This window comes from Macaca nemestrina, chromosome 1 (genome assembly GCF_043159975.1).
Source record: "Macaca nemestrina isolate mMacNem1 chromosome 1, mMacNem.hap1, whole genome shotgun sequence".
Taxonomy (NCBI): Eukaryota; Metazoa; Chordata; class Mammalia; order Primates; family Cercopithecidae; genus Macaca; species Macaca nemestrina.
This window is the reverse complement of record NC_092125.1, coordinates 123,265,667-123,397,308: the sequence shown is the minus strand read 5'-3', so window position 1 is coordinate 123,397,308 and position 131,642 is coordinate 123,265,667. Positions and strand designations below refer to the sequence as shown.

At 47.5% G+C, this 131,642-nt stretch overlaps 5 protein-coding genes and 1 pseudogene across 19 annotated transcripts; 4 read left to right on the top strand and 2 right to left on the bottom strand.

Moving 5' to 3' along the window:
• Nucleotides 1-12,209: 12,209 nt before the first annotated feature.
• On the top strand, nt 12,210-13,000 carry LOC105479269 (large ribosomal subunit protein uL30 pseudogene; annotated as a pseudogene).
• Nucleotides 13,001-17,340: 4,340 nt separating this feature from the next.
• Nucleotides 17,341-27,714, top strand: LOC105479266 (glutathione S-transferase mu 4). Of its 6 annotated transcripts, none has more exons than XM_071098607.1 (9): nt 17,341-17,691; nt 18,002-18,077; nt 18,510-18,574; nt 18,891-18,972; nt 19,071-19,171; nt 20,121-20,216; nt 20,307-20,417; nt 23,357-23,423; nt 25,960-27,714. In XM_071098607.1, exons 1-9 carry the CDS (start codon nt 17,656-17,658, stop codon nt 26,034-26,036), a joined length of 711 nt encoding a protein of 236 aa, XP_070954708.1. In that variant the 5' UTR covers nt 17,341-17,655; the 3' UTR covers nt 26,037-27,714. The 6 variants fall into 6 exon arrangements, with proteins under 6 accessions (XP_070954708.1, XP_011735501.2, XP_011735499.2 ...); XM_011737199.3 differs by lacking the exons at nt 23,357-23,423; nt 25,960-27,714 and adding exons at nt 21,179-21,272; nt 22,475-23,024; XM_011737197.3 differs by lacking the exons at nt 23,357-23,423; nt 25,960-27,714 and adding exons at nt 21,107-21,272; nt 22,475-23,024.
• Nucleotides 27,715-28,082: 368 nt separating this feature from the next.
• On the top strand, nt 28,083-35,520 carry LOC105479268 (glutathione S-transferase mu 2). 3 transcript variants are annotated; one of them, XM_011737202.3, is made up of 8 exons: nt 28,083-29,375; nt 29,607-29,742; nt 30,169-30,233; nt 30,544-30,625; nt 30,726-30,826; nt 31,822-31,917; nt 32,008-32,118; nt 34,369-34,972. In XM_011737202.3, exons 1-8 carry the CDS (start codon nt 29,340-29,342, stop codon nt 34,399-34,401), a joined length of 660 nt encoding a protein of 219 aa, XP_011735504.1. In that variant the 5' UTR covers nt 28,083-29,339; the 3' UTR covers nt 34,402-34,972. The 3 variants fall into 3 exon arrangements, with proteins under 3 accessions (XP_011735504.1, XP_011735503.1, XP_011735505.1); XM_011737201.3 differs by lacking the exon at nt 34,369-34,972 and adding an exon at nt 34,979-35,520 and having other exon boundaries at nt 28,088-29,375; XM_011737203.2 differs by lacking the exon at nt 34,369-34,972 and adding an exon at nt 34,979-35,520 and having other exon boundaries at nt 29,225-29,375; nt 29,667-29,742.
• Nucleotides 35,521-46,076: 10,556 nt separating this feature from the next.
• Nucleotides 46,077-52,155, top strand: GSTM5 (glutathione S-transferase mu 5). Its single transcript, XM_011737195.2, has 8 exons — nt 46,077-46,224; nt 46,512-46,587; nt 47,019-47,083; nt 47,392-47,473; nt 47,572-47,672; nt 48,849-48,944; nt 49,032-49,142; nt 51,232-52,155. The coding sequence occupies exons 1-8, from the start codon at nt 46,189-46,191 to the stop codon at nt 51,319-51,321; spliced, it is 657 nt and encodes a 218-aa protein (XP_011735497.2). The 5' UTR covers nt 46,077-46,188; the 3' UTR covers nt 51,322-52,155.
• A 37,168-nt stretch (nt 52,156-89,323) lies between these two features.
• Nucleotides 89,324-92,848, bottom strand: LOC105479264 (glutathione S-transferase mu 3). Its single transcript, XM_024792070.2, has 8 exons — nt 92,578-92,848; nt 92,170-92,245; nt 91,766-91,830; nt 90,632-90,713; nt 90,438-90,538; nt 90,004-90,099; nt 89,806-89,916; nt 89,324-89,519 (listed from the first exon to the last, which is right to left on the bottom strand). Exons 1-8 carry the CDS (start codon nt 92,623-92,625, stop codon nt 89,421-89,423), a joined length of 678 nt encoding a protein of 225 aa, XP_024647838.1. The 5' UTR covers nt 92,626-92,848; the 3' UTR covers nt 89,324-89,420.
• Nucleotides 92,849-95,941: 3,093 nt separating this feature from the next.
• On the bottom strand, nt 95,942-109,941 carry LOC105479262 (EPS8 signaling adaptor L3). 8 transcript variants are annotated; one of them, XM_011737186.3, is made up of 19 exons: nt 109,828-109,940; nt 107,790-107,844; nt 107,566-107,630; nt 105,786-105,944; nt 105,358-105,507; nt 105,172-105,227; nt 104,634-104,776; nt 104,426-104,541; nt 104,053-104,170; nt 103,912-103,973; nt 103,591-103,665; nt 103,126-103,274; nt 99,237-99,318; nt 98,806-98,840; nt 98,103-98,301; nt 97,762-97,890; nt 97,384-97,457; nt 96,714-96,898; nt 95,942-96,508 (listed from the first exon to the last, which is right to left on the bottom strand). In XM_011737186.3, the coding sequence occupies exons 2-19, from the start codon at nt 107,818-107,820 to the stop codon at nt 96,429-96,431; spliced, it is 1,908 nt and encodes a 635-aa protein (XP_011735488.2). In that variant the 5' UTR covers nt 107,821-107,844; nt 109,828-109,940; the 3' UTR covers nt 95,942-96,428. The 8 variants fall into 8 exon arrangements, with proteins under 8 accessions (XP_011735488.2, XP_011735489.2, XP_011735493.2 ...); XM_011737187.3 differs by having other exon boundaries at nt 104,634-104,773; XM_011737191.3 differs by having other exon boundaries at nt 96,766-96,898; nt 109,828-109,938.
• Nucleotides 109,942-131,642: the final 21,701 nt, after the last annotated feature.

Here is a 131,642-nt window from a genome sequence, read left to right as displayed (position 1 = left end):
CCCATAGAAACAAATTCCTCTAACCCAGCACACAGGAGCTGATAAGCTCCTTATCAGCTTACGATAAAGACTCAAACAACAAGCACAGGGTTTTTATAAAAAGTCAACCAGAAGTGGCTTGATGAGCAGTATGTTGGAAACGGGGTTTTGAAGAGTCTTGGTCAGCCCTGGGCCTCCTTCTCCTCTGCACCCATGTGCACTTGAGCAGAGCCCTGCTGGCCCAGAAAGTGCCTTTATTGGTTTAGAAGAAGATGTCCCTTCATTGGGTAGACACAGCCTCCTGTTGGGGAGCACAGCTTGGCCAGCAGAGCACAGGCTGGTTTGCAGTCCATGATTCCCCTCCGCCCCCAGAGGCTCTTGCGCAGCATGTAACCCATCTGTTATCTGTGTCAGCCTGGCTGGGGGTCCCCGGAGCGCCCACAGCCTGAGGGTGCACATGTAGCTGCATTCTCACTGATGCCACTAGTTCTTGTGCCTACTCTTGGAGGATGTCACCTAGCCAGGTCTCAACGTTCCAGGCAGCATCCTACATGAGTTTGTAAATCAACTGGAGTTCCAGCAGCCCCAGCTCCACCCCAATTGTGTCCTGCAGCTGAATACGGCTCAGTGCCCACAGAGCTGCCTAGGCACCTCGGGTTGCCATGGGAGTGTGCATATTCATGCGTCAGTGTTCCCAGAGTGGTCAGCCATGGGGGCCACAGCCCCCACCCTGAAGAACCCCAGTGTATGGCTCTATCCTTTCCCTCTGTCACATCCTCTCCCTGTGCACCAGATACCTTGCTGGGCCGCTTGAGCCCTGGGGTCATGCACAAACCCAGAGCTGAAACACCCTCCTGCCACCTTTGTGTGAGTTAGGAAAAGGTGAGCCTTCTGGGCAGATATTACCCCTGAAAGCTCAAAGAATGAAGGGCATCTTTTGGTATACAAGAGTGTCTCTCTCTCCAGGTGACTGCAGCTGTGCAGTGTGAGTTCTTGGGTTAGCAGAGTGTAGGCTGGGTTTCAGCTCCTGCTTGCCCCTTGGCTGGTAGTCCTTGTGCAGTACCCAACTTGTCCACAGGGTGGCGGTACCTCCTGAGAACAGCTTCTCCTGCCTGAGGTTGGGTTCTGGGAATGGATGGGCTGCAGCACCCTCTCTAGGCACCCATGCCCACTAACTTGGCAGCGGGCACACTTGGGACCCCACCTACCAGCGTGGTGGGCAGGCTGGTTCATGACCCCTCCAGTGAAAGCTACGGCTTAGGTTCACGCCAGGATCCCCACTAGGAGAGCTGCACTGCCACTAGCCGAGGCGGACCCCCTTTCTGCAGGGCAAGGCTGGAGCCACATGCACACACTGGCTTTTTGGCTGTCCTGTCCTAAGCCCCCACACCATCTGCATTATCTCGTGACCACGTTTTTTCCTCCAGATATGTGGGCCACATGTGGTTAGGCCATATCTTCTTCACATCGGCAAAACCTAATGGGATTTCCAGACTCTTCCTGCTCTTCAAGTGGAATGCCTCTGAATTTCTAGATGATATCTGCAGGTGTGTTTTGTTTTTGTTTTTCGAGACTGGGTCTTGCTCTCTAGCCCAGGCTGGCATGATTTTGGCTCACTGGAACCTCCATCTTCGGTCTTAAGCAATCCTCCCACCTCATCCTCCCAGGTAGCTGGGACTATAGGCACACACCACCACACCCAGCTAATTTTTGTACTTTTTATAGAGATGAGGTCTCACTATGTTGCCCAGGCTGGTCTTGAACTCCTGGCCTCAAGCAATCCACACACCTTGGTCTCCCAAAGTGCTGGGATTACAGGCATGAGCCACCGTGCCTGGCCTTTCTGGGGGTGTTTATTTCATCTCTGAGTGGATTTTCTGGTAACCTTCAGAGCTTTGAGGAAGGCCTAATTGTCACCCTCATAGCCTGGTCACACCCCAGGAGATAAAGCTCCCAAAGGAGATAAAGCTCCTTGCTAAGAGCCCTGGCGGAGGCTTACATGGGCTGTGGGTAGTCAGGGCAGCGAGGAAGCTCTAGGGTCTGGGGCACTTGGGTAAGTCTCCAAGGAGGAGATGGGCTTTGACCAGACAGTAAGGATGGGGAAAGCCTGCATGGAGGAGGAGGAGGGAGGAAGGCATTTGGGGACTGTGTTGGGGGCATCTTCCCATCCTGCTCTGGTGTGGGGTCAGTGCTCCAAAGGCCCACGGTAGAAGAGGATGGCACTGCCCTTCACCCTCAGACTAGTGTCTCCCTGAAATCGAAACCAGATGATCTCCTTGCCTTCTTCAGAGAGAGAGAGAGAGAGAGAGAGAGAGACGCTCTGCTGGCACGGGAAGCTTGTCCCATGACACTTAGTCCAATAATTGTTCCCAGTGTGTGCTTAGCCCTGGGAACCCTGCTGATCTTGGATAAGGACACAGGGCCATAGCAGAGCCCAGGAAGGACACTTGGGGCTCCAAGGTTAGGTTCTTGGTATTAAGGTGAGAGACAAAAAGATGGTCCTCTGACTGAGGAGATTTGCCCTAAAGAGGATGACCAGGAGCTCACTGTGTGGCAGGGGATAGAAAAGAAGATTTGCTGGCCTCTTATGGAGTTAAGGTTGGGGTTGGCATGGGCCAATAGAGAGGGACAGGCCTGCAGAAAGCGCTTTTCTATCCAAGCTATAGGACTTGGGTTTCTCAGTCTCACCCACCCTATCCACATAAGCCTCAGCACAACTTTACACCCACTAGGATGACTACAATAGACAAGAATGGAAAATCAATGTTGCAAGGATGTGGGGAAATTGGAACCCTCATAACTGCTCGTGGAAATGTACAGTGGTGCAGCCACTATGAAAAACAATTTGATGGCTCTTCAAAATGTTAGACATATAATTGCCACATGACCCAGCAATTCCCCTCCCAGGTATATTCCCCAAAGAAGTGAAAACTGGTACTTCAAAAATATATGTACACTCTCTGGGCATGGTGGCTCACGCCTGTAATCCCAGCACTTTGGGAAGCCGAGGCAGGTGGATCACCTGAGGTCAGGAGTTCGAGACCAGCCTGACCAACATGGTGAAACCCCGTCTCTACTAAAACAATACAAAATTAGCCTGATTACATGCCTGTAATTCCAGCTACTCAGGAGGCTGAGACAGGAGAATCTCTTGAACCCCTGAGGCGGAGGTTGCAGTGAGCCGAGAATGTGCCACTGCACTTCAGCCTGGGTGACAGAGTGAGACTCTGTCTCAATAAACAAACAAACAAACAAATAAATAAATAAATGTTTTACACACACACATACACTCTCATGTGCACAGCAGTAATATTCACAATACCCAAAAGGTGAAAATAGTCCAAATGTACATCAACAAATTAATGGATAAACAACATGTGTTATATCCATATAATGAATGTCATTCAGCCATAAAAGGGATAAAGTACTGATGCTTCCATTCAGTGGGTGAACCTGGAAACATGCTGAGCAATAGTAGCCAGACAAGACACAAAGATCACGTGTTGTATGACTGTTTTTATATGGAATAGCCAGAATAAGTATATCTGTAGAGACATCTACAGATTGGTTGTTTCCAGAGCCTGGGGAAGTGGGATGATGGGGAGCAAATGCTTAATGGGTATGGGGTGTCTTTTGGGGGTGATAAAAATGTTTGGAAACTAGACAGAGGTGGTGGTTGCCCAACATTGTGAATGTACTAATTGCCACGGAATTGTTCACTCTAAAATTGTTCATTTTAAATTATGTGAATTTCACTTCGATGTAAAAAAAAGAGAGAGAGAAAAACCAGCCTCAGTGTTCTTACTAGTAAAAAGAGGCTAATAACACTACTTATTTCATGGAGAGGTAGTAAGGAATAAAATAATAGGCGCAAAGTGGCCAGCATTCAGCTATTGAATAAAGGGTAGCCAGTGTTCTCTTTTTTAGTATATGTGCTGCCGAAGCGAGCACAGCCAGTGTTCTCTGAATGCTACTCTCTGGGGTTGCAACAAGGGGTGCTCCAAATCTCTTTCTTGGCCCCTGGGGAACGTGGCTTAAGTTCCTGCGCAAAGAACCGAAAAGCCCAAAGAGCTGTAGCTGCGAGGTAGAGGGCTGTGCCTCTACTGTGGTCAGAGCCGTGCCCCTTACAGCTGGGTAGCGCTGAGAGCAGAGCAGCGCCCGCCCGCGGGACTGGCCTGGGGATCCCGCAGGCGGGAGGGCCTTTCCCTACCTGGGAGGTGCACGGTTGGCCACCAGGGCGCGCTGCTGGAATCTCCCTTCCCGGAAATCGGACGGAGGTTTAGGCCTCAGAGTCACTTAAACTTGTAACCCTACCAGTAGCTGTGGAGTCTAGTAAATGTGGGGTCTGCCAGTCATCCCATGCTGCTGAGGGGCAGACATGGGGCCCATTGGCCACAGGAGACCTACAGGCTTCTCTCCCACTCTTCTCCTGCCTGCACCCCGTCTCAGGGAGAGGCTGCACCTCCTGCTTGGGATCAGCCACCCCCAAATACTGCATCAATGGCCCATGCCTCTGCCTGCGGGGCTGGGCCAGCGCGGGAGAGGCGGGCAGAGGAGCTGGGGATCTGTGGTATGTCCTGACCCCACACACTTTGTGTGTGCCATAAAGCCACAGCCTTTCCTTCCCACCCAGCCCGTCTGCATGAGAAAGCATCACCTCTGCTTTCTGTTTGATCCGGCAGTTCTCAGCCAGGCTGGAGGCGACCTGGAATCCCAGATCGTCTACCGACACCCCTAGTTTCCCTCGCCGCTCCTCTGGAGGAGGTCCCTAACCCCTGATGCTGCACCACAGACAAAACTGATAGAATCCCACCACCACCAAGATTGCTACCTGGTTGTCCCCAACCCCAGGTCAGACCCCTGCATGCATCTATGGCCCAGCTCCCGTTTTCTGGGGCTGTCTTTAAAACCTACTTTGCATTCCTGCCAGATCCAACTCATCGCCTCCCGCCTCTTGACCTCGTTCTCTCTGTGCACTTTCTTGTATTTAGGGAAACAGCAACAGTAAACCCCAAAGACTCATTACAGGGAGCTTTTTTTTTTTTTTTTTTTTTTTTTTTTTTTTTTTTTTTTTTGCAGCCAATGATGTTTGTGTTCCCCGGTGCACTGCTCTGCAGCTTTCCCACGCAGTCGGCTCAGGTCTCTCCCCCGCATGTCTGCTGCCTTGTTTACTCCCCGCTTAGCGTGTGTTTATAGGATCTACATTACACTGCAATATTCCAGCCTTGTGAACTAGCATTTCTTGCTGATAATGAAAACAAAAGACACAAAGAATTCTAAGAAATGCCTACTGCGCTTGGCACGTGAGGGCCTCTCGACTTAGTGCAAGTTTGTCTACTATCAGCCCCCACGGTGTCTGGAGAGTCTTGGATTGTTGTTGGCTCTTTGGGTCCTGTGGTTTCACCCTGCAGCCTTTTGTAGGCAGTCTGGTGTCCTGGGTAGACCCAGGCCTTGTGGTTGACTGGACTAGTTAGATACAACTTGGTGACTTGCTAGCTGTGTGTCGTTGGGCAAGTTAGTTAATTTTCCTGAGACTCAGCTTTCTCATCCATAAAATGAGGGAAGAAAGAAATAATTCAAAGAGATGTTTTGAGAATTTGGTGAAGAGGTATATATAGTAGACATGTCATAGACACTCAATAAGTATTGGCTGGGGTTATTAGCAAAAGCGAATAAGCCCCTTCTTTAAAGGGAACATAGCTTTTTTCTAAACATCTCTGTCATACTTAAATTGGTGATCAAGAAGTTATGTTCCTGAAGACACCCAGGAGCAGAGGCCGGGGAGAAGGATGTTCCAGGGTGCAGGGGAGACCTGGACTGCCACTTGCATTTAGGGATGACCTGCACCTTCAGACGAACAGCAGGAAAAAAGACTCTTTTCCATCTCTGCTGGTTTGAGGTGGAGTTGGGCCCCCTGTCTGAGTAGGGTGAGGTGGCTGGCAGAGAGCCGGATGCCCCTTCCAATGGCTGGCCAAAGGTAGCAGAGGTAGGATTGTTCTCCAAGGAATTAGGTGTAAAAGGCCCGCAGCCAAGTGTGAGATCAAATCTCAGAAAATGTCAGTACTGGGTTGGGCATGGTGGGACCGTGCCCAGTCTTAGCTGGACAGTTTTTAAACTTTCTATTCTCTGGGGTTTTTTTTTTTTTTTGAGAAAACAAGAAAAGATTGGTTACTCTAATTAAATATAATAATGAGAATAGATGGCTAATTGTACTGGATACACTAATGCAGAGAGATACAGGTATGTGTACAGAATAAGGTATGATTTTCTGTTTATTTAGAAAAGTTACTACAGTTTAGTCAAAAGATACATTTAATATACACATATTTTATTCAATTATATTGTAAACCTATAGTTAAAAGCTTTAAAATAACTTTTGCTATTGAGTTGTGGGAGTTCTATATGTATTTTGGATGTTAGTTAACCTCTTCTCAGATATGTGGTTTGCAAATATTTTCTCTGATTCCATAGACTGCCTTTTCAATGTTGTTTCTTTTGCTGTGCAGGTTTTTAGTTTGATGTGATTCCATTTGTCTATTTTTGCTTTTGTTGGCTGTGCTTTTGGTATCATATACAAGAAATCATCGTCTAGGCCCATGTCATGAAGACCTTCTCCTACGTTTTCTTCTAGGAGTCTTATAGGTTTAGGTGTTATATTTAAATCTTTAATCCATTGTGAGCCCATTTTTGAGTATGGTGTAAGACAGGGGTCCAATTTTATTCTTTTGTATGTGGATATTCAGTTTTCCCAAAACCATTTGTTAAAGAGGCCATCGTTTTCCCATTGTGTATTCTTGGCACCCTGTTGAAGATCAGTTGATTATATGCACATAGGTTGTTTCTGGGCTCTCTGTTTTGTTCCATTGGTCTTTGTGTCTGTTTACATGACAGTACTATACTGTTTTAATTACTATAGCTTTGTAATATATTTTGAAATCAGGAAGTTGATGCCTCCAGCTTTGTTCTTCTTTCTCAAGATTGTGTTGGTTATTTGGGATCTTTTGTGGTTCCATATGAATTTTAGGATTTTTTTTCCTATTTCTGTAAAAAAATGCCATTAGAGGCTCGGTGAGGTGGCTCATGCCTATAATCCCAGCACTTTGGGAGGCCAAGATGGGCAGATCACCTGAGGTCAGGAGTTTGAGACCAACCTGGCTAACAAGGTGAAACCCGTCTCTACTAAAAATACAAAAATTAGCCAGGCATGGTGGCGGGTGCCTGTAATTCCAGCTTCTCCGGAGGCTGAGGCAGGAGAATTGCTTGAACCCAGGAGGCAGAGGTTGCAGTGAGCCAAGATCGCGCCGCTGCACTCCAGCCTGGGCAACAGAGCAAGACTCTCTCTCTCAAAAAAAAAAAAAAGCCATTAGATTTTGATAGGGATCACATTGAATCTGTAGATCATTTAAAGTAGCATGAACATGAACATTTAAACAACATTGTTAATCTTTCAATCTATAAACATGGGATGTCTTTCCATCTACTTGTGTCCTCTTTGATTTCCTTCATCAATATTATGTAGTTTTCTTTGATTTCTTTCATCAGTGTTATGTACAAGTCTTTCATCTCCTTGGTTGAGTTTATTCCTAACTATTTTATCCTTCTTGGTGCTACTGCAAATGGGATTGTTTTTTGTAATTTTCTTTTGGATACTTTGTTGTTAGTGTACCAAAACATAACTAACTTTTGTATGTTGATCTTGTATCCTACAACTTTATGGAATTTGTGTATTCATTGTAATAGTTTTTTTGTGTGGAGTCTTTGGGTTTTCTACATATAAGATTATGTCATCTGCAAACAGAGAAAGTGTTACTTAATCGTTTCCAATTTGTATGACTTTTAAATTTCTTTTCCTTGCCTAATTGCTCTGTTAGGACTTCGAGTACTATGTTGACTAGAAGTGGCAAGAGCAGGTATCCTTTACCTTGTTCCTGATCTTACAGACAAAGCTTTCAGTTTTTCATTGTTGAGTATAATGTTAGCTATGAGCTTGTCATATATGGTCTTTATTTTGTCCTTTTATACCTAGTTTGTTGAGAGTTTTTACTAAGAAAAGATGTTGAATTTTGTCAAATGCTTTTTCTGCATCTATTGAGATGATCATTTGATGTTTATCCTTCATTTTGTTAACGTGGTGTGTTACATTGATTGTTTTACATATGATGAGCCATCCTTGCAAAGGATTTGAATAGACATTTCTCGAAAGAAAGCATACAAATGGCCAACAGGTACATGAAAAGATGCTCAACATCACTAATCATGAGGGAAATGCAAATCAAAACCACAATGAAATATCACTTCACACCTGTTAGAGTGGCTATTGTCCAAAAAAAAAGGTAAACAAAGTGAGACAAACTCCAAACCAGTAACAAGTGCTGTTGAGGAGACACTGGAACTCTTGTACACTGTTGGTGGGAATGTAAAATCATGCAGCCACTATAGAAAACAGTATAGAGGTTCATAAAATAATTAAAAACAGAACTACTAAATGATCTAGCAATCCCACTTCTGGGTATACATCCAAAAGAATTGAAGGATCCCAAAGAGATATTAGCAGTCCTTTGTTCATTGTAGCACCATTCACAATATCCAAGACATGAAAACGACCTCAATATTCATCAACAGATGAATGAATAAAGAAAATTTGGTATGTACATTCAGTGAAATATTAATCAGTCTTAAAAAGAAGGAAATTCTGCAATATATAACACTATGGATGAACCTGGATGACATTATGCTAAGAGAAATTAGCTTATCACAGAAGAACAAATACTACATGATTCCACTGATGTGGGGTATCCAAAATAGGCCAACTCATAGAAACAAAGTAGAATGACTGTTTTCAGGGGATTGGGAGAGGAGGAAATTAAAACCAATCCAACTGTCCATAGACAGTTTTTTTTTAAATTTTTTTTTTTTGAGACAGAGTCTCGCTCTGTTGCCCAGGCTGGAGTGCAGTGGCACGATTTTGGCTCACTGCAAGCTCTGCCTCCCGGGTTCATGCTATTCTCCTGCCCCAGCCTCCCTAGCAGCTGGGACTACAGGCGCCCGCCACCACGCCCGGCTAATTTTTCATGTTTTTAGTAGAGACGGGGTTTCACTGTGTTAGCCAGGATCGTCTCAATCTCCTGACCTCATGATCAGCTTGCCTCGGCTTCCCAAAGTGCTGGGATTACAGGCGTACAGGGATACGCCTGTACAGGGATTACAGGGATACACTGCGCCCGGCCATAGACAGTTTTTGTTTTTTAAAACAAACTTAAAGCTTGAATCTCACCAGATCCAGATAACGAAATACCAAGCCTCTCAAAAGGTATCAAAGAACGGAAACTCAACAGATCATCACATCCAGACAATGAGATGCCAGGCCCCTCATTTGTCGTGATTGCTTCCTTAGCCCTCCAGAACTCCTGTTTTCCCATACATAGTTACACTTTTTCTCTGCTATATAAACCCCTAATTTTAGCCAGTCAGGGACATGGATTTGAGACTGATCTCTCATCTCCTCTACTGCAGCAATTAAAGCCTTCTTACTTGGCAGTAATCATCTCAGTTGTTGGCTATCTTTGCAGCAAACAGCAGGACTCAGACTGAATCCCTGGTGTTTCGGTAACGAAATGAAGAGTTGCTATTCAAGAGGTATAAAGTTTCAGTTATACAACATATTCTAGAGATCTGCTGTACAACACTGTGCTTACAGTTAACAATACTGTGTACCTGTGTACTTAAAAATTTACTAAGAGAGTATGAGGCAGGAGAATAGGGTCTGGAGGCAGGGAACCTAAGGCTGATTCACACTGACTTTCTAGAACTAAATCGAAAAGAAAATCCCAACTTTCCATGCCGAAGTAACAAAAGGACGAGAAGCTACTCCCTTTGCAAACCCCCTGCTATTGGGCTCTGCAGGTGGAAAATGGACAGTTCCTCTGATTGGTTGCAGAAAGCAACCAATCAGATATTTGCATAGCAGTGTAACTTTGTAACTTCACTTCAGCCTCTGATTGTGGACCACTATTCATTTGCATGGGGTGAACACCAAGTGGCCAATGGGAAACTTCTAGAAGGTATTTGGACCCCAGAAGATTCTGAATGCAAGCTCTTGAGACCCTATGCTTGGCCTGCTCCCACCCTGTGGAGTATACTTTCATTTTCAATAAATCTCTGCTTTTGTTGCTTCATTCTCTCCTTGCTTTATTCAAAATGCCAAGAACCCACTATTCACAATAGCAAAGACTTGGAACCATCTCAAATGTCCATCAACGATAGACTGGATCAAGACAATGTGGCACATATATACCATGGAATACTATGCAGCCATAAAAAAGGATGAGTTCATGTCCTTTGCAGGGACATGGATGAAGCTGGAAGCCATCATTCTGAGCAAACTATCGCAAGGACAGAAAACCAAACACCACATGTTCTCACTCATAGGTGGGAATTGAACAGTGAGAACACTTGGTCACAAGGTGGGGAACATCATACACCAGGGCCTGTCGTGGAGTAGGGGGTGGGGGGAGGGATAGCATTAGGAGATATACCTAATGTAAATGACGAGTTAATGGGCGCAGCATACCAACATGTCACATGTATACATATGTAACAAACCTGCATGTTGTACACATGTACCCTAGAACTTAAAGTATAACAACAACAACAAAAAAACAAAATGCCAAGAACCTGAACGCCCTCCACCACTAACAAGCAGATCTCATTTTAAGTGTTTTTATTACAACTTAAAAAAGTTTTAATTTGTTACCTATTTGTATATTTATATATCTGTGTATGCCTAAATGCATACAAATAAAGGAATATTAATAGAGCCTTTATTATAATCTATTAGAAAATTATGTACTAAAGCAGTAAAATTAGGATTTGGCTCTGTCATGTGAAATGACTCAGTTGTTTTACACCCAGATTACTAGAAGTTCTTTTTTTCACCAAATTATTCTGTTAACTCTCAGTGTTTTTCACATGCTCTTAAAATATCTTGTTGGAAATTCCCTTGGATAGCCCTGATCTGATTTCATTTGTTCGTATTTTAAAATGCTATCACAGACCTAAATTCACCCTTAAAGTAGAGACCACTCCAGAAAGTAAATCAGCTGCAATGACTGAAATAATTGCCCTCATCTGGGTCTGCTGGCTGGTAAAGTGTAAAAGAGTAAGCATATACACTAATGGCAGATGCACTTTTGGGGAGTCTGTGAATTGGGAATGCTTTGGAAATGAAGAGTTTTCTAACCTCCACAAAAACCTGCAAAAATTGGATGATGGATGAAAAATAAAACTTTCAGCTGCTTTGCTGTTACCTGAGGAAATAGCTGTAATAAAAGTAGACCACCATTCAATGCACAAAGACCCAGAATTTCCAGTAATACTTTAGCGGACCACCATGCTAACCCAAGGAGCATCACCGAGATCAATGCTCCTGAAAATCACACAGAAAAGAGGGCTCTTACAGGATTCAAAGAGGCCATTTTTAACTGTCAGAGACAAACCTCTGATTCCAAAAAGTAGAAAAGTGAACAAATCTGGAAGTGGGAAAATTTTGGGTGTTCATGGCAAAAGAGACTATTTAATGCTCTCAGGATAGCTGACACATAATGCCAAATGATTTAAAGTGGAATTTCAGAAAAATGCTTTGTGACATTACTCATAATAGCAGGGATAAACTGGCAACAATACTAAACCAACATTGGTAGGGGTAATTTTAGAGGTATTCCTAAGGATATTTAAAAAACTTGTCCTACTGCCAGCAATGTGATCCTAGTAAATGCAAAGGTGGGATATGAATAAGAACTAAGATCTCGAGGGCCCTTCAGACCTCCAATCACTTTATATGAATGCCTCCTGCAATGCACTATAAATATGTTCTGATTATTATTATTATTATTATTATTAGTATTATTATTTTCTCTTTCAAGATGGATGATTAAAGCTTTTCCTTGCCAGAGAGTTATGGCTGTTTTAACTGTGGCAAAAATTTCTGCTTGATTTAGTTTTCCAACCTGGAAATTTCCACTTATTTCTCTAATAATGACAACGACACTCATTTTACTGGTATTGTTATTAAGGAACTCTGTAAAGTTTGCCTTTTACCCCAAAATTTTACTGTCCTTATCATCCATGGTCCTCAGGAAAAACAGAGGGAACTAATGAAATTTGGCAGCTAAGATGAACAAACCTCCCTTAAACTCCAGTGGTCTAAAATCTTCTCTTTTCTGGCTGGAACCATGGAGGGTGTCAAAGAGAAGAAGAAGAAGGTTTCTGCTGTGCCAGAAAACCTTCAGAAAAAGAAAAGGAATTTCACAGAACTGAAGATCAAGCGCCTGAGAAATAAGTTTGCCCAAAAGATGCTTCAAAAGACAAGGCGGAAGCGTATCTGTGAAAAAGCAAATAGGCAGATGTATAGAACTGAAATTCAACTAGCAAGGGGGGTAAGAAAAGCTGGCAACTTCTATGTGCCTGCAGAACCCACATTGGTGTTTGTCATCAGGATCAGATGTATCAATGGTGTGAGCCCAAAGGTCCGAAAGGTGTTGCAGCTTCTTCGCTTTCGTCAAATCTTCAATGGAACCTTTGTGAAGCTCAACAAGGCTTCAGTTAACATGCTGAGGATTGTAGAGCCACACATTGCATGGGGGTACCCAAATCTGAAGTCAGTAAATGAACTAATCTACAAGCGTGGTTATGGCAAAATCAAAAAGAAGTGAATTGCTTTGACAGACAATGCTTTGATTGCTCGATCTCTTGGTAAATATGGCATCATCTGCATGAAGGATCTGATTCATGGGATCTATACTGTTGGAAAACTCTGCAAAGAAACAAATAACTTCCTGTGGCCCTTCAAATTATCTTCTCCACAAGGTGGAATGAAGAAAAAGACCACCCATTTTGTAGAAGGTGGAGATGCTGGCAACAGGGAGGACCAGATCAACAGGCTTATTAGAAGAATGAACTAAGGTGTCTTCCATGATTATTTTTCTAAGCTGGTCAGTTAATAAACAGTACCTGCTCTCAAATTGAAAAATAAAAATAAAATAAAATCTTACTTCTAGCTTCAGTGTGTATAAGATCAACCCCTTCTGGGACCAACAGGTTACCTCCTTATTTACCTCTGATATACCTCTGATATTTATTATTTATTAAATATACCTCCGATATTTACCAAGAGATCGAGCAATCAAAGCATTGTCTGTCAAAGCAATTCACTTCTTATTGATTTTGCCATAACCACGCTTGTAGATTAGTTCATTTACTGACTTCAGATTTTGGGTACCCCCATGCAATGTGTGGCTCTACAATCCTCAGCATGTTAACTGAAGCCTTGTTGAGCTTCACAAAGGTTCCATTGAAGATTTGATGAAGGCGAAGAAGCTGCAACACCTTTTGGACCTTTGGGCTCACACCATTGATACCTCTGAATTAATACAAGGCCAAGCTGGGTGTGGTGGTTCGTGTCTGTAGTCTTAGCTGCTCAGGAGGCTGAGGTGGGAGACTGCTTGATGCCAAGAGTTTGAGGCTGTACTGCACTATGATTCCACCTGTGAATAGCTATTGCACTCCGGCCTGGGCAATATAGCAACACCCTGTCTCTAAAAAAAAAGAAAAAGAAAAATGGCCCGTCCATGTATTTGAAAATTTCACTACCAATCTTTGATTTGGTCCTATTACAATGATGATGAAATATGATTAAGAATTGCAAGGGCGTCATAGAGTACCTTCCACTTTATCATCAACAGATATGATCTGCATTTCCAAACCACTCACCTATGATCCACAACAAGAGATTTAGTGTTCTGGGGAAGACCTGAGATAAACTACGTTTGATCCTCGAGGAAATGGACCTTATCAGATACTGTTAACAACTGACGCAGCAGTAATACTCCAAAGTATGGATCCTTAGGTTAACTATTTCCTAGCTCAAAAGACATAAATTTCCTCCGGACTCTGGGACACCCATTCCACTGGAAATCTTTGTTTTTTGTTTTTTTTTTTGAGGTGGAGTCTCGCTCTGTTGCCCAGGCTGGAGTGCAGTGGCTCGATCTCGGCTCACTGCAAGCTCCGCCTCCCGGGTTCACGCCATTCTCCTGCCTCAGCCTCCTGAGTAGCTGGGACTACAGGCACCTGCCACCACGCCTGGCTAATTTTTTGTATTTTTTTAGTAGAGACGGGGTTTCACCATGTTAGCCAGGATGGTCTTGATCTCCTGACCTTGTGATCCGCCCGTCTCGGCCTCCCAAAGTGCTGGGATTACAGGCGTGAGCCACCGCGCCCGGCTCCACTGGAAATCTTCAGCTGAGATTCTTAGGTGTGCTGCAGAAGATGCTGGCTTCCGAAGTGGATAGCTTCTGCCCTGCACTCTGGATAAGGATTAACATTCTGACCCAACACCCTTTCCTGGCTATTATTCTACTTTGAAGCCACCTAAATATTAATGTTAGCTTCCTTATTTTTATCCTATTACTTCTTTTCTTTTTCTTTTTTTTTTTAGAGCCAGGGTCTCACTCTGTTGCTCAGGCTGGAGTGCAGTGGAACAATCATAGCTCACTGCAACCTCAGACTCCTGGGCTCTAGTGATCCTCCCACCTCAGTTTCCCAAGTACCTGGTATGATGGGCACAAGCCACTGTACCTGGCCCTCATCCTATTACTTCTGACCTCTTATGTTCTCAATCTACCACTTAATAGAAAACAAAATTTTCTTATACTTTTTTTTTTTTCCAGACCATTGCTGCCACTCTGAATCTAACAACCCTGCTGACAAAAATTTCATAGCTGTCCTTTTAAAAACTTCACAAGGCAACCTCCCTTTAACTGGCTCCTTATGGTAATTATGTTTCACTCACATCATTAATCCCAATCTTCAGTCTTGCAACAATTGCGCTTAGACTTCATGCCAACAAATTGCTTCTGCTGAGGCCGTTACAAGGCCAATCAATCAGGACTAATATTGGGTTTATTCTGGCTACCATGGTTGTTTGCTTTCTTCAGAGACATCTCAGCATGCTTTGCAGAAACTATTTAATTCTACTCAAGGAATCTGTTCATCTTGAGGAACACAAAACTGACTCATTCCTATTGTAATAAATGATACTTAATACCAGTGTAATCAGTGCTCCACTAAAATCCTATTTCTTACATGACATCAGGCTCATTCTGTCCACTGCCCAGTAACTTACCCTGTGATTCCAATGAATTGTTACAGATTGCAAGATATTTAAAACTACCATCCCACCAGGAAATCATGTTTTCTTAAAAAAGATATCCAGAAGTGCCCAGGCGCGGTGGCTCACACCTGTAATCCCAGCACTTTGGGAGGCTGAGGGGGGCAGATCACCTGAGGTGGGAGTTCGAGACCAGCCTGACCAACATGGAGAAACCTTGTCTCTACTAAAAATACAAACTTAGCTGGGCGTGGTGGCGCATGCCTGTAATCTCAGCTACTCGGGAGGCTGAGGCAGGAGAACGGCTTGAACCTGGGAGGTGGAGGTTGTGGTGAGCTGAGATCACGCCATTGCACTCCAGCCTGGGCAACAAGGGCGAAACTCTCATCTCAAAAAAAAAAAAAAAAAAAAAAAAAAAAACCATACCAAGAGCTTCTAAAATGAGGAAAGCACAGGTCATCTGGTAGACCATCCAGGAAGGATAACTGATTTCTCTCATACAGGATGCAATTCCCATAGTAGGAATAAACCAAGATATATGCAGCAAAATTTGACAGAACTGAAGGGAGAAATAGACAGTTCTACATTAACAATGGGAGGCTTTAAAACCCCTCTTTCAATTTTGGAAAGGCTGAGACAGAACGTCAGTAAGGAAATGCAGAATGTGAACACACAGTGAACCAGTTAGATCTCACAGACATGCAGAAAATGAACTGACAACAGCGTGCACATTCTTCCCCAGGGCACTACTTCTGCCTCCTCCATCCCCACTGCTCCTGATCCCTGTCCACAGACCCACTTCCCGCGCTGGTGTGATCCTCGTGGCCACTGTGGCCCTTACTTTGGAGATCCTGCTGTTCCAGTCCTTCCCGCCTTCCGCAGAGCTGTACTCCTCCTTCTGAAGAAGCCACCTGGGGCCCATCTTCCTGGCTCCTCAGAGTCCTTGCAACAGCGGGCACTACTTCTCAACCCCTCTCCCACTCCACTGCCTCTCAGTGTGCAAAAACACTAAGAAGTGTCCCGTATTTTCAAAATATCTCCCCTGTAGTTCCCACCTGACTTCTAGTCGTAGGTGGCCAAAGTACAATGTCTTTGAAGGATTGTTTTCCAGTGCCTGGAATATGGTAGGATCTCAACAACTGTTGTTTCAATAAAGGAATTACCAAATGGGTGAATACTAATGTAACAATATCAGTTCTGGTTTCTTTCATAATTATTATTCTAATGAGTGTTAGCTTTCTTAAAAAATCATTTTCACAATTGGACCTAGACATTTTATCTTTCCCAGCTCAAGACGGATAAACGCAGAATGACAGGCCAGGCACCGTGGCTCATGCCTGTAATCCCAGCACTTCGGGAGGCGGAGGCCGGTGGATCACTTGAGACCAGGAGTTCAAGACCTGTCTGGTCAACAGGGTGAAACCCCATCTCTACAGAAAATACAAAGAAGTTAGCAGGGCGTAGTGGCGCTCACCTGTAATCCCGGCTGCTCGGGAGGCTGACGCAGGAGAATCACTTGAGCCCGGGAGGCGGAGGTTGCAATGAGCCGAGATCGCACTACTGCACTCCAGACTGGGCAACAGGGTGAGTCTCCGTTTCAAAAAAAATAGACGCAGAATGATAAATTCTTAATATCTTAATGTATAATGAGAAGTATAACTATTCAGAAGTCCAAGCACTTGTGTGTGCATGGTGCTAACGCCTTGCTGTAGGCAAACCTACATGGGAATCCACCTTGACACACAGGCCACTTCCTGAGCCTGGACCGTCTCAGAGCTGGGGAACTGGCCCAGCGCAAAAGGGTCGGGAGCATCTGGGACAGAGACTGCGCTCTACCAGCTTCAGTGACATGGCCTCCATCCACGCTCCCCAACTCAGCAGAGAGAGCACACCATCAGACTTCTAAGACTTAGTTGCCAAGAAGTGTTGAATTAAACTCTCTGAGACCTCTCTTTGGTCTGACTCTGGCAGCCTCAGTTTCCCAGAGCCTGTGGAAACTCGGCAGCCGAGAGGCGGAAGGCTGGGCCACGTCCGGAGAAGAAGGAACCTGGGAAATAACTTTTCTCTTAGGATCTGGCTTGACTCTCACGGGCACAGCCAAATCCCTGGGGACCCAGCAGAGTTCTGAAGCGGGTCGGGGCGCGGTGGGGTGGGGCGGGGCGCGGCAGGGTGGAACGCCCCAGGGCGGGGCTACGGAAGCTGGCGAGGTCCAGCCCCGCCTGGGGCCTCCGGACGTTGCTCCCTGAACCCTCGGAGGTGGCGGTGGATCTTACTCCTTCCAGCCAGTGAGGATCCAGCAATCTTCTCCGTGCCTCCCCCCGCGCCTGTTGGTTGGAAGTGACAACCTTGAAGATCGGCCAGTTGGAAGTGAAGACCTTGAAGATCGGCGGGCGCAGCGGGGCCGAGGGGGCGGGTCTGGCACTAGGTCCCGCCCCTGCACGCCAGGAACCCCAGAGGAAGTCGCAGTTCAGCCCAGCTGAGTCCTGTCTGCAGAATCCACACTAACCAGCATCATGTCCATGACACTGGGGTACTGGGACATCCGCGGGGTTAGTGAGGGTCCGCTGCACGGTGGGACCGGGCGCGTGGGCGGGAAGTGCCGAGCGGCTGGGGACCGGCTCTAGGGACGGTTCCTCTTTAGGGCTATCTCTCACAGGAGGGCCTGTGCATGCCTCTGTGTGTGTGTGTGTGTGTGTGCCGGGGAGGCGGAGAGGGGTGCAGTGCAGTGTAGACTGGGGGAAGAAGAAGGGCAGGTGTGTAGGTGCGTGCAGTGTAGACTGGGGGCTCGCCTGGTGCAGAGAAATTCACCAAGTCAGGGACCTGCCATCTCTGACCCGAGCTGCGGGCCATCTCTCCCAGCTGGCCCACGCCATCCGCCTGCTCCTGGAATACACAGACTCAAGCTATGAGGAAAAGAAGTACACAATGGGGGACGGTAATGGGCACCCTCGTGTCCGGGCCCTGCCCACTCCCGCTGAGTTGGCACCAAGCAACCCATGGTGGCCACCTGTGGCTGACTCTGCAGGCCTCCCCTGCTGGAGCTGCAGGCTGTCCCTTCCCTGAGCCCTGGTGAGGGAGCCTTCTGGCCTTGCAAGGCAGAATGCTGGGGCGGGATGCTGGGCCCCTTGTCTGGGTAACTGGGATGGGTGTTCCTCAGAGCTTGCTTAAACCCTGGAAGCCTTAGTCGCGTGGGGTCCACAGCCCTCACCGGGATTCTTTCTCTCTGAACCCTGGGATGCAGGGCTGAGTGGTCAGATTCTAGATCCACCTGTCTCAGGGGTCTTGCCACTGGCTCCTTGGGAGGGTCCCGGGGAAGGAGGGCTGGGCTCTGGGGAGGTTTGTTTTCACTTCATCTTCCCCACCACAGCTCCTGACTATGACAGAAGCCAGTGGCTGAATGAAAAATTCAAGCTGGGCCTGGACTTTCCCAATGTAGGTGCAGGGGAAGGGGCGGTTTTGGGGGCAAGTGCAATGTGTCTCTGACCGCATCTCCTCTCCCAGCTTAGAGGGGTTAGGATCCGGAGTCTTCTGCCCAATTCCCTCACTCCTGGCTGTCTACACAGCCCTTCCATGATGTTCTGTGTCCAAGCTCATTCGTTCATATGACAGTATTCTTATTTCAGGCCTGCCATGAGCAGGCACAGTGAGTGCCCGGTCTCCTCTCTTCTCATAAGTCCTTGCTTATGAGAAGGGGATGCTGGGGAACCTGGTGGCCCAACTGCACTTCCCCGGTTTCCCATTCATCCAGCTGCCCTACTTGATTGATGGGACTCACAAGATCACCCAGAGCAACGCCATCCTGCGCTACATTGCCCGCAAACACAACCTGTGTGAGTGTGGTTTGCTGCAGTGTGTGGGGGGAAGGTGGCCTCCTCCTTGGCTGGATTGGGGTGCGATGCTCAGAGTGAGTGTGTTTTGTGGGTGGCAGGTGGGGAGACAGAAGAGGAGAAGATTCGTGTGGACATTTTGGAGAACCAGGCTATGGACGTCTCCAATCAGCTGGCCAGAGTCTGCTACAGCCCTGATTTTGTGAGTCCCTCCCTGGTCTGGGCCAGAAGCCAGACTTCTTGTATTCCCATCTACTCTGGTCCTATTCACAATTTGAACTCCTCACTGCTCTTGGTTCTCTCAGGGTTCCCTGTACTGTAGCAGAGTGACTGACATATCATTAAACTCTATAAAATAAAAACTTGAAATCAGTCCCCACCAATCATAGGAAGTCCGTACATCCCAAGCTAGAAATTCAGTTCCTAGACAATAAAGTCATGCATTCAGAATTCCCTTCACCTCTGACCCCTGACCTTTGCCACGGGTCATCTAACCCAGCTGGTTCACTCCATCTACCTGTTTGGGGAATACGCAGACTCACACTATGGGGTAAAGAAGTACGTAGTGGAGAAGTAATAGCACCCTCCTCTGTGGAATTCCATGCTATTCTTTTCCTAGTGCTTCTCCTTGACACGCACAGGGATGAATGCATTTTCCTAACAGGCAGCTCAGTGGTGGCCAGAGGGCCTTTGTTCCTCTGTCTCCTTCCACTCAGCCTCTCAAAATCTCATCTCTCCAGAAACTACTCAATGTCCATTTAATTATTCTGCCACTCCACTAGGAGGAACTTTCAACTTCTTTCTCTGAGCTCCTTTAGTTCTTTGTATCCTTGATTCTGCTCGTGTCTGGGTCCAGAGCCTGCCAGGTGCTCAGGTGCTCCTGGGCTGACCCAGAGGAGTGTGGTTGGGAGGTCAGTGGGGTCAGATTCAGGTATAGTGTTGTGTTCCTCTCTGCCATCCCATTGCCACAAAAGCCTCCAGCTACCCATTTGGAGCCTAATAAATGCTGGTATGTCCAACTAAGCCAGTTCCAGCTGTGGGGAAGATGGCTGCTTGCTCGTGGTCAGCTGGGGCCATACGCAGAACTGGGGAGGCCGCATCTGTGCAGGGATCTTGTGTCTGACGGTGGTGACAGCTGTTTTCTGCCTCAGGAGAAACTGAAGCCAGAATACTTGGAGGGACTTCCTACAATGATGCAGCACTTCTCACAGTTCCTGGGGAAGAGGCCATGGTTTGTTGGAGACAAGGTAATGGGGTCATGTGATGGGGACACTAGAGATTTGTCATACATCCTATGTTACGGAGGTTCCAGCCCACACATTCTTGGCCTTCTGCAGATCACCTTTGTAGATTTCCTCGCCTATGATGTCCTTGATCTCCACCGTATATTTGAGCCAAAGTGCTTGGACGCCTTCCCAAATCTGAAGGACTTCATCTCCCACTTTGAGGTGATGCCCCCATCCTCCTTTCTCTTTGATGCCCCTTGTTCCATTACCTCCTTTGAGATGCTTTCCCAGTCCTGGAGCTACACAAAGCATAACTTGCATTTATTGAGTGCTGGCTTTATGCCAGGAACCGTGCCCAGCACTTAATACCTATTGTGTGGAATTTGAACTTTACAACATTCCTACAGGGTGACAGAATTATCTTGCCCATTTTAGAGATAAGGAAACTGAGAATGAGAGGGTCAGGCCTTTGCTCAGGGTCCCAGAGCCAGTGGAGGCTGTGCTGGGCTCCCTGTGAGCCTCTGGATCTATGGGCAGCAGTCAGGGCTCTCCCTTTTGTGACAAAAGAAAAAAGCCTCAGGCCTCATCCAGCCTGGGTTTCACAACCCAGGACACTTTGGAAGAGGCAGAGAACTTTAGGAGTGCGGATGCAGCTGGCAATAGTAGGACTGACACACCGTGGCATTGATGTCGAGTATGAAACCCACAGGCAGTATTCATAGCTACCCCCAGAAGCTTTGCATGGTTGGACCCCCATGTGGAAAATCCTGAGATATGGAGCTGAGGCTGGAGCTGGATTAGGGGACATATGTGGGTGCCCCTGTTGAAGGAGTGTGTGTTGAGGTACTCTGTGCTGGGGCAGTGTCCTTCTTTATCTTTCTTCCTCTCTTTTTTCCCTCCAATGTTCCAAGTGTTCCCCCTGTGAGATGAGTAGCACACTGATTTTACTCCTATTCACCGACCTTCTCCTCTGCATGAGGCAGGGTGTGAGGCACAGTGGGAGATGCATAGATGACCGCCCCATCCTGGAAAAGAGTGCAGTGAGAGGCCTGCAGTGCAGGCAGAGCAGCCTGTGAGGTGTGTGTGGTACCACCTGGGTACCGGGCCCAGGGCCTGCCCCCACTCACGGGGAACCATCTCACCCGTGCTGAAGTTGTTTGAGAGCAGCAAATCCTACTTTAGTACAGATTTGGGAATTTGAGGCATTAGTCCAACAAGTTTTTCAGCCTGGAATTTGTTTTCCTTTCCCACTCCCCATCAAGAGATCTGGTTACTCAGCTAGTTCCCATCAGCTCTGGCTCTGGTCCCGGCTGAGTGGCCTTGGGGTTATGTAAGAGGTGGTGGGAGGGGAGGAGAGCTGAGGGCTGCAGCACACGGTCCATCTGGGCGTGGCCCTTTGGGAATAGGCAGCCCTGGCTCTGACTGAATCCTTAGAAATTACATGGCCATTTGATCCTGGGAAGATCGTGCAGAGCACACCTGAGTGTCATACAGCCTGGTCTGTGGTAGTGGGGTTGGAGATGAGGTGGGTTAGGGCACAGTGGTATTTAGCTCAGGTACCAGGTGGGGAGGTTTAGACTTTCTGCTTTACAAGGAATAATTAGAGCCTGGTCTGACCTTTCTTTTGCTGGCGCAACACACCTTGTCCACTTTCATCAGGTTTTGCCTGGTCCTTGGGTGAGATCTGGGCTCTCTTCCAGGCTGCACGGACATTTTCAGATGTCCCCTCTGTGTGTGCAAACCTAGGCAAGCCAGGAGCCTCCCCGTGAAACAGAAGAATGTTGTGCAGTCAGACAGCAAGAGGACCTCCTGAGGGATTTGGGGGAGGATGGGAATTTGGCAGAAAGAGGCCAGAACTGGAGAGAGACAGAACCAGGCTACACTGCAGCTCTGTCCCCCTTACTAGCTATTTGAGTGTGAGGTAGTTGCTGGACTTCTGTTTCCCACATGAGAAATGGTGATAATAGATTCAGCCTTGCAGAAGAGTCAAGTGGATTTTCTAAGCTTATGTTGTAATTTCTCTTGGATATAGTCCACCCAGCACAGTGTAGAATCTTCATAAGTGGTAGCTGTTATTATGGTATGACACTATTTTAAGGAAATTGGAAGAGTTAACTCTGCAGATCTGGGGACCCTAAGAGGCTGTGTGATGCCACAGCACTGGAGCCCATGTGGAAAGGCTGTGGCCAGGGCCCTGACCTGCTGTGTCTGCAGTGGGGTTACCCCAGCCCTCATGGGCAGCTGACCTTGAGCTCTGGCCTTATTTTCCCCCATCTCAGGGCTTGGAGAAGATCTCTGCCTACATGAAGTCCAGCCGCTTCCTCCCAAAACCTCTGTACACAAGGGTGGCTGTCTGGGGCAACAAGTAATGCCTTGAAGGCCAGGAGGTGGGAGTGAGGAGCCCATACTCAGCCCTCTGCCCAGGCTGTGGAGTGAAGCTGGACTGTGCATCCCAGCACCTGGCTCCTTGTCCTTTTCTCCTGTTTATTCCCATCTTTACCCCCGAGACTTTATTGGACTTCCTCACTTCCCCTAAACCCCTGTCCCATGCAGGCCCTTTAAAGCCTCAGTTACCCACTTTCCTTCGTGAAGATCACCCTCCCAACATTACCCTTCCCTGCACTAAAGCCAGCCTGACCTTCCTTCCTGTTAGTGGTTGTGTCTGCTTTGAGGGGCCTACCTAGCCCCTCGCCTGTGGAGCTCAGCCCCGAGCTGTCCCCGTGCTGCATGAAAGAGCAGCATTGATTGGTTTACAGGCCCTGCTCCTGCAGCATGGCCCCTGCCTTAGGCCTACCTGATCAAAATAAAGCCTCAACCACACTTGCTATATATAGTCTTGTCTTATTTGCTCCTGGCTGCCCAGACCGTGTCTGTCACCGCTCCTTCTGAGGGACTGGCTGGTGACCCTGGCGGTAGCTGGGTTCATAGAGATTATGATGGGCTTAGTAAGGTGTTTCCAACTTTTTTTTTTTTTGAAACAAAGTCTCCTGCTTTCCAAGGTGAAGGGCACTGGTGGGATCATAGCTTACTGTAGCATCCAGTCCTGGGCTCAAGCAGTCCTTCCACTTCAGCCTCCCAAATGGCTGAGACTATAGGTGTGCCACCACACCTGGCCGTATTTAAAAAATTTTTGTGAGATGGTGTCTCTTTATGTTTCCCAGGTTGGTCAGGAACTCCTGAGCTCAAGCAATCCTCTTACCTTGGCATCCCAAAATGCTGGGATTGCAGGTATGAGCCACCACGCCTGGCCCTGTTTCCAACTTCTTGATCCCTTTTCTGATCGCCTTAGAGCAGGAAGCCACATAAAGTGCTCTATAGAAAGGATGCCTCTTTCTGGGCCTAGATCTTCATTTATTTATATTCAGTATTATTCAGTGCTTTCCATGGTTAGGCAGAGCTAGTCTCAGAGAATAAGTCTTAGATGCCTAGAGGTGGTGGAATTCCCGTCACAGAGAACAAGGATCCTTCTGTCTTCCACACTGTCTGACTCCCATCACAGCTCTTAGATCTCTAGGACCCAAGCTCTACTGTGAGCTGCTCCACCGGAAGGTTCTCCCAGCTCAGCAGTTCCCAAGCTGTGTTACCACGAATAGTTGTTGATTTTTTGGGTCAGGAATTCAGGTAATGCTCAGCAGGGAGAACTTACTACAAATCAACAAAGATCTCTTCTCCAAAAACTGTGTATCCAAAAATACAACCCATTAAAAGATGACTGAAAACTTGAACAGGCATTTCTGAAAAATGAATATCCAAATGGCCAATAAGCTCATGTGAAGATGCTCAACATCATTAGACAGCAGAAAGTTAAAAACCCGTAGATCCTACTGTATCCCCACTAGAATGGCTGACATTGAAAGGACTGACAATTGTTGGTGATTTATGGAGTAACTGGAACTGTCATGCCTTGCTGGTGGGAGAGCCACTTTGGAATACTGGCAGCGTCAACTAGAGCTAAATATGCATCTACCCAGGACCCAGAAGTCCCACCCTACAGGAATGAGTCCTAATGGATTCCAAGAGCTGGGTATAATGATGCCAAAAGCAACTTTATTTTAAATAGCCAATAACTGAAAACAATCCAAATTCCCTGAATAGAAGAATGAGCAAATGAACTGTGGTTTATGAACATAATTCCATCATTTGTATAATGGAATACTTACTCCGCTATAATAAAAATAAACGTGCTAATGCTATGTGCAAAAACATGGATGGGTCTCACAGACGTGTTCAGTGAAAGGATCCAGACAGGAGAAAGGACACACGATCTCATTCCACTTACACGAAAATCAGGAGAGGGAAATGAGTCCATGGTATCACAGGTCAGGTGATTGGTGACCCTGGTGAGAACTGGAAGGTTGCCTATTGAAGGCGCCTGGTGGAGTGCTGTAAGTTTTCTCTCTTTATCTGGGAGGTGATTCCAGAAGCGTATAGAAGTGGAAAAGCCCACAGGGTAGCACACTTAAGGCCTGTGCACTGTATGTACATTACACTTCAATGAAAACCATGCACAGAAGTCTTATACCATTTGTGTGCTTGTGTGTGTTTGCTTTTCCTCATAAGATATCAACGTCATGAGGGGATGTGTTTTTGTCTCTTCTTGTTCACTGATGTTACAGGTGTTTGCATATCACTTAGGACAGTCCCTGAGCATAGTAGGTTCTCACTGAATAGTTATTAAGCAAATTATACGCTTATCGTAGTGTGTCACTTCAAATTCTCTTAGGTTTGTATTCATGCCTACTTCTTTGGATAGGTGAGATTGATGTGCATACACACTCTTAGGTTCTACAGTTTTTTTCTCTTTAACATTTTACTTAAGAATCTGTACATGTTGGCAGTCTATATGCATGCCTATTTCTAACATTTAATGACTATCATTACTTCCTGTGGATAAATTATAGTTTGCCTAGTCATTCTTACCCTATTGGGCATGTGGATTTTTCTAATTTATTTCTTTTTATAACAGGGTGATCATGTTTAAACTAATTCCTTCTCTGGTTTTTGGTTACTTTATTTGAGTTGGTCCCCAAAGGCAATTACTACAAGGTAAAAGGTGAGGATGATGTTATGGTATTATCGTAGATAAATTGATTGCTCTCCAGAGAGAATAGCTTTTTTTTTTTTTTTTTTGATATGGAGTCTCGCTTTGTCACCCAGGCTGGAGTGCAGTGGCGTGATCTCAGCTCACTGCAAGCTCCACCTCCTGGGTTACAGCAATTCTTCTGCCTCTGCCTCCTGAGTAGCTGAGATTACAGGTGCGCACCACCACGCCCAGCTAATTTTTGTATTTTTAGTAGAAATGGGGTTTCACCATATTGGCCAGGCTGGTCTCAGACTCCTGACCTCAGGTGATCTGCCTGCCTCAGCCATCCAAAGTGTTAGGATTACAAGCGTGAGCCACCATGCCCGGCCCAGAGAGAATAACTTAATTTATGGTGCCATCTGCAAGGCACATGGATCTTTCTGCACTACCTTAGGTACTTGAGGGATCACAGTTTCATCTTATGATATTTTTAAAGATTTATAAGAATACCTTCAAGTTTTCTACCTTCACCTTTTTTGTTTATTGTGTGTGCATGTTTCTGCCAATGAATCACAGTCTATGAATCTACCTGTCCTTGAATCTCCTGTATAAAACTCTCTGTTTACCCATTCTCTGCCTGTGGCTTAGTCAATTCCTGGAGAAAGGTTAAAGAATGATCTTGTGGCAGTCAAAGCTTTTTCTCCGATAGGCACAATGTAATTAATTGTGATTCTGTTCTAGGTTTCCTGTGGCATAATGTGATGGTTAATTTTCTGCATCAACTTGACTGGGCTAAGGGATGCTCACATGGCTGGTAAAATTATTGTGTTTGTGAGGGTATTTCCAGAAGAGATTCACCTTTGAATCAGAAGACTGAGCAAAGATTTCCTTCAGCAATGAAGGGGGGCATCCACTAAACTGTCAGGGCCCAGAGAGAAGAAAAAGACAGAGGAAGGGTGAATTTGATCTTTCTGACTGGGACATCCATCTCCGCCTATCCCGGGACATCCACACTCCTGGTTCTCTGGCCTTCAGACTTGATCAGGGACTAACAGCATCGCCTCCCACCCTTACCTTTGTTCTGAGGCCTTTAGACTCTGAATGATAGCACTGGCTTTCCCCCTTCTCTATCCTGCAGTCGGCAGATCGTGGGACTTCATTCCAAAACTGTGTGAGCCAATTCCCATAACAGATAGATACATTTATAAATAAATGCACACATTTCCTACAGGCTTATCTTAGTGGCGTCACTTCAAATTTTGAAGAACCCTTTCTAGTACAGATAGCAAACAACAACAACAAACAAACAAAAAAACTACAAGTGGGTCACCATCATCAATGAGTAAGTTTTAAAAAATCAAACACAAGATAAAACGCTACAGCATATCTATTACCTGTGGGCTTTTTCTATATGTAAAGAACTGTCTGAGATGCCTTGCAGTAAACTCCAAGGAGATTTTGAGGGAAGGTATCCTCTTTTCTCCTGGTAAATCTCCCCATTGACCATTATTTTAAAGGCTCCAAAGATCAAAACACCTGCTTGCACAATTTGCCGATTCATTTCGGGTGAGGGTCTCTGGCAGGCTTGGAAGGGTGGGTGAACAGTGGGAAGGGGGCTGCCTCTGTGGTTACTAGCATCACTCATGTCTACGTCTGTGGCAGTCATCAGGTGCTTATTATATATTCAACTTTTGGCCACCCCTATGGGGGTGTTAAATGTAGCGAGAGTCCAGTCAGGTCATTGCAAATTGGCAGTGACTTTTGAGACCTTTCTACGCACGATAGTCAGGTAGATACCTTCTTTTTAAATTTGACTTTTTTTTACTTTTTTTTTTTTTTGAGACAGGGTCTCACTCTGTCACCCAGGCTGGAGTGCAGTGGTGTGATCACGGCTCACTGCAGCCTCAACTTCTCAGGCTCCAGTGATCCTCCCACCTCAGCTTCTCAAGTAGCTGGGACCACAGGCAAGGGCCACCATGGCCAGCTAGTTTTCGTGTATTTGGTAGACAGTGTTTCAGCATGCTTCCCAGGCTGGGTGGATACCTTCCAAAAATAAGTTCAGTTCATCCTGCCTAGCCTTACCCCAGCAGCTTAAAGGAATTACCCACTCTGGTGCTGGGCTCAGGCTGCCTGGCTCTGGAACAATGTGCTCAGAGCTGCAGAGGGAGGCCTGCAGGCTGACTGGCAGAAAGAGTCCCACACTCCCTACCGTGTATCCTGGAAGACCAGGCTGCCCAGCCTGTCCACCTGGTAGACCGTTTCCCTGCCCAGTTCTCCTTCTCTCATTCCTGATGTGCAGCTTGATTCCTGCAGGGACTGCACCGGCTGAGATTATCTCAAGGTCCTCCCTTCTGCCAGCTAGTGTTCAGGGAAGTGGGTCCTCTGGTCTCCTTCCTGCCACCAGAATTTTGAGGGCCTTTTTTCTCCCACTGCAACTTTTGACCCATTCCTGGGTTCCTTCCTTCCCTTTCTCCCTCCCTCCCTCCCTCCTTCCTTCTTTCCTTCTTTCCTTCCTTCCTTCCTTCCTTCCTTCCTTCCTTCCTTCCTTCCTTCCTTCCTTCCTTCCTTTCTTCCTTCCTTCCTTCCTCTCTCTCTTTCTCTCTTTCTCTCTTTCTCTCTTTCTCTCTCTCTCTTTCTTTCTTTCTTTCTTTCTTTCTTTCTTTCTTTCTTTCTTTCTTTCTTTCTTTCTCTCTCTCTCTCTCTCTCTCTCTCTCTCTCTCTCTCTCTCTCTCTCTCTCTTTCTTTCTTTCTTGACAGAGTCTCACTTTGTCACCTAGGCTGGAGTGCAGTGGTGCAACCCCAGCTCACTGCAACCTCTGCCTCCCTGGTTCGAGCGATTCTCCTGCCTCAGCCTCCTGAGTAGCTGGGATTACAGGCACCTGCCACGAGGTCTGGCTAATTTTTTGTATTTTTAGTAGAGTCGGGGTTTCACCACGTTGGCCGGATTTTAGATGAGAGTTTCTTCACCTCAGCAGTACTGTCATTTTGGAGGGCAGAATTCTTTGTTGTGGTGCACTGTCCTGTCGCAGGGTGTTCAGCGTCCTAACCAAACTACCCACTAGATGCCATGGGCGCTTCCCAGTGGTGACAATTAACAAAGTCTCCAGACAGACCTACGTGTCCCCTGAGGGGCAAAGTTACCTCCACTTGAAGACCAGTGATGTGCTGGATGGAGACTAGTATTAAAATAATAATAGAAATCATAATGTTACTCATGTACTTAAGGTAAGTCGTTTTTGATGGAACATTTATTTCAGTTAATAATATTTGTATATGTCTGTCCTGGTAGTTTGTTTTTTTAAGCTTTTTATTTTGATTTAATATCAGAGTTTGAAAAATTTGCAAAAGGAATTAATACAAAGACCTCTGATTACCCCAGATTCTAACGTTTCCACATGGGCTTTCTCCTCCCTCCTCCTGAGTCCCCCAGCCCCTGCTCCCCGCCTTTCTCTCTCCCCGCCCAGCAAGCTCCCTAGGAGCACAGCACCACTTATGACAAAAACATCATTTTCTTTTCTCTGAGGCGGCATTCCTGACGTTTGGATTTAGGCTGATAAGTGACAGTTACAATCATCCTTGCCTGTGTTGTCCTTCCCATGTTAGGTCTGTCATGCCATGTGTGTCTGCAGTTTATAACAATCTATATCATACATGCCTTTTGAAAAGTTTTGAAAACTTATCCAGTGAATCCCTGAGCACCAAATGTTCTTTTGTGTTATTTTTCTTTATTAGGCTATTACTACTTTATTCAGAATCTCTCTCTCTTTTTTAGAGAGAGCCTTTCTTTCTTGCCTAACCTAGAGTGCAGCGGCGCAATCATAGCTCAGTTCAGCCTCGAACCCCTGGGCTCAAACAGTTCTCCCCCTACCACCGCCCCCGCCGGGCTTCTGGGCATGGTTAACTCTCTCCTGGAACCCTTGGGGCTGGGAGGTGGGAGGGGATCTTATTCCTTCCAGCCCCGGGAGCGCGCTTCGGGCCTCCAGATTGGCGCATTTCGGGGGCAGAGCGGGCCGAGGGGCGGGGTCTCAGCAAGGCTCCCTCTCTACCCTCTCTGGGCCTCTCACAAAGTCTGAGCCCCGCCCCGCCGAAGCCTGTCTGCAGAATCCGCAGCAACCAGCACCATGCCCATGACACTGGGGTACTGGAACATCCGCGGGGTGAGCGAGGGTCCGCTGGGCGGTGGGACGGGGGGCGCGGGGGTGGGGAAGTGTGGAGCAGCTGCGGGACGGGCTCTAGGGAAGGTTCCTCTTCAGCGCTGCCCCTCACAGGAGGGCCTGTGCTTGCCGCTGTGTGTGCGTGTGGCGGGGCGGGGTGGGGGGAGGTGTGAGGCCGGAAGGAGAGGAGGCGATGGGTATGTGCAGTGTAAACTGGGGGCTCCCCTTGTGCAGAGAAGTCCCCAAGTCAGGGACCCTCCATCTCTGACCCGAGCTGCGGGCCATCTCTCCCAGCTGGCCCACTCCATCCGCCTGCTCCTGGAATACACAGGCTCAAGTTACGAGGAAAAGAAGTACACAATGGGGGATGGTAATGGCACCCTCGTGTCTGGGCCCTGCCCACTCACACTAGGCTGGCACCAAGCAACCCATGGTGGCCACCTGTGGCTGCTTCTGCAGGCCTCTCCTGCTGGAGCTGCAGGCTGTCCCTTCCCTGAGCCCTGGTGAGGGAGCCCTCTGGCCTTGCAAGGCAGAATGCTGGGGTGGGATGCTGAGCCCCCTGTCTGATTGGGTTGGGTGTCCCTTAGGGGTTGCCTAAACCCTGGAAGCCTTAGCCTTGTGGGGTCCAGAGCCCTCAACGAGATTCTTTCTCTCTGAACCCTGGGATGCGGGGCTGAGTGGTCAGATTCTAGATCCCCCTGTCTCAGGGTCTTGCCACTGGCTCCTTGGGAGGGTCCCGGGGAAGGAGGGCTGGGCTCTGGGGAGGTTTGTTTTCACTTCATCTTCCCCACCACAGCTCCTGACTATGACAGAAGCCAGTGGCTGAATGAAAAATTCAAGCTGGGCCTGGACTTTCCCAATGTAGGTGCAGGGGAAGGGGCAGTTTTGGGGGCAAGTGCAACGTGTCTCTGACCGCATCTCCTCTCCCCAGCTTAGAGGGGTTAGGATCCGGAGTCTTCTGCCCAATTCCTGTCACACCTGGCTGTCTACACAGCCCTTCCATGATGATCTGTGTCAAAGCTCATTCGTCCATATGACAGTATTCTTATTTCAGGCCTGCCATGAGCAGGCACAGTGAGTGCTGAGTCTCCTCTTTGCCCTTGCTTATGGGAAGGGGATGCTGGGGAACCTGGTGGCCCAACTGAGCTTCCCCGGTTTCCCATTCATCCAGCTGCCCTACTTGATTGATGGGACTCACAAGATCACCCAGAGCAACGCCATCCTGCGCTACATTGCCCGCAAACACAACCTGTGTGAGTGTGGTTTGCTGCAGTGTGTGGGGGGAAGGTGGCCTCCTCCTTGGCTGGATTGGGGTGCGATGCTGAGAGTGAGTCTATGTTTTGTGGGTGGTAGGTGGGGAGACCGAAAAGGAGAAGATTCGGGAAGATATTTTGGAGAACCAGCTTATGGACAACCGCATGCAGCTGGCCAGACTCTGCTATGACCCAGATTTTGTGAGTCTCCCACCCCACTCCCAGTCTCCCCTTTCCCTGCAGAGTTTTGATCGGGAGCCAAGACTCTGGTCCTGCCATCTACATGGGTCCTGTTTTCCATTTGAACTCTGTAGTGCTACTCATCCTTCAAGCTATTTCCTATACTGCCACCAGAATGACCCTCAAACCCCAAAGTCATGTCAAATAAAACCTCTAAATCAATTCCCCACCAATCTACTTACAGAATCCTGACTCTCCAGGTATGAATTCACTCTCTAGACAGTAATGGTTACTTCCAGAGTCCCCTCCATCTCTGACCCATGACCTCTTTCCAGATTCTGTCTCCCAGTGGTTTGGACTCTCTCTCCCAGTGGTTTATATCATCTGCCTGCTTTGGAATACACAAACTATGAGGAAAACAAGTGCAAAACAAAGGAATCTAATGGCACCTGCAATTTTGGTGTCTTCTGAGTGCTCTCTTGACATACACTGAGATCAGCGAATTTTCCTAACAGGCAGCTTAGGGGCAGCCAGAGGCTTCTTTTTCCCCTCCTTTCTTCTACTCATCCTCTGAATATCTCCTTATCTTTCCAGAAACCACTCAATGGCAATTGTATTCTTCTGCTGCCCCACTAGGAGGAACTTTCTACTTCTTTCTCTGAGCTCCTTTAGTTCTTTGCATCCTTGATTCTGCTCATATCTGGGTCCAGAGCCTGCCAGGTGCTCAGGTGCTCCTGGGGCTGACCCAGAGGTTGTTGGGAGGTCAATGGGGACAGATTTAGGGACAGTGTCACATTCCGCTCTGCCATCCCATCACCTCAGGAAGACTCCAGCTACCCAGTCAGAGTCTAATAAATGCTGATATATCCAATCGAAGCCTGGGCACTGCCCCAGTTCCAGCTGTGGGGAAGATGGCTGCTTACCCATGGCCAGCTGGGGCCATGCACAAATCTGGGAGGCCACATCTGTGCAGGGAGCTTTTGTCTGAGGGTGGTGACAGCTGTTTTCTGCCTCAGGAGAAACTGAAGCCAGAATACCTGGAGGGACTTCCTGAAATGCTGAAGCTCTACTCACAGTTTCTGGGGAAGCAGCCATGGTTTCTTGGGGACAAGGTAATGGGGGCATGTGATGGGGACAGTACAGATTTGTCATACTTCCTATATTATGGAGGTTTCAGCCCACATATCCTTGGCCTTATTCAGATCACCTTTGTGGATTTCATCGCTTATGATGTCCTTGAGAGAAACCAAGTATTTGAGCCCAGCTGCCTGGATGCCTTCCCAAACCTGAAGGACTTCATCTCCCGATTTGAGGTGATGCCCCCGTCCTCCTTTCTCTTTATGTCCCTTATTCCTTTCCCTCCTTTGTGATGCTTTCCCAGTCCTGAAGCTACACAAAGAATAACTCGCATTTATGGCCATGCGCGGTAGCTCACGCCTGTAATCTCAGCACTTTGGAGGCTGATGCAGGCAGATCACCTGTGGTCAGTAGTTTGAGACTGGCCTGCCCAAATGGTGAAACCCCATCTTTACTAAAAAAACAAAAAAAACAAAAATTAGCTGGGCGTGGTGGTGAGTGCCTGTAATCCCAGTTACTCAGGAGGCTGAGGCAGGAGAATCACTTAAACCCGGGTGGTGGAAGGTGCGGTGAGCCAAGATTGCGCCACTGCACTTCAGACTGGATGACAGAATGAGACTCCATTTCAAGTGGAAAAAAAAAAAAAGAATAACTTGCATTTATTGAGTGCTGGCTTCATGCCACGAACTGTGCCCAGAACATTATACCTATTGCGTGGAATTTGAAATTTATAACACTCCTACAGGGTGGTAGAATCGTCTCCCCCATTTTAGAGATAAGGAAACTGAGAATGAGAGAATCAGTCCTTCTTCAGGGTCTCAGAGCCAGTGGAGGCTGTGCTGGGCTCCCTGTGAGCCTCTGGATCTATGGGCAGCAGTCGGAGCTCTCCCTTTTGTGACAAAAGAAAAAGCCTCAGGCCTTGTCCAGCCTGGGTTTCACAGCCCAGGACATTTTGGAAGAGGCAGAGCACTTCAGGACCACGGATGCAGCTGGCAATAGTAGGACTGACACATAGTAGCATTGATGTTGAATAACTAAACCCACAGGCAGTATTTGTAGCTACCTCCAGAAGCTTTGTACAATCAAACCCCCATGTGGGGAATCCTGAGAGCCAGAACTGTGGCTGGAGCTGGATTAGGGTACATATGTGGGTGTCCCTGTTGAGGAGCTTATGCTGAAATGCCCTGTGCTGGGGCACTTTCCTTCTTTACCTCTCTTCCTCTTTTTTTTTTTTGGAGACGGAATCTTGCTCTGTCGCCCAGGCTGGAGTGCAGTGGAGTGATCTCGGCTCACTGCAACCTCCATCTCCTGGGTTCAAGTGATTCTCCTGCCTCAGCCTCTTGAGTAGCTGGGATTACAGGTGTGTGCCACCACGTCCAGCTAATTTTTGTATTTTTAGTAGTGATGGGGTTTCGCCATGTTGGCCAGGCTCATCTCGATCTCCTGACCTCAGGTGATCCACCTGCCTCAGCCTCCGTAAGTGCTGGGATTACAGGCATGAACCACCATGCCTGGCCTCTTCCTCTCTTTTCTCCCTCCAGTGTTCCACGTGTTCCCCCTGTGAGATGAATGGCACGCTGATTTTACTCCTATTCACTGACCTTCTCTGCATGAGGCAGGGTGTGAGGCACAGTGGGAGATGCATAGATGACTGACCCATCCTGAAAATGAGTACAATGAGAGGCCTGCAGGCAAAGCAGCCTGTGAGGCGTGTGCTGAACTTGTTTGAGAGCAGCAAATCCTACATTACTACAGATTTGGGAATTTGAGGCATTAGTCCATCAGGCTTCTGAGCCTTGAATCTGTTTCCCTTTTCCACTCCCCATCAAGAGATCTGCTTGCTCAGCTAGTTCCCATCAGCTCTGGTTCTGTGGTTCTGGTCCAGGCTGAGTGGCCTTGGAGTTATATAAGAGGTGGTGGGAAGGGAGGGGTGGAGGAGAGTGGAGGGCTATGGGCTGTGATGTGCCAGGGTCAAGCCTGTTGCCCAGGCTGGAGTGCAGTGGCATGATCTCGGCTCACTGCAACCACCGCTTCCTGGGTTCAAGCATTTCTCTGCCTCAGCCTCCTGAGTAGCTGGGATTACAGTTGCCTGCCACCATGCCCGGCTAATTTTTGTATTTTTAGTAGGGATGGGGTTTCACCATGTTGACCATGCTGGTCTCGAACTCCTGACCTCAGGTGATCCACCCACCTCGGCTTCCCAATGTGCTGGGATTACAGGTGTGAGCCACCATGCCTGGCTGGATCTTTCTGAATACCTTATCTGGGCATTCAATCCTGGTAAGATTGTGCACAGCACATCTGAGTGTCTTGTAGCCTGATCTGCAGCAGCAGGGCTGGAGATGCCATGGGTTAGGGCATAGTGAGATTTTACTCAGGTACTAGATAGAGAACTTTGGACTTTCTGCTTTAAGGGGAATAATTAGAGCCTAGTCTCGCCTTTCATTTTCTTATGCGCTGCCACCCCCCATTCCACTTTCATCCAGGTTTTACTGAGACATTGGGTGAGTGTGTTGTGAGCCCGTTTGTTCTGCTGGAGGTCCCTTCTGTGTGTCTACACCCAGACAAGCCAAGAGCCTCCCTGTGGAAAAGGAGACGGTTTGTGCAGTCAAGGATGACAGGGCCCGGTGTGAGGGGTGGTGGGGCAGAAGAAGAGATTTTGGCAGAAAGAGGCCAGAACCAGAGAGAGACAGAACCAGGCTACACTGTAGCCCTGTTCCCCTTACTAGGTATTTAAATGTGAGGTAGTTGCTGAACTTCTGTTTCCCACATGAGAAACGATGATAATAGATTCAGCCTTGCAGAGCAGTCAAGTGGATTTTCTAAGCTTGTATTATAATTTCTCTTGGGTACAGAGCAGCCAGCACAGTGTAGAATCTCCATAAGTGTTAGCTGTTACTGTGGTACAGCATTACTTAAAGGAAGCTGGAAGAGTTAACTCTGCAGATCTGGGGACCCTAAGAGGCTGTGTGATGTCCCAGCACTTGAGCCCACGTGGAAAGGCTGTGGCCAAGGCCCTGACCTGCTGTGTCTGCAGTGGGGCTGTCCTCATAGGCAGCTGACCTTGAGCTCTGGCCTTATTTTCCCCCGTCTCAGGGCTTGGAGAAGATCTCTGCCTACATGAAGTCCAGCCGCTTCCTCCCAAGACCTGTGTTCACAAAGATGGCTGTCTGGGGCAACAAGTAATGCCTGGAAGGCCAGGAGGTGGGAGTGAGGTGCCCATACTCAGCCCTCTGCCCAGGCTGTGGAGCGCAGCTGGACTCTGCATCCCAGCACCTGCCTCCCCATTGCTTTCTCCTGTTTATTCCCATCTTTACCCCCAAGACTTTATTATCCCCACTTCACTTCCCCTAAACCCCTGTCCCATGCAGGCCCTTTAAAGCCTCAGCTACCCACTTTTCTTCATGAACATCTCCCTCCCAACATTACCCTTCGCGGCACTAAAGCCAGCCTGACCTTCCTTCCTGTTAGTGGTTGTGTCTGCTTTGAGGGGCCTGCCTAGCCCCTCGCCTGTGGAGCTCAGCCGGGAGCTGTCCCTGTGCTACATGATAGAGCAGCATTGACTGGTTTACAGGCCCTGCTCCTGTAACATGACCCCTGCCTTAGGCCTTCCTGATCGAAGTAAAGCCTCAATCACATTTGCTGTGTCTTGTCTTATTTGCTCCTGGCCATCTACCCAGACTGTCTGTCTGTCACTGCCTCTTCCAAGGGACTGGCTGGTGATCCTGGTAGTGGCCGGGTTCTAACGGAGTCTGCTGGGCATAGTAAGGCATTTGACAATTCTTGCTCCCATTTCTGACAGACTCAGAGCAGGAAGCTCCCTGAGGCTCTGTGGAAAGGATGTCTCTTTCTGGGCCTGGGTCTCCCATTCATTCATCCAGCCTTACTGAGTGCTTTCCATAATTACCCAGAGCTTGTGTCTCATTGAATAGGACCCCAAGGGGGTGGAATCTCCATCAGAGAGAACCAGGGTCCCTTTTACCTTCCCCACTATATGACTGCATCACTTCTGTTAGGTCTCCAGGACCCAATCTCTATTGATTTTCTCAGATGGCTTCCAGGTACCCTCTCCAGGCTTGCTGCACAGCTGTCATCAGGACGTTCTCTCTGGGTTTACTTCCTCTGTTTCCTGGGTACCTGTGAGAGAAATGTCTTTAGTCCTTGCACAACTGAAAGTGTCTTTACATGCTTACTGAATACTCTGGCTGATGTTTTAGTCTGTTCTCACGCTGCTAATAAAGACATACCTGAGACTGGGTAATTGATAAAGGAAAGAGGTTTAAAGGACTCACAGTTCCACAGGGCCTAGGAGGCCTCATAACCATGGCAGAAGGCAAATGAGGAACAAAGTCACATCTTCCATGGCAGCAGGCAAGAGGGCCTGTGCAGGGGAACTCCCACTTATAAAACCATCAGATCTCGTGAGATTATTCACTACCACGAGAACAGTATGGGGAAAACTGCCCCCATGATTCAGTTATCTCCACCTGGCCTCCACTCTTGACACCTGGGGATTATTACAATTCAAGGTAAGATGTGGGTGGGGACACAGCCAAACCATATCAGCTGGGGATAGAATTCTATGATGAAAACCTTCAGACCTCTAACAGACTTACCCACTCTTTTCTGAAATTGAGCATTTCTGGTGAGTAGGTGGATGCGTCTGACTGCATCCTTTGATTTTTTAAAGTTATTATTATTGTTATTATTTTGAGAGGGAATCTTACTCTGTTGCCCAGGCTGGAGTGCAGTGGTGTGATCTTGGCTCACTGCAACGTCCCCTTCCCGGGTTCAAAGGATTCTCCTGCCTCAGCCTCCCGAGTAGCTGGAACTACAGGCACGCACCACTGTGCCCAGATAATTTTTGTATTTTTGGTTTAGAGACGGGTTTTCACCATGTTGGCCAGGCTGGTCTCGAACTCCTGACCTCGTGATCCACCCACCTCAGCCTCCCAAAGTGCTGGAATTACATGCATGAGCCACTGCGCCTGGCCATATCTTTTGCTTTTTTACTTAAGCTTCTACTGTTTGTCATTCTGAGGTCTATAATTCCAAAGACTACGTGGGGATCTACAGGTTGATGTCTTCCTGACTCACATCCTTGCCGAAACATTCTAAGCATAGGCTTCCTCCACCCTGACAGCAATCCCATAGCTTTATCTGCATTGCATCTTCTTGAAGTAATTTAAAATCTCACTGGAGAGTGAGCTGCTTCAGAGGAAGAATCTCATAGCTTAGCAGTTCCTAAGCTGCGATGCCAGAAATAGTTGTTGAGTCTGTAGGTCAGGTATTCATGCAAGGCTCAGCAGGGAGAACTTGCTACAAATCAACAATGGTCTCTTCTCCAAAAACTATATATCCAAAAATACAACTAATTAAAAAATGAGTCAGAATTTCAACAAGCATTTCCCAAAAGTGAATATCCAAATGGCCAATAAGCTCATGAGAAGGTGTTCAACATCATTAGACAGCAGAAAGTTAAAAACCCGTAGATCCTACTGTATCCCCACTAGAATGGCTGACATTGAAAGGACTGACAATTGTTGGTGATTTATGGAGTAACTGGAACTGTCATGCCTTGCTGGTGGGAGAGCCACTTTGGAATACTGGCAGTGTCAGCTGTGGCTAAACATACATCTGCCCAGGACCCAGAAGTCCTGCCCTACAGGAATGAGTCCTAATGGATTCTCAGAACCAGGTATAATGATGTCAAAAGCAGCTTTATTTTAAATAGCCAATAACTGAAAACAATCAAAATTCCACGAGTAGAAGAACGAACAAATGAACTGTGGTTTATGAACATAATTCCATCATTCGTATAATGGAATACTTACTCCGCTATAATAAAAATAAACGTGCTAACACTATGTGCAAAAACATGGATGGGTCTCACAGATGTGTTCAGTAAAGGATCCAGACAGGAGAAAGGACACACGATCTCATTCCACTTACACAAAAATCAGGAGAGGGAAATGAGTCCATGGTATCACAGGTCAGGTGATTGGTGACCCTGGTGAGAACTGGAAGGTTGCCTATCGAAGGCGCCTGGTGGAGTGCTGTAAGTTTTCTCTCTTTATCTGGGAGGTGATTCCAGAAGAGTATACAAGTGAGAAATTCCACAGGGTAGCACACTTAAGGCCTGTGCACTGTATGTATATGACACTTCAGTGAAAAGCATGCATGTATGTCTTACATTATTTGTGTGCTTGTGTGTGTTTGCTTTCCCTCATAAGATGTCAACGTCGTGAGGGCATGTGTTTTTGTCTCTTCTTGTTCACTGATGTTACAGGTGTTTGCACATCATCTAGGACAGTCCCTGAGCATAGTAGGTGCTCACTGAATAGTTAATAAGCAAATTATAGGTTCTTCTGAATGGTGTCATTTCAAATTCTCTTTAGTTTTTTTTCATGCCTACTTCTTCAGATGAGATTGGTGTGCATGTATAGTGTTAGAATCTACAGTTTTTTCTCTTTAACATTTTACTTTTTTTTTTTTTTTTTTTTTTTGAGACAGATTCTCACTCCTTTGCCCAGGCTGGAGCGCAGTGGTGCAGTCTCAGCTCACTTCAACCTCCGCTTCATGGGTTGAAGCAATTCTTGTGGCCCAGCCTACTGAGTAGCTGGGACTACAGGCATACACCACCACACCTGGCTAATTTTTGTATTTTTAGTAGAGATGAGGTTTTGCCACAATGGCCAGGCTGGTCTCGAACTCCAGGCCTCAAATTATCTACCTGTCTCCTCCTCTCGAAGTGCTGAGATTACAGGTGTGAGCCACCGCGCCTGGTCTAACATTTTACTTAAAAATCTGTATATGGGCCAGATGTGGTGGCTCATACCTGTAATCCCAGAACTGAACTTTGGGAGGCAGGCAGATCATGAGGTTAGGAAATGGAGACCATCCTGGCTAACATGGTGAAACCCCGTCTCTACAAAAAAATACAAAAATTTGCTGGGCGTGGTGGTGCTTGCCTGTAGTCCCAGCTACTCAGGAGGCTGAGGCAGAAGAATTGCTTGAACCCGGGAGGTGGAGGCTGCAGTGAGCCAAGATCGTGCCACTGCACTCCAGCCTGGGCAACAGAGCGAGACTCTGTCTCAAAAAAAAAAAAAAAAAAAAAAAATCTGTATATGTTGGCAGTCTGTATGCATGCCTACTTCTGATACTAAATGGCTGCCTAACATTAGTTCCTGTGGATAGTTTGCCTAATTATTCTTATGCTATGGGGTATGTGGATTTTTCTAACTTATTTATTTGTTTTTAGAGCAGGTAATCATGTTTCAACAATTCCTTCCTGTTTTTGGTTATTTTGAGTAGATCCCCAGAGGCGATTACTACAGGGTAAAGAGTGAGAATGGTTTAATGGTATTATAACAGATAATTTGATTGCTCTCCAGAGAGAGTGACTTAATTTATGGTGCCACCAGCAAGGTATACGGAACTTTCTGCACTACTTTAGACACTTAGGGGATTGCAATTTCATCTTTTTTTTTTTTTTTTTTTTTTTTTTTTTTTTTTTAAATAAGAACACCTTCAAATTTTCTGGCTGGGTGTGGTGGCTCATGCCTGTAATCCCAGCTCTTTGGGAGGCCAAGGCAGGCAGATCACTTGAGGTCAGAAGTTTGAGACCAGCCTAGCCAATATGGTGAAATCCTGTCTCTACTAAAAAATACAAAAGTTAGCCAGGCCTGGTGGTGGGCACCTGTAGTCCCAGCTATTCAGGAGTCTGAGGCACAAGAATCGCTTGAACCTGGGAGGCAGAGGTTGAACTGAGCCAAGATCGTGCCATTGCACACTGCACTCCAGCTTGGGTGACAGAGTGAGATTCCATCTCAAAAAAAAAAAAAAAAAAAAAAGAATACCTTCAAGTTTTCTTCCTTCACCTTTTTTGTTTATTGGTTGTGCATGTTTCTGCCAATGAATCACACTCTATGAATCTACCTGTCATGAATCTCCTGCAGAAAACTCTCTGTTTACCCATTCTCTGCCTGTGGCTTAGTCAACTCCTGGAGAAAGGGTAAGAATGATCTCGTGGCAGTCAAGGCTTTTTCTCCCACAGGCTCAATGTAATTAATTGTGATTTTGTTCTTGGTTTTCTGTGGCATAATATGATGGTTAATTTTCTGCATTAACTTGACCAAGCTAAGGGATACTCACATGGTAAAATTATTGTATTTGTGAGGGAGTTTCCAGAAGAGATTGGCCTTTGAATCAGAAGACTGAGCCAAGATTTCTCTCAGCAATGGAGGGGGCTTCCAACAAACTGTCAAGGTCCAGAGAGAAGAAAAAGACAGAGGAAGGGTGCATTTGATCTCTCTGACTGGGACTTCCATCTCCACCTATCCTGGGACATCCACACTCCTTGTTCTCTGGCCTTCAGACTTGATCAGGGTCTAACACCGTCGCCTCACACCCCACCCTTGTTCTGAGGCCTTTAGACTCACACTGAACGATATAACTGGCTTTCCTGCTTCTCTATCCTGCAGCAGATGATCATGGGACTTCATTGCAAAATTGTGTGAGCCAATTCCCATAAGAGATACCTAGATTTATAAATAAACACATAAATTTCCTACAGGCTTATCTTAGTGGTGACACTTCACATTTTGAAGAACCTTGACTATTACACATAGCAAAAAACAAACAAACAAACAAACAAAAAACCAAACACAAGTGGGTCACCGTCATCAATAAGTAAGTTTTAAAACATCGAACACAGGACAAAACGCTACAACATATCTATTAGCTGGGTGTAGGGACCAGCCCCACAGGGTCAGTGGGTTTTTCTCCCCGTGTGCGGAGACGAGAGATCGTAGAAATAAAGACACAAGACAAAGGGATAAATGAAAAGACAACTGGGCCTGCGGGACCACTGCCACCAAGACGCGGAGACCAGTAGTGGCCCCGAATGCCAGGCTGCGCTGATATTTATTGGATACAAGACAAAGGGGCAGGGTAAGGAGTGTGAGCCATCTCCGATGATAGGTAAGGTCACGTGGGTCACATGTCCACTGGACAGAGGGCCCTTCCCTGTTTAGCAGCCAAGGTGGAGAGAGGGAGAGAGAAGACAGCTTACACCATTATTTCTGCATATCAGAGACTTTTAGTACTTTCACTAATTTTGCTACTGCTATCTATAAGGCAGAGCCAGGTGTACAGGATGGAACATGAAAGTGGACTAGGAGTGTGACCACTGAAGCACAGCATCACAGGGAGACGGTTAGGCCTCCGGATAACTGGGGGCAGGCCTAACTGATGTCAGGTCCTCCACAAGAGGTGGAGGAGGGGAGTCTTCTCTAAACTCCCCCCCGGGGAAATGGAGACTCCCTTTCCCCGTCTGCTAAGTAACGGGTGTTTTTCCTTGGCACTGACGCTACCGCTAGAACAGGGTCTGCTTGGTAAGGGGCGTCATCCCAGACACTCGCGTTACCGCTAGACCAAGGAGCCCTCTGGTGGCTCCGTATAGGCGTGACAGAGGGCTCACACTCTTTTTTTTTTTGAGACGGAGTCTCGCTCTGTCACCCAGCCTGGAGTGCACTGGCGCCTCCCGGGTTTACGCCATTCTCCTGCCTCAGCCTCCCCAGTAGCTGGGACTACAGGCACCCGCCACCTCGCCCGGCTAGTTTTTCATATTTTTTAGTAGAGACGGGGTTTCACCGTGTTAGCCAGGATGATTTCGATCTCCTGACCTCGTGATCCGCCCATGTCGGCCTCCCAAAGGGCTGGGATTACAGGCGTGAGCCAACGCGCCCGCCCGGGCTCACATGCTTATCTTCTGGTCACTGCTCACTATGTCCCTTCAGCTCCTATCTCTGTATGGCCTGGTTTTTCCTAGGTTATGATTGTAGAGCAAGGATTATTATAATAGTGGAATAAAGAGCAGTTGCTACAAACTAGTGATTAATGATATTCATATATAATCATGTCTATGATCTAGATCTAGTATAACTCTTCTTGTTTTATATATTTTATTACACTGGAACAGCTCCTGCCCTCGGTCACTTGCCTCGGCACCTGGGTGGCTTCTGCCCACACCTGGGTTTTTTTTTCTATACGGAAAGAACTGTCTGAGATGCCTTGCGGTAAACGCCAAGGAGATTTTGAGGGAAGATATCCTCTTTTCTCCTGGTAAATCTGTCTGTTGATGATCATTATTTTAAAGGCTCCAAAGATCAAAACATCTGCTTGCACATTTTGACGATTCGTTTTGGGTGAGGGTCTCTGGCAGGCTTGGAAGGGTGGGTGAACAGTGGGAAGGGGGCTGCCTCTGTGGTGACTGGCATCACTCATATCCATATCTGTGGCAGTCATCAGGTGCTTATTGTATATTTGACTTTTGGCCACCCCTATGGGGGTGTTAAATGCAGGGAGGGTCTAGTCAAGCCATTACAGTTTGGCAGTGACTTGTAGCAACTTTCTGCACACCTTTCTCAATCAGGGTGGATACCTTTTGAAAATAAGTTCATTTCATCCTGCCTAGCTTTGCCCCAGTAGCTCTAGAAGAATTACCCCATGGTGCTGAGCTCGGGCTGCCTGGCTCTGGAACAATGTGCTCAGAGCTGCAGGGGAGGCCTGCTGTCTGGCTGCCAGAGAGAGTCCCACCACTCCCTACCCTGTATCCTGGAAGACCAGACTGCCCAGCCTGTCCACCTAGTAGACCGTTTCCCTGCCCAATTCTCCTTCTCTCATTGCTGATGAGCAGCTTGATGCCCGCAGGGACTGCGCCAGCTGAGATTGTCTCTAGGTCCTCCCTTCTGCCAGCTGGTGTCCAGGGAAGTGGGTCCTTTGGCCTCCTTCCTGCCACCAGAATTTCGAGGACCTTGTTTCTCCCACTGCAGCTTTTGACCCAGTCCTGGGTCATAGACTAGGGTTTCTTAACCTCAGCTGCACAGAGATTTGCAGGGCAGAGTTCTTTGTTGTGAGGCGCTGTCCTGAGCATCGCAGGGCGCTCAGCATCCTACCCATCCTCTCCCCACTAATAGCATGGGCGCTTCCTGCTGTTTACAATGAACAAAGTCTCCAGGCAGACGTACATGTCCCCTGAGGGGTAAAATCACCTTCACTTGAATCACATCCAGTGGTGGCCTGGATGGATACTGGCATTCAAAAATAATAATAATTTTAAAAAGATCATAATGTAACTCATGTACTTAAGTCCTTATTGATGTAACATTTAAGTTAATAATATAAGTATTATTAATAATAACATGAGTATATGTATATGTAATTTTTTTACCTTTTATTTTGATCTAGTGTCAGAGTTTGAGAAATTTGTAGAAAGATTATAAATGACTCTGATTACCCTAGATACTAATGCTTCCATTCTAGCGCTTTATGCCCTCCCAGAGTACCCTCTGCCCCTCCGTCTCCTGCCCCCGCCTTTCTGTCTTTCTCTCCCCCAGCAAGCTCCCTATGAGCACAACTCCAATTATAAGAAAAACACCATATTCTTTTCTCTGAGGCGGCATTCTTGACATTTGGATTCAGGCTGAGAAGTGACAGTGATTTATAATCATGCTTGCCTGTGTAGTCCTTCCCATGTTAGGTCATGTCTGTCGTTTATGTTGATGACAATCTGTGTCATCCACGCCATTTTCAAAATTTTTGAAAACATATCCAGCCTAATGCTGAGGGTAAAGTGCCCTTTTGTGTTGTTATTTTTCTTTATTACGCTTTCATTACTTCATTCAGAATCTTTATCTCTTAACATGTTTTGACCTGTTTGTGTTTCTTCCGCTTGGTGGTAACATCAGTTAACATAGAGTTTAGAAAAAATGTTTCCCCAATTTAAAAAAAATCACTTGTACTGCATCTTCTTTATTAGTTCTGATTTGCATTAACTTGTAATTTTATTTTTTGTTTTTGTTGTACTAATGCTCTGTTAATTAGCTAGCTTTTAAGAGAATCAAATATTATACATAACAAGCAAATCAGTTAAAGTTTCAATATTTTTTAAGGTAACTTCTTGCTTCCCCTTCTTTTTTCATCTCTAACTTTGTTCCTGTTCTACTTTCTTGAAATTCTAGTTTGTTTGCCTTATTTTTGGTATAACAGGCGTGTTGGAAAAATGTTTTCTCAATTCAACTTTGGTAGCATCTTCAAATGGTGATTTTTATTTTCTTTTCAGATTGAAGAAAAGATTCTTTAATTTTGGATTTCCTACATTTACCCAAACAATATTTAAGAGACTTTTAATAAATTTCCATGAAGTATGATACATTTTATTTTGTCTGTCAGTATTTGTTTCTAATAGATTGGTTTTTACAATTCTGACAACATTTTATGTAGATTTTCTGTTAATTTGTCTTGAGAATGTAAGAATGTTGACAGAAGAGACAGAAGGATTTATCAAATCCAGTCCAGAGGTCCCATTACAGGCCCTTGGTAAAATGGGACCCGGTCCATTTTGACTGTCTGTGCCAGCGCTGTTTTAAAAATTAGAACTTGTCCACAGTTTGCAATTCGGACAGCACATCAAATCTAGAAGACCTGGCCCTGTCGGGACTGAGTTTCTGTGTGGTGACAACTGGCTACAACCCCTTCCTTCAGAACACTTGCAGCTTCCTTCATCCCCGCTGCTCCGGATCCCCTTCTGCAGACCCACTGTCCCATACTGAAGAACACACATGGGTCAGGAGCCGGAGCCAGGTCCAGAACGGTGGATCTGGAGAGGTGAGGGTCCCAGCCTGTGGCCCTGTGGGGAGCCCTCAGTCTCCTCTATGGCCACCATCCTCTGACCTCCCTCTTCAGCAGGACAGGGTTCTGGCTTCTCTGAGGGAGAGGTTCTGTGGCAAGCCAGGTCTCACTAACACAGGCCTCCATAACAACTGGCTCAGTACTGACTGAGTGGTTAAGTTAAATATTCAAAGCTAAAAAAACCCAGTACCTTTATACAAAGGCTGGAATGTAATAAAAGCCCACCAAGAGTTTTGCTTAGGCCTTTCCTGGACCTTAAAGCATGACAAAATAACGAAGGAATTCTTAACAGGACCCATTTAGGATTAAACAAGTTTTATTGGGGGTCTGAAGGAACTCCCCACACCTCCGTGAGGTAGCAGGGGACAAGGTAAGGGTAATCACCTCCGGCACCTGGACCTATTTAGATAAAGTAAATAGACTGAGGCTCCAGAGTAAGGTCTCAGGACCCAGAACTTAGTTATAGATTAAAGAAGTCAATCACTTATGTCTTTAGATGATGCACACTTACTTGTAGGCATATAGCTTAGAAGGTATATATGCTCTGGAAAACTTTGTAATTTTGAGTTGGTCTGGTGGTAATTTCCAGATCTTCTCCCTGTAACCAGTTGCAGAAATAAAACCTCTCTTCCTCTCCAGGTGATCTGCATCTGGTTATTGGGCCTAGAGAAATAGCAGCCTGACCCTCAGTTTGGTCCCGGAAGTTCTTCCACCCTCCCTCGCCTGCCCTCTATGGCCACTGTACTCACTGCTGCTGTTGCTGTTTTGGTCTATGTGAGGTTCACCTAGTGGACTGGCTGGACATTTCCAGGGGGCACCTCAGATATCTCACCAACTTGCTGGGTCTGATCCTTTAATTTAGATTCATAAATTGTGCCAAAATACGAAGTGGCTACTTTACATAGTACGTAGTCAGATGACCAAAGGACTCAGTACCCGAGGGCCCCTAACAGAAAACACAGACCACATTTCCTTTACTCTGACCCATTTCTTGGGGGTCCTTCCCATACCACTGACACCGTTCCTGTGTAGGCGGGGCTAGAGGGGAGACAAAGCCCTCGGAGTAGCTTTCGAATCAGAGGAAGTCCTGCTCTTACAGTGACGGGCAGAATTAAATTCCCAGGTTGGGGCCACCAACTTTTAGTCTGATCCCTGCAGCCCGAGTCTCCCAGAGCCCGCGGGAACTGGGCAGCGGAGAGAAGGCTGAGGGACTCCGCGGGCAGGGAGGAGAAGGGAGAAGAGCTTTTTGCTTCTTTAGGATCTGGCTGGTGTTTCAAGCGCACGGCCAAGTCGCTGTGGACTTAGCAAGTGCTGGATGGACTCGTAGAGCCTCAGGGCGGGTTGGGGAAGCTGGCGAGGGTGATCCCGGCCTTCGGCTTCTGGGCGCCCTGACCTCGCTCCGGGAACCCTCGGGGCTGGGAGGCGGGCGTGGGTGTTACTGATTCCAGCCCCAGGCGCCCTCTCCGGGGCCTCAGAATGGCGCGTTTCAGGGGCGTGGCGGGCCGAGGGGCGGGATCGCAGCAAGGCCCCTCCTCTCCCCTCCCTGGGTCTCTCATAAAGTCTGAGCCCCGCTCGGCTGAGGCCTGTCTGCAGAATCCGCACCAACAGGCACCATGCCCATGATCCTGGGGTACTGGGACATCCGCGGGGTGAGCGTGGGTCCGCTGGACGGTGGGACGAGGGCTGTGGAGAAGGGAAGTGGAGGAGGGAAGTGTGGAGCAGCTGAGGGAAGGGCTCTAGAGACCGTTCCTCTTCAGGGCGGTCGCCCTCAGAAGGGCCTGTGCCTGACGCTGTGTGTGTGTCTGGCGGTGGGGGCGGGTAGAGGAGGCGACAGGTAAGTGCAGTGTAGACTGGGGGCTCGACTGGTGCAGAGAAAGTCACCAAGTCAGGGACCCACCATCTCTGACCCGAGCTGCATGCGTGCCATCTCTCCCAGCTGGCCCACGCCATCCGCCTGCTCCTGGAATACACAGACTCAAACTACGAGGAAAAGAAGTACCGGATGGGGCACGGTAATGGCACCTTCGTGTCCGGGCCCTGCCCACTCCCGCTGAGTTGGCACCAAGCAACCCATGGTGGCCACCTGTGGCTGCCTCTGCAGGCCTCCCCTGCTGGAGCTGCAGGCTGTCCCTTCCCTGAGCCCCGGGGAGGGAGCCCTCTGGCCTTGCAAGGCAGAATGCTGGGTCGGGATGCTGGGCCCCCTGTCTGGATAACTGGGATGGGTGTCGCTCAGGGCTTGCCTAAACCCTGGAAGCCTTAGTCGCGTGGGGTCCAGAGTCCCCACTGGGATTCCTTCTCCCTTATCCCTGGGATGTGGGACTGAGTGGTCAGATTCTAGATCCACCTGTCTCAGGGGTCTTGCCACTGGCTCCTTGAGAGGGTCTCGGGGAAGGAGGGCTGGGCTCTGGGGATGTTTGTTTTCACTTCATCTTCCCCACCACAGCTCCTGACTATGACAGAAGCCAGTGGCTGAATGAAAAATTCAAGCTGGGCCTGGACTTTCCCAATGTAGGTGCAGGGGAAGGGGCGGTTTTGGGGGCAAGTGCAACGTGTCTCTGACCGCATCTCCTCTCCCAGCTTAGAGGGGTTAGGATCCGGAGTCTTCTGCCCAATTCCCTCACTCCTGGCTGTCTACACAGCCCTTCCATGATGTTCTGTGTCCAAGCTCATTCGTCCATATGACAGTATTCTTATTTCAGGCCTGCCATGAGCAGGCACAGTGAGTGCCCGGTCTCCTCTCTGCCCTTGCTTATGGGAAGGGGATGCTGGGGAACCTGGTGGCCCAACTGAGCTTCCGCGGTTTCCCATTCATCCAGCTGCCCTACTTGATTGATGGGACTCACAAGATCACCCAGAGCAACGCCATCCTGCGCTACATTGCCCGCAAGCACAACCTGTGTGAGTGTGGTTGGCTGCAGTGTGTGGGGGGAAGGTGGCCTCCTCCTTGGCTGGATTGGGGTGTGATGCTCAGAGTGAGTGTGTTTTGTGGGTGGCAGGTGGGGAGACAGAAGAGGAGAAGATTCTTGTGGACATTTTGGAGAACCAGCTTATGGACAGCCGCATGGAGATGGTCAGACTCTGCTTTGACCCAAATTTTGTGAGTCCTGCACCCCACTCCCAGTCGCCCCTTTCCCTGGCTTCTGGCCCAGAGCAGAGAAGGACTCACAAAGTCAGGCCTGTAGCGGACCCTGGCCTGCTCATTGGAAACGTCTATAGCCTGGTTCTACAAAATATCCACATGAATCATCTCCTCTTCTGAAGAGTCGTGTGGACATTTTGGAGAACCAGATCATGGACAACCGGATGCAACTGGTCATGATCTGCTACAACCCAGAATTTGTGAGTCTCCCCAGTGATCTGCACCTGGCAGAGTTTGGATTTGGGGCCAGGACTCTTGCATTCCTGCACACACTGGTCTTTCCTTAAGTCCTTGGTACCACTCATCCTCCAAGTGCTTTCCCATACTATCAACAGTTATTCTCACGACTCCAATGTCAACAAAAGCAGAGGCAATTCCCAGCAATCTTAGGACACGATCCAGGCATCCCAGGATAGAAATTCAATTCCTAGATGGTAAAGTTCATGTTCAGAATCTCCTTCATTGCCTCTGGCCTCTGTCATGGGTCATTTCTGTCAGCTGGTTCACGTCACTTACCTGCTCCTAGAATATATAGACTCAAGTACAAGATAGAGGAATGTAATGGCACTCTTGAATTGCATCTTCTCAATAGTTTCCAAGTGCTGTCATTGAAATGCACAGGGATCCACACATTTTCATAACAGACAGCTCAGAGCCAGTCAAAGGGTGGCTCTCCCTTCTTCCTTTCAACCTGAATTTCTCATCTCCCTGGAAACTATTCAATGTTCATTGTTTTCTTCTGCCACCGCATTAGAAGGAACTTTCTACTTCTTTCTTTGAGCTCCTGTAGTTCTTTGCATCCTTGATTCTGCCCATGTCTGGGTCCAGAGGTTGCCAGGTGCTCAGGCGCTCCTGGGGCTGACCCAGAGGCCATTGGGAGGACAGTGAGGACAGATTCAGGGACAGCATCTCATTCCTCTCTGCCTTCTGATCACTTCAGATAGGGTCTGGCACCCAGTCAGAGTCTAATAAATGCTGATGTATCCAGTTGAAGCCTGGGCACTGCCCCAGTTTTAGTTGCGGGGAAGACGGCTGCTTGCCCACGGCCAGCCTGGGCCATCCACAGCCCTGGGGAGGCCATGTCTATGCAGGGAGCTTTTGTCTGAGGGTGGTGACAGCTGTTTTCTGCCTCAGGAGAAACTGAAGCCAAAATACTTGGAGGAACTCCCTGAAAAGCTAAAGCTCTACTCACAGTTTCTGGGGAAGCGGCCATGGTTTACAGGAGACAAGGTAAAGGAGGAGTGCAATGGGGAATGAGATTTGTTTTCCTTCATGTTTTACGGGGTTTTCATACCACACATACTTGGCCTTCTGCAGATCACCTTTGTGGATTTCCTCGCCTATGATGTCCTTGACATGAGGCGTATAGTTGAGCCCGGCTGCCTGGATGCCTTCCCAAACCTGAAGGACTTCATCTCCCGCTTTGAGGTGATGCCCCCATCCTCCTTTCTCTTTGATGCCCCTTGTTTCTTTCCCTCCTTTGAGATGCTTTCCCAGTCCTGGAGCTACACAAAGAATAACTTGCATTTATTGAGTGCTGGCTTTATGCCAGGAACTGTGCCCAGCACACTGTACCTATTGTGTGGAATTTGAACTTTACAACATTCCTACAGGGTGACAGAATTATCTTGCCTGTTTTAGAGATAAGGAAACTGAGAATGAGAGGGTCGGGCATTTGCTTCAGGCCCCAGAGCCAATGGAGACTGTGCTGGGCTCCCTGTGAGCCTCTGGATCTATGGGTGGCAGTCAGGGCTCTCCCTTTTGTGACAAAAGAAAAACTCCTCAGGCCTCATCCAGCCTGGGTTTCACCGCCCAGGACGCTTTGGAAGAGGCAGAGCACTTCAGGAGTGCAGATGCAGCTGGCAATAGTAGGACTGACACACAGTGGCATTGATGTCGAGTACGAAACCCACAGGCAGTATTCGTAACTACCCCCAGAAGCTTTGCATGGTCGGACCCCCATGTGGAAAATCCTGAGATACGGAGCTGAGGCTGAAGCTGGATTAGGGGACATATGTGGGTGCCCCTGTTGAAGGAATGTGTGTTGAAGTGCTCTGTGCTGGGGCAGTGTCCTTCTTTATCTTTCTTCCTCTCTTTTTTCCCTCCAATGTTCCAAGTGTTCCCCCTGTGAGATGAGTAGCACACTGATTTTACTCCTATTCACCGACCTTCTCCTCTGCATGAGGCAGGGTGTGAGGCACAGTGGGAGATGCATAGATGACCTACCCATCCTGGAAATGAGTGCAGCGAGAGGCCTGCAGTGCAGGCAGAGCAGCCTGTGAGGTGTGTGTGGCACCACCTGCGTATGGGGCCTGCCCCTCACTCATGGGGAACCATCCCTCACCCGTGCTGAAGTTGTTTGAGAGCAGCAAATCCTACTTTAGTACAGATCTGGGGATTCAAGGCATTAGTTCAACAGACTTCTGAGCCTAGAATCTGTTTCCCTTTGCCACTCCCCATCAAAAAGCCTGCTTGCTCAGCTAGTTCCCATCAGCTCTGGTTCTGGTCCAGGCTGAGCAGCCTTGAGGTTATGTAAGAGGTGGTGGGAGGGGAGCAGTGGGGAACAGCCGAGGGCTGGGGCCTGAAGCCTGCCTGACCCTGGCCCTTTGGGGAGAGGGAGCCCTGGATCTCTTTGAATTCTTTAGAAGTTACATGGTCATTGATTCCTGGTAAGATTGTGTGCAGCACACCTGAGTGTCACGTGGCCTGGCTAGCAGTAGTAGGTCTAGAGATGTGGTGGCGGCACAGGGACACAGGGAGGTTTAGCTCAGGTACCAGGTGGAGAAGTTTGGACTCTGTGCTTTAAGGGGAATGATTAGAGCCTGGTCTGGCCTATCTTTTGCTGGTTCACCCTTGCCCGATCCAGTTCATCCAGGTTTTGCTAAGCCATTGGGTGAGATCTGGGCTCTCTTCTTGGCTGCACAGGTGTGTTCTGAACCCCTTTGTTCTGCTGGAGGTCCTTTCTGTGTGTGCAATCCTAGGCAAGCCAAGAACCTCCCTGTGAAAAAGGAGAATGTTTGTGCAGACAGAGAGTGACAGGATCTGGCATGGGGTGTGGCTGGGTGGAAGAGGAGGAGAATTTGGCAAAAACATGCTAGAACTGAAGACAGAACCAGGCTATATTCCAGCCCTGTCCCACTTACTAGCTATTTGAGTGTGAGGAAGTTGCTGAACTTCTGTTCTTCCATATGAGAAATGGTGATAATAGAACTGACCTTGGAGAGTAGTCGAGTGGATTTTCTAAGGCTGTGTTGTAATTTCTTTTGGATATAGATCACCCAGCACAGTGTAGCTCTTTTGTAAATGGTAGCTGTTATTATGGTATAACATTACTTAAAGGAAGTTAGAAGAGTTAACTTAGAAGAGCTGGAGACCCTAAGAGACTGTGTGATGCTCCAGCACTTGAGCCCACATGGAAAGGCTGTGGCCAGGGCCCTGACCTGCTCTGCCTGCAGCAAGGCTGCTCCAGCCCCACTAGACAACAGACCGGACTCTGGCCCCTTCTTCCCGCCCTCAGGGTTTGAAGAAGATCTCTGCCTACATGAAGTCCAGCCGATTCCACCGAGGTCTTTTGTTTGGAACGACAGCCACGTGGAACAGCACATAGGGCCCCGTGATGCCAGAAGATGGAAGGGAAGAGCCGACCCTTCTGCCTGTGACCCTGGAGAACAGCCTGACTCCCTGGACCCACCTTCTTTCTTTCTCCTTCTTTCTACTCTCTTCTCTTCCCCAAGGCCTCATTGGCTTCCTTTCTTCTAACATCATCCCTCCCTGCATCAAGGCTCTTTAAAGCTTCAGCTCCCCACCGTCTTCCATCAAAGTCCCCCTCCTAACGTCTTTCTTTTCCTGCACTAACGCCAACCTGACTGCTTTTCCTGTCAGTGCTTGTCTGTTCTTTGAGAAGCCAGACTGATCTCTGAGCTCCCTAGCACTGTCCTCAAAGACCATCTGCATGCCCTGCTCCCTTTGCTAGGTCCCTACCCCAGCCCTGTGTGATGCCCAGTAAAGCCCAAACCATGCCTGACTTGTGTTGTCTTATTCCCTGAGGCTCCCTTGACTCAGGACTGTGCTCGAATTGTGAGTGGTTTTTTGTCTTCTGTTGTCCACAGCCAGAGCTTAGTGGATGGGTGTGTGTGTGTGTTGGGGATGGTGGTCAGGCAGGTTCATAAGTTTCCTTGGTAATTTCTGCGCTCTAGCCACATCCCTTTGTTCCTCACTGTGGGGATTACTACAGAAAGGTGCTCTGTGCCAAGTTCCTCCCTCATTCAGCTTTCCGGTAGGCCGTCTAGAACTGGCATGGTTCAAAGAGGGGCTGGGCTGACGGGGAAGAGGGCTGAGCAGCTCCCAGGCAGACTGCCTTCTTTCACCCTGTCCTGATAGCCTTCCCTGATCTAGATCTCCTTCGTCATGACAATTCTCAATAAAACATAATCCCACCGTATTGTAATTGTGGTACTTGTTTTTCACCCAAACTCAATCATAAATTTATTGAAGAGAAAAGCCATGTCTTATTGAACTTTTTACCTCTAGTATCAGTCACGTTCCTTAAATATAGTAAATGTTTAAAAAATGTGAAAAATTGAGAGTTCCCTCAAGGGAAGATTCTGCCAACCTGTACAGCCATTATTGGGATTTAGAGCTCTGGATATAGTTGTCTTAACCAGAGAAGATACAGGATAACGTTCAGAAGATTTTACATGTATGTGTCTTAGAGAATGAGCCAGTAGCTCTCTGTAACTTCAGCGTTTAGTAGCTGCTAGCTGTACTTTGAATGGCTTAAACTGAGATGGGGAAGCCTGGTTGTTGGGTCACACAGTAGCAATCTGTGTGGTCAGCAGGTGTTGTGGGTATTTTATATCAAGTCATCCGCAAAGGAGCAGGACTCATTGGATCACCATCTGATGAGCAGGTTCCTCCAACAGTGGCTGGATAGTGGAGTAAGGCCCAATCTTAAGACGTAGCCCAGAACAGGGAAATTTTGAGGAGAGTCTTGTGGGGCCGTTGTCCAGATGATCACTGCCTGCAGCTGCACTATAAAAGGGAGAAATAGGTGTAATATTAAGGTCATTAAGAAGTAAATGACTCATTTGCCGGACACGGTGGCTCACTCCTGTAATCAATCCCAGCACTTTGGGAGGCCCATGCTGGTGGATCGCTTTAGTCTAGGAGTTCAAGACCAGCCTGGGCCACATGGGGAAACCCTATCTCTACAAAAAAATACAAAAATTAGCTGGGCATGGTGTCGCTCACCCAGTTAGGAGGCTGAGGTGGGAGGATTGCTTGACCCCGGGAAGTCAAGGCTGCAGTCAGCCAAGATTGCACCACTGCACTCCAGCCTGGGTGACAGTGAGCCCTTGTCTCAAAAAAAAAAAAAAAGAAAGAAAAAATTTGAGCAGAGTTAGAATCTTATGCAACTGGTAAGAAAAATTAGTTAGGCCAAATATTTATGAATGTTTAACTTCGATACAGAAGGGATAAAAATAAAAAGGAAAAAGTAATAGAAGTTAGGAGTTAATACTGTGATAAAAGATAAGTGGGTAGTATGAAAATATGAAACGAGTAAAATAAACATAGATCTAGAAGAGAGGTCAGCAAACACTTTTTGCAAAGGGCTGGTAGAGAACATTTTAGGCTTTGCTGGCCAGTGGGCTCTGTCATAATGACTCAGCCTTATCGTAGTGTAAAAGCAGTCATAGACAATACATAAATGAATGGTGGGACACTGCATTCCAATGGAACTTTATTTACAAACACAGGGGACTGCAACAACAACAGAAACCAAAGAACCTGATTCAAAAGTGGGCAAAGGATTTGAATAGACATTTCTCCAGAGAGATATAAAAATGTCCACTAAGCACATGAAAAAATGCTCCATATCACTCATCATTAGAGAAATGCAAATCCAAACTATAACGAGATGCCGCCTCACACCCGTTAGGATGGTATTCAAAAGCAGAAAGTCACAAGCGCTGGTGAGAATAAGGAGATATTGGTGCACTGTTGTGCAGTCGGTGGGAATGCAAAACGGTACAGCCACAGTGGAAAACAGTATGGCAGTTCCTCAAAAAAATTAAACATAAAATTACTATATGATGCAGCAATTCAATTTCTGAGTACACACCCAAAAGAACCGAAAGCAAGCTCTTAGAGAGATACTTGTACACCCATGTTCACAATAGTATTATTCACACAGCTAAAATGTGGAACTAATCCAAGTGTGCATCAACAGATGAACGAATAAATGAAATATCACGTATACATACAAAGGAATATTATTCAGCCTTCACAAAGAAAGGAAATTCTGACATATGCTACAACATGGGTGGGCCTTCAGGACATTATGCAAGGTGAAATAAGCCAGTCACGAAAGGACAAAAACTGTGATCTCACTTATTTGAGAGAGTCAAAAAACATCTAAAGAGAAAGTAGAAAGCTGATTGTCAGTGGCTGAGAGAATAGGAAAATATTATTTTAGGTGTATAGAGTTCCAGTTTCATAAGATGAAAAGAGTTATGGAGCTAGATAGTGGGGATAGTTGCATAACACTCTGAATACATTTAATGTCAGTGAATTGTTAACACGGTTAAGATGGTAATTTTATGTGTATTTTCCCACAATAAAAAATAATAAAACCAAAACAGAACAAAAAACAGTAGGTGGTGGTAGTTTTCTGATTCCCGATTTAGAAGCTCAAATTAAAAGTGCATAGCTATATTAAAGGTAAGGTATTACATTTGAGATTTGAAAGGTGATTATCAAAGAAAAACACTTAATCCTTAAAAAAGAGGGAAGACGTGGTAAACAAAGAGAGTTGCAAATGAAAATGATTTTCTAAACATTGTGGTCAAAATTATAAAAGACAAAAACATACATTTTAAAGTCAGAGACAGAAGTAATATAACCTATGTACCTCACACTGAGCCACCAAAAAGGATTATCTAATGGTGGCTAGAACCTAGCAGAAGTCCTGGACCGTGAGATTGTTCGGTGCCTCATGACAGTGCTCATACAGCGTTCAGTGTGTCTCCCCCTTCTATTAATAGAAGAGAATCAGAAAATGAGATGCGCTGGGAGAACACAGCAGCCTGTATTGGTGGCTTCTGCCTTGGTCTGTAATCATCTGTTGTTAATTACAACTTCCATGCCTTGTATGCCTCCATTACCCTTGTATTAGCAGAAAAAGATGAAGCTGAAAGAGACCCCAAGACAGCAGCTTATAGGAAACAGTTGATTCTCCTTTTATGTAACAGTTCTACAGGGAAGAGTCTAGGTTGTCGGGAAGCTGTCCTGCTCTGTGAAGTTATTCAGGGACTCCAGTGCCTTCCATCTTGTGCCTCTGTCATTCCTTATGGTGCTTCCTTATCTCCTTGGTTGGAGCTGTATTGCCCAAGCCAAGGAAGTGACTTTCCATTATGCAAGTGAGGCAGAAGTTGCCCACATCACAACCATTCACATTCGATTGCTGAGATTCAGTTGTGTGGCTATATCTAGTTGCAAGGATAGATGCATATTATAATGGAACAATAGATTTTGGTAGCCAATTACAACTCTCCCGCATCCAGAAAAGTAGAAATAAAGGTTAATTAAACCCAAGTGCAGGAGAAATCTTGGGTTTGAGCCGGTGGTTCAAAGCAGGTAGGATCGAGGCTAAGGTATTAAAGATAAGATCTTTAAAATCTGCTGGACCTGACGTGGGTGGCATATCACTTAGAGTTCCTTGTTGCTAAAACAGCAAAAGAATTTATTAGTGATATCAGGTAGCTCATTGAATCCCTGGGAGGGCCAGGGAGTTGGCCTTGGAAGCTGGGTAGCCAGGAAGTACACCTAATCATGTGTGGGATTATTCTAGAGAAGGCACCACAGCCATTGCTGGGCACCAACCCCAGAACCCCTGCCCATGACATGTGGCACTGGATACCAGTCTCACCACTGCTGTCTCCAAAATCCTGACCCCTCCATCACTGCCCTTCTCATAAGAAAACAAAGAAGCAGGGCTTGCTTCTTTAAAACTGAAGTCTTGCACCACTGTGTGCAATTAACAGCGTCTGGGGCCAAGGCCTTTGCCTCAGCCACAAGGGAGGCTGGAAGAGCAAGTGGATTAGTTAGCATTGAGTTCTGCTATATATAGCCAAATAATAGCAGTGGCTTAAATAGGACAGACATCTATTTCTCATGTAAAAAGGTGTCTTGAGGTAGACAGTTAAGTGCTGGTAATGTCAGCTTGACAATGGCCTTAGTGACTTAGCTTCTTAATTTTATCTTCAGCATGTAGTTTCCCTTCTCCATGTCACCTCTTTGTCCAAAGCAGTTGCTAGAGTCCAGCCATCACATCTGCATTCCAAACAACAGGAGGGAAAAAGAGGAATGGGAGTTGCTCCCTCCCCTTTAAAGAAACTTCCAAGAAATAACATATACCATTTCTGCTTATGATCATTGGCTAGAATGCAGTCACATTGGAAATGACATCTTTTGCCTGGGAAGTAATGTGCCCAGGAGAAATGAAGTTTCTGTGACAAAAGAAGGTAGGGAGAATGGACATTGGGAAAGCAGTCTTCTATCTCAGGAAGGTGGGATTCTAATGTGAGAAATTCCCCACCTATGGGAAGAGTGTTAAAAAGACACAGATGAGAGATACCTAACAACAATGTATTATTTTTCCATATGTCCATGTCCATTTATTACCATAACAGTCACTACTATAAAATGCTCCTGCTTAGCATATGCAACCATGCCTTGTACAAATGAAAATACATTTACCCACTTTCTCCCAAAACAGACACTAAGCAAAGTGTCATCTACTGCATCCATTTCCAAGTTTGGAATCTGCAGGTAATGTTCATATTGATATTTTGAAAACGAGAGACTGAAGTGTAAAGTTAATAACCCCAAATTTGGGCAGGGTGTGGTGGTACAGGCCTGCAGTCCCAACTACTCTAGAGGTTGAGGTGGGAGGATCTGCAAACAGAAGTTTGCAGTGAGCTATGATTGCACCTGCATATAACCAGCGCACTCCAGCCCGGACAACATAGCGAGAACTCATCTCTGGAGAAAAAATAATAATAATAAAGGAAGAAAGAAAGAGTAAAAACAAACCCAGTTCACCCTCTATAAAACAACAAACGAAATGGCAAGTGGAACAAAGGGAAAAATTAGGTGAGCCTGTATGATACAGTAGAAAACAGGCTGCACTCAGATTTGCAAATAAGCTGTTTTGCATTTATTTACAATGCTTATAGAATGCACTTCTTTGGTGAAGGGACTCTGAAGAGATATTGCATAATAAGACTTATATACTAAGCATTGATATGAACAACCCAAAGTCACTCCTTGGATTGGCTCTTATCTCCATCCCTCTGTGACCCACTCAGGTTTACTGTCATCCCACTTTGTTACCCTACATTTTTTTTTGAGACGGAGTCTTGCTCTGTCACCCAGTCTGGAGTACAGTGGCGCGATCTCGGCTTACTGCAAGCTCTGCCTCCCGGATTCACACCATTCTCCTGCCTCAGCCTCCCGAATAGTTGGGACTACAGGCGCCCGCCACCACACCTGGCTAATTTTTTTGTATTTTTAGTAGAGACGGGGTTTCACCATGTTAGCCAGGATGGTCTCGATCTCCTGACCTCGTGATCCACCTGCCTCGGCCTCCCAAAGTGCTGGGATTACAGGCGTAAGCCACCACGCCTGACCTTACCCTACATTTTTTTAAGCTCATGTGGCTAGTGTGGAATGGTGAGGGAAACTCTAACTGATGACAGACACACAGAGACAGACTGGCCACTACCACATGGTAACCTGAGACTTGAAAGCAGTGAGCGAGAGTGGTCCATTCTGATGGGTTCCGGAACAAGTCTCTCTGTAAATGGTAATTGTCATCCTCCTTGTAAACAGATCTGGTTTTCCCCAGAGGACTCTGCCTTTTGGAATAGCCCCAACAAATCCTCTCAAAGCATATTCTGTCCAAAAGGCCCAATAGACACCTACATTCCCTGCATACCTTTAGTTCTCTTCCCAGTTGAAACATAATTTTTTTTTTTTTTTTTTTTTTTTTTTTTTTTTTTTAGACAAGGTCTCACCCCATCGCCCAAGCTGGAGTACAAATGGTGCAATCACGGCTCACTGCAGCCTTGACCTCCTTGGGCTCAGGTGATCCTTCCACCTCAGCCTCCTGGGTTGCTGGGGATACAGGCACATGCCACCATGCCTGACTAATTTTATTTTTCCCTGTATTTTGTAGAGATGGGGTTTTGCCATGTTGCCCAGGCCGGTCTTGAACTCCTGGGCTCAAGTGATTGTCCTGCCTCTGCCTCCCTCCACCTCCCAAAGTGCTGGGATTACAGGTATGAGCCACTGCGCGTGGCCTGAAAGATAATTTTGGAAAGAAGCAGATAGAGTCTTGGTCATGGTTCAAAAAGAGTATCTGTTAATATAATTGAAAGTGTTGTACCACAGAAGATAAAGTACAGGCCTATTTAATAATTATAATTTTCCTTCAAACTTCCAATATAACATAAACATTATTAGCTGACATGTTCTATTCTTTTTCTTTTGCATCATGGAAAACATCTCCTGCAAACACTAGGTTGGCCTGCTGTCTCCAAGTCAGGCCACACAGCAGCACCTATTCATTTAAAATTCAAATGTACACACACCCATTTAATCTTTTCTTCCAAATTTAAGTCTCTTGTGTCAGTTATCTGTAATTATTTCCACTGTAAACCCCATAAGAACATTAAGAGCCAATCCTTGTTAATTTTCAGAAATGTTTCATTCCAATTTGGACTACTCAAGGAAGAAATAAGCCAGACCATGAACTTGTAAACCCAGAAAATCTGAGAGAGGTCCAAGTTAAATCAGAAAGTTTATTTTGCCAAGGTTGAGGATGTGCTCGTGACACAGCCTCAGAAAGTCCTGACAACATGTCCCCAATGTGGTTGGAGCACAGCTTGGTTTGTAAATATATGTAAAAGCTATGGCTTAACAATATATGTAAAAAGTACATTGGTTCCATCCAGAAAGGCTAGACAACTCGAAGCAGGTGGGGGCGTCCAGATCACAGGGAGGGGAGAGACAAATGGTTGCATTCTTTTGAGTTTTTGATAAGCCTTTCAGAAAGAGGCAATCAGAATCTGCATCTATCTCGGTGAGCAGAAGGATGACTTTGAATAGAATGGGAGGCCGGTTTGTCCTAAGCAGTTTCCGGCTTGAATTTTCTTTTTAGCTTACTGATTTTGGGGGCCCCAAATATTTTCCTTTCACATTTCCCTCCTTTTCTTTTTAAAAATCTTTTGGAGAAAGCATTTTAGGAGAAAATGAGTCTCTGGTCTCAGGTTTCATCTCATCTCTCGTGGCTAGGATGGCTTATTCCTAGATGTGTAGGTCCTGAAAGTTGATTTTTAGCAGGTTGTGAGGTCTCACATCCTATGAAGAGAAAACAGCGGGGAGGAAGAGAGAAAAAGCAACAACAAACAAAAGAACAATCCTGGAAAAATCGATATAAGCCACATTACTCTGAAGTCCATACATTAGTAGGCAGGTATGAAAGTGGCTTATGTATGTAAATATGTTGCTGTTATTTTTCTTCTGAAGTTTATTTTGTCTAGCTTTAGTTTGCAGAGTTTTAAGAAAGCACAGCTTAGTTTTCCATGACTCTAAATTAGAAAAAATGGGAGAGAAGAAGAAAAATATTGAAAACATTATTTTGAAGACTTGTAGCCAAGAAAAATTAGAATTTGGTCCAAACTGTAGAAAATAATATAAATTAAAAAACATTAGGCAAGACTAAAATCTAACACTAGGTGTACTATAGTTTTTGAAACATAATTTTTCTCTCTCCAGTTTCCTATTTTCGCTAAAGACAAATCATAGTAGGACTAGTTTGCTTTATTGTACTTGGCCTAATTATTTGTAAACAGTGCAAGAATAATTCTTTTTTACATAGGTTTTTTTTTTTTTTTCTTGAGACAGAGTTTTGATCTTGTTGCCTAGGCTGGAGTGCAATGGTGCGATCTTGGCTCACTGCAACCTCCGCCTCTCGGGTTCAAGTGACTCTCCTGCCTCAGCCTCCCGAGTAGCTGGGATTACAGGTGTGTGCCACCACGCCCGGCTAATTTTGTATTTTTAGTAGAGACAGGGTTTCTCCATGTTGGTCAGGCTGGTCTCAAACTCCTGACCTCAGGTGATCTACCTGCCTTGGTCTCCCAAAGTGTTGGGATTACAGGCATGAGCCACCGCACCAGGCCTGCATAGGCTTTTAAATGTGCTTTGATGGAATATTATTCCACAGGAGCGTGAGAGGAAAATATCTTGGGTCCCCCAAATCACTAAGAAAAACTCAAGCTGGAAACTGCTTAGAGCAAGCCTGCCCCCCATTCTATTCAAAGTCACCCCTCTGCTCACTGAGATAGATGCATATGTGATTTGCCTCCTTTGGAAAGGCTAATCAGAAACTCAAAAGAATGTAACCATTTGTGTATCACCTATCTGTGACCTGGAAGCTCCCTCCCTGCTTCCAGTCTTCCTGCCTTTGCTTCAAATTGTCCCACCTTTCCAGACCAAACCAATGTACTTCTTATATATATTAACTGATGTTTCATGTCTCTTTAAAATGTAGAAAATCAAGCTGTGCTCTGAACACCTGGGGCAAATATTGTCAGGACATCCTGAGGCTGCGCCACCGGTACTTATCCTCAACCTTGGCAAAACAAACTTTCTAAATTAACTGAGACCTGGCTGGGCGTGGTGGCTCATGCCTGTAATCCCAACACTGTGAAAAGCCGAGACAGGTGGATCACCTGAGATGAGGAGTTCAAGACTAGCCTGGTCAACATGGCGAAACCTCATCTCTACTAAAAATACGAAAATTAGCTGGGCCTGGTGGCAGACGCCTGTAATCCCAGCTATTTGCTTGGTAGGCTGAGGCAGGAGAATCACTTGAACACAGGAGGCGGAGATAGCAGTGAACCGAGATTGTGCCATTGCACTCCAGTCTGGACGACAAAGCAAAACTCCCTTTAAAAATAAATAAATAAACAAATAAAATAAATAAACAAATAAAACAAATAAATAAATAAATAAAGACCTGTCTCAGATTTTCTGGAACTTGTCTCACATTTTCTGGGTTCACAGGAGGACTCTTAGAAAAGACTGTTTTAAAGCTGAGCTCAGCCATGGATTTATGATATAAAATACCTATGAATTGGGTGATCCTCTGCCCTTGAGGTTCCAAGATAAACTTGGGGCTCCTGGACCTGTCAGAAAGTGACATTCTTTACCTACCACAGGCGGACAAAGGTATAAGGCCAGTTTTGCAAGTGGCTTTATTGGCTCCATAAACCAAGTTTGATTCCTTAAAGGAAAGCACACCATTCAAGTCAAACCTTTGGTAAAATAACCAGTTTCTCCAATTGTGTCCTGTTACAAATGAAAACAGATTATTATTGTGTTGGGAGCCAAAAGCCTGAGGGTTGTGACCAACTCAGCATTCTGCTGGAGGCTATATGATCAAGCAGCAAACTGTTTATTATGAATGCAGAATGTGGGCAAACTCGCATCTGCGCCTGCCACCAGAAGGTATGCTGAGGGTAGTCACTCCCTGGCATCGTGCTCCTTGAGGTTATCTATTGGGACATCTGGAGCCTACCGTTCAAATAATGCAGTCATGTAGCCCTGCACTAAGTCAAGCAGCTGACCACAACCGCCCCCTTCTCCCTATCTCCTTTAGTCAATGCATATGAAGGGCTCTAGAAGCTTAGTGCCCTAGTCACTAGAAGCAAAGAGCCCCCTGACCCCTTCTTCCAAATATACTTCTTAGTATTTGTCTTTATTCCCGCATTCATCCTCCTTTGTTCAGTCCAGCAAGGTCTGCAGCATTATTGCACTTATGCAAATAACTGTATTGCCATAAGTTAAGAATACTCACAAATAGTTTCCAAATTGTGGAGAAGTCAGGTAGACAGAAACAAATGTGCTCCAAATTTTGTTCATAGGAGTATACTAAATTGTTAAAAGCTGTCAACAGCTCAAAAGAAAAATTTCAAGACACTGAAAAACAAAACAAAGGATTAACAATGTTTAAAGCAAAGGTTAAAAAGATTACTTTAGTCTTCTTTTTTTTTTTGAGATGGAGTTATTGGCATGATCTTGGCTCACTGCAACCTCCGCCTCCTGGGTTCAAGCAATTCTTCTGCCTCAACCTCCTGAGTACCTGGGATTACAGGTGCCCACCACCACCATGCTTGGCTAATTTTTAAATTTTTTTAGTAGAGATGGGGTTTTGACATGTTGGCCAGGCTGGTCTTGAATTCCTGACCTCAGGTGATCCACCCACCTTGGCCTCCCAAAGTGCTGGGATTACAGGAGTGAGCCACCGTGCCTGGCCTACTTTAGTCTTCTATCAGTTCAGTTTATGCAGTTAATTCATGTACTGCCTAGTATTAATGAACATTTTAGCTCTCCATTAGAGTCCTGAAAGTTTTTTTTCTCTATTCTAATGTCACAATCTCCAAAGTTATCAGACACCTCCATTTAAGAACACCTGTTAGCTAATTACTACCATCTAAAGAGGACCAAAAAAAGACTATTGTCCTTGAATGACAAAAAGTTTTAGGGCAGCCATAGTCAAAGGCACAGTTGACAAGGAAATTTATTACCTCTGTGGCATACAATAATTTAACATAAGAATTATAATTATTACTGATAATGTATACTAAATTATATCAGAATTATAGGAGTGTCCCATAATTTTGGAACACATACCAATAACTTATTTACACAAATTCAGCCCAAAGAAAACCAAACACCATTTCATATTTGTCAATGCTTCCTGTATAATTTTTGTACCAAATAAGCCAAATTATGACATTTTTGGGCTTTAGGGAAGCTAATATCTTAAAGAATTAATTAGGTCAGAAAAAGACATAATTTATAATTTGATTTTGGAATGTTTGTCAAATATCAAAGTTTTAAAACATTTGATACCACAAAATAGGATCACAGGTTATTGTAAAATAAGTCATTCATTTAACCAAAGTGATAACTCAAGGATTTTTTTTAAAACAGGTGAAAATCTTTATCCTTCAAGAGAAGAGACTTAATTTTCCACACAATAAGCCCTAATAAAAACAGCATGAAGCCAATTACATTTGTTTTTCTAAATTTTATAAAGAATGTATAAAATTTTAATCTTGACCATAAAATATAGCTTTCATAAGCCTTTCATAACCTTTATTAAGGTGTCAATTAATGCTTTAAGAAAACCTTGTTAATCTGACACAGGGGCCCATATACTGGTCTTGCATCAGTGTGCCTTTAACATTAATGATTAATTTATAGAGCAATTGAACTTATTTTATCTTTCAAAGTCAGCCCTTACAATGTCATGCACCTACCTCTTCCATGACAGTCCCTGGGCCTTGAGGAATTGAATAGCTATAATTTCTGGCTGTGTGTCTTAGGAATGCAGTTTATTTTGATTTGGCATCTTCTGCTGAGCCTGAAAATGAGGATTTAATTGCTGTCAGTGTTTAAGATTTAGCAGGATTTAGCAAGATTTTGTCCTTTCTAGACTCAAGAGTCAAAACCCTGTAATGCAATGTCACAAGGAGTTTAAAAGCACATACAGGAAGATACATGGATGTAATAAACTTAATTTAAAATTTTTAAATCTCAGTTTTTATTCCTAAGCAAACCAAAGCTTAATAATAATATGACAACTTGATCACATAAGAGTTTTGTTTTTTTTAAAAAAATAAATCCTATTATTGTGACTTGCACTGACCATTTGTGACATAATTGGACTTTCTGGTTTGTCCTGAACACCCCTTCTTTTTAAACAAACAGCCATTTTATTTTAGGACTGAACTTACCATACAAGATTCTTTTTCATAAAATTATTTCTCTTTAAGCTTCCTTGCTACAAAAAAATTCTCTTTATTTTTAGAACATTCTTTCTTTCTATTTCCTGGTTTGTTTTACCTTGTTTTATACATAACCATTAAATAAACTTTGTTTTTTTGTTTGTTTGTTTGTTTGTCTTTTGAGACAGAGTCTCACTCTGTTGCCCAGGGGCTAGAGTGCAGTGGCGCAATCTTGGCTCACTGCAACTACTGCCTCCTGGGTTCAAGTGATTCACCTACCTCAGCCTGCTGAGTAGCTGGGATTACCAGCATGCACCACCACACCCAGCTAATTTTTGTATTTTTAGACAGATGGGGTTTTGCCATGTTGGCCAGGGCTAGTCTTGAACTCCTGACCTCAGGTGATCCGCCCACTTTGGCCTCCCAAAGTGCTAGGATTACAGGCATGAGCCACCATGCCTGGCCTAAACTTTGAATTAGACAAAACTTGTTCACCTTTTTAAAAAAGGGGATACTTTTTTGTTTTTTGCAAGAATATTTTCCTACAATATATATTTATTGTAACATACCTAAATAATGAAATATCTATTATTTAATTTAATATTCCTTTCGATTCTAAGTTATGAGAAATTTGTCTACAAGTATTTATCCCATTATGTTTACCTATTTTATGTTAATTGTTTACCAAGATTATTTATGAAAACTGTAATAGTTACCATTTAAAGTTATGAAACTGTCATTGCAAAATTAAAACTGAGACTGTGAAAAAGATAGGACCTAACTGACTCCATCTTCCTTCTAACCTCCAAGCTGTCCTTGTTCATTCCTGGACTTTGGGAAGAACTTAATTTATAGTTTGACTTTGAAACAAAGGCGATAACAGTCCTTTCCCAAAACAAACCTCCTACTGCCCATGGACTAGACTGCCTAAAGCCACAGGATTAAAAGTTATGGTAATCTTACTAAATTCAAGATGCAGCTATTTTCATTAAACCAGTATTAATGTCTTATATATTAAAAATTACACAAGCACAGGTCATTCTGTTTTGGGCTGGGTTTATAGTTTTGTAACCCCAATGCCAAATTTTGACATCTTATAGTATTTGGCAGGGGTAAGAATGAAATTGCTTAATTAATGAATGCAAACAAAAATGTATGCTGGCAATTTTTAAGACATTTCTAATATTACTTTACCCATAATTGGCTAGCTTATTTACTAAAGATTTTACTTAAGTTACCTAAACTTGAAAAAGCACTTAACAAGTCTTTTCTCTTTTCCTTATAAAGTATTTGATTTAAATGCTTTTATTTTTCTTTAAGCCAATTAACTAGAGCCTTTTATATATTTTTGGTAGTGAAACATTGTGACCACAACACATAAATACATAGAATGTATTAGGCATGCCCATAGAAGTATATCTTATAGATTCATAAAAGAAAAACGTTTTCTTTTTTCCTATTTTAGACTTTCAGATTCTTGACAAGCTGTTTCACAACCTCAGGCAGTTGTCAGCTAAATAGACTTAAAATTGCATATTAAAGGAAGCAACTCAGTTTGTTTATGTCATGTGCCTCTGTGTGAAGAGACCACCAAACAGGCTTTGTGTGAGCAATAAAGCTTTTTAATCACCTGGGTGCAGGTGGGCTGAGTCGAAAGAGAGTCTGCAAAGGGAGTTAGGAGTGGGGCAGTTTCATAGGATTTGTGTAGGTAGTGGAAAATTACAGTCAAAGGGGTTGTTCTCTTGCTGGCAAGGTCAGGGGTCACAAGGTGCTCAGTGGAGGAGCTTCTGAGCAGGGAGAAGGAATTTCACAAGGTAATGTCATCAGTTAAGGCAGGAACCAGCCATTTTAATTCCTTTTGTGGTTCTTCAGTTGCCTCAGGCCATCTGCAGGCTTGGGCTCAGAGGCCTGACATTCCTGTCTTCTTATAAAATAGTGTTGAAGTGTTGGGGCAGCGAAAAATTTTTTGGGGGTGGTATGGAGAGATAATGGGCAATGTTTCTCAGGGCTGCTTTGAGTGGGATTAGGGGTGGCGTGGGAACCTAGAGTGGGAGAGATTAAGCTGAAGGAAGATTTTGTGGTAAGGGGCGATATTGTGGGGTTGTTAGAAGGAATATTTGTCCTACAGAATGATTGGTGATGGCCTGGATACAGTTTTATATGAATTGAGAAACTAAACAGAAGACACAAGGTCTGAAAAAGGGAAGGAGAAAAACAGGTATTAACCTGTGCCTAGGAAGGAAAGGAGTTGTTGCTTTGTAGAAGGGGTTGCGGTTTGGGAGATTAGTCGGACACAATCAGCAGGGAGAGTACGTGTGTTTTTATGAAGAATTATATTGAGATAGGTAATGGATGCGGAAGAAATTTAGGCTTTGGAGGGGGATGCGTGATGACCTTTTGAGAATAGGTGCTGGAGGAGCAGGAGGGTGTTCTGTTGGGAAGATTTGTAGGAGGGGCTATAAAGGACTAAGAATTGAGAGGACCCAGGATCCAATCAGAGTGCCTAAGGGAGTTTAGCGTGATTATTTGCTTGGTTGGTGAGTTTTTGGGCTCTATCCTTGAGTTTTTTTATGTTGTCATACACCAGGCCAGATTGATTTAGGTAAAAACAACACTCTTCATTTAAAAATATACAGAATCCCCCTTTTTAAGCAGTGAGTAAGTTGAGGCCTTGGTGATTTTGGAGGAAAGAGAAATGCAAAGCCAGCAATTGTTTGTTAAAGAAGGATTAGAAACAGCTAGGAGAGAGTGAGTGAGATTGATAGTGTGGTGGAGATAACTGGGGAGAGGTAGAGAGTAGCATAAGAACAGGAACAAGAATAAGAGTGAGTATAAAAGTAAAGAATAGGACTTCATCAGGGTGAAAGTATTGGAGTGTACCTTGCCACTGAAGATCTTCTATCTACTTCAAGAGAGACTTAAGGGTGGTGGTTTGAGGTAAAACCAGGAGATATCATTTATGATGGTTTGGAGGAAAAGTGCAAACTGGCAGTGTAAACAAGGGCAGGGCATTTACAAGTAGTTGAGAATGGTAACTATGAATTTGCCTAGAGAGAAGATAGTAGGGATGACAAGTTTTTGGGGCACAGACCAAGTTGGGCTGGTGTCTGGAATGAAACTGGGGCCTAATAAAAAGGAGCATTCATACAGGAGCTTAAATGGGCTGTACCCTGTAGCATCCTGAGGACAGGTCCGAATTCTGAGAGGGGCAAGTGGTAAAAGTATTGTCCAGTCCTTTTTAAGTTGGAGGCTGAGCTTGGTAAGGTGTGTCTTTAAAAGACCATTAGTCTGTTTTATCTTTCCTGAAGATTGAGGATGGTAAGGGGTATGAAGATTTCACTGAATACCAAGAGCCTGAGAAACTTCTTGGGTGATTTGACTAATAGAGATTGGTTTGTTATTGGACTGTTTAGAGGTGGGAAGGCCAAACCTAGAAATTATATCTGACAGAAGGGAAGAAATGACTGCAGTGGCCTTCTCAGACCCTGTGGGAAAGGCCTCTACCCATTCAATGAAAGTGTCTACCCAGACCAAGAGATATTTTAGTATCCTGACTTGGAGCATGTGAGTAAAGTCAATTTGCCAGTCCTGGGCAGGGGCAAATTCTCGAGCTTGATGTATAAGGAAGGGAGGATTAAATTCCTGAGGAGTAGTACAATAGCAGATGGAACACTGAGAAGTGATTTTTTGAGGATAGATTTTTACGATGGAAAGGAAATGAGGGGTTTTAAGAGATGGGCTAGTGGCTTGTAACCTACATGGAAGAGGTTATGAAATGACAACAGAATAGAATGGGCCTGTGAGGCTGGAAGGAGACATTTTCCTTGGTCCAAGAACCATTTGCCTTGTGTGGGAAGAGATTGATAGGTGGAAGTTTCAGTGGGAGAGTAGGTGGGAGTGACTGATGAGAAGGAGAAAAACTGGCTGTGAGGGACAGAAGTTGGGATGCTAGCTGCTTCTTTAGCTACCTTATCAGCATAAGTGCTGCCCTGAGTGATGGGATCTGATGCCTTTTGATGGCCCTTGTAGTGAATGACTGCAGCTTCCTTTGGAAGTAAAGCGGACTTGAGTTTTTATTAAAGAGGCATTAATGATGGAGGATCCTTGCATAGCAAAACCTCTTTCAGCCCATATAACAGCATGGTGGTGCAGGATATGGAAGGCATATTTAGAATCAGTATAAATATTGATGTGCAGTACCTTTGCAAGAGTGAGGGCCCAATTAAGGCAATTAGTTTGACTTGCTGAGAGATAGTGGACGGGGGCAGAGTGGTGGCCTCAAGGATAGATGTGGAAGATACTATATCATAGCCTGCCTTTGCTGGTGAGTGGCAATTAGGCCTAGTGTAACTGCCATCAATAAACTAAGTGTGATCAGGGTGAGGAACAGGAAAGAAGGAAATATGGGGAAATGGAGTGAATGTCAGGTAGATCAGAGAGATACAGTCATGGGGGTCAGGTGTGGTATCAGGAATAATGTGAGAGCCAGCCTAAACAGTAAGGTCAAGTTGTTTGAACAGAAAGGCTACAGGGCATGGTCCTGGTTCTTGTGTAAGAATTCTGACTGCACAGCCCTGCACTTCAGCTGTGTGTAATGAGAAAGGGTTGGGATGAGTTAGGGAAAGCTAGTGTGGGAGCAGGTTCCAGGGCTGTTTTTAAGGAACAGAAAGAGGAGTGGGGAAAGGATTTAGGATCTATGGGGTCAGCTAGGCTTCCTTTTGTGAGTTTATATAATGGTTTAGTCAAGATGGTAAAACTAGGTATCCAAAGGTGAAAGTACCTAACCATACCTAGGAAGGAAAGGAGTTGTTGCTTTGTAGAAGGGGTTGCGGTTTGGGAGATTAGTCGGACACAATCAGCAGGGAGAGTACGTGTGTTTTTATGAAGAATTATACTGAGATAGGTAATGGATGCGGAAGAAATTTAGGCTTTGGAGGGGGATGCGTGATGACCTTTTGAGAATAGGTGCTGGAGGAGCAGGAGGGTGTTCTGTTGGGAAGATTTGTAGGAGGGGCTATAAAGTAGAAGGTTGTTAAAATATTCAATAAGATGAGAAGCAGATGGATGGAAAGAAAGTAAATAATGAGAAAGGGCTTTACTGAAGTAATGGGGGCTGTCCATGAAGCCTTGTTGTGGCAGTATAGGCCAGGTAAGTTGCTAAGACTGATGGGTGTCAGGGTCAGACTAAGTGAAAGCAAAGACAGGCTGGGATGAACGATGTAAAGGAATAGTAAAGAAAGCATGTTTGAGATTTAGAACAGAGTAATGGGTTGTGGAGGGGTTGTGGAGGTAGGTATTGAGGCTAGGAGAGTATACGGGTTTGGCACCATGGGGTGGATAGGCAAGACAATTTGGTTGATAAGGTGCAGATCCTGAACTAACCTGTAAGACTTGTCTGGTTTTGGACAGGTAAAAAGGGGGAATTGTAAAAACAGTTTATAGGCTTTAGAAGCCTATGCTGTAGCAGGTGAGTGATAACAGGATTTAACCATTTTAAAGCCTGCTGTGGGATGGGATATTCACGTTGAATGGGGTAAGGGTGATTAGGTTTTAATGGGATGATAAGAGGTGCATGATCAGCCACCAACGTAAGAGTAGAGGTGTCTCATACTTGTGGATTAAGGTGGGGAGATACAAGAGGAGGATGTGAAGGAGGCTTTGAACTGGATAAAAGGGCGGCAATGAGGTATGGCTGTAGTCTAGGAATAGTCAGGGAAGCAGATAATTTAGTTAAAATGCCTAGACCTAACAAGGGAACTGGGCAGGTGGGGATAACTAAAAAGGAGTGCATAAAAGAATACTGTCTAAGTTAGCTCCAGAGTTGGGGAGTTTTAAGAGGTTTAGAAGCCTGGCTGTCAATACCTACAACAGTTATAGAGGCAAGGGAAACAGGCCCTTGAAAAGAAGGTAATGTGGAGTGGGTAGCCTCTTATTGATTAAGAAGGGGATGGACTTACCCTCCACTGTTAAGAAGTACCCAAAGTGTCTGTGATGGCCCAGCAGGCTTCCCAGGTGATTGGGCAACATCAGTCTTCAGCTGCTAAGCTGAGAAGATCTGGGAAGGAGTCAGTCAGAGAGCCTTGGACCAGAGTTCCAGGGGCTCTGGGAGTGTCTGCCAGGCGAGTTTGACAGTCCGATTTCCAGTGGGGTCCCGCACAGATGGGACATGGCTTAAGAGGAATCCCAGGTCATGTGCATTCCTTGACCCAGTGGCCAGATTTCCGGCACTTGAAGCAAGATCCTGGGGAAGGAGCTCCTAAAGGAACGCCTGACTGCTGTGGCTTAGGCGTTTTCAAGTTCTTGTGTGCTGGTGATGTGGCTGGGGTTTCTCTCACAGCAGAGACAAGTAATTGCAACTCTATTATTGTACACGTTGAAGGTGAGGTTAATTAAGTCCTATTGTGGAGTCTGAGGGCTGGAATCTAATTTTTGGAGCCTTATTTAATGTTGGGAGCAGACTGAGTAATAAAATGCATATTGAGAATAAGATGGCCTTCTGGCCCCTCTGGGGTATAGTGTCTAAGGGTTGTTGCCAAACAGGCTGCGAACTGGACTGGGCTTTTATATTTGATGAAAAAGAGCCTAAATGCTAACTGATTTGGGAGAGGTTGGATAAAGAAAAAGGAGCATTAACCTTGACTATGCCTTCAACTCCAGCCACCTCTTTAAGAGGAAATTGTTGGGCAGGTTGGGGATGGCTAGTCACGGAATGAAACTGAATGGACTGGGTGTGAGGAGGGGAGGTGATAAAAGGATTATAGGGTGGAAGAGCAGAAGCTGAGGAAGAATTGGAGCCTAATTCAGCCTGGCGGGGAACGACCTGAGGAGGAGCAGTCTGGGGATGAGGGGGGATTTGGGAAGAGTTGCATTGGGAACAGATACTAGGGAGGGACTGATGTGTAAAAGAACGTCAGGCACCTCAGACCATTTGCCCATTTTACGACACAAATTATCTAGATCTTGTAGGATGGAGAAATTGAAAGTGCTGTTTTCTGGCTATTTGGAACCATTGTCGAGTTTGTATTGGGGTCAAGTGGTATTGCAGAAGAAAATAAGGCATTTAGGTTTTAGGTCATGTGTGAGTTGAAGAGGTTTTGAGTTCTTGAGAACACAAGCTAAAGGAGAAGAAGGAGGAATGGAGGGTGGAAGGTTGCCTATAGTGAAGGAGACAAACCTAGAGAAAAGAGAGGGTAGAGACCCAGAGAGAAGGGGTGGAGGGTACTTGCCCCCCAGGGGTGGTGGTGCTTGCCACCCAGGGGAGGTGGTACTTGCCACCAAGGTGAAGGCACAAGGCAGGCATACCCGTGGTGATCAGACACCTCTGAAACGTGGGTGAATAATCAGGCAGGCATCCCTGCAGTGATTAAGCACCAAGGGAAGACTGTCTTCCCGAGTCCGTGACTGGCAGCGGAGTTTTGGGTTCACAGATAAAACACATCTCCTTAGTCTACCAGAAAGGGAAAGGAACTGAAATTAAGGGAAGGGAGAGATTGAAGGGTGGTGCCAAAATCGAAAGGAGAAAGAGGTTGAAGGATAGTGAGAGAGGCTGGAGAAGAGAGTAAAAAGAGGCTGCTTACCCAATTTAAAATTGGTGAGATATTCTTTGGGCTGGTTGGTCTGAGGAGCAGAGGTCATAGTTGGATCTTTCTCATGGAGCAAAGAACAGGAGGACAGGGGATTGATCTCCCAAGGGAGGTCCCCCGATCCGAGTCACAGCTCCAAATGTCACATGCATCCATGTGAAGAGACCACCAAACAGGCTTTGTGTGAGCAATAAAGCTTTTTAATCGCCTGGGTGCAGGTGGGCTGAGTCTGAAAAGAGAGTCAACAAAGGGAGTTAGGAGTGGGACAGTTTTATAGGATTTGGGTAGATAGTGGAAAATTACAGTCAAAGGGTGTTGTTCACTTGTGGGCAGGGGTGGGGGTCATGAGGTGCTCAGTGGGGGCGCTTCTGAGCCAGGAGAAGGAATTTCACAAGGTAATGTCATCAGTTAAGGCAGGAATTAGCCATTTTCACTTCTTTTGTGGTTCTTCAGTTGCCTCAGGCCATCTGGATGTGTATGTGCAGGCTTGGGTTCAGAGGCCTGACAGTTTAGATAGCTAAATGTACATCATGTGGTACAAAGAGAATGTATGGTGAGCTAGAGGGAAATTAAAAATGGATTTATTTGCCAATTGAACATAAAATTATAGAAATTTATCATTGGATTGTCTAAGGAGACCAATTTTATTTAGATACTAACTACCTATTTTTTTTTTTTTAACTGGATCTCTGAGTTCTGGGCAGAACCCACACTGAATCCTGGGTCTCCAAAAAGGGAGAATTATTATGAGGCTAGAACATGTGATGCTTTTATAGTACACTTAAAATATTTTTTTTTTAATCAAAGACATGTCTAAGTGTCTAAACTACATTCTTCCTTAACTCAAGAGTAGCCTCCGTTACAGTAAATATTTTAGTTAAAAAATCAGGTGGCCAGGCACGGTGGCTCACGCCTGTAATCCCAGCACTTTGGGAGGCCGAGGTGGGCGGATCACGAGGTCAGGAGATGGAGACCATCCTGGCTAACATGGTGAAGCCCCGTCTCTACTAAAAATAAAAAAAAATTAGCCAGGCATGGTGGCGGACGCCTGTAGTCCCAGCTACTTGGGAGGCTGAGGCAGAAGAATGGTGTGAACCTGGGAGGCGGAGCTTGCAGTGAGCCGAGATCGCGCCACTGCACTCCAGCCTGGGCGACAGAGCAAGACTCTGTCGCAAAAAAAAAAAAAAAAAAAAAAAAAAAAAAAAATCAGGTGAAACAAAATTCAGTCAACTCAGAAGAAAAAATCTTTTGCTCAAAAAATACAAGGTCCTAGAAGAGAAAAACAAAAACAAAAAGGCCTTTTAAATACATATATGCACTCATGCACACATACACACACATATCTTGGATGATAGATTTTAATTAAGCTGACATTTAACCATCGAGCTCCTTTTTAAAAAATATTTTAAAATCTCATTACTATATTTCAGCTAGGACAAATTGCTGCTATTTCAGAAGTACCAAGTATCAAACCAGCAAGGGCTTGATTTAGGAAGCAAATGTGTCATAGTAGAAAAAAAGAAGGCAGAACCTTAGCCATCGAACTGCAATGTGGGGGGCAGCCAATTCTTTCAATTTGGCCTGACTGGCAAAAAGGTGGCCTTGTTATGTAATAAAGTCCCTTTAGTAGTCAAAATAAAAAATCTTTCCTCTTTTTTTATTTCCTTTTATCTTTCCTCTTTTTTTGTTTCCTTTTGCTGGCCATTTTTCTACCCCCACCATATCTAACCATTTTTTTTTTTTTTTTTTTTGAGATGGAGTCTCGCTCTGTTGCCAGACTGGAGTGCAGTGGCATGATCTCGGCTCACTGCAACCTCTGCCTCCCAGGTTCAAGCAATTCTCCTGCCTCAGCCTCCTGAGTAGCTAGGACTACAGATGTGCACCACTACACCCAGGTAATTTTTATATTTTTAGTAGAGATGGGGGGGGTCTCACCATGTTGGCCAGGATGGTCTTGATCTCTTGACCTTGTGATCTGCCTGCCTCGGCCTCCCAAAGTGCTGGGATTACAGGTATGAGCCATCACGCCTGGCCTATACCACGTTTTTGTGTGTGTATGGGTATTTTAGCCACTTTGGAGGCTTGTTACCCATATTTTGGAGTTCTCCTTTGGATTTGACCCAAGTCAGGATGTGTGTTGGACCCAAAATGTGCTGCTTGCAGACCTAGCTTTTCAGGGCTGTTACACCCTGAACCAGTTTGGTCTACCAAACTGTGTTGCAGCTACCTGGCACAGTGTGCCAGGGGCTCAAGGTGCGGGCAGGGTCAGCTCCTTATATGCACCTGTTGGCTGAGATTAGACCCTAAGTATATTCTCCTGAGGAGAAAACCTATTTGAAGCCACTGCAGGTCTTAGGGAGTGTTCCTCCCAGATGCGCTTATGTGATCTCAGTTGCCTGAGAATGCCCCGAAAGGCTAAGGGGAGCAAGGTGCTCTTATTTCTTCAGAATGGAAGATTCCACACTCATGAGCTACAGTGTTTGGAGTTGGTCAAATCTGGTAAGGAAAGGACCGAAACACATACGCAAACAAACAAACAAACAAACAAAAACCCAACAAGACAGAAACAAACAAAATAGTTAAGCAAAACTAACAATGATCACACAAATTATATGATTTCTGAATGCTCTAAGTGTAAGCAGAAATTAACACCAGCTGGTCGTTAATGCTAACTTTAGTCATTTAAAAATAATTTGCCAGACAGAATCCCAAACCAGTTTCTTACCTAGTGATGTGTCTCAGGCTGTAGACTGCTCTCTACAATCCTAGAAGCAGGAAAAAGACTCATCTTCCCTGTTAGAAGCTAGCTCAAACTCCATTAAGGAGTTTCCTGCCTTCCATTATCATGGAAGCAGGAAAACTTGCCTTCCTTGTTGGAAGCAAGTAAAATTCCAAAGAAAAGAGGAGTTGTACAGGAAAATAAACTTTAGATCTCGACCAAATTTTTGGAAACCAGGGATTCTCTGCAGGGGATGCCCTCAGACCTCAGCAAATTGTCCTGTTGGTTTGAGCCATAAAGTTAGCTCATGCTGGTACCAAGCACCAATAGGAGATTTGTCAAAGGTCAGGGGCATCTCCACCCAGAATCCCTTCATGGTTACCAAACTGTAAACCCAGAAAATCTGAGACAGATCTCAGTTAATTCAGAAAGTCTATTTTGCCAAGGTTGAGGGCATGTGTCTGTGACACGGCCTCAGGAAGCCCTGATGATATGTGCCCCAGGTGGTCGGGGCACAGCTTAGTTTTACACATTTTAGGGTGACATGAGACGTTAATCAATATATGTAAGTTGTACATTGGTTCCATCCAGAAAGGTGGGGACAACTCAAAGCAGAGGGGAGGGAGTTGGGCGTCCAGGTCACAGGTAAGTGAGAGACAAATGGTTGCCTTCTTTTGAGTTTCTGATAGGCCTTTCCAAAGGAGGCGATCAGAATACGCATCTATTTCAATGAGCAGAGGGATGGCTTTGAATAGCATGGGAGGCAGGTTTACCCTAAGCAGTTTCCAGCTTGAATTTTCTTTTTAGCTTACTGATTTTAGGGGCCCAATATATTTTCCTTTCACAAACTCACATAACCTACTCTCCAGCCTCAGTGTCTTGCTGATCCTCTGAGACCTCCCTGAACAAGAACTTCAGTTCTGACTCCAAGCACTTCTACCTGAACTCTCTCCGTTTTAAGAACAGGGCATTTTGTTTTTCTGAGTTCTCTCAGTCAAAACAAAGAGGAATTTTTTAAAGTTCCTTGAGGGCATTAGGCACTTACGTATCAAGCAAACTCTTCTTTTTTTCTTCCAATTCTCAGTAAATGACAGGAATCAGTGCATAGTTGTGAGTGCCTACTTTGTGTCAGACTCTGTGCAAGCACTAAATATAAAATTTTGCATAAGACATAGTCTTTGCTCTCAGGCAACTTATAATTTAGCAGCAGAGACGAACATCTAAATGAACAACGAGTTGTGTGTTAGGTCCTGATCGAGGAAAGCATTGTACCCTGTGGGAACAAAAATTTAAAATACGTGCATTTAAATTAGCCTGTGGGAAGTAGAGAAATGTCAGTCAGGATAAACCAAATCCTAGTGGCTTAATACACGCTTTTTTCTTACTTACCCTTCATGTTGGATGTGATCAACAGGGGCCCTGCTCTTTGTAGTCTGTTAGAGACCTAGGCTGATGGAGGCTTTAACTTGGCACCCGCTCTGAGTCTAGACCACTGCGGTAGTCAGATACGGTGACTTACTCACTGGCTCTTAAAACTTCTACCTGGAAAATGTGTGTAATTTCTATTCGTGTTTAATTGGCCAAACAAGTCAGGAGACCACATTTAAGTTAAAGAGTGTCATGAAGCTTTCCCAATGGGAAAACAATCAGAAATCTTTGGTGACCTTCACCACAGGGATTACCAGATGTGGCTTCAAATATGATTTGAAGGCTAAGGGAGGTGGGGGAAAAGCAAGAGGCAGAGGGGACAGCATGAATTAAAGTGTGAAAATATGAAAGTGAATGTGGTGCTTTTTGGCAATTTATATTTATAAATTTATGTAACATTTATCTGTTTCAAGTGCTCTAAAATATATATATTTTTTGAGACAGAGTCTCGCTGTGTCAGCTAGGCTGGAGTGCAGTGGCAGGATCTCGGCTCACAGCAATCTCTGCCTCCCAGATTCAAATGATTCCCTTGTCTCAGCCTCCTGAGTAGCTGGGATTACAGGCATGCATCACCATGCCTAGCTAATTTTTTTATTTCTAGTAGAGATGGGGTTTTGCCATGTTGACCAGTCTGGTCTTGAACCCCTGATCTCAAGTGATCCACCTGCCTCCACCTCCCAAAGTGCTGGAATTACAGGCGTGAGCCACCACACCTGGCCCAAGTGCTCTAGAAATATTGACTTCATTCTCATTGTAGCAGGACAAGCCGCAGACAAGAACCCCTCAGGCACTGAGTTGTAGAAGGAAAAGGCTTTATTCAGTTGGGAGCATCAGCAGACTCATGTCTCCAAAAACCGAGCTCCCTGAGTGAGCAATTTCTGTCCCTTTTAAGGGTTTACGACTCTAAGGGGGTCCGTGTGAGAGGGTCATGATCGATTGAGCAAGTAGGGGGTACGTGACTGGGGGCTGCATGCGCTAGTAATCAGAACAGAAAAGAACAGGACAGGGATTTTCACAGTGCTTTTCCATACAATGTCTGGAATCTATAGACAACAGAACCAGTTAGGTCAGGGGTTAACTACCAGGCCTGGAATGCAGTGCAGGGCTGTCTGACTACTGATTTCATTTCTGTCTTTTCTTTAAGGCAGAAACTTTTTCTTCAAGGCAGAAATTGGGCATAAGACAATATGAGGGGTGGTCTCCTCCCTTATTGCCCCACTTTGAGAACTTTACTCATTAGTGGGAGTTCTCACTTTCATCCTCATTACCCATGTCTTCTTGCAAGACAGATCAATAGTGATTCATATAATACACTTGTGCTGAAGCATTTTGGTGGACTAAGGTAGTGATGAAGCTTTTTATCATTTGAAGAAGTACAGGTAGCAAACAAGGGAGCAGTAAAGAGGTTCCTATTACTATTGTAACTCCTATTATAAGAGTTTTAAATCCTCCTAGTGCTGGGAACCATTTTCCAAACATGGTCCCAGGATCAAATCTATGCCACACTTGCATGGGCACATGTGCCAGGTTTGTCATATCTCTAACTATGTCTTCAGCTACTTGCCCTTGATCATCTATGTGTAGACAGCAATTAGTAAGGTTAAATTTCCCACAGACCCATCCTTCAGCTGCTAGCAAGTAGTCAAAGACAATCTATTTTGATAGATAGCATTTCTCATCTGAGTTTCTTGCTGGGCCAGAATAGTCAAGGCTCTGCCAGTTTTATTAGTGATTATTTCTGAGACAGCTTGTAACCTTATGATTTGGTTGAGCATGTAAATGGGAGTCTGGTATCCCCACGAGCCATCTTGTGCCCAAGTAGCAGGCCCATAATATTGTATGATTCTTTCAGGGGGACATTCATCATCTTTCCCATTTCCTATAGCTATGCTTCTTTTTTTGTGGGAAGCATAGACAGGGAAGCCCAGGAGCTCGCCTATTTTTATGGGCAGTAGGAAGAAAGATGGTTTAATAGTGCCAATAACACAACTACTTGCCCACTGGTCAGGTAATTTGGTGTAAGCTCTATGCCCACATATCCAGTATAATCCAGTGGGGGCTGTCCAGTCCCGACAGGACTCTGGGTGGGTCCACATGGTTTGCAACTTTGGGAATTTACTAAGCAAATTTCTTTCAGTGTGGTTTGAACTCCACCAAGTGGCTGTTTTTGTAGTACTATACAGTTTTTGCCCAAGGTAGCTGAGTCTTCCCAAAGGAAGGGTGAACTCCTTCCTCACCCTTGCACTATTGTCTAATAATTGAGGTTTTTCAGGTCCCAGAAGTTGCCAGTCTCTCAATTTATTTTAAAAACAGTAGTCATAGGGGGCTCAGATGGATTATAGCACACAACAGGCTGGTCACTTCCTGGGCTACATACCTTGTATAGCATTATACAAATAAGTTCCTTTTAGAGTCCTGTTACGCTTATAATAACCATAAAATAATAGGGCTGTAGCAACCTTTTGTTCTACCTCAATGACTTGATGTATATACTGGGAAGGGTCCTCAGTCTGAGGAAGGTCAGTTGAAGTCCTTACTGTACAAGTCCAAATTTTAAGGAAAATGAGTCCCATGATAATTCTTCTCATGCTTCAGCTGTGCATGGACCAGTCAGCTTCCAGGTGTGACTGGAGCAGGGCTTGTCGTCCTCCTCAGAGCCACTTTGCAGGGGTTGTCCAGGCTCGGTTTTGCCTCCCAGGTTTCAGGGGCTACAGGTTTCACACAGCTGTGGTGGATCCAGGATGGAATTTCTTCTACCTTTACAGTCGTGGGGGTGGTCAGGATGATGGTCTGAGGTCCTTTCTACCGTGGCTGCAAAGGGACTACATTCCAGTCCCTGATCCATAGGTGATCACCTGGAGAGAAAGGGTGAACTGGGGAGAATAAGCTAATGGGACCCCTCTCATTTACCCAAGTTGAGATTGTCTGTGTAATTTTTCCCAAAGCCTGTAGCTGTCGCTGTAACTCAATTTCACCTGACTCTCAGGGAGTGCCTGGAAGTCCCCATAGTATAGAAGAAGGCCTATGATACAGTATTTCATAAGGTGAGTATCCTGTTTTCTTAGAAGGGGTCCATCTAATTTTAAACAATACCATAGGAAGGGCCTGTATCCATTTTAATCCTGTTTCCTGACATACTTTCCCTAAACTAATTTTGATGGTTTGATTCATTCGCTCCACCTTTCCGGAACTCTGAGGTCGGTAGGCAGCATGTAGCTTCCAAGTGATTCCTAACGCCTTTGCTGTCTTCTGTACCAAGTCAGCCACAAATGCTGGCCTGTTATCTGAGCCAATTCATAAGGGCATTCCAAACCTAGGAATAAGATCTTGAAGAAGCACACGGGTTGCTTTGTAGGCCTTTTCAGTTTGTGTTGGATAAGCCTCCACCCACCCAGAGTAAGTACACGCAAGTACCAGCAAATACTTGTTACCTCCACATTTCAGCATTTCTGTGAAATCCACCTGAAGAGCCTCAAAAGGAGCTGCTCTATAAGCTTGTATGCCGGGTGGAACAGTGGGACCTTGCCTTGCATTGTGCTGTTGGCAAGTAATGCACCGCTGTGCTACTGCTTTGGCAAGGGCTGGCTAGTGTGAGATGTAGAAGTACCAGCCTAACAACTTTTCAACTGACTCTTGACCTAGATGAGTGGTTTCGTGCACGGCCAGTACGATTGTGGTTCCCAGCAACTGTGGCACAGCTACCCTCCCATCTGGCAGTCTGATCATCCTTCTTTTATTACTTGCCCCACTTCTGCATGGAATGTCTTTTTCTTCCTTAGAATAGGTAGGTACCAGGTCAGGTGTTTGATGGAGTAAGGGGCCTGCTACTGATGCCCAGTAAGGGGTAGATGCTGCTTTTCGAGCTTGTGAGTCAGTTCAGGAATTTCCTGAGGCCACTGAGGTGGAGTCTCGCTGAAGTCCCCTGCAGTGCATGACTGCCCACCTTCTGAGGTTTCCACACTGCCTCTAATAATTGTAGAACTTCTTGTTGATATTTTATGTCCTTTCCCCCAGAGTTTAACGGCCCTTTTCCTTATATAATGCTCCATGCACTTGGAGGATTAGAAAGGCATATCGAGAGTCAGTGTAGATGTTTACAGCCTTACCTTCACTGAGTTCTAGAGCCTGAGTTAAAGCAATGAGCTCAGCCTTCTGGGCTGAAGTGTCCTGTGGCAACGATTTGGCTTCAATGACAACATCCAAAGTTACCACCGCATATCCTGCACATCTTTCTCCTTGTGGGTTGATGAAGCTGCTCCTGTCCACATATAACTCCCAGTCTACTGATGCCCATGGCTGGTCCCAAAGGTCAGGTCTGCTAGAATAAATTGAGTCCAACACTTCTACAGTTATGCTCGAACAGGCACTCTGATACTGGAAGCAGGGTGGTGGGATTTAGGGTATTACAGACTTCAATGATTATGCGGGGATTTTTACATAGCAAGCTTTGGAACTTGGTTAATCTAGCATTTGTTAGGCAATGATGTCCTTTGGTATTCATCAAAGTTACCACAGCATGGGGGGCCTTTATATTCAGGTTTTGCCCAAGGGTTAGCTTATCTACTTCTTGTGCTAACAGGGCCACCACTGCCAGGGTGCTTAGACATGGGGGCCAGCCTTTGGAAACCCCATCTAGTTGTTTTGAGAGATACACCACTGGCCTTGGCCAGGGCCCTACAGTCTGGGTTGAAACTCCAACTGCCATTTTTTTCTCTTTCTGACACATTGAGTGTAAAGGGCTTTGCCAAATCTGGTAGTCCTAGGGCTGGGGCTGACGTAAGTTTTTCCTTTAACTCACAAAAGGCTTGCATTCAAAGGGCTCCCAGTCACCCCCCTTTGTAACCCTGTACAAAGGCTTGGCTAGTACTGCAGTTTGGAATCCATAATCCACAAAACCTCACAGCTCCTAGGAATTCCCTTACTTACCTTCTGGTTTTAGGTTCTGGTAGGCTGTAGGTGACCTGCTTTCTTTCTGACCCCAGGCTACACTCCCCTTTCCGAATAGTGAATCCCAGGTAGCATACCTGCTATCTGCAGATCTGAGCTTTCTTCCTGGACACCTTATACCCACAGTCCTCCAGGTGCCAAAGCAGGGCATCCATCCCTTTTGTGCACCTGACCACCATGGAGTGTCCCAGCAGAAGGTCGTCTGCTTACTGGAGCAAGATGCAGCCTAGGTCTTTAGCAGGCAACTTTTGCAGGTCTCAAGCCAGGGCCTCCCTGAAGATAGTAGGGGAGTTCTTGAACCCTTGGGGAAGCCAGGTCCAACTGTCCTGAGTAGTGACACCTGACTCTGGATCTTCCCACTGAAACGCAAACAGCTTCTGGCTCTCAGGAGCTAGTCTGATGCTATAGAAGGCATCTTTTAAGTCCAGACAGGTAAACCAGCTGTCCTCAGTCAGCGGCAACCCTAACAATTTGTAAGGCTTAGGAACTGTTGGGTGCAGAGTCACTGTAGCTTGGTTGACCAAGCACAAGTCCTGTACTGGCTGTTAGTGCTTGGGGGACAGGCAGGAGTAGGGTGTTCCATGGAGACTGGCAAGGGACTATAATTCCAAAGGCTTTTAAGTGCCTGAGATGAACCTGGATTCCTTCTAGAGCTTCTCTGGGAACTGGATACTGCTTTTGTCTAATTGACTGGGCCCCAGGTTTAACTTCTATGAGTACGGGGACTTGGTTGACCGCCAGTCCCGGAGGATTATCCTTTGCCCATACTCCGGGCCATCACTTAGCTAGAGTTGGTTTTATCTCTTGGCCTGGCTCGGTTAGAAAAAGTCTCCATTCTTCTTCCCGGGGGACCATAAGGGCCATGATAACTCCTATTTCCAGTAACTTTAGCTGTAAAGAGCCCTGTTTTGTAAAGGAGATGGTGGCTCTCAGCTTGCTAAGCTAGTCTCTTCCCAGCAAAGGCAAGGGACAGTCAGGCATGTACAAGAACTGGTGAACTATTTCACGTCCCCCCACCGAGCAGATCCGCAGTAGACAGAAAGCCTGCTTAGTGGAAACTCCTGTTGCTTCGATTATATCTACAGTTTTCTTGGATAAGGGGGCAGCCGGGGTGGTCACTACTGAATGTTCAGCACCAGTATCGACCAAAAACTTAATGTCCTTGCCCCCAATTGTAATCCTGACTGTGGGCTCCTTGAGGGCACTTAAGTGTAGAGGACTATGTGCTAACGAGATGTTCCCGATAAGTCCTGCTCTTGCAAACAAAGCAGGGTGTTCCTTCCCTGCAAACAGGGAGGACAAAGGAGCCAGCTGCAAACAGCAGACCCTGGGGGCTGGTTTATGTGTAAACATCTTGAAAATCCAGAAAGTCAGGGAAAGGTCAGAAAAACAACAATGTGTCTTATGACTTGGCAACATTCCACAAACGACTGTATAAAATAAAGCAGAGCGTGTCGTTTGGGGCAGCCGCCATGTTTGTCTCATCCTGTGTTGTCTTGTGTGTTCATTCCTTTGTTTAGGAAACACGCGGACCCCAACACTTAAGCCCAGTCCCCTTCAGTCTAATAGTCCTTCAGCCAGATTGTACAAAACTCCCTTGTCTTATCTGAGGTCTTTTGCTCTGAATCACCTTGCTTTTCCTTCAGTTGAGGACACTTATCTTTTCAATGTCCTATTTCCTTACAATAGGCACATTGGTTACAATGCAAGTGTGGGCTATTAGATTGCTTGTTCTTCCCAGAACCCCCCTTTCCATCTCCTTTCGGGGGAATTCCCCTAATGGCCGTGGCCAGTAAGTCGGCGTTTCGCCTGGCCTGGCATTCACCTTCCTTCACGACTTTCTCTGCAGCTTATTGCATCTCTATTCACTAACATTTGATTGGCTACTTCCAGTAACTGCAGGGTATTCATACCCACAAACCCAGCCTGTTTCTGCAATTTTCTCCTGCTGTCTTCCACGCTTTGACTAACTAAGGCCATGTTAAACATGAGCTGATTTTCAGGGCTATTTGGATCAAAAGGAGTGTACATATGGTAAGCCTCACACAGTCTTTCATAGAATTGCGCTGGACTCTCTTTTCCTTGGATGACCTCAGAGACCTTATTTACATTTGTAGTCTTTTGAGCCCCTTTCTTTAGACCTTCTGTCAATGCCTCATGGTACCATCTTAGCTTCTCTATGTCTGGTCCCTCATTTGGGTCCCACTGGGGGTCTGTTCCTGGCAGCTGAATTCTTATATATTCTTGGGGGTTTTGGTAATCTGCTGGGACATGCTCCTCTAGCCACTTAGTTGATGCCTGGAGCACCCTTCGCCTTTCATCTGTATTAAAGAGGTACATGAGCAGCTGGTGGCAATCAGCCCAAGTAGGATTATGAGTCTGTATAATAGTTTAGAGCAAGTCAATTAAAGCTTGAGGCTTTTCGGTGTAAGATGGAGTATTATTTTTCCAATTGAGGTCAGCAGAGGAGAAAGGTTGATACAAAAAGGCACGCCTTTCCACCAGGTGTCTGTCCTCATCTACCCCAGTATATTGCTGTTCTCTCAGGGGCATTTGGATTCCACTCTTGGGCCATAAGTGAGCTGCCACGGGAGGAGTTTCTCCCACGGCTTCACTTCCTCTTTTGTCTACTCTGGGTGGTCTAGGAGTGTGGATATCTGGTGGAGATGTAGGTACTGTGGACTCAGGAGTGGGAAGCCCTTGCTCTCAATAAGTAAGGGTCACTGCTGGTACCAATTCCTGCCATGATTCTTCTTTTGTGGTGTGTGTGGTGTGAGTATGGTGTTTTGTCTCAAGGAAATATGGGTGAGGCACAAAGTAAGCCCACCCTACTAGGAACTAAGTTGGGTCGGACAGGACTTTTGGCACTGACTTCCCTTAGCAGGTGGAGCGAGAACCTTCTTTAACTAACTGTCTCTTTGCTACTAGTACTGCTGCTGCCTGTCCTCTTAACCACTGTGGGGGATCTAAAACTAGCTGTAACCAAGAATCTATATATGGGAACTGATCTGGGTGCCCTGGCTTACAGGTTACTCTGTGCAATACCTTCGAGACAAGGGACCTGTCCAGGCTTCCTTCTGATGGCCAACCCACCTCTAATGCTAGCCAGTATATCTCACACAAAATTCTAAGTTTTCCTGGTGTCATAGTAACTGCATAGTCTCCCTTAAATTCCTTTTTGAAAATTTTCAACATAGTTCCTAGTGGGGTGGGCTTACTTTGTGCCTGACCCATGTTTCCTTGAGACAAAACACCACACTCACACCACATGCATACCACAAAACAACGAATGGGTAAAGAGGGACACACACACTTTTACAGTTTACACCAAACCAGAATCAAAACCAAAATCAGAGTATCAAGCAATCCAAGTCAAGTCAAAAACAAAAACCAAAGTGCTGGTACAGGCACATCATGGGTGATCAGACCACGCTTCCACTCAAATGGCATGGGCAAGTTCCAAAGACCAGTCTTACCAAGTTTCAGATGTCTGGACCCCAAGTGCCAGTTCCTTCCTGGTGTTCAGCCACTGCGTTGATCCTCCGTGGGGGCCTGTCATGTGCTTCTCTGGTGAGGTGTTCCACTGGGGCAATTGCCTGCCCTCAGGGAGCACTCTCAGGATCTGCATCTTTCAAGCTGGCTGGAGTCCCCCACAGGGATGCTCCACAGGGTAGCCTAAGCTGCCTAAGGAGCTGCCTCGACCGTCCATTAATCACCTCAGTTCCTGGTCAGAGAACCAAGAAATGTAGCAGGATGAGCCGCAGACAAGAACCCCTCAGACACCAAGTTGTGGAAGGAAAGGGCTTTATTCAGCTGGGAGCACTGGTGGACTCACGTCTCCAAAAACCAAGCTTCCCAAGTGAGCAATTCCTGTCCCTTTTAAGGGCTTACAACTGTAAGGGGGTCCATGTGAGAGGATCATGATCGATTGAGCAAGCGGGGGGTATGTGACTGGGGGCTACATGCACCGGTAATCAGAACGGAAAAGAACAGCACAGGGATTTTCACATTGCTTTTCCATACAATGTCTAGAATCTATAGATAACAGAACTAGTTAGATCAGGGGTTGATCTTTAACTACCAGGCCTGGAATGCAGCGCCAGGCTGTCTGACTACTGATTTCATTTCTGTCTTTTCTTTAACTCCTACTTTTTCTTTGAGGCAGAAATTGGGCACAAGACAATATGAGGGGTGGTCTCCTCCCTTATCATAACAACCTTGTGAGAGAGGGTTCATTTAACAAAGAAGACACTGAGCACAGGAGGCCACCATTTACCTGGGGCAAAGCCAGGATCTGAACCCAGATGGCCTGGCTCTGGAGTCCATGCTTCTGAGCACCATATAGTGCTGCTCCCTTGGAAATTCATAAAGGGAGGACTGGACCCAGTTCTCCAGGGCAGCAGGGGAGTGCACATGCCAAGGATGCCACTGGAAAGTGAGCAGAGGTGAGGTTGTGAAGGTAAGCCTGAGAAGACAGTTTCCTCCCCCGCCTCCCCTGAGGTCTTAGAAGCCACTAAACATCTTTAAGCAGGGGAGTGATGTGAACAAATTTACACATTAGAAAAATCACCCACTGAATTTTATTTCTTCCCTTCCCCCACCAACCATCTGAACTTCCTAAGTCCTCTTTTTCTGTGTGGCTCATTTGCTCCACCTGTACTGCAGTTGAAGGATAAGGAATGTGCAATTTCTATACACAGTCCAAGTGTTTTCATAAGTGCTTCTTAAACTGGCTTTAAAGGCAGATCTGTGTCCATGACTACACCTGTCCCTCTCTCCCTATAACAGTGAAAAAACTCTAAAACAAACTTTCCTTTAATCACATAAGCTATTTCTTTCTGAATTAGAAATGCCCAGTTGCTCAACCTGCAACAATGAATACAAATCAGTTTCCCTAACACTTTGGGGAACTGCTCCACCAAATCTAACGCACCTGTTTCAAGTTTTCTTTTAAGCCCTTACTGATGCTACTTGTATAAACCCATCACTATTGTGCCTCTGTGCCTTGGATGTGCTCCCAGCCACTCCCCTACCTCTGCCACTTGCTTGAAGGCAGCCATTGTGACAGCATTCTTTTCTTGGCCCATATTAGAGTTAGAACTGGGAGCTTATTGAGAACTGGGGATCCATCTCTCTTGTGGAAAGGGTCTGTTCCTCTCAGTATTCCCTGTTCCCTGCTTTCTGGACCAGTAAGGTCCAGGTTTTACATAACTGTTGAGTGGATTTTCACTAACAAACATAATAATTTAAAAAAATTGAAACATGTGATTTGCCTACGTGATCTATCTGGAATTCATGTGAAATACATTTCACCTGCAGACTTGAATTTTTAAAACTTCTCCCTTGCAAATTGCTCACTCCCTACCTTGCTGCTTTCTCTTGTCATCTGTCTTTCCCGGGATATTTTTCTCATAGGACTGCAGGACCAATCTCCCGTTTCCTTCCTTCTTCTCTTGTGGTGAGCAGACTCTAAGATGACCCCCATGATCCCACCTCCTAGTACTCATGCCCTTGAGTGTGGATGGGGCCAGTGACTTGCTTCTAATAGAATAAGAACAGGTGATGGGATGTCACTGCTGTGATTAGAATACATAGGACTGTAGTGTTCCTTCTTCCAGGAGACGCCTTTAACTAGCTTTGGTGAAATGGGTGGTCATGTTGAGGAGGCCCCTTTTGCAAGGAGCTGAAGGTGGCCCTAGCTGACAGCCAATGATAAATGGAGGACCTCTGTCCCACAGGAAACAAAGAACTGATGCTATCAATAATTACACAAACTTGGAGGCAGATCTTTCCCCCACTGAGCGTGGGGGTGAGATCAAAGCTCTGGCTGACCCACTGAGTGCAGTTTTCAGATGAGACCCTGAGCAGAGGACCCAGTTCAGCTGGGCCCAGACTCCTAATCCACAAAACTTGGAGACAATAAACATGTATTGTTTTAGGCTGCTACATCTGTGGGAATAGTTTAGAAGTCTTCCTTTGCCCCTGGAGTATGGCAAGGTTCAGGCTCTTGTCCCATGACCATGAAAAATTAGGCACATGGACGTGGAGAGTGAGTAGGGCAGAGTAGAATCTACTGGGAAAAAGGAAAGCTCTCAGCAAAGACAGGGGTCTTGAAAGCAGGTTGTCAGTAAGACATCTGTGTTCTGTGTCTTTTATGTGGCAGAAGCCAGGAAGTCTTCTGTGGGTTTTGCCCAGATGGGAGAGGTAACATTTTCTCCTTGGGGTACTACAGCTGTGCATGCCTAAGGTTTGCCAAAGTGACTCCATCTTGGTTATTACCCATGAGTGCCTAAGCAAAACCCATGGGGGTGCTAAAACCACAATGCTAATGTCATGTTTAATGACATTATAATGAGCTGGGTTAAATTAGGGAAATTTAGGTTGATTTATTGTGCCTGCACCAAAGTTGGGATGGTCACTTCTGAGCAACATCCTAGCTTAAGGGTAAGTTCTTACATTTTTCCTGTTAACTGTAGAGGCAGTATAGGGGCTGTCCCACAGTTGTTCTTGTGAACATAGTTCCTTTCTATCCCTTCTCCTGAGACCCTCCCTCTCTATGTGCCTATCCATCCCTTAACTACCTCCTCTCTCAGTAGTGTTACACAGCAATAAATAATACATTCCCTTTTTGATTTCTGGTCATAGCACCGATCTAGCCCCAGGGACATCCTCAATTTCTCTGGCCTCCCTTAAATACACAAGGCCTTTCCTTAAAGCATACCACTCCCTCACACTATGAAAATTATATCAATAGTTATCAGAATGAAAAACTTCTGAGCTTTATACCTCTTCTGGCCAAAGGCTCCCCATGCCCAAGAAACTGGCCTGAACACCTAATCCCTTCTCACAGGGGGTGGCAAAACATGGCAGTTGAACTGTCTGCTTAGCACCTTCTGTCTGTACTATTCCTCCTGACATCACTGGGTATCCCTGCCATTTGGGCCCTCTAACCATCACTAGAGAGATCCTTGGCTTCTGGTCCATAGGGGATGACAATTTGGCCTGCAGGCCTGTCTCTGAAGACTATTCGGACTCTGCTCTGTGAACGGAGAGTGGTGCCAAGTCATCTCCAAAGGAGTCAGTGTTTCTTAAGTTTGCTTTCTTTTCTTAAAACTAGTTTCTACTACACAAGCAATGCATAAGTACATTCTCTTAGTTAGAAAAGCAAGTCTTAGCCTTAACTTGGAAATGCCCTTTAACTCCCACCATGGAGTCTGGGCCTTTATCCCACTTGCCTACAGTAAGCCTGTTATGAGTTTGGTGTTTCCCTCCAGACTCTTCTCTATGCCTGGAGATCTTTTTTATTTTTTTAAGAGATAGCGTCTTGCTCAGTCACCCAGGTTGGAGTGCAGTGGCAAGAACACAGCTCACTGCAGCTTCAAATTCCTGGGCTCAAGCAATCCTCCCACCTCAGCCTCCTGAGTAGCTGGGACTATGCATGAGCAACTGTGCCCAGCTAAAAAAATTTTTTTTGGGAGACAGGGGTCTCATTATGTTGCCCAGGCTGGTCTTAAACTCCTGGCCTCAAGTGATCCTCCCACCTCAGCCTCTGAAAGTGTGGTTATTACAGCTGTGAGCAACCACAACTGGCCTGTTTTGGGAATCTTTGCAGGTTAGTTCACACAGTTCAGTCTCATTCTTCCACTGCCACGTGGTACTCCATAGTATTGACAGGTATTTACATGGTTTCCGCTCATCTGTCATTACAAATAATGCCACAGTGAACATCTTAGTATATGCCTCTTTGAATGAGGTTTTCTATTTTTTTGAGACAGAGTCTTGCTCTGTAGCCAGGTTGGAGTGCAGTGGCGTGATCTCAGCTCACTGCAAACTCTGCCTCCTGGGTTCAAGCAATCCTCCTGCCTCAGCCTCCTGAGTAGCTGGGACTATAGGCACATGCCACCATACCCAGCTAATTTTTATATTTTTAGTAGAAACGGAGTTTCACCATGTTGGCCAGGATGGTCTCGATCTCTTGACCTCGTGATCCTCCCACCTCAGCCTCCCAAAGTGCTGGGATTACAGGTGTAAGCCACCAAGCCCAGCCATGGATGAGTTTTTATAGCATGGAATTGCTGGGTCATAGGATATGATTTAAATTTTAGCAGATGTTGCTAAATTATCCTCCAAAGTAGCTATACTAATTTACAAGTTGACCAGCAGGAAATGCATATCACTTTCCCAAGCCTTGCCAACACTTTAGAAACTTTTTACTCATCGGATAGAAGGAAATATGGTTTCTCACTGTTGTAATTTATAGTTCCTTGCATTATAAACATCTTTTAGATGTTTTTGGTCACATTTCTACTTTACAAATTATTCATTGATTTTGTCCATTTTTAAGAACTCAGTCGTCTTAATGATTTACAGGTCTTTATATAATCTTTATACTAGTGCTCTTTGTCTCACTTGTCATTTATTGTGTGTGGCTTAGGAAAAGTTGTAGAATTTGACCCTATTCAATTGGTAAATCTTTCCTTTGTGATTTTGTTATTGTTTGAAAAAGTAAAAGAATAAAGAATGGCTACTCCACAGGCAGAGCAGCCTATGGTTTTTTCTTATGTCTTTAAAGAAACTTCTCCTACCCCATGGTCACAAAAATTCTTACATTTTCATCAATACTTCAACAGCTCTGTGTTTAATGTTGGGCCTTAAATTCCAGATTTTAGTGAATAGTGTCAAGTGGGGGGTCTATTATTTTTAATGAGTAAGCAATTGTCCCAACTCTACTGGCTAGACCACCAGTCTGAAATACTACCTTTATCACACTAAACTCCCATGTGTACACAGGACGGTTTTTGAACTCCAGTTAAGTCCATCAGTACCACAGTTTTACTTCACCCAGTCTTCACAGGGACTCCAGTCCCATTTAACATACCTGCTCTCTCCAACTGTGCAATCTCTTTTTCTAGTACCCACTCTCAAGGCTTGGGCATGAACCTACAGTGCTTGAACTCAGTTGGGGAGTAGGGGGATGCCAGTGTTGCAGTGATTCAATTCATATCTTGATGATTCTCCACATATTCTTTTTCCCTTTTAGCCTTTATACCCAAGAGAAATTCAGCTGGACACCAGTAACCTAAATGCTATTTATTGAAAAGAGCAAAGAAAGAGTGCTGACCCCTTAAGGGACAGGATGAAACAAAACAAGCTCTGCAAGTCTACCTCCTGCTCAGCATACAGGCTTGTTGCCCCACTGGGCCATCTTGTTGTTGATGGGCATCTTGAAGAACTGATCAGACTGTATATAGGCAGCGATTTTCTCCAAAGCCTGAAAGGAAAATACACCAAATCTTATAAAGACCCCAATCCAGTCCAACAGATGCATACCAAAACAGCAACCTTCACATGTTGCCTATGTCTACCTCCTCCACTTTTTGTAGACAGTGCCTTCAAGGTGTAGAAGTCAGGCTTTTCCCAAGACTTAAAGGTCTAGAGGTGTCCAACCATTGATCCCTTTAGGCAAAAGCCAGGCAAGAATCCACCACAACGGGATCCTACAGGGCCCAGGGAAGCCTGTGAGTGTTTTTATAAGAGAAAGGTGCAGGAAACATCACCTCAAAACGGCACATAAAAGCCTTCAGGTTTGGGAACTCATCCAGGCACTTGGGCTCAAATATACGGTTCTGATCCAAGATATCATAGGTGAGAAAATCCACAAAGGTGAGCTAGAAGAAAAGCAATAAGATGCTTGGATCTGAGGAGTAGTAGCCTGCAGAGATAGAAGGTATGCTCTTCTTTTCCCTTCTTCCTACCTTTTCCCCTGCAAACCATGAGAATTTCCCCAGAAACACGGAGAATTGTTTCAGTTGTCCAGGTAGCTCTTCCAAGTACTGAGGCTTCAGTTTTTCCTAAGAGGAAAAAACAGAATGAGAATAGTGGTGATCACTTTTGTAGTTAATCAGGGCACAGGCCAGTGATGGACATTCAGTAGCCCCTTCTCTAGGTGGCTTCTCATTGCCTTCACTTGAGGATGGCAGGGTGGGAAGGAGGAGTTTGGAAAGAAGAGGCACCAGAACCGGAATTACCTGACAAAACAAACCAAAAATTATAAGTTCTGTTTCTTATTCTAATAATCTGGGTTGGTGGGAAGGTAGCAGCAGCAGAATGAAACAGAGATAACCCTTGGGTTCCTAAATACCCCTTTTTCTGATACTCCATTCAGCAGATGTGTGCTAAAGAAACTCACGTGATCAGAGCTGTAACACAGCCTTATCAGTTGTGTGCGGAAATCCATTACTTGGTTCTCTATGATGTCCACTCGAATCTTTTCTTCCTCAGTCTCACCACCTGTAGGCCAAATGATAACAAATCACCCTTGGCATTGTCTACTCTCAGACAAACTACCAGCCTGGGGTCCCTCCCCAGCCCTACCCTACTCACACATGTTGTGCTTGCGAGCGATGTAGCGCAAGATGGCATTGCTCTGGGTGATCTTGTTCTTCCCATCCATGAGGTAGGGCAGCTGAAAGGAAAAGGACAGGCCAGATGAACAACCTACCTCTCTCTTGACTCCCTACCTCTCTCTCCTGGGGAAAAGAATACTTGCAGGGCAGTGAACAAGAAAGAGAAGATGCTGCATTAGGAGAAAAAAGAAAATAAGTAGAAGGCAGCAACTGGGTCCACGAGATTCTAGACAGGGGTTCTTAAATCAGTGTGTGTATGTGTGGGTGTATGTGCATGCCATGGACCTTTTCTCAGAATAAAGTTGTTAAAAGCATGAAGCAAAATAGATTATTTACACAACCAAAAAATATTTTAAAAAATTCAAATAGTGTAATATGCCTATTAATGCATTAAATAGTAAGCAGATGTAATGACTAACATAGTCTCAAAGTAAATAACATATGTATATATTTATTTACACGTATATAAATATCACTTAAAATATCTGCAATGCATTTAATAGAATATAAAACTACCTGATTTCAGGCTGGGCACAGTGGCTCACGCCTATAATCCCAACACTTTGGAAGGCCAAGGTGGGAGGATTGTTTGAGCCCAGGAGTTCAGGATCGGCCTGGGTAACATGGCAAAACCCCATCTCTAACAAAAATACGAAAATTAGCTGGGCATGGTGGCCTGTGCCTGTAGTCCCAGCTCCTTGGGAGGCTGAGGTGGGAGGACTGCTTGAGCCTGGGAGGTTGAGGCTGCAGTGAGCTGCGATTGTGCCACTGCACTCCAGCCTAAGCAACAGAGACCCTGTCTCAAAACAAAAGAACAAAAAACACACAAAAAAGAAAATACCTGATTTCTACTAGTGACAAAGTGACAGACATGGCTAATAACCAATGTCACTTATTGTCTCTCTTCACAATAAAAGGAAATCACTGTTGCTAGTGGTTAATGGGAATGAAAATACATATCCATCCAGTTGAAGGACCCCTGAATTCTATTTATTCTATCCAGGTTAAGATCCCCTATTTTGCATCCTTCTGTACCAGGCAGGAAAGAGGCAAGGATGGATACACTTGAAGGCTTTCCCTTCTGCCCGCCACCTCTACTAAAGCCACTTACATTAGGAAAGTCCAGGTCCAGCTTGAATTTCACATCCAGCCATTGGCTTCGATCATAGTCAGGAGCTGTAAGAGACAGAATTAAGTGGGACCCAACCTCCTTAATACCTCACCTGACAAGAGCGAAAGATCTAAAGAAATGACTTGGTCCCAATACCTCAAATTCCCGGGCCCCAAACGCATAACCATTGAGCCTCTGAGCCCTATTTGGTTAAGCATTAAGATGCGGTTGGGCTATGTTAAAGAGAGAACTCCGAGTTCCAGATAAAGGATGTGTCGCTATCCATCCAGACTGGGGCAGACGTCCCACCCGGCCTTGGCGCGATGCCACCACCCTCTGGGCCTAAGAAGACCTGGGCAGGTGGAGGGCCAGCTTGGCTACAAGGGCACGCAGAGCGGCATTACCTTCCCCACACGTGTATCGTTTCTCCTCATAGGAGGTATCCGTGAACTCCAGGAGCAGGCGGATGGCGTGCGCCAGCTGGGGGAAACAGCGGTTCAGCGACTGCGCAGCTCCCACCCACTCCCAACGCCCGCCCGCTAACGTCCCCGGCTCCGGGGCTGCCGAGCCCCTGCATCCTGCCGGGGCGGTGGTTAAGCTGCCCCCCAAGCCCGGCCCCGGCGTGGTCTCCTCTGCCCCTCCCCACAGGGCCCGCCATCCCAGAGGCTGGGCAGGGGTCGACGTCTGTGGCTCGGCAGCTCGAAAATGCTCCCGCGTAGAGCTGCTCCTACTGGAGACCGCGAACCCAGAGACCCGCCGTCTCCGCGTCCGTCTCTTTCACCGAGCGGCTCTACCGTTGAGACGGCACTCACCCCACGAATATCCCAGTACCCCAAAACCATAGACGACTCGCACGACATGGTGAAGGGTTTCCGAGCCTTGGCGGACTGGAGAAACCGTGAGCGGGAGGGGCTTTATACCCGACATAAGGGGGCGGGGCCCACGCGCTGGCGTCCTGACTCCGCCTCCGCCCGGTTCTCGGTCCCCTCCCTCCGCGGCTCCACAGGGCCGTGCGCAGGCGCGACTTCTGTCGGGGTTGGGGTTCAGGGCCTCGCAAGCCGAGGCGGGACACGGGCTGGAGCGCTGCAGGCGAGCAAGCGGACCGGAGGTTGAGGCTCCTCCCTTCCCCACGGGTGGGAGCCAGACTTCATTCATTAATGGTGTCAGTGAAGACGCGAAAAGCAACACTAGCCAGGCAGTTGGGACCCTAGTTACCCAGGGAGAGCGAGATTCGCGCCGTTTTTACCGAGCCAGCCGGGGCTGGAATGTGGGATAGGGAGACTGGGGCAAGGCGGGAGAGTCGGACCAGCCTCTGACCACACAGAGCAGAGGATTCCCCACAGACCAAGCTCCCCTCTCTGTCAGTCAAGGACCTCTGCAACCTGACCCCAACGTGCTTTTCCAGTCCTATCTCGCCGTCAGCCCGTCACAACTTCATAAGCCCGCCCAACCCAAAAATGCTTGCTGTTCCTTCTACACACACTTGCATTTCCCGCCTTGGAGTGTTTGCCCTGTGATCCTCCTGCCTGCAGCCTAATATCCACAGCCTATCCTTCCTCAGCAGCCTTGCTCAAATGTCTGCCTTCTCCTTGAAGTCTTCTCAGAACCAACCTCTATGCTGGCCAGAAGAGGTCTCTTATCTTGAATGTTTCCTACCTTTGTTTCATGGGCTTAAGTAGTTTATGGTTTCCTTATTATAATTTCCTCCTTCTCCAACCCCTCCCACTTCCTAATGCTCACGCATTTAGGGAAATTAATCTTGCCCCTTTGTGTAGCATGGACTGGAGGAAGAAAGGTACTACCATTTTTCATTCACTCATTCATCTGTCCAACAATGTTTAACATGCCCGTTATGGACAGACACTGTTTTAGGTACTGGGGATACAGAATTGAACTCAACAGACAAAATCCCTGCCCTCAGGAAGTTTACATTCTAATGGGGAATAAATAAACTAATATATAGTAAATATCTAGTAAGTCCGATGGTGATACACATCCTATAGAGAGAAATAAAATCGAGAAGAGGGGGGTCTCAGGGTGGGAATTGGGGGAGTCCTAGCAGGAAGGGGATTTGTGTTTTTAAAGGATATGTTCATAGAAGGCCTCATGAAGAAGTTAATCTTTAAACAAAGACCTGAAGGAGGTGAGAGATCAAGCCACTCTGCTGTAGGGGCCACCATGGGCTGATATAAATATAAAACAGAATAATTGCTGTTCGTTTTACAAGCATGTTTGCTCTGCTCCTGCCTGCACCCTAATGTCCACGGCCTACCCTTCCTCAAGTAGCCTTGCTCAAAAGCTCACCTATTCCTTGAAGCCTTCTCAGAATCACCCTCTATCCTGGCCAGAAGAGCTCTCTCCATCTCTTATCTTGAATCACTTCCTACCTGCAGGAGGCAGGGAGAACTCCAGGAAAAGGGAAACACCAAGTACAGGAGTGATCACTCTGTAGATTGCGTTTGAAACCAGAGACTAAATGAGATCACCATGGGAGCGCGAGTAGCAGAGATGAGGTCTAAGGGTTTGAGGTGCTCTGGCATATCAACATGTAAAGATTAGGGAAAAATGAGAGCGAACCAGCAAAGTAGTCTGAAAAGGAATCGCCAGGGAGGTAGGAGGAAAACAAAGGGCCTCGGAAGCCAAGTGAAGATGTTTAAAGGGAGAAGTGATCAACTGTGTCAAGTGTGGCTGATCAAGTAAGATGAAGATGGAGAATCAATGGTTGAATTTAGGAAAGTAGGGGTTTTGACCTTGACAGAGCAAGAGACCTGCAGGAGGCCCCTATAGTCATGGGAAGAACTAAGCTTCTGAATTTCAGCAGGGCCCATGCAAATGAAACGGGGCACAGATTTGCAGCAGGGTCAACTCGGGAGAGATCGGGTTCTAGTTGACTGTGGAGGAGTGACAGAGGAAGGAGTCCTGAGCAGCTCTGAGGGTTCTGGCCAGGCCTCCACAGCACAGCCCTCAGGGCACTCTGAGCTCCTAGATCCCCTAGCTTGGGTGTGGGAAATCACATTTGCCCATCAGTTCAACTGAAGCAAGTTTGGGACTTTTAAAAAGGGCATTTTGCTAAACAGAAGAAAGGAAAAGAGTACAAACCACAGGGACAGGTGAAATTTATAATGCCTGTGTCTCTCATTCCCAAGAAAGCAAAAGGCCAGTCACAAATTCACCTGAGGTTTAAGATTAGCGTTTATTGAGTACCTATCATATGCCAGGCAATATCTAAGTGTTTACGTATGTTAGCTAATTTATTCCAATTTAAGCTGCACAACAACTTTAGGAAGTAGGTGTTACGCCCATTTTCTAGAAGAAACTTCCTGGAGCGGTTAGGGGAGTTGCTCCTCTAAGCTTGAGGTCCCACAGATGGTCTGGGATTCAAACCTAGATCTGTCTAATAACACAGTTGGTGCTAGTTTCCCTGCACTTGGCCATCTAAACAGCCTCTTGCTGCAAGGCAGTCTTCTTGGGAAGTCTGGGGAACACCAGGTGAAAAGACTTTTTTCTGGTCATGAACAGTTTCCCTGCTTCTAGGCTCCTTTAGCTCTGGGAGGCAATGGAGGGTGATGGGTTAATACCTCCTCCCTCATCCCAAGAAATTAACTTTTCTGGGTAACTTTTGCCCTTGACAAGTCACACCCAAAGGGTCTCACCTTTTCTCTCTTTTGTGAGGGAAAATTGTTGCTTTCCTATTCTGTTAACAGCTATGAGAGATGATTTTCTGAGGCCAGGAACTTAAGGGAATGACATAGGCAGTCTAAAAATAGGGCAGTCTGGGGCCCAGACAATGTTAGGGTCATGGACAAATTCAGCTAAGAGAGATTTAAGGGAACATCTTAAGAACCCTCAAATCCATAAGTACATTGGGCCTTATCTGTTGACTAAATTAATAGAAGTATAGCTACTGGTATGTAGAGAGGGGACTCCTTTGAAATTAAAGAAAGCTACTTTTACTAAAAGATATACAAAGCTATGGACAGTCCAGATTCTTTGCTTAACCCTTGAGAAAACAGGGTCCCAAAGAGTGGAATGACTTGCTGGAGTTCACCCAGCCAGCTGGTGCAACTGACCAAAGCCCACAGCTGTCGATCCTTGTGCTCTTTGCTACTGTGAAGTGGTGTGCCTGCAGCTGTGCTGGGTGCCTTGGAATATACTGAGAGACGCGTGTACGAAAAAGATGGTGAGCATAGCTTTATTTTGGAGTTTGTTTGGAAAGAGAGTCAGGAGAGCTTGGACCATGATTCTCAAATTCTGATTCCCAGCTCCAGGTTGCTGTGTGAATGTCCACTCACATTCAAACAATCTGGCTCAGTGATGGATGTAGGCTTGCTGCTGTTTTCATGCCAAGTGTTCCAGCCCTTCCTGCCTCCCTGCCTTTGGTCTCCCTCAGGCCCAGAAGAAGCCGTGAGGGAGGCACATGACAAGCTTGAAGATGCTTTTATTGAGAAGGAGAGGGACTGAACAGATTCTTGACAAGCCTAGGCATAAATGCTCCAGGTTTGGGAAAGAGATAAAATAAATAGGTGGTTACTGGGGAGACTCCAACACAGCCAGAATAGGCACGGTTTGCTTCAGCCTCTGGGCCTGTCCATTGTTTTCACTGTGTGAGCTGGGGCGTGGGGTTTGCTGCAAACTGGGATCCAGAAGAGGAATTCTCGGGGCTCTAATGGGTATCAGATCTGCCATCTTGCATCAGCAGGGCCTGGTTCTTGGAGGTGTCTAAGCTGGTGCCTAAGGGCTTATCTGAGGAAAGAAAAAGATTCAGATGAGGCTGGTGGCAGGTGAGGGATCTGCAGAGCTTATGCCACCAATAAGCTTGGAACCTCAAGGTAAGCCTGAATGCATGAAGCTAAGCCCCTGGGGGAATATCCTGTGCCCAGCACCCGCCACACTCAGTTCTGCCCCAGGGCTGGGCCGGCAGGCTTGTCAACTTCGCACTCTCTCTCACCCAGGAGCACCAGACAGTCCCGATGGGTGTCAGGACCCCAGGGTGTCCTCACCCCCAGCATCCTTCTGACAGCCTCCAGCCGGGACAGGATTCTTGGGGCCTCCTGTGGACATAGCATCTGTAGCTCCCCAGGTCTCATGTGAAGTAGCTGGCTCCCCGTCAGGGACCCAAGTGTCCTCACCGTGCTGTGAACGAAACAGCAAAAGCCATCAGTGGTGCACTGGAAGCACTCTAGGCCTGAGCATTTGGGTAGAAAATGGGCTCTTTGGGCTTGGAGGTTGGGGTTACAGAAAAATTCATGGAGTAGGCTGTCTGGGAGTGAAGGAGTAAAGTCAGCATTTGGCTTTAGCCAATTTCAGAACTTCCAGGCTTGAAAGAAGTGCTCTGGGAGAGAATCTTCTGGCTGGGGAGGGGCGACTGAGCTGGCAGCTGGGGTTCTTCCTGAGTCCACTCCCCTGATCCTTGCTGCCTTTGCCACAGCAGGGTTCCCCACTTAATCTCTAATGTAGGCTTGAACACGCCTCTGCTCTGTCCTCTAACTCAGCAGAGACAGTGCTGGATCGGGGTCATGTACAATGTAGGCCAGGTTGTTTGTTCTGGGTCTCTGGGTTTCCTTGGTTAGCCCTTTATAAAGTTTCTCCCTCCACATCCGGTAGGGCCAGGCACTCACACAACGGAGAAGTTCTCTGCCTGCAGCCAGGCTGTGACCTCTTCAGGCCTCGAGCTAAGTCGAAGCATTGGAACCTAGAATCAGGGGGAACCAGGGGTCAGAGTCCATCTCATCTCACAGTCAACCATAGCCCCTAACATCTGGGTCCCTTCTCTAGGTTCCCATCAAATCACTTCTCTTACTCTGTGGCTTTCTGGTCTGGCGGGGAGCTGGTCTTATTCTCTGCTCTGGCCCCATGATAAAGTTGGCACACACTAAGCATGCAATAATACGGTCTAAATCAAACCAAGACTATCTCCTCCACTTGCCACTGAATCCTCCTCACCCCCACCTCCAACTCAGGACTTAGGGCTCTGGATAGTCCAGGCTGGGTAGTACCCGAGAGGGTGACCGGTCCTGGGTCCCAGAGGTCCCCGACTGCAGGGGCTCCAGGATGTTGCTGGGAATGTAGCCGCTCTGTCCTGCTTCGTTCTTCACCAGCCACCACCGCTTGCTATGGTCCAGAACCTGCCAAGAGTCACCACCTCAGTCCCCTGAGCCTCTGTCCAGCCAGCCTGCCCTCCCCACACAAGGCTTTCTCCCTCCGGCCCTTTCCTACCCTCCTTCTCCCTCTCTAGGCCACCCACCTTGGCAGCCCCCTCCCTGGACCACCCACCCTTGGCTGCCTGTAGCTCCCACTAACCACCACCTCCTTTTCTAGCCTCTGGCCCAGGCCTCACCTCCAGCTCTTCTCCCTGGACCACAGTCAGTTCCCGTGGGTTCCTAGCTTCAAACTCATACAAGACTTGCATTTTCAGGGCTGACTGGACAGGTTTGGGGCTGGAGGGTCTGGAGTTGGGGTCCCCAGGCTGAGGGTCATCGTTGTGTGTCTTCTCCTGAGGAAAGTGTGAGGTGCTCCCTAACCTATGACTTCCCCTCCTAAGAAACAGAGTCAGGATGGCTGGAGAATGGGGCCTCAGAAATTGAGCCTATGTCCCAGCCCTGAGAGTCCCCCCAGGTATCTCCTGCCTGCAGTCTGATGGTGACTTTTGGGTTTCTTTAGAGTTTGCTGGCAGGTCAATGTTAGGTGGGGCTTGGAGCGGGGCTTTCTGACGGCAGGAGGGGTCTGAAATGTCATTGATTTCTGAAGACATTTCCGGGAGTGGAATTTTCTACATCTGAGCTCTGCCCTAAGCACTTTATACTTGAGTTTGGGAGATCAGAAACATGTGTGGGTAGTCTCATGCGAAGAAGCTATGGGAGCCTAGGAGGGTAGAACACTGATTTTCCCCCAAGGTAGGAGAGGGATGTCCTTGTACATGTTTGTCTGGCTAAAAGAGACCCTGTTGGCTCTCTTGAGATGTAGAGAGCCAGAGATCCAAAGGAACAGCCCTGTCCCTCCCTCCCCAGGACCACACGGTCCCTACTTAGCCCAAAGCATACCGAAGGGAAACAGGGGCCTGGTATCCTAAGGGTGCCTGTAAGGGACAGAACAGGGAGTGAGTAAGAGCAGGAGGCAGCCAGCATGGTGGGAGGGAGCTGGGGTATCTGACCACAGGCATAAGCAGCTCACACACAGCTGCCTCCTGTCCCTTTTCCTGTCTCCCCCAGTGTACAGATACAGGTGCCCACATGAACCCACCCACCCACCACTTGGAGATGGGGCCTCAGAAATTGAGCCTATGTCCCAGCCCTGAGAGTCTCCCCAAATATCTCCTGTTTGTAGTCTGGTGGTGACTTTTGGGTTTCCATGGAATTTGCTGGCTTGCCAGTGTTAGGTCACACTAGTTGTGTGACCATGGTTTGGATGGGGAGGGCAGAAACTAGCCAGGGACTAGGGCTGTGGGTAGGGCTCTGTGCCAAGCTCCCCTTACTTGGCTGGAGGGCTCAGGAAGTTGCCAGTCATCTGAAAATGTGGGTTGGTAGGGCAGCGGCTCATCGCCTGTCCAGTCGGCCCTGAAGAGAGAAACAAAGCTGAGTTCACATCCACTCTGTGAACTCTGATGCCAGGCTGTGGGATGTGGAGAGGGAGGGGATGACAGGGCCTAGCCTCAGGAATCTTTTGGCTAATAGGTGACATGGTCCATGTGCACAGATGAAAGGCCCCGACACCCACAAAGGAGCAAACAGCTAAGCCTGGACACATCCCACAGAGCAGGTGTCTGGGGGCCAGCCTCACCTCTGCCCGTGAGGTAAAGATACACCACCTCCGTAAGAACATGATGGACGCTTCATTGTCCTGATTGGGCGTTTGGATTGAAGTAGTGGAACTACAAGAGCTTTTGGGCTGGTCAACACCCCAGGGGGCTTGTGCAGTATTTTTCTAGGCTGTTTTTAGTTTCCTGGCAGCAGATCCTTTTCTTTCTAGCTAAATTGTTTGTGGATTTCCACCTTGTAAGTAGACTGCAGCTGAGCTGCTCCCGTTGACTCTGGGATGGGCTGGTCCTTGCCTCTCAGCCTCCCCCTCTCCCACTGCACAGGGCCCAGGAGGAACCATGCTGTTTGTGGCCTTCAGGCTTGCCGTGCTTGGAATATTTTCCTTTTGTCTGTCCAGGAAATGCCCATTCATTTCCTTGAAGAAGTTCCCTTCCTTGCTTCACTGGGGCAGAAGTAAATATTCTGCTGAACTTGGTACATCCCTGGGTTATTGCTCTTCTCACACTGCATTGCTCATGATTCTTTTCTCTTTGTTTCTTACTATATATAGATCTCCTTGGGGGCTGTACCCCTAGTACAGTGGCTGATACACAGGAGGCAGCTATTAAGTGTTTATTCAATGGGAACAAAGGAAAGATTCCCTCGTCTGAATCTTTTTAATTGGTTCCTTCTGTGCCTTAGAAACATGCTTGGGTCTTGACCCTAATACTACTCCTTATAAGCTGTCATCCTATTACTTTCTTCTTACCAAGTTTTTTGAGAATATGCCTATATCCTCTGCCTATATATTCTTATCTCTGTTTCTTTCATTATTCCTGCAACCTGGTTTCTACTTCTGCCATTACTTTATTGAAACTAGTCCATTTAAAATCCTGATTGCCAAATCCAATGGCCTTGTATGGTCTCTGTTCTTCTGGATGACCACAACATTTAGTGTTACTTATAGCTTTGGGTCAATTTGCCAAAAATCAAGTTATCTAAATATAATTTGCCTGAAATTGAACTCTTTTGAGGGTTTTTACATATCTTTAGGTATTCTATTTTCTATATTTCTTTCATTTATTTCTGGTTATGTTAAGAAATTAGAAAACATCTAAGGGCACATCTGACTTAATATTACATTTAGAAGTATTTATCAATTGTACATCATTTTATGAATACTGAAGTTGTTTTGCATCTTTGTGGGTATTTGAAAAATTATATGTGCTAATCTGTTTTTATAAGGACTGAAATTGTAGAAGTAAGGCTGGGTTTTGAAATACAAAATGGTGTGTTCGACATGATTATTCAATGTTAAAGTGGCTGAATGAAGGAATTTGAGGCCCTCTTATTTGAGTCTATTGTAGAACTTCTGTTTTCCTCTCCTGCTAGTGCTAGACAGATACCAGAGCTATTCCCACAGACAGTGGGAGCCCAGCACAGCCCCAAGAGCTGTGAGACTGGCTTATTCAGGTACTCTTAGTCCCAGGGTTTTGGACAAGGGAACACTGGTATGAGATGGGAGGTCCAGAACTGATAAGTAATTTCATTTTAGTGACTGCACAGAGGGTGCATAAAAATAGATTGTTATGGGTGGAAACAACCCACGTGTCCATCAACAGATGAATGAATAAACAAAATGTGTCATATTCATAACAACGGGGTATTATTCAGCTATAAAGAGGAAGGCAGTTCTGATAGATACTACAACATGGAAGAATCGTGAAGACATTATTTTAAGTGAAACAAGCCACATACGGCAGGACGAATATTGTCTGATTTCACTTATATGAGGTTCCTAGAACAGGCAACATATTTCTCATAGAGACAGAAAGTAGAATAGAGGTTTCCAAGGGCTGAGGAGTGGGTAATGGGGAATTATTATTTAATGGGTACAGAATTTCTGTTTGGGATGATGAAAAAGTTCTTAAAGTACTGTAGATAATGGTGTTGGTAGCACACATTGTTAATGAACGTAATGCCATTGAATTATACACTTAAAATGGTTAAAATGATAAAAATGGTTAATTTCATGCTATGTATATTATACCATAATGAAAAACAGATAGTTTTGAACTATAATTCATGTCTTCAGACAAACTGGACACAAAATTTTGTAAATGGGGCTGAATTGAAAAGAACTGGTCATGGTGGAGTGCGGTGGCTCATGCCTGTAATCTCAGCATTTTGGGAAGCTGAGGTGAGGGGATCCCTTGAGCTCAGGAGTTCAAGACCAGCCTGGGCAACATGGCGAAACCCCATCTCTATAAAAAAATACAAAAAATAGACAGACATGGTGGTGGCACACAGGTGGCACACTGTGGTCCTAGCTATTCAAGAAGGTGAGGTAGGAGGATTGCTGGAGCCAGGAGGTGGAGGCTGCAGTGAGATGAGACCATCACGCCACTGCACTCCAGCCTGAGTGGCAGAACGAGATCTTGTCTCAAACAAAATAAAAGTGGTTATTAGGCAAATAACTCCAAGGAAAATTCATTTCCTTGTTGGCTTTTCTGCTTTTCTAAAGCTTTTTCTCTTGGTTTTCATCCCTCTGCTCTTCAGGTTCTCCTTAACTCTTCTGCCTTCTTAACCCTTTTTGCATTCGCCATGTAGAAGTTTGCCAAGGCCCTTGCCTCTTCTTTCATGGAATAGAACAAACTATGCTTGTCAAGGTACGTTCAGGGGCTCCCTCTGGAGTGCTCCCCAGTAGCTGTGCCTCCAGCCATCACTTCCGTGCATCCCCTCTCAGCTGCCCAGCCACCAGGCCTCTGCGGAATGTTCCAAGGATGCCTCAGATCAGCGTGCCCAAGCTGGTTCCTCCCACTCCCCTGGCTCTCATCCGTTTGACTTTTTGTTTTGTTTTGTTTTTTGAGATGGAGTTTCCCTCCTGTTGCCCAGGCTGGAGTGCGGCGGGGCGATCTCAGCTCACTGCAACCTCCGCCTCCTGGGTTCAAGTGATTCCCCTGCCTCAGCCTCCCAAGTAGCTGGGTTTACAAGCGTGCACCACTACACCCAGCTAATTTTGTATATTTGGTAGAGACGGGGTTTCACCATGTTGGCCAGGATGGTCTCGAACTCCTGACCTCAGGTGATCCGCCCACCTCAGCCTCCCAGAGTGCTGGGATTACAGGCATGAGCCACCGCACTGGCCTCCTTTGGCTTTTTTGTCCAGCTGCCCATCTCACAGTTACCCCTGCAGGGAGTATCTCTTTCTTTCTTAACCCCTGGCTCATTGGTTGCCAAATCTTACTGATATTACATTTGCAGCATCTCTTACGTCAGTAATTCTTAAATTTGGGGCTGGATTGAGACAAAGTTTTCACTTTGTCCTTGACAAAAATGAGAAAATATTTTAGTAGAAGGTTGCCATCTCCCTTTTCTTGGGAAAAACTGTTCTTTTTTCTGAGATAACATGTTTCAGTAGTGGGTGATGGCAAATGTGCACTTTTCTTTTGTTAATAAACTGTTTGCACTTAGCCAAATAAGAAGTTGGGAGCTCTGTGTAGAGTCCCCCAAGTAGCTCTGAAATATTTCTGGTTTGTGGCAACGTAGAGCCTGGCCACCTCTGATGTCCTGCCTGATGCCTCCATGCCCGACCCCCAATTCAGTTCAGGCCTTGTCTTCACTCACCGGCTAGTGGTCCAGGCCAGGCCCAACCCCATCCAAAGGTTACTCTCAGGTGGGCTTAGACAGGACTGTAGCAGGTTGATGGCTTTAGGGGTGAGGAGGGGTGAGATCACTTGGGCTGCTAGGCCAGCCTCAGGGCACTTGGCCAGGATCTAGGGGAGAGATGGAAAATGTCAGGAAGCCTAGGCTCCCACAGGGCCCAGTGTGGGTGGGAAAGGCCCAGAGTCCCTGGCTTCCCACTTTTGCAATCGTAGGATGTTAATTCCTGCAAGTGTCTCCATCTGCCTTGGGCCTGCTGCTCCTTCCTGTCTCCCTTGGAGCCTTGGCGTCCTTGGCTCTGACCCCAGCCCATCTGGTTCCACCCTGGCCCCTGCTCCCCCGTCCCCCTCCACCAGCCTCCTTTCCTCCCTCTACTCCTTCTTGACTTCAGCCTGTGCCTCTTCACCACCCTGTCCTCCCTTGACTCACGAAGTTCAGGGATTTGAAGAGAATGTGCACGAGCTCAGGGGCACTTGTCTCCTGCAGCCAGGTGGCCAGCCTTCCCTGGGGACACAGGGCAATGCCTGTCACCACCCTTCACTCCACCCCATCTTCACCAGGGCACCATAATTGTTTTATGCCTTGACTAGAAGGCTGGCACTTCCCACAAGTCCCAAGAGGGGAGGGGAGGTTCTAGGGGGAGTAGATGGAGAAGAAAAAGGCTTGGGATGGTTGAGTCCAGACAGCAGAGGATTAGTGGGGAGGAAGGGGAAGAGGAGAGGCCTGGTGAAGTTGTGGGGAGCCACCTACCAGGAGGTTGAAGCTGTACTTGATTTTCTGGAAGCAGTCAATGTACTGTGCCTGGGTGAGACCTGGGAGAAGGGGCAAGGCAGTGGGCCACAGATCACCCCAAGACACCCTTCTTCCTCTCTCCTGGCCCTCAGTACTCACCTCCCTGGTCCTTGCTTTTTTTCCCAAATTTCTTCTTCTTCCTGCTGGTCTTTGCCTGGACCTTCTCCAGCTTTCCCATGAACAGCTCAATGTCCCTTAGGACATGGTTCAGCACTTCCTGGGCCCCAAACAACGCATGGCCTTGAATGGGCAGTTGGGCCTGCTCTAGAACTCCCAACATGCCTCCCGCACCCCTCCCCACCACAAGCCCCAGCCTCAGGCCGGGCCTGGAGTATAAACAAGCTTCTCTGGCCTCCTGGCCCAGGCCCTGGCCATCCTGGGACCCTGGCCTCCTAGAAAAAGAGGGAGGGTTGTGTCCTTCCTTTTCCCAGGCCCAGAAAGCCTCAGCAAGCTCAAGACCACCTGCAGTTACCTCGTCCCTCTCTGGGTCCTCGGGGGAAGAGGGCCGCCTTGGAGGAGGCGGAGTAAAGACACTTGGTTCTCGGGCACTGGGGTAGTGTGGCAGGGGCCTTGGGGATGGCAGGAGGCCTGCAATGTAAGGGGACCATGGATCTAGATCTTAGATCTTTGACTTTTTATCGAAACTTTCTCCTCCACCTGCCCCCATGCCTCAAACTTACTGTGCTCTAGGGTCCTCTGGTGGGGCTGTTCTGGAGGGAGCCCCCGCTCCAGAGAGAGTGCCTGCTCCAGAGGGAGTGGCCTTTCCATAGGAGGCCCCCTCCATCTGTCCTGGCCTGGGTGAAGGCCTCCAAGTTGGGGTCTGCTGAGGACATGGTAGGGGCCACATCTTTGACAAGGTTCTTGGGAGAGAGGCCCTCCCCACACTTCTGCTCCAGGACCCAGGGGCACCACCACCTCTCTCCAGGAGTCGTACCGCCTGCTCCCTGGTCTCCTTCTGGACCCACCCCTGACTCCACCCTGCCTCATCTGCCTACCCTCTGGGCCCTCTCGGGTCCTATCTCAGTCTCTGAGGACAATCTCTAGTGCCCCCTGGGCCCAGCTCCTTCCCTATGCCCACCTCTGTCCCGGCTCCTCCTCAGTCCAGGCCCAGGTTGGTTGGGCCACAACCTTCTGGGTCCCCCAAGATATGGGGTCAGGGTCTGGCCCTCGAGGCTGAGCTGGGAGACCCCATAGGTGGGCTGGGCCAAGACTGCCTACCTTTGCTCCAGCTCTTCCTCCAGAGCCTTCTGCAAGCTGGTCCTCAGTCGCTCTGCCTGGGAAGCAGCAGTCAGGCAGGCTAAGTTTGTGTGTGTGTGTGTGTGTGTGTGTGTGTGTGTGTGTGTGTGTGTGGTGGGGTGATAGTTGATGAACCCCACCCCTGACCAATCACCCCTGACCACTCACCCCCACTTCCTGGCACTGGAAGAGCAGAGTGCTGGTGCCTGGCAGGCCTGGCTCCTGCACGGTGATGGACAGGATGGAGTTGTAGGAACATGTGTTGAGCGCCACATTCATGGCCTGGATGCTGTTCAGGCGGTAAGAGTCCAGCTCCTCCTGGGCCAGGTGGAGAGGTCAATTGTGAGGCCACCAAGAGCCAGGTGTGGCTTCTGGGAGCTCCTGACCAGCTCGTCCTAGCCCTTTGGTGACTTGGGACTGGGGTGTCAGCTACCTGACTCTTGTGCCTCTGTCCCCTGTCTCTTCCTAGGCCTGGGTGTGTGTTGTATTTGGGGAGGGTGGCTGCCCTTTGGGGCATGGAGGGTGGAGTTCAAGAGCTAGTGCTTGCTTCCCCACAGCCCACGCTGGCTATGGCTGGGTTTGCTGGGAGGGCTGACCTTGGTCTCAATGTCCAGCAGCTGCAGCCAGCCGTCCCTGACCTGAAGGATCAAGTCTTGGCTCCACACCCGGCCCTGCGCATCCATCTCAAACAGCTTCTGCAAGGCATCCTTGGGCCCCTGGACTTTCTGACTCCCCAGCTTGCATGTCATCAAGTGCTGCAGGGAGAGGGGCAGGACTGGGAGAAAGCTCAGAGAGGGGGACCACAGGCATGCTGGGTAGAGAAAAGCAGAAGAGGAAGAAGACATGTCCTCGGCCCCCTTGAGGTGGGAGGTTCTAGGCTTCAGATAAAGCAACTTTCCAGGGCCAATGTGAGGGCCGGTGTCGAAGCACTGGGGCCAGGGATGGGGGCTCCAAGTCTGAGTCTGAGGGGCTGCAGGAGGGGTTTGAAGACTCTAGAGGAAGGACAGGCATGGCCTTTACTAGTCCAGGCCAGGTGAGGCAGCTGGGTGGTGGTGGATGTGCGATCCAGCCACCCAACAAATAGCTCCTCTGGAGGGGATACAGGACCCTCAGATTCTGTCCCTGGCTTCCTTTGTTCCCTTTGGGAACTCAGTCTCAGCCCAGTCTTCCTCCTCACTCACCCAGAATTCCTGTCTCTTTCTCCCTGGTTCATGCCTGGAGACATCCATTGTGATCTCAGTCTCTGCTCAAGTCCTTGCCTACTGCTAGGCTGACCATTCAGGAGTTTTTTGCTGTTATCCAGTTTCCTTTAGGAGCCCCTCCCTTCTCCCAGTCAAACATTGCCTTCACAAGGCCCCTTCCACCCAGGCTTCTTGTGAGGGGAAGATGCAGCCTGCCTCCTGCCCCTTGACCCCCACCCCTGCCCAGGGCCCAGCTCCTCTCCCTGTGTTCACACTACCAGCATGTTCAGGGGACCCTGGCATTGTGAGCAAACTCCATCCTCCTGAACATGTCTCCTCTTGCTCTGCCTGCTGGGCCTAAAGTAAGCCTGTTCTCAACCTTCACTTTACAGAGAAGCTGAGTCCTCCTGGCCTCTCCTCAGCTGGCTGTGGGAGCCCTGCCTCTGCTGCCCTGTGGGACCTCCAGACCATCTCCCCAGCTCCCTCCCTGCTTGTTCTCCACTGGAGTCCTAACAGTGGAGCTCTTCTACCCCAGAGCTCCAGCCTGACCCTGTGCCTGCTCTCCCCACCACGCCCTTGTAGCCTGTGCTTCGCCTTTACCTTGGTGTCGACAGCCCTTCAGGCACCTAAATCTTGCAGTGCCTGCGTCATCCTCCCTGGCAGAGCCAGAGACTCCTTTCTAGCCTTGGAGCAGCCTTGGAGCTGCTCACACTCACCCTGGAGGCTTGGGCCCACGTGGCTCCCCTCTCCAACAGTGGCCATCTCAATCCTCCACAGGGCCCAAAGACCTCGCACACTCCCGCCTCCAGCCATGCAAGGTCTTGGGCAATGGAGCAGTGCCCTGGGGACTCGGGCAGCAGGGAGTTGGGAGACAGGTGAGGGTAGGTGGGTGGGTGGTTGCGAGTGCTTCCTATCCCATCCCGCTGCTACTTCTTCCTGTCTGGGGACAGGACACCCACCCGCTCAACCTCCAGCCAGGCCTGCTTTGCCCACTCCGACCACCCCTCCTACTCCCCAACACTAAGCAGATGCTCTGGCAGGCTTGCTGGATCTGAATCCATGGGACATGGTTGGGACAGGCTGTTGGCTTCCAGGGCAGGGACTTGTGTGAGGTGTCCATGTTCTGGCAGGGCAGTGGGCACACAGGAACACTTGGGTTTAGTTGGACACTGCCCAGGGCTGCAGAAGTACTCACCTCCACCCTGTGCTGCAGGAGGGTGGGCTCTGAGGTGAGGTTCTGGGAGTACTCCTTCCGGTGCACTACAGGGGCACAGAGCAAGGGGTGGGAAGCAGGCAGAAGAGCGAGGTGAGACTCAGGCAACTGCTGGGGGCAGTTGTTGTGAGGAAGAGGGAGTGGAGGATGGGACGTTCAGGGGGCTCAGTGGGAGGGCAGGGGAGACAGGCCTGCCAGGAGCTTACAGTAAATGGCTCTGCTGCTGGGCCTTGACATGTTGACGCTGCTGAGGACGGCTCCCTAGAACCCAAAGTGAACCAGAGGCAGCCTTCAGAGCTGGGGAAAGGGGAACCAGGCACAGCAGGGCAGGACAGTTGCTATTGCTCTGACTGGGGGCCTCTGGGACCAGACCCAAAGCCCCTGGCTCCAGGGCCCCTTTCCAGAGCCATCTGCAGCCAGTGTCCTCCACTGAGGAGCCCTCCGTCTTGGCTGGGCCTGGAGGCCCCAGGCTGAGGGAAGGGAGGGCCAGGGAGGCCACAGCATGGCTGGGCCCCAGGGAAGGCTCAGACCTCCCATTGTTTGGCCAATAAAGCTCATGCCAAGGAGCCCAGGAAACCTGGATGGATAGGGACCTGCGTTCAGATCCTATCTTAGGCCTGGGTATGAAAGATGCTGAGGGTTCTGTAGCTGACTCTGCCAGAGTAGGCCCTCTTGTTCAACCCTGTTACAGTTCTGCAAACTGAGAGGACACTGATGCTGGCTCTTCAGCTGTAGACCCTCTGGGAAGACTGCATGCATGCGTGTGTGTACTTACGATGGCACTGCAGGACTCGCCAGTGAGCTGACCTCCACGAGTGTCTCCCCAGGCCTCCTGGCTCTTTGCTTTTTGTACTCTGTATCCTCTGCCCAGGTCCTCTCCTGGCCCCAACCCTTTAAATTCCAGCTGCGCTGGAATGCTGCACTGGACCTTGTACATTTCTCTCCAGCAGCGACAGTCATATCAGCCACCATGGTGCTGTGAGCCTGGTGCCAAGCCCCTTACCAGCATCCTATCAGTTCCTCCTCACTGCCGTCCACTTACTTGGTGCCGTATGCCTAGCACTGTTTTAACAGCTTTATCTTTAGTCACTCTAATCCTCAAAACAACCTCACAAGGCATGTACTGGTATTTTCCCCATTTACCATATGAGGACTCTGAGGCTCAAAGATGGTAACAGGCCTGAGGTCACAAATGAGTGCTTAATAGAGAGCAAACCCAGATCTGTCTGATTGCAAGCTTCATGTTTTAATGGTTTGTAAACATGCCTCTGCCACTGGGCTGTGCGCAGTCATGGAGGGAGTCTAGAGAACATACATGTTGAAATGGAGTGGAATTAAATGTGGTGTGTGTGTGCCGGCTGGGAGTGGAGTTAGTCTGTGCAGGTCAAGGGTATGTGTTAATCTGAATGAGGTTTGTGGATATCCACAGGTCCTCATGGTACACCTCAGCTGTGCAGAGATACTGGAATACCCCGGGTAACATGTAAGAGAGCAACCCACACCCTTGTTTATTAGGACTATTGTGAAAATGACGTAGGATCTGATAAGATGACTCAGTGTTGAAGGAAATAAGCTGCCAGTGAACAATAAAGGGAATGTGGAAGGGACGGCTGGATCTCTGGTTTCCTTGTTTGAGAGGACCGCTTTTCTCTCCAGGGGTAAGGCTGGGCTAGAAGCCTGCTCCCCTTTCCCAGCCTCCCCCAACCCCCATTGTAACACTTCCTGCTTCTCCATGCTCTCCATGCAGAAGAGGAAGTGAGGTCTGGCCCTGGTTAGCCCCACTCCCCACTCCCTCAGCACCAGGGTGGGCCCTGTAGGGCCCTGTAGGGCCCTGTGGGTAGGTAGGTCAAGGTGGGGAAACAGCTGCCTCCAAAGATTCCCTACCCCAGGAAGGGAAGAGGGGGCTGGCTCGGCCTGCCTTGCCCCTTAGGGGTAGGGGAGCTGTGACAGCCCAGTTTCCCCCTTTAAGCCCTAGATGTAGGGGTTTGGAGCAGGGAAGGCCATCACCTCACAGACCCTGGGGCAAGCATCCCAGAGGTCCTTCCGGAACCTGGACCTTGCTCTGCTTTCCAGCCCACCAGCCAGCTGCTGAGTCCCAAGCCCCTCCTCGGGCTTGATCCCCTGGGCTGCAGCTGGGAACAGGCTGGAGACTTGGCCTGGGAAGCCACTAAGTTGCCCCCACCTGCCCTGGGATCCCCTGTGACTGGGCTGGGCCCCGATCTTCCCTGGGGGCCAGGCCCTTACCTGGGTGCCAGTGAAGACCAGGTGCCTGGTTCTCCCAGGGGGCTGGTCTTGGAGCAGGTGGTCCGGTGCTGGTGGCAGAAAGACAGCAGCTTCTCTGCTAGTGGCCACAGGCAGAGCCTGCCTTTGATGAGGTTACAGAGGCAACCACGCCTGTGTTCTTTGGACTCTGGCGGGTGGGGAGGCCTCCTGGCCACTAACCACTCAACATCAACCTGGACCTGCGGCAGTGTCTGTGCTGACAGGTGTCCCCAGCTTAGCTAGAGGCTACTGCTTCCCTGTTTCCCCACTTCTAGCCTTGGGGCGTGGCCCCCTCTTCCCTCTGCCTTTTGTGTGCCTACTCTGGGGAACAGGTCAGCATCAGGCACGGGCCTGGGACCAGAAGGAGAGAGTATGCATGGCCCAGAGTCTGGGTTCTGTGGTGAGGGCACAGGCTGGCAGGAGGTGGACTCCAGGCTTGGGGGAAGCTGTGGGCTGGTGTGTGTGCTGTGCCTGTGCATGGGTGGCACCCATAGATGTGTGATCCTGTGTGCCTGGGTGGTGCCTGTGAGCAAGACATGGATCTTTTCAGAGAAGATGGGAACTGGGGCACAGAGCCACATGGGGCATTACATGGAGGACTCAGATTCCCTCCGGCAGGGCCCTCATTCTGTCCCTACTGCTGTCCCTTCCAGCAGGAGCCCCTGTACCAGCCCATTCTTGCTCTTCTACTCTCTTTCCTTCTCTACCCCATCTTGTGCCCAGACCCCTGGTGGATGCCTGGCCGGCTTCAGCAAAGATGGGAAACAGAGACCTGCGTCTATCTGTAGTCATGAACCTACCCACTTCCTGCACTTCATGGTATTGAAAACTCTTTTTTGGCACTCAGGGTGGGCCAGGCTCCCACGCCCTCTGGGAACTCACAGTCTAACCAGTGAGGCCAGGTGTAAACAGAAACCAGGGAGCAGGGCAGGAGGGGAGGCGGGGGCAGGGGAATGTCGGTGAGCCTCGGACCGTTGTGAGCAGAGTGCAGGGCCCCAGTGCTGGGCCCTGTGATGGAGTGTGCTGTGGAGTCTGAGGGCTGGAGCACTCCCATCTTTAGCTTCCCTGGAACTATCCCAGGAGATCTCAGCCTTCTCTCCCATCACCACCCAACCAACGCTGCCCTGGATGGCCTGGAGTCCACAGGTCAGTTCCTAGGGAGATGCCTTCCCTGACTGGGCTGTGTGTGTCTCTGGGAGAGTCCAGCGGGTAGCCAGCTGCTGGGGCGCAGGGATCAGGTGCCTGTGAGGCCGGCACCCAGCCATGGCCCCATGGGAAGCAGTCCTGGGGTTCTGTTCCCTGGGTCTCCATCTCGTGGCCCTTCACTTTCTTTTGGGATACATAGCCTGTACCCTCGTTGCCTCCCCCAGCTCCATGAAGGCCACAGTCATATTTCACCCCAGCCCTAGCTTGGGGTTCAGGCAACACCTCATTTCTGTCCAGCTCAGGCCAGGCCTGTCCTTCCCACAGGCCCCTCCTCAAGTCAGTGTGAGCACAGCAGGGACTCCCATGGGGGCCCTGGGTCAGGATGGGCAGGGGCAGAAAAACAATGAGTGGCATTCACAGCACCTCGCTGTCTGCAGTGCCCTTTAGGGATGCCCCTGGGAGCAGTGTGGGTCTCCTCAGACAGAAACCCTTTGTGGCCTGGGTGGGTCTGGGGCCTGGGGCCAGGTATTGGGGACTTCTGCTTCTGTGGAGCCCCCTCAGGGAACAGGGAGAGGCCAAGCTTCCCATACCTGGGGACTTGGGGCCATAACTAAAGCTTCTGCACAAAGCTCTGGGTGCCACAGCAGTTCTTCTGCAAAGGAGTTCCAGCTGAGGCACCAGGAAGCAGGACTCGAAGCGCATATCCTTGAAATTGTGGAGTTAAAAGGCTGTGGGACCACATTCGTTCACTCACTCCACAGCTTCCTGTAGAATTGAGGGCTTTCTGCCTGCTAGGCACTGTGAGAGATGCTAGGATCCCTCTGGAGGGCTTACAGACACCTTGGAATTCAAGCTGAGTTCATTATTTCTCAGCAAACAATCTCCCCTCTCATGCTCCTATCTCAGGGAAGGCACCAGCCACCAGCCATGTGTTCCAGCAGGGAGCTGGAGTCCTCCCTGAGTCCTCCCTCAATCCTCACACCCGATGGACTACCCTTCCTAGCAGACCCAGCTCTGTGGCAAGCCCTAAGTGTCCCCCCTCCTCTCCACCCCACTGCGACTGTCTTCCTCAGACCCCATCACACCTTCTGTCTTTGACCCTGTGGCAGTCTCCTCACCCACGCCCTCGCCTCACTCTTTTCTCATTGATCCTTCCCGGTTGCTGGTCGGGAAGCTTTCTTAACTGGAGATTTGATTGTCCACTCCTCTGCCTAAAACCCCTCACTGACTTCCCACTGCTCAGAGGACAAAACCTAAACTCCTTCTCAGGGCAGCTGAAGTCCTTGATGAACTCAAGTCTCCTGCTTCTGAGTCTGGCCTTATCTTCCCCCCAACTCCCTGCCCCTTGTACTTTATACTCAGCTTGGGGCATGGCTTATAATTCCTTGAAGAGTCACGCCCTGGTACCTGGCTAGCCACTGTTCTGTGTCTGGAATGCCCTGGGGGAAACATTATGCCTTTATGTCTCCAGTAAGCCTCCTTCAGTAGCCTTCCCACTGCCCAGGGCTGGTGGAGCTGGCCCGTGGCTTCCAGACGCCTTGTACATGTGTCCCTCTGTTACTGCATGTATCACATTGAAGGGGATACCCCCATGAGACTAAGGTCCCTGTGAGGAAAAGAAAGAGGGATCAGACTGTTACTGTGTCTATGTAGAAAAGGAAGACAAAAGAAACTCCATTTTGATCTGTACAAAGAAAAATTGTTCTGTTTTGAGATGCCATTAATCTGTAAATTTAGCCCCAACCCTGTGCTCACAGAAACATGTGCCGTATTGAATCAAGGTTTAAGGGATTTACAGCTGTGCCTTGTTAACAATATGTCTGCAGACAGTATGCTTGGTAAAAGTCATCGCCATTCTCCATTCTCTATTAACCAGGGACACAATTCTCTGCGGAAGGCCGCAGAGACCTCTGCCCAAGAAAGCCTGGGTATTGTCCAAGGTTTCCCCCCTCTGAGACAGCCTGAGATATGGCCTTGTGGGAAGGGAAAGACCTAACCATCCCTCAGCCCGACACCCGTAAAGGGTCTGTACTGAGGAGAATTCGTAAAAGAGGAAGGCCTTTTTGCAGTTGAGATAAGAGGAAGGTCTCTGTTTCCCGCATGCCCCTGGGAACAGAATGTCTCGGTGTAAAGCCGAAGTCGTTCTATTCTGAGATAGGAGAAAACCGCCCTGTAGCTGGAGGCGAGGTATGCTGGCAGCAATACTGCTCGGTTACTCTTTGCTACACTGAGATGTTTGGGTAAAGAGAAACATAAATCTAGCCTACGTGAACATCTGGGCACAGTACCTTCCCTTGAACTTATTTGTGACACAGATTCCTTTATTCACATGTTTTCCTGCTGACCTTCTCCCTACCATCACCCTGTTCATTCTGCTCTCCTGCCGCGCTCCTCTTGCCGAGATAGTGAAAATAGTAATCAATAAATACTGAGGAAACTTGGAGACCCCCGCTGGTGCAGGTCCTCACATGCTGAATGTGCGGGTTCCCTGGGCCCGCTGTTCTTTCTCTGTACTTTGTCTCTGTGTCTTATTTCTTTTCTCAGTCTCTCATCCCACCTGATGAGAAATACCCACAGGTGTGGAGGGGCAGGCCCCCTTCAGGTCCCTGAGGACCCAGATTGTTTTCTGCCACTGTCTAGAGGAGAGAAGGCCTTGTAAACACATGCACTGTAGTATGCAGGCGTAAAGAACCCTACTCGGCTTGGGGGTGTCAGGAAGGACTTCTCAGACGAGGGAATGCAAGGGCTGGCCCTTCAAGGACACACAGGAGTTCAGCCAAGAAGTGGGCTGGGAATTGCAGGCAGAGGGACTGCAGTCCTACTGGATGAAGCGGCCTGGGGAGAAGATGGGTATGGCGTAAACTGTGTGTATGCACGTGTGTGTGTGCGTGTACATGTGTGTGTGCATGTACATGTGTGTGTAGAAGGGAGGTGGTGGCAGATGACAGTATATGTATGCCCTCATCACCTGGTGGTGAGTAGAGCCGTTGAATGGTTTTGCACGGAGAAGCAACAAGAAGGCTGCTGGGTCTTCTGTCTTCTGGAAGACCCTGCCGCTTGCTGGTTCTCAACATATACAGAGAAAGGCTTCTGTGGGGTGGGGCGTCGGATGGACCCAGGTGCACAGGCTTTAGGTTAAGGGGCCAAGGAACCCCTCCCACCACCCTGGCCTGGGCCAGGAAGCAGGGTGGGTTCCTTGGAAGCTCCAGAGCAGGCCCTGGTCAGAGCTGGGAAACTCTGGAGGGCTCTGGGGAAAAGAGCTCCGTGTTCATGGATGACCATGTAGGAGGTAGGGCAGGGCTCTGGCATTCAGAGGTAAATGGTTGCCGCCTCACCCGCAGAACCAGACCCCAGAGCAAGGTCCAGCCAGAACCTCTTGCTGGTGGACTGCGTGGATGAGGCGCAGCCTCAATGTCAATCAGGGGCTGATTGACAACCCATCTTCTCCCAGGCCGCTTCATCCAGTAGGACTGCAATCCCTCTGCCTGCAATTCCTTGCCCACTTCACCCCTTGACTGAACTCCTGTGTGTCCTTTAAGGGCCAATCCTTGCATTCCCTGAGTCATGGTGGTCCTGTCCAGGGACTGACACCTGGTCCTGGGGCTGCTGGGGAATCACACAGACAGCCCCCATCCCTGCCCCTGCTTTCCCCAGCCCTGGCACTGGGTAAGTGGCTTCTATGAGCCAGATGGAGAAATAAACAAGAGAGATGATGTCCTCCCCTCTGGAGCTAACGTGCCGAGGTAGAAGAAACAAATGCATCTGAAGATAATCAGGGTCCTGACAAGTGACACAAGAGAAATAAAGAGAGTGAAGTGGATGATGGCATGGGGGTGGGTGTTTTGGAAGCAGGATGTTGAAGAAGGCTTCTCTGAGGAGGGGAGCTTCAAGCTGAGCCAGGGATGGGAAGGAGCCTGGGAGAGGAGACCATCTATGTAAAGGGCTTGCAGCTGGGAAGGAATGAGCTGGCAGAGAGGTGACCGAGATGGGGTGGACAGGGCCAGAGCACACAGGGCTCTGTAGACCATGGCCAGGAGCCTGGCTTTTATTCCAAGGGCAGTTGGAAGACACGGAGGGGTTTTAAGCAGAGGAGTGGCATGATTGGATTTGTGTTCTAGTCACAACTCTGGCTGGAGTGGGGAGAACGGGCTGTGGTGGGAGTGGGGACAGACTCAGCAGCTGCTGAGGGAGGGCAGTGGGGCTTGGACACAGCAGGGCCGTGAGGATGGAGACTTCGGTTGCAGGTGGAACGGACAGGACATGCTATGGATTAGAATGGGGGTTGAGAGGGGAAAGAGGACCTATTAGGACCCAGGTTTTTGGCTTGGACAACCGGGTGGGTTATGGTGACATCTGGTGAGATGGAGAAACCGAAGACGAAAGGGATTGGGAGGCGATTGGAGATGAAGAGTTTCTGTTCCATTCTGCACGGCCTTAGTTTGAGAGGTGTTTTGGGCCTCTGGGTGGAAGTAGCAGGAAGGCCAGGGCAGGTGTGAGTCAGAAGCTCAGCAGAGCGGGATGACCACCTACAGGCATTCAGAAGCATGTGGAGAAAGATGATTCAATGATGCGGGGAACGTTTGCAGTGTAGAAAACAGTAGATACTTGACAGCTGTAAATACATGAATAACATTCAGAGACCTAAGACTCGTGAGACCACATGGGCAAAAGTGTATAGATAAAGAGAAGTGGGCTCACGACTCAACCTAGGTGCTCCAACATTAAGAGATTGGGAAGGACGAGGGGAGACCAAGGGGCCGCCAGTGAACAGCAAGGAGAGCTGGGAAAAGACAGTGTTTCAGGAAGGAGCCTGGGCCAGGTGCTGCTGGGAGATGGAGGCATGGCTACCATCTGTGTGTTTGTGGTAGGGGCTGGAGCCAGCTGGGGATGGCTGAAGAGTGTGAGGACGAGGAGGTGGGCTTTGAGTGAGTTGCCGAGTGTAGACAGAAGGCATGGGAGGCTTCGCTGGGGGTGGGATGGGCCAGGGATGAGATACCAGAAACTTGTTCAGATGTGTTCAGGATGGAAGACATCTTGGCATAATGGCTAGTGGGAACAACACGCTACTGCAGAGACAGATGAGACAACAGAGATCCTGGGTGCATGGCAGGAGGGCAGTCTGTGTGGGAGGGCAGGGGAGAAGGCGGGCTTGTCTCTGGAGCCTCTGGTCAGGCCTGGGCTAGACTCTGCCATGCTGCCCACCCATCCACCTGCCTGCCCTGCCCGATAAAGGCAGACGAAGCACGAGTGGGTGATTTGAAGGCAGGTGGGTGATTTGTAGTCCCACAATTACAAGAGGCTCAGTGGCTTGAGTTTTCAGGAAAGAAGGCCAGGCCTCACGTGCTTCTGGAAGCTGCTCTGTCTGGGGACGGACTGGGGTTGGGGTCTCAGACCCGCCCCCATTTTCCTAGCTCTCCTGGGTGCCTCCGTTTGTTTAAACCCCAAACCTGAAGCCAGTGCTCAGGGCTCTGAATTCTCCTGCCTTTTCCTCATTGCCCTGGCAGCTGGTGTCGGTCCAGATGTCTCTCAGTTCCTGATTCTGGGCCTTGGTTCCGCACCTCCCCAGCCCTGGATCCCCTTGGTGACTTCTACACACACCCCCTCCTTCTTTCCCTCTCTTCTGCATCCCATCCCATCCAGGTAGGCAGTCCCAGGAGCCTGGATTACCCTGGCCCCACTGCCCTGACAGCCCTGGAGGAAGGGACCTCAAGGACATCTGGAAAGCCCTTCACCAGAGGCCAGCCTTGGGTTGGGATTTGGAGCAGGCTTCTCAGGAGAGCTGGGCTGGAGAGGAGGAGAGGAACCCAGGGCCAGGCTGGGAGGTGGCTGCTGAGGAAAGAGCAGCCTTCGGGAAACGCAAGCCCTTGGGGATCTCAGGGGAGGGGCTTAGTTGGGCCCAGCTCAGTCTGTGGGGCAAGTGGGGAGAGACAGGGAGAGGCAGTCCTATCACCATGCAGGACCATGCCCTGGGCCCCCTTCCAGGAGCTGGTGGCACTGAGTCTTCTTCCTGGGCCGGGCCTGGCCAGCAGCCATGGGTATGGAGGCGAGAGGGCCTGACCAATCCTGCCCGCTCCCTCAGACACTTCTGCTCCTGCCCCCAGTTTAAACCACTTCCCAAGACCAACAGTGCGGCCATGCAGATCCATGTAGTGAAGGGATGTTCAGTGATGTGGAAAAGCTCCCCATTAGCAGTAGATGAAAAAGACAAGTTACAAAATGTAGATCTTAGTTTTGTGAAACAAACAAACACACAAACAAATAGGGAAATTGAAATCATATAAAATGAAACAGAAAAATCTAAATGAAACCTGCAATCATAGACATCTAAACAGGAAACATTGCAATTATGTAAATACCCAAACATAGAAACGTTCATGATGTAGTATACGGTGAAACAAGCTTCTTACAAGTTGGTAATACTCAATTTTGTTAAGAAAAGTTGTAATGAAAATCTAAACAGAAAATGTTAACCTTGTAAATATAAATATTTATCCAGCAGTTGCTCAGTGGCAGACACCCATCTAAGTCTTTATATCAAATGCTCACAACCGCCCTTTGAGATAGGCACTGTTATTTTCACCTCCGGTTTACATATGAAGAAACTGAGGCACATAGATGCACAGAGAGGTTAAGTAACTTGTCCCGGATCACACAGCCAGAAAATAGCAGGCCTGTGGTTTGCACCCAAGCAGCCTGTCTTGAAGAAGAGACAGGAGCAGAAAGAATGTTAGTTATCTTTAGACGTGTGTCTGTGTTGGGATGAGGGGACTTCTTTGTGGTTTTACTTTCTTTGTGCTTTTCTATATTTTCCAACTCTTCCCCAAAGAACATGTTATGCTACTTTTGTAATCAGTGCATCTCCATTCCCACGTCACCCCACACAAAATAAATGGTAATTTTTCAAGTAAGAAAACAAGACAAAAATGTCCCAGAAAGGAACTCCTTCTGCAGCCCTGGGACTCTGTCCTGCTCCCGAGGGGTTGTCAAAAGGGTGAGAACAGTGGCCCCAGGACTGGGAAGGCCAGTAGGAGGGCTCAGCTCCCCTCTGTCTGATGTGTGGCCTCTTTGTGGTCCCAGAGGCTCTGGGCTATGTCCCTGAGGAATTCCTAGGTCTCAGGCCAGAGCTAGGTCTCAGGCCAGAGCCAGGCCTCATCCCGGTTGGTACTGAGTTTTCCTAGCCTTCCTGAGCTTCGGGGAGGTGTGCGTCTGCGTGTGTGTGCATGAGTGTGTGTGTGTGAGTGTGTGTGTGTGCGTTTGTGTGTGTAGGTGTGTACACAAAGCCAGCATGGAGGAGTCTGGGAGCCCCTCCTTGGTTTCTTGGCACCACACCCCACACATATTCCCAGGTCAGCACAAAGCAAGACTCCCCCTGCAGGATTCAGCTGTCGAGGAACCCTGCTAGGGACCAGAAGCTCACCACCTCCCCAGCAACGCAGGCCATGGGGAGCGCTCTCCATCGCGCAGAGGAAGCGGCTCAGCGTCAGGAACACAGGGTGTGAATCCTATCTCTGGCTCCTAGCCATGTGGCCTTGGAACCTGAGTTCTCTGAACTTCGGGTACATCATTTGTCAAAAGGGCTGATGATGACTGCATGGTTTACATAAGACAACTTGGTCACATGTCTGGGGCAGGGGAGAGGCTCCATAAACGGGCTCCTGAAAGTCGACCTCCCTGTAAAGCCTTCCTCTGCTGCCAGCCGCCCCTGTGATGCTGCCCAGAATAGATCCGATCCCTCTGAGGCACCTCTTCCCCAGGCAGGCTTTCCCCTGGCTCTTCTGCCACCCCGGATAGCAGGCTGCCCAGGCTCACTGCATCTTCATCTCTCTAGAGTAGTTTCTCAAATGCCTGGCTCCATGGGACTGCCTGGGAAGCCTGGTTGAAAATGCAAAGTTCTAGACTCGATCCGTGGAGAGTCTGATTTAGGAGTTTCAGGAAGGAGCTCCAGAATCTAAATTTTTATAATCTCCCAGTGGTTCTAATGGGAGCCCGTGCTCTACCGCCTTCCAGTTGGCAATGTCCTGCCTTAAGTGTCACCCAGAAGTGACCAGTGCCAGGCTGCCGCCCAACCAGCTTGAACCTGAGAAGTCATCCCTGCAGCTGCCCCTGCTCTCCCCACCCAGCCTCCTAGGTGCCCCGGGGGTGTGCTGTGTCACAGCCAGGCAGTGTCACTCCAGAGACTCTTGCTCTACAGTGCTCTCTCTGAAAGTGGGCAGCAGCTGGAGCCAGGAGCCCTGGCCTCCCCCACTCTGCCCCTCAGTGGATTCTGTGCCAGGAATATGTGTCCATATAAAGGCCTGTGCAGACAGCCCAAAGGGCTCCCAGGAGGAGCTGGTGAGCTTGGCCCGTGACTCTGCTGACCTTCCCATCAGGCTGAAGGGGTCCCGCCCTGTGAAGAACATAGGCCACCAAAGATCTTGCCCTGAGAGGCCTACCCAGAATTCCAGAACCGTCCCCAGTGGAAGTAGGCAACTGTGGAACAGTGGGTAGGGGACCGCCCCTCTGCCAGTGATCTGAGATCCAGAGGCCCTCAGAGAAAATGCTGGGCCTCTCTAGCCCCGAGGCAGCTGGGAGACCATGGGGAGGGCGGTGACCTCTGTGATTCAAGGCAGGCATCCACTGTGTCTGGCCCTTCCGTCCTCTCAGAATGTGACCTTCTGGACTGGAGGGGGACAAAGGAGACCCACCATCCCTCAATTCCCAATGCCCTGAGGCCATTCTTCAGACAGGGTGCTCACAGCCAGCCCAGGCAGGCCCTGTCTCAACTGGCAAGCTCTGACCATTAGAACATTTTTCCTTAGGCCAAGCGCAGACCTGCATTCCTGGAGCGTCCCTGCAATGTGCCCCTCTCTGATGGTAAGCCCTTCAGATATTTAGAGATGGTATCACACCCTCCTGGAGCCGCCCAGAGCACCATCAGAGCCAGAGCCCCTGGGTTCAAATTAAACTCTTGGAACCTCAGTTTCTTCATCTATGAGATGGAGACAACCATGGCCTCTATTTATGGAACACGTGACCTGGCCAGGCATTGCACTAAGCATGTCACGTGCCCAGCACATAGATGTTTATTATGGCTTCCAGATCCTTGGCCAGACCAGCGGCACTGGTTCCTGGCTGTCTGCGGAGAGGTGCGGGCTCCCTCTGCTGGAAATGGTGAATCGCAGTCAGGACGGGAGAGGACAATGTAGAACTGCAATCTAGGTGGGAGGGACCTCAGAGATGACCTGACCCAACCTGGTGTTTTACAGATGAGGAAACTGAGGCCAAGGGTGGCCGCCTCACTGGATGACCTCTTTGAAGTGTGCCTGTGACAGGTCCCAGATTGGGGCACTTTCTTTTTTTTTTTTTTTTTTTTTGAGACAGAGTCTTGCTCTGCCGCCCAGGCTGGGGTGCAGTGGCCGGATCTCAGCTCACTGCAAGCTCCGCCTCCCGGGTTTACGCCATTCTCCTGCCTCAGCCTCCCGAGTAGCTGGGACTACAGGCGCCCGCCACCACGCCCGGCTAGTTTTTTGTATTTTTAAGTAGAGACGGGGTTTCACCGTGTTAGTCAGGATGGTCTCGATCTACTGACCTCGTGATCCGCCCGTCTCGGCCTCCCAAAGTGCTGGGATTACAGGCTTGAGCCACCGCGCCCGGCCCAGATTGGGGCACTTTCCCCCGCCCCCCAACCACACGCTGCAGAGAGGAGCTGGGCAGTTTGATTCTAATGGGCGCCCTGACTTCTGAATCTCACTTTCCATTCCAACCCACCTTATCCCTCTGGGACTACTCGGTGGAGTGGTGGGAAGGACACCGCCAGGATGCAGGCACAGGGCAGGGGCAGAAGCTCCAGCTGTGCACTTCCTTCCCCCAGCAAGCTGCAGTTCCAGGGAAGGTCCTGAGGGCAGGGCAGGAGGTCAGGAGGGTGGGGGATCAGGAGGGCTGGGCTATGGCGTCCACCCACCCACACCATGCCTGGGAAGGACAGAGCCCACAGAGCTGGGGTCTCCCAGCCGGTGCCATTCAGGGAAGCAAAAGAGAGCTGCACAGACGTCTGGGTCCAGCCTGCATTTGCTCATCCAGCTGGTAATATGACTGATGGATAGAGAGGTCCAAAGGGACTTCCAGTGGGGACACTGGCAGACTTGGAAGATTCTGGAAACTTGTAGCTTCTCCGTGCTTGTTGTTCATGGTAGTAGCTCTCTGCTAGGAGCTATGTGATATGCTTTATGGTTATCATTTTTGTTTTCTTTTTTGAGACAGTGTCTTGCTCTGTCACCCAAGCTGGAGTGCAGTGACGTGATCACGGCTCCCTGCAGCCTCCAACTCCTGGGCTCAAGTGATCCTTCCACCTCAGCTTCCTGGGTAGTTAGGACTAGAGGGGTGTACCACCACACCCAGCTAATTTTAAACTTTTTTTATAGAGACAGGATCTTGCTATGTTGCTTAGGCTAGTCTTGAACTCCTGGCCTCAAACGATCCTCCTGCCTTGGCCTCCCAAACTAGTCCATTTCATGAATGGGGAAACTGAGGCTTGGAGACATAAGAAATGGTCAGGTATTTAGAAGAGCTGGCATGAACCCATGTCCTCTGACGTGAATGGCTTTCACTAACTGCATTGCCTCTCGTCTGTTCTTGTCTCTGTACCCTCAGTGAATAGCCATGGAGCTCCTAGAAAGAGTGGGAGCTTTCACTTGACCTCCCTTCTCTCCCTCGCCTACTGCCCCTCAGCGAGTGCTTCGGCTACAGTCTGGGAGCCGAAGATGCCTGTGTTGATGCCTCCAACACCCTGTCTCTGCATCTCTAATCCAGCTACATGACCATCTCTTGCCCACCTTTGGCCATTGTCCCTAAGACATTTCAAGTGCATCATGCTGCAGACTGGGGCTGCTGTCTCCACAACACCGCGCTTCCCCTGTGTCCCCATCTCAGTCCTTGGTCCCTCTATCCACTCCCCACATGCAGCCATTGAGTCCTCTATTTTTGTTCCTTAAATCTCCAGAATGTGCTGACTGTTTTACTTCTCTGTTGTTATTGCTTTAATTCAGACCCCCCGCCACAATCCTTTGCTCCTTATTCCCCCACACCCTCTCGAGCCTTTCCCACCATCTCCTTTCCAGGGGATACTCCCTTCTGATCTCTCTCCAGCTTTGCCCCAGAGTTTTCTAAAATTCTGATCTGTACATGTCACTCCCTGGCTTATAAATCCTTCAGTTGCTCCCATGCTTTAAAAGAAAATCATACACCTTGACTTTGCACATGGCATTTGAGCTCTGCCTCTGCTGCCTTACCAGGTCTCACCTTTCTGCTGCAAACCCAGACACAAAGACAACCCAAAGTTCCTTGAAGGTACCTGCAGCACTTTGCCTCTCCACACCTTGCTGCTGCGTCGGCCTCCCTGCTTTCTTTGCTTGGCCAAAACCTCATCTTCCCTCCTATCTCACCTCAATCATCTCTGCCTCTGGAAGGCTTCCTGGATTCCCCTCACTCCTCAGCTGGTTCGGGGGTTGTGATCTGAGACAGCACACCTCTTCTTATATCTCTGTCCAAAACCTTAATGTAAGACATTGGTGAATACCTTAATTTTCTCTTCCACTAAATGATGTTACTTTGAGCAGGTTTTACGTTTTTTGTATATGATACCCGCAGTCAGGCCAGTGTCTGGCACCTAATAGGTGATTGCTGACTGAGTACATAAGTAAACAAATGAATGAAGAAGGTAGAAAGGAAACAGAAGTTAGGAGAGCAGAAGTGGCTGGGAATGGAGACAGTGGCCTGGAAACCTGGAGGAGGGATCAGCATCCCTTAGACACAAATTTCTCTCCTACCTGGCTGCACATTAGGGGGACTCTCCGCTCTTTCCTGCCCCTCCGTGGCAGACCAGTGACTCCTAGACACCAGTACTGGGAGGGCAAGGGGCCTGGAGGCTGGTCAGGAACCCACACAGAGACCATCCTTCTCCCTTCCCAAGGGACGCTGCCAGCCTCTGCAAGAAGACTACCCAAAGGCTGGTGGATGGCATGGAAACATGAGTGCTGGAATGTGATCACCTTTCCTGCCCAGCACTGATTATGCACCAGCTGTGTTCTGGGGCCTGTACTGAAACTCCTCCAAGGTTGTGCATATCCCAATGTGACACCATTCTTTGGCTTAGTTTCAGATGAGACTAAGGTGGGCCCAAACCACAGGTGGCTGGAGTGAACTCTGGGCAATGAGTGTCAGGGGACAAGGGTGAGGATGCCATGGCTATGCAGTCAGCAAGGAGGTGGAACTTGGACTGAGTCTTGAAGCAGAGTGGAAAGGCAAGTGCATTGCCGGCAGGAGGGATGACCCGTATAGAGGCTGGAGGTCAGGACACACAGGGACAAAGAACAGCTGGTTTACTTGGACCTGAGGCTTTGGGATGGAGTGGTAGGAAATAGATTTGGAAAGAGGCATTGGAACAGGGTCCTGGGGGAATTTGCTAAGGCAAAGAGTTTGAACTTGAACCAGAACGATGAAATATGGGGCTGGGGTGGATCCCACGGGGCCAGCCAGGCAGCCCCTGGCTGCTTCTTCCCCGCCTCTCCAGTTAAGGAGCCATTCCCTACAGTGACCAGCAGGGGGCAGGACATGCTCACGTTCCCTTAGCCCAGGCCTTCCCATCAGGGCTCAGTGTCCAGGGAGAGACCTGGGTTGGGTGTCTCTTGGAGAGTGGGGAGGAGCACCAGGCACAGAGGAAACAGGCCAGCTGTGCATAAATGGGGGACCGGGGGAGGTCTGTGGCCCCTGAAGCTGCGTGGTCTGGTGACCTGACCTGGACAGCCCTGGGGTGAGCATACACCCTTCCCTGGTACTAGTGCTGCTTTCCAACTGTGCCCCCTTGCCTTTGCTTTCCCAGCCCCTCCTTCCAGTAGAAGAACCCTTGTCACCATGAGGTGAATTGGGCCTTCCGGCACCCCAGCTCCTTTAGAATCAAACCAAATCCAGGACTGTGATTAAAGAGAGTCTCTTTCCTCTGCTCACTCCCTTCCCTAGAGAGAACGAGGAAAGGTTGTTGGGCTGATGACAAGGTATGCATGTTGGTACTTGACTGGCATTATTCAGCAGCTCCTGTGCTAAGAACAGGGACATGAAGACAGAAGAGCATCAGGCCAAGGCACCATTACACTCAGGGTCCCCAGGCCACAGAGTAAACAACTCCGTGACTCAGCTGGCAATGGCTGGAAGGTGCTATGAACACAGTGCCGTGGACGCCCCGAGGAGGAGGGAACACCCCTGCACAGTGTGGGCTGCAGAGGCTTTGACGAAGCTGCTGCTGGATCTAGGCCTTGAAACATGGGTGGGATTTTACCAGATGGGGAAGAAGATGGGGGATCTCCATGCAGGAACCAGCGTGAGCAAAGGCACAGGAGTGGGGCTGTGTTTAGATAATATCGGTGAAAAGATACAGCTCTATATGCTTTTCCATGACCACTTGTCTTATGACAAACATTGTGCTATGATATTTATATTTCCAATTTTCAAATCAACCCTTAAGGTGTTATGATCCCCTCTTTACAGATAAAGCATCTGAGGGTCAGAGAAGTGGCCTGAGAGCCCTGGTAAAGAGCATAGAAGCTGACATGCTAGTCCCGGTCCATGTGACTCCACTCTGCCTCCGAAAGATGGAAGTTAAGGAGTGTGCAGAGCAGGGGTGGGTGGGAAGGGCTGATAGTGCCACGAAGACCAGTAAAGTCCTTCTCTCCCAAGGGACTCTCCCCTTGGCCCTAGCATCTCTGGCCAGTCTGTAAGATCTTCTGGTCAGAAACCCTTTCTCAAACAGCTATTTACCTTTTCACTTTTCCTTTTAGGAAGAAGTTCTTATGCAAATTTTATTCTTGCGGGTCAGAGATTTTGTCTAGGTCTGGGTCACTGACGAAGGAGGGGCCCTGAAATAGGGTGAAAGGAGGAGGGGCTGGGTCAGACCCCCAGGGGGCATCACCCTGCCCTTGCAAGCCTTTCGCTGGTATTTAAAGGTTGGCTTCCGGCCAAGTGCATTGGCTCACGCCTATAATTCCAGCATTTTGGGAGGCTGAGGCATGAGGATTGTTTGAGGTCAAGAGTTTGAGACTAGCCAATGAAGACAGACACTGTATCTACAAAAAGAAAAAAATTAGCCGGACATGGTGGTGCATATGCTTGTAGTACCAGCTACTCAGGATGAGGTGGGAGGATCACTTGAGCCCAGGAGTTTGAGGATGCCGTGAGTTGTGATCATGCCACTGCACTCCAGCCTGGGGGACAGCAAAGGATCCTGTCTCTAAAACAGATACATAAATAAAAACAAAGGTTGGGGTCTTTTCCCACTCTCCATTTGTCTCCTCTGTCTGGGTGGGATGGAGTAGCTGAGAGGGCAGACCTCCAGCCATGAACTTCCTCTTCCAGATGGAAGAGAGGCCTGCTCCTCCAGGGCTCCCCTCCTCTGCAAAATATCCTCTGAACCACCTCCCTTCCCTGGTCTCAGTAAAGCCATTCCCACATCTTCCAGAGGTCCCTGCGTTAGTCTGTTGAGGCTGCTATAGCAAAATAGCATAGACTGGATAATATATAAACAACAGAAATTTGTTTCTCACAGTTCTGGAGACTGGGAAGTCCAAAATGAAGACACCGGTAGATCTGGAGTCTAGTGGGGGCCTGCTATCTAGTTCATAGAAGGCACTTTCTCACTGTGTCCTCACATGGTGGAATGGCAACACAGCTCTCTGGCATCTCTTTTATAAGGGCACTAATCCCTTTTATCAGAGCACTTACTCACCTCACAAAGGTCCCATGCCTAATACCATTGCCTTGGGGTTAAGATTTTTTTTTTTTTTTGAGACGGAGTCTTGCTCTGTTGCCCAGGCTGGAGTGCAGTGGCGTGATCTCACTGCAAGCTCCACCTCCTGGGTTCCCGCCATTCTCTTGCCTCAGCCTCCTCAGTAGCTAGGACTACAGACACCTGCCACCACACCCGGCTAATTTTTTTTTTTTTTTTTTTTTTTTCTTTTGTATTTTTAGTAGAGACAGGGTTTCACTGTGTTAGCCAGGATCAGGGGTTAAGGTTTTAACATATGAATTTTGGGGAGACACAAACATTCAGACCATAGCATTCTGCCCTGGCCTGCCAAAATTTATGTCCTTCTCACATGCAAAATATACTGATTTCATTTCAATAGTCCCAAATGTTTTAACTCATCCTAGTATCAACTTTAAGTTTAAATCCAAAGTCTCATGTAACTATCATCTAAAACAGATATAAGTGAGACTCAAGGTATGATTCATCCTGAGGCAAATTTCTCTCCAGCTATGAACCTGTGAAATCAAGCAAGTTATATGTACTCAAAATACAATCGGGGAGACAGGTGGAGGATAGACATTTCCATTCCGAAAGGGAGCAATAGGAAGGAAAGAAGGGATACCAGGTCCCAACCAAATCCAAACCCAACAGGGCAAACAACATGAAATCTGAAGGCTGGAGAATAATCTCTGGCTGATGCTCTGCCCTCTGGACACTGGGGTGGGGGTTGGGCCCTCAGAGCTCCGGGTGGCCCTGCCCCCATAGCTTTGCTGGGCACTGCCTATGTTCCACTCTCACAGGTTATTGTTGGGTGCCTGTGGCTCACTCAGGCTGGAATTGCATGCTGGTGGGTCTGTGGTCTGGGATCTTGGTGTTGGCCCACCCTCATGGCTCCATTAGATACTGTCCTGGTGGGGACTCTCTGTAGAGGCCCCACCCTTGCCGTACCTCTCTGCCTGGGTCACATAACTGAGGCTCCTGGAGGCTCCAATCTTCAGGATCTAGGTGAAGGTAGCCACGCCCCCATAGCTCATGCACATTGACAGGGATGGCACTTCACGGAGCTGCCAAGGTTTATCACCTATGCCCTCCAGAGGGGTGGCCACCTTGGCTTGTGTTGTACCTAGGCCCACTGGAGCCATACCTGGGGTGTCCAACTAGTACTGTGCTAAAGTGCAGGGAGTGGAGCCTTGAGATCATTCTGTCCCCCAGGCCCTTGCACTCTGAGCCTGTGATGGGAGGGACAATTCTGATAATCTCCAAAATGTTTTGGGGGACAGCCTTCCATTGCCTTCATCAATAGCACCTGGCTTCCCTTGAGATGGCCCATCCATCCCAATCCCTTTCTCAAATCACTGTGGGGCCACATTCTTGGTGTTTTCTCTGAACACACTTTCTCATTCTTTTCAATATGGGTAGGTTGAGAATTTTCCAAAATTTTAAATTCTGCTTCCCTTTTGATTAACAATTCTATCTTCAGATCATCTCTCTCTTCTCAAATGTTACTATACGCACTCAAGAGAAGCCAAGCTGCACCTTCAACACTGCTTAGAAATTTATTCATTCAAATATCCCATTGCATCACTCACGAATTCTACCTTCCACAAAAGCACAATGATGCAAACATAATGCTGCCAAGTTCTTTACTACTTTCTAATAAGGATCGTCTTTCCTCTAGTTTTCAATAAAACATTCCTCATTTCTGAGACCTTATCAGAATGGCTTTTATCATCCATATTTCTACCAATAGACTGTTCATGACCACTTAGGTAACCTCTAAGAAGATTGAGGCTTTCTCTACAACTCTTCACACCAGAACTGCTCTTAACAGTCCATTCATGGCAATGGTTAGGTTTTTTTCTAGAATGCACTTCCAAACTCCTTCAGCCCCTACCCATTATGCAGTTCCAAAGCCACTTCTACATTTTAGGTATTTTTTACAGTAGCATCCCACTCCTGGTACTAATTTTCTGTTTTAGTCCATTCAGGCTGCTATAACAAAATGCTATAGACTAGGTAGCTCATAAACCACAGAAATTTATTTCACAGTCCTGGAGGCTAGGAAGTCCACAAGCAAGGCCCTGGCAGATTTGGTGTCTGGTGAGGAAATGCTTTCTTGTTCATAGATGGTACCTTTTCGGTGTGTTCTCACATGGTCAAAGGGCAAGACAGCACTCTGAGGTCTCTTTTATAAGGTCACTAATCACCTCACCAAGGCCCCACCACCTAATGCCATCATCTTGGGCATTGGGAATTTAACATACGGATTTTGGGGGTAGGAGGACACAAACATTTACACCAAAGCTGACACCTTCTCAGCAATCATCCAGTCCTTTTAAATTGGGACACTCACCTTTTTCTTGCCAGCAATCATTGAAAAAAAGCAATTTAAAATAATAAAAATTATAATAAATACCATAATAGCAGAGAAGGATATGTAAAAATTAGAAATGTTCTACCCTTTTCCCTTGCCCCATCTTATTCCCCAAGGAACCACTCTTAACAATTTCTTAGTTATCCCTAAGATATTTCTATATATATAGAGAAGCACATAGAGCTACAAGTCACTGTATGTGCTTTGTAAAAAATATATACAAGTGGGATCATATCATAACCATAATGTAACCATGTTATTTTGCAGCTTGCTTTTTTCACTTAATGTCAGATCTTGGACCTCTTTTTCATGTTGATATCTGTAGATCTACTCATTTTTTTTTTTTTTTAGTGACTATAAAAAGTTCATTGTAAAGATATGACTGACCAGTTCCTTTTTTAATGGAGATTTATGCTGCTTAGGTTTTGCTAAGGCAAACAGTTCTAAGATGAACAACTATGTTTGTAGATTAATTGCCAGCTGACTAATAATGTGTGTATTTAAAATGTGAACATGTGTTCCCAGATTGACTTTCAAAAACACTGTAACAATTTATAGTTCCACTAACAGTGTATGAAAGTGCCCATTTCCTTATATTAGCACCAACATTAATACTATCAAACTTTTAAATCTTTGCTAATCTGACAGATGAAAAATGGTAAAAATTTTTAAATTTTGAAAATTTAAATGCCTTTAAAAGTGAGGGTGAGCATTTAAAAAAATATATCTTGGCTATTTAAACTTCTTTTTCTTTCTTTTTTGTGAAACCCACGTGCAGAGGGATTTTTTGAGGTGGCTAATCTTTTTCTCATTGATTTGTAGAAGCTCTTTGTGTATTAAGGAAATGTGTCTAAAATTCATTTTCTTAGCTCTTTCATTACAAATTCTATGTTTGAAAAGGTTTTGTTAAGTAGCAGTTGCCAAGTTACTAGTTCTTTTTCTGTTTTCTCCATCTGATCCATGTATACTTAACCTCAAATATTTATCTGCTCAGATAGCCAATGTTTCTGCATTGAGTTGATGTAACTCCAGCCAAAAGCAAAGCACTGGAATTTTTGTTAATCCCAGAAATCTCACCATGGCTAAATGTAGAGTATCCATTGGTTTTCTGAAATATTTTAAGTGGTTCAAGGAACCCTAGAGGCCTGGGGCCCTGGAGTGGGAGCCACAGCCTCTGATTTAGCCCTTTAGCTGGCACTTCCTTGGGCCAGCCCAGCTCACTTGAGCCAGCAGTGTGGTCAGCACCTGTGTGCACCCCGCTGTCCAGCTGTGGATTCTTCTGTTCTGGTGAATGGGCCGGGTGTTTGCATATTTTCCCCTTTGTTTATAGGCAGTTATAGGTGTGGGTCCCTTTTCCCTTTAGCAGATGGTCCCTGAGGCAGCACTGAACCTGCCCTAGGCCAGGCCCAGTGGGACTTCACTGGGGGTTAAGGAGGAGATGGAGGAGTACAGTGTGGGGCGGACAGAATGGGGCTCACCCTTAGAGCCGCTCAGCTGGCCCGCACCCCCGCTGCCCATCCTTCAGCCTCCCTACTTCCTTGAAGAAATGTTGCCAGACCCATGTTCTTCCCTTGAGGGTAGGTGTAGGCCTCCAGGCAGGTTGGGAGGGGGTCTGCAGAGCCCCACATTGGAGAGTGGAGGGCTGGACACCACTCTCCAAATATGGGCCTGTGTGTCCTAAGTAGGAGTTAGAGGCGTAGATGGGTGGTGGGGAGGGGGTGTCCTGGGGAAGGGAGGTAGCTTTCGGGCTTCTGGACACTCACCCCCAATCTAAAAGCAGCTTCACTTTGTTCGGGAATGTGTGTGGGGTGAGGGTGGTAGTGCTGAGCTTGCAGGTGTTGGGGTGGGAGGAGAGGGAGAGAGGCCGGAAGCCTGCCCCTGATTCCTGACCTGTCTGAGCCTCTGCAGCTGACTTAGAGGCTTCCAGGTTTATTTGTTGTTTTAACCCAGGGCTGCCTTTTAAAAGACTGCCACATTCCTAAGGGATTGGCAAGTGAAGGTGATGAATGGGGTTGGCAGGAGGCAGAGTCTGAGGAAGTCAACAAGAACTCGAAGCTGACACCCGGGAGCCCAGGTTCCCAGTGCTGTGGCCACGCGTCCTGTCGGAGGACTGGTACCCCCGCTGACCCTAGTGGGTGAGGAAGGAGACCCTGGGCTCTGAAAAATCCCCTTGTCTCTTCCCATGAATATCCTCCAGCCTTTCTGGTTTGCCCTGTTCTCTGCCTCAGGGCACAGCTCTCCTGCCCCATTGGGGCAACCCGAGCCTGGGAGTGGGCACAGAAAGGGTAAGGGCTGAGGCTGGCAGACCTGGGTCTGTCCCCTGGAAATATGCCTCAGTGGCAAATGACTCCCCAGAGCTGCCTGAGCTTTTTTTTTTTTTTCTTTCTTTTTTTTTCTTTGTTTTTGTAATTAGTATCTTAAGGAGATGATACATTTCAAGAATTGCTTAAATTCTGATACCCGGATTTAAGCATGTGAACACATGATGAGACTTTTAAACATGCAATTAAAGCTATTCATCAGAATTTGTTATACCACCAACATTACAGTTACTTTGGAGCATAAGTCAAATGATTTAAAGTAATCCTGTAACATACCTAAGGAGCACCTTCCTATATTACGCATGCAAATTACTTCTCCATGTAAAGGTCTTTTCACTTTAATTTCTATGTTACTTTTTCTTTAAAGCAGGGCTGGTGAGATGACATAGACAGTGCCTGCTCTGACTTCCATGAAACCTTATTTCATTGGCTCCATTTGCCCCGCCTGAGCCCAAATCGAGTCTCTGAGAAGGGAGCAAGAAAGAGCTGCTCCTTCTTCCAAATGTTCTGCTTTGGTCTGCAGGAAAATTGTCTCACTAAATACACAAATCTATCTTGACAATGCAATTGAATGGCCCTCCCATGTACAGTGCGATGCAATAGGTGTATTATTCCCGTTTCCTCTATCCTGGGCCCTGGCAAAACCATCCCAGCCAGACTGAGGGAACACCAGTCCTGATATTTGGGACATGGTAGTGAAGAATGTGGCTTCTGAGCCAAGCGGATGAAGGGCAGACTTGGCCACACACGGGAGCTGGCTTCATGGACTGGTTCCCCATCTGTAAGTGGGAACCGCTCTGCTCAGGTTGCTGCAGAGATGAAGTTCCAGCAGGTGTACCAGTGCTACAGTCAGGAGCGGCTCAGTGCCTATGCTCTCACTCTCCTGGAGGACCTTCTCTCGCCTCCTCTGGGAGCTAAGTCCTTCCAGCCAGGCCTGACCATCAGGCCCCTCTAGATATGACTTGGCTGACCTTCTTTCCCCTTCATAAAATACTTGGGTCTTGAAGTCCCTTTCAGCTCTGAAGTTTGATCACTGACTCAGGCCTGGGTTGTCCAACTTCATAGTTTTGCAGGCTGGGTTCAAGGAGTAGGCTTATGCCGAGAACTCAGGACACAGTTGTGTCGGTAGGACAGGGGTCGGAAAAGGCTTGGAACATGGAAGTGGCGTGGGCCTCCTGTTGGG

What these genes read in the sequence shown, in the direction of transcription:
- LOC105479266 (XM_011737198.2), top strand. Translation starts at nt 17,656, where the DNA reads ATGTCCATGACACTGGGGTACTGGGACATCCGCGGG. An exon ending in GAAGTACACAATGGGGGACG is followed by an intron (nt 18,078 to 18,509) that starts GTAATGGGCACC and finishes TCCCCACCACAG; the next exon opens with CTCCTGACTATGACAGAAGC. An exon ending in TCTGCTACAGCCCTGATTTT is followed by an intron (nt 19,172 to 20,120) that starts GTGAGTCCCTCC and finishes TTTCTGCCTCAG; the next exon opens with GAGAAACTGAAGCCAGAATA.
- LOC105479268 (XM_011737201.3), top strand. Translation starts at nt 29,340, where the DNA reads ATGCCCATGACACTGGGGTACTGGAACATCCGCGGG. An exon ending in GGTACTGGAACATCCGCGGG is followed by an intron (nt 29,376 to 29,606) that starts GTGAGCGAGGGT and finishes CCCCTTGTGCAG; the next exon opens with AGAAGTCCCCAAGTCAGGGA. An exon ending in CATGGTTTCTTGGGGACAAG is followed by an intron (nt 31,918 to 32,007) that starts GTAATGGGGGCA and finishes GGCCTTATTCAG; the next exon opens with ATCACCTTTGTGGATTTCAT.
- GSTM5 (XM_011737195.2), top strand. Translation starts at nt 46,189, where the DNA reads ATGCCCATGATCCTGGGGTACTGGGACATCCGCGGG. An exon ending in GGTACTGGGACATCCGCGGG is followed by an intron (nt 46,225 to 46,511) that starts GTGAGCGTGGGT and finishes CATCTCTCCCAG; the next exon opens with CTGGCCCACGCCATCCGCCT. An exon ending in TGCCCGCAAGCACAACCTGT is followed by an intron (nt 47,474 to 47,571) that starts GTGAGTGTGGTT and finishes TGTGGGTGGCAG; the next exon opens with GTGGGGAGACAGAAGAGGAG.
- LOC105479264 (XM_024792070.2), bottom strand. Translation starts at nt 92,625, where the DNA reads ATGTCGTGCGAGTCGTCTATGGTTTTGGGGTACTGGGATATTCGTGGG. An exon ending in TGGACCTGGACTTTCCTAAT is followed by an intron (nt 90,714 to 91,765) that starts GTAAGTGGCTTT and finishes TTTTCCTTTCAG; the next exon opens with CTGCCCTACCTCATGGATGG. An exon ending in CGCTCGCAAGCACAACATGT is followed by an intron (nt 90,539 to 90,631) that starts GTGAGTAGGGTA and finishes TTTGGCCTACAG; the next exon opens with GTGGTGAGACTGAGGAAGAA.
- LOC105479262 (XM_011737186.3), bottom strand. Translation starts at nt 107,820, where the DNA reads ATGTCAAGGCCCAGCAGCAGAGCCATTTACT. An exon ending in GAGGAAGAGCTGGAGCAAAG is followed by an intron (nt 104,777 to 105,171) that starts GTAGGCAGTCTT and finishes CCATGTCCTCAG; the next exon opens with CAGACCCCAACTTGGAGGCC. An exon ending in GGACTGTCTGGTGCTCCTGG is followed by an intron (nt 96,509 to 96,713) that starts GTGAGAGAGAGT and finishes TTCTTTCCTCAG; the next exon opens with ATAAGCCCTTAGGCACCAGC.